This window comes from Vulpes vulpes, chromosome 5 (genome assembly GCF_048418805.1).
Source record: "Vulpes vulpes isolate BD-2025 chromosome 5, VulVul3, whole genome shotgun sequence".
In the NCBI taxonomy this organism is placed as follows: domain Eukaryota; kingdom Metazoa; phylum Chordata; class Mammalia; order Carnivora; family Canidae; genus Vulpes; species Vulpes vulpes.
The window spans coordinates 120,718,248-120,862,426 of record NC_132784.1 but is presented as its reverse complement, the minus strand read 5'-3'; the positions used below and the strand labels follow the sequence as shown (position 1 = coordinate 120,862,426).

The 144,179-nt window shown below is 38.6% G+C and overlaps 1 protein-coding gene across 2 annotated transcripts; it reads left to right on the top strand.

Annotated features, from left to right (window-relative positions):
• The first annotated feature begins 26,131 nt into the window (after positions 1-26,131).
• Positions 26,132-107,931, top strand: GNAI1 (G protein subunit alpha i1). 2 transcript variants are annotated; one of them, XM_026006108.2, is made up of 8 exons: positions 26,132-26,387; positions 78,262-78,304; positions 78,424-78,565; positions 88,856-89,013; positions 92,930-93,058; positions 98,291-98,420; positions 99,571-99,724; positions 105,862-107,931. In XM_026006108.2, the coding sequence occupies exons 1-8, from the start codon at positions 26,270-26,272 to the stop codon at positions 106,050-106,052; spliced, it is 1,065 nt and encodes a 354-aa protein (XP_025861893.1). In that variant the 5' UTR covers positions 26,132-26,269; the 3' UTR covers positions 106,053-107,931. The 2 variants fall into 2 exon arrangements, with proteins under 2 accessions (XP_025861893.1, XP_025861894.1); XM_026006109.2 differs by lacking the exon at positions 26,132-26,387 and adding an exon at positions 67,629-67,765.
• The last annotated feature ends 36,248 nt before the right edge of the window (positions 107,932-144,179 follow it).

Genomic DNA, 144,179 nt, shown 5'->3' with positions numbered 1-144,179 from the left:
TCCAAGGTTTATTGAGAGGCAGAAGTAGTAGTAGTATGTGGTCTGAAAAATCCTGAGCATTTCAATCAACACTTAATTAATTGATGATAAAGCATTGCATTTGTGATATTTTATATTTTTTACTTTTATACTAGATTTGCTTTTTTCTTTTATAAAGAGATACAGCTATTTTAAAAATTATATTAAAAAATTATATTACATAATAGAAATTTTCTTTTCAATGTGTAATAATTATACCATGAGGGAAAAGTAAAAAACCTTTATTGTAATAATGTTAAACAATTTGTAATGGAATAAGAACACACTCAATGGATATTAATAATGCTGTTGTTCTCAGATTCTTGACTATTTTTTCTGTTTAAAATAATTTCCACAAGCATGGTATGCAAACTGAGTTTTGTGTTTGCAGCTAAGAAACTTAGATAAGTTATACATTTATCATGTACATTAATTAACACAATTGCACATACCTAATACCTGATATTACCTAGAGTGACTAATTTACTGGTTTGTAGTAATTTTGGTTAATGCTTGGTTTTTTTAAACAACAGGCTCATTTCTATGATTCTGCATCCCTAGGCAATGCTGAGCCCATTGCTTGGGCCCCAAGGACAAATTGTTATATATTACCAGGATTATTTATCACAATTTGCATATATTCTTATTTGTAAGAATTCTCATTATAAAACTTCCAAGTTATTAATATCTTGGTCTGTCCTCCAGGGTCTTGTTACTCAAATGTGGCCCCTGGATCAACACTATCCACCTTTCCTGGAAGCTTGTCAGAAGCATAGAATCTCAGACTCCACCCCCAGACTTGCTGAATCATAATTCTAATTTAACAAGATCCTTGGGTGATTTGCATGCATACTGAGTTTGAGCAGAAATGCTGAAGGGATTAAAAATTTAGTGTGCTGGAAGTTTTAAAGGTCCCAGGTGGTGTGGAAAGAAAATAAATTCTAAGGAAATATAGCCCAAATCATTCATTCAACTTTACTTTTTAGATCTTGGATTTTTCTTTATAACCAATGTATTACAACTGGATCATTGAGTGAGTCAGTTTAAATAAATAGACATGGTTCAGAATTGGGTGGAAATGAGATTTTTTTAGTTACATAGGACTATGGGTTGGAAAATGTAAAAGAAAATAGAAAAATATACCAAGTGATTATTAGTGATAGACTTTTCTGGTTAATTTCTTCATCATTTAAAATCATAATATCAATAATACTCAATATGTCATTGAACTAAATGTAAAAAATTCTTAAGTATTCAAGTAACTGAATGTTCTATTCACTCTCTTTGCATGACTTGAAAAGATTTCCAAATCTAAAGAAGTTGTAAGAGTGTGAAAAGTATACAGAACTTGGTCCTATTTTGACAGTTCACTAAATGTAGAACTCAAAGCCCTCTTCCCTTTATGTATTAAGTCCTCTACAAACGATTGTTGAATGAATGAGTTCATGTTGAACCAGGGACAAAGACCATTCTTCCTAGAATAGACTGTAACAGAAAAAAGATGTAGGGCAATATTCAAAAAGAAGATACATTCAAAGTGTTTTTGTTAGACTGTTTATAAAGCCAGAAAGGCAGTTTGTTATTTCAGAATAAGAATTACGTTATCGAGAAGAAAGGATACTCGTGTTTGCCGATCAGCACATTTTTTTTCCTGGGGCAAATATATGTGGGAAGCAATGTTATAATCAGATGGTTATTGTGAGCCAGAGACATTAGACGGATGATTATAACGGCTAGTGCCAGCAAGCCTGAAAATCCAAGAAGTAGCTTTTTATCATAAGAATATACTAAACCCACAGAATAGATACATGACTTTTCAGGGTTCAAGGCAAATCCTCATCTAAGAGACATTTTATTACAATTTACCCTTTCGATTCTTTCTGGTTTTTTTTTTTTTTCCTCTTTCTTTTGGAGAAAGTCTTAGAATGGAAGGAAGAGTGGGTTGAAGGAGGCCAATTCAAGTAAAAGCCTATTGCTTGTGTGAGTGTGTGTGTGTGTGTGTGTGTGTGTGTGTGTGTGTGTCCCAGGTCAGCTGAAACACATTGCATTGATACTTAGCATTTGTCCAGGATTTTTCATTTCTATGAATGTACTATTAATTAATATTTATATTAAAATAATCAGGATGAGCTTGTTACATCCACTCTTTGTATCTTCAGCTTCTGTCACCGTCGGTTAGGAACTTAGTTATACTTTTAAAACAACCTTTAATAAGCACCTTCCTGCCCCTTTTCAGATTCAGGGTAACTAGAGCCCCCATTCAAGGACAGCATGGGGTTCCCACTGATAAAACCAAGTACACTTGGGCCTGAGTGGCTAGGGACCCTCGACTCTGCAGTTTCAGGTGGTGATGGGAGAAGCTCCACCCTCTGCCAGACCCTTGGAAGCCCCTGGAAGCTACCGGTCAACAGTCTGCAGGGTCAACAAGAAATCTGGAAAATTTAAGGTTACATAGATATGATACTTCTGTAGTATAAAGAGAGGGATTATTTTTTCATTTTTAAATTGAAGTATGATTAAAAGACAATGTTATATGAGTTTCAGGTATACAACATATGAATTTGACAGTTTTGCATATTTTCAGTGCTCACCAGAATAAGTATAGTGTGGTCACCATCAGTCCCCCGGCAACACAATGACAACATCACTGACTCTACTCTCTGTGCTGTACATTCCATCTGCACGACTCACTTACTTTCTAATTGGAAGTTTGTATCTCTTCATTCCCTTTACCTATTTTGCCCAACCTCTCACCCACCTTCCCTCTGGTTACCATCAGTTCTCTGTATTTAAGAGTCTGGTTTTTTTGTTGTTGTTATTTGTGTTGGTTTTGTTTTAGATCCCATATATAAGCGAAATCATATGGCATTTGTCATCCTCTGTCTGCCTTATTTCACTTAGCATAATGCCCCCAGGTCCCCATGCTGTTGCAAATGGCAAGATCCCATTCTTTTTTAATGGCTGAGTAACACTCCATTGTATATATGTACTTTATCTTCTTTATCCATTCTTTTATTATGGACACCTGGGTTGTTGCTGTATGTTGGCTATTGTAAATAATACTCAAGTCAACATGGAAGTACTTGCGACTTTTCAAGTTTGTGTTTTTGTTTTCTTTGGGTAAATACCCAGTAGTGAAATTATTGTATCATATGGTTATTCTATTTTTAATTTTTTGAGGAACCTCCATCCTGTTTTCCGCAGTGATCTCACCAATTTACATTCCCACCAACAATGCATGAAGGTTCCCTTTTCTCCACATCCTCATCAACACATTTTTTTCTTGTCTTTTTGATTCTAGCCATTCGGACATGTGTAAGGGGATTTCTCATTATGGTTTTGATTTGCATTTCCTCGATGATCAGTGATGTTGAGAATCTTTTCGTGTTCAGTGGGCCATACGTATGTCTTCTTTGGAAAAATATTTCTCTGGGTTCCCTGCCCATTTTTAAATCAGATTATTTATCTTTTCATTGTTGTTGTATTATATAAGTTCTTTATATATTTTGAATATTAGCCCCTTATGAGAGATATAATTTGCAAATATCTTCTTCCATTTGCAAGGTTGCCATTTCATTTCATTAATGGTTTCCTTTGCTGTGTAAAGCCTTTTATCTTGTTGTAGTACCACTAGTTTAGCTTTTGTTTATCTTGCCTAAGGAGACATACCATAAATATGTCACTAAGAACAATGACTAAGAGATTGCTGCCTATGTTTTTAAAGAAAGTACTTTAGGGGCACCTGGGTGGCTCAGCGGGTTAAGTGTCTATCTTTGGCTCAGGTCATGATTTCAGAGTCCTGGGATTGAGCCCTGAATTGGGCTCCCTGCTCAGCAGAAAGTCTGTTTCTTCTCCCTCTGCTGCTCCCCCTGCTTGTATACGTTCTTTCTCAAATAAATAAAATCTTTAAAAAAAGAGAGAGAGAAAGAGTACTTTAAAATATCTTGCTGTAATAGTTTGGTCATATATTGAATCTGTAAATTATAAATGGTTATTGTTGGTAAAGCTTTTTTTAATTTTGCAGGAGACTCATTTGGCAGCAATGAGCACAAAATATGAAAAATGCATTTAAGGAATACTAGTACTAAATCTCTACTTCTCAAATATGTGAATAATTAATGTGAACTTGCACACACACACACATGCACACACAAAAAACTTATCAATGCAAACCATTCACCACAGAGGCCTTAGTAAAACCTGATTAGTAGTCACTACAGAGCCAGAGAACTCAAGTCTTTGAAGAAACACCAACATATACTTCAGAAGTTAGTACTCATTTTAGGAAGAATGTTTACAATGACAATTTAATACTTATAACTCATACATTTTATACTGAGAAGCATGAGTTTTCATTTAGATCAACTGAGACTTCTTCTGGCTTAATTTACTTTCAATCCCAATTTTTCTTGGGAACACATGGAAAGCAAAGCAATACCAATGCTCAGAATTCATGTAGGTTAATTCCAGTAATACTTCAGATTTTTTTCTGCCTTATTTATGGAGTCAAAGTGCAAATTTTGGAGAAAGTGAAATTTCTGACATTTGCAAATTACATTGAAGTTGTAAATTCCATTAAAAAGTTCAATGTTGGGGGATCCTTGGGTGGCTCAGCGGTTTAGTGCCTGCCTCCAGCCCAGGGTGCGATCCTGGAGAGCCGGGATTGAGTCCCACGTCAGGCTTCCCGCATGGAGCCTGCTTCTCCCTCTGCCTGTGTCTCTCTCTGTCTGTCATGAATGAATAAATAAATAAATTCTTTAAAAAAAATTTCAATGTTTAGGAGACTATTTTTACAATGGTTATATAAATATAAATTTGAGTGGAGTAAGCATTGTGATTAAAAACAATGTTCTGGCTAATTTAAGAAACCTACGTGTCAGTTGGCCATTGCCATGCTAATGTTGCATAATAAATTATCCCAAAATTCAGTGGTTTTAAACAAATTATTGATTTGTATGGATGTGTGATTTACTCACAGCAGAAAGACCAGCTGATAGATGAATGCAGTAATCAAAAGTGAAGTGATGGGGGTGACTGGGCGGCTCAGTCTGTTAAACATCTGCCTTCTGCTCAGGTCATGATCCCAGCATCCTGGGATCAAGCTCCTAGTTAGTAAGGCTCTCTGCTCAGCAGGGAGCTTGCTTCTCCCTCTCCCTCTGCCTACTGCTCCGCCTACTTGTGCGCTCTTTATCTCCTTCTGTCAAATAAGTAAATCTTAAAAAAATAAGAAAAAAAGAGTGAAGTGATGGTGGCTCAGGCTAGGATGATAGGAGTGAGGACTTGCGTAGTGACTGGATTTCAGTATATAGGTCAATTTTGCTTCAGACTGTGACAGCTCAGGGCCAGCTAATCTGGGTTCCATTCGCCTGACACTCTACTCTGTGTGTCTCTCATCTTTCTCATGGGTCCAGTGGGCTACACAAGGACATGTTTTTTTCATAGTGATGGTAAAGGCTCTGGAGCATAAGCAGAAAAACTGCAGGTATCTTTAAGCCATGGCTCAGAACTAGCATGTACCATCCACATGCCACTGGCCTAAGTAAGACCGGAGGTGAGGAAATAGATTCTAGTCAGATTGATAAGGCTGTATATTAAAAAATAATAATAATTTAAAAAAAAGATTTGGGCCAGGCATTCAATCTATAACACTTTTGGAAACAATGAGCTCAAAAAGAGAGATATTTGAAATTTGCTGTGGTCACACATAATTAAGGAAATCCCTAAAAGTACAATGCTGTATAGTCAAAATAGAGGATGCAGATGTCAAAACTAACACATTTTAAAGTTTGTTCCCAGAGCAAAGTACTGTGGGGGATAAAATTTGGGGGAGAAAGCTGATGTTAAATAAATGGAAACATGCTTCAGCCTTAAAGTACATGCTTTCGTGTGCTACTCATTAGTAGGATTTTAAGAAATATTTGAGGCTTGGAAGACAAAATTTGTAAAACAACCTAAAAGGTCTGCAGTTTAATTGAACTTCTTTAAAAACAAGTAAACAACAACGAAAAGCCTCTAAATTTGGCTTGTATTTTGTACAAACTTAAAGTTGAAAATACTTAATGCAAATGAAACAATAAAAACCTTCAGCTTTTCAAGGTTTTCTAAAAATAAAATTATTGAGAACAATGTTAAAATCGGGAAGGTATTACAATGTATTTGTACAAAAGCAAGGGAAAGACTGAATAAATTAATGAGAGCTCAAACAGGGTACAAGATTTATGTTTTGAATTCTTTAGTTGCACTTTGGAATATGTCGATTTGTGGGGTGAATCGTTTGATAAAGGTCTTAATTTTAATGGATAAATTTCTAATTTCTATCAAAGATGAATGAAAGTCCTACAATCTTTAAATATGGTGAACTAACCTAAAAATAATAAAGAGAGAACTTATCTGATAAGTTTTTTATGACAAGTTTTTTCCTATAAAATATACATCAAAGAGAAGTTTTCCAAATGGAGACAAAAAGATAAAACCTGTCCAAATATTTAGGTTAGATATTTGCACATTTGCATTGCAAAAATAAAGGAATCGACTGTATCCTCCATTTAGCAAAAGTTGGCCAAGTCTTACTAGGAATCTGAACATCAGTAAAAAGATCATTTGTTTAATTAAAAAGATGATCTACAGAGAAATAGTAATCTAAATTGTCAACAATTTCAAATTAGTAATCATAAAAATTATATGAAAACTGAAAATAATTAAGGTATTCTTTTTAAAATGCTGAAAAACACATTCTTAAAAAAAACATCAGTGGGGGTGCCTGGGTGGCTCAGTCTGTTAAGTATCTGCCTTCAGTTCAGGTCATGATCCCAGGGTCCTACGATGGAGCCCCTGTCTAGCTCCCTGCTGAGTGAGGAGTCTGCTTCTCCCTCTGCCCCTCCCTCTACTGATGGTCTATCTCTCTCACTTATTCTCTCAAATAAATAAATAAAATCTTTTTTTTTTTAAAAGAAAACCATCAATGACATTATATGACAAACCAAAGAACATGAATATGTGCCAAGAATAATTATTTTGCTTACATTTGTAATATTCACATAATCAATATAAATAAATGTTAAATTTTTTGCTTTAATGAATATGGATAGATTCTATTTTTATTTTTAGAAATCATTATATAGTTTCAGCATTATAATGAAATAATTTTGGGGATAGAGAGGAAAACGTTTCAAAAAACTACGTAATTATCTTGGCACCCTCTTTAAGTCCCAAAATTATACCAGACTGAGATTTAAAATAAATGGTCAAACCTGTATTTCAGTGATATAGGAATGACAATGATAGTTGTTTGCACTAGATAGATAGATGATAATTGTCAGAACTATAGAAAGAGTTTGATTATATTTAAGAAAAGTCAATAGGAGGTGAAGTAGACATCTCTAGGTTTTATATTTTGATTAGTAGAACTAGTAGGCTAGTAGAACTAGTTCATTATTGGAACTAATCAGTTAATAGACATTGTTGGCCTTCGTAGGATTTTTTTTTTTTAAAGGAAAGGAATAAAGATATACAGTTTGGCAGGAGACCATTTTCAAATGCGAGCCTCAAGAGATGTTGAGGCTCTTGATGGTGGTCTGAAGCCTCAGAGATGATCACAGTTTTGATATTAATTGAAGGGACAGATTCTTCCCTAACTGACCATAAAAAAGGCATTTCTCCTATCAAATGTACAGAGTTTTGTTCATTTGAAACCTCTGAATATATTTACTTTAGGTGTTTTGAATTAAGACTAGGAAAGAGATAACATTTTCTGTATTTCTGTTGGTATGCCAGATAGGTTACAAGTTCATTAAAAAAAAAAATACTTTCCTATATACTAATTTTCTATGAGACCTAGGCAAATCAATTAAGAGTCCAATGAGATAATATAAAGAATTTTATAATTCCACTTACCCAGTAAACATAATGCATAATTCAACTAAGTAATAAATCCATTAGAATTCAATGCACTAAAGAAATTAAAAATTAATATATTTGCATTCTCTATTGATTTATTTTGTTACTCACGAAAACATATATACACACACATATACTGAAATCACAATCCATATATAATATTCCAGTTGAAAATTCACAGATACAGCCTGTAAAGCTGGGTCAATCTGGCCTTGTAAAAGTACTTTTAGAAGACTTTTTACATCTTAACCTGGTTAATTTTATTTATCTGATATATTTAGTAAGACAGTATATATTGCTTTAGCACACATTAGGCTTTTTATGATTCTCTAAAATCCATGTTTTTATGATATGTATCCTTCAAGATCTTAAATTACTGTACGGTTTATTTTATTGATTTATTTGGATATTTTGAAAAGAAATTATCATGTGTGTGCATATGTGTATACTTTGGAAAAACCTTGTGGAAAATATGATGCCGACCCTTCAATAATATAATGCCTGAATTGACAGGACAGTAAATGGTAGTTCTAAGACTTCTCATTGTATCTGAGGAATTGTATTTAAATACTCCTCTTTATTGAAGATATTTAGACATTTAGTCTGGCCAGATGTCAGTACGTATGGATAATCAGGTGCTTCCCAGAGCACTAGAGATTGATCGGAAAATAAATGAGCTACGAGGAAACAGAATCGATTGGATTCTAACAGTTATTAGAAAGCTAATTCTAGAATTAACATGGGGCTTTAGTTTTCTGAACCTTTAAAAAGATATCAGTTGTATTACTTGATGCACTCATGTTTTCTGTCTGGAAAAGTAAGTTATTCATTATGACATTAAAATACAACAGAAACCTCTCTTCCGGCGCCTGGTGAGAATATGCCCTCCCCCACCACAGTCGTCACTTTACACTCCCCTCTCCTCTCCCACAGCCTTTCCTTCTCAGCTGATGCCCATCTCACCTCCTGGTTCACAGAGAAAAGTCACTTCAGGGAAACTCCCTCACATACCCAGTGGCCAGTCCACCCCTTTCCTTGGCCAGTTTCTACAGATACAGAGGTGCGGCCCTTTCCAATCTACTCTCCTGAGTGCTGGATTCCATTCCCTCTTGCCTTTTCAAGGACTTCACTGCCTCAGTGAGCCTTCTTCTTTCCAGCCTCCTCCAACTCTTCATCTTTCCATCATCCATCTTTTTCTGCCTGTTGGAATAATTCCATCAGCACACAGATGTTCTCTACTATTTCCATTCTTAAATCTCTCCCCTAATCCCTTATTTCCTCCAGTGCCTGGCCTGTTTTCCTAGTCCTCCTCCTGGCAAAGGTTCTCTGTCTGCCTATCTATCTATGTATTTTAAATATTTTATTTATTCATGAGAGACACAGAGGCAGAGGGAGAAGCAGGCTACCCGGAGGGAGCCTGATGTGGGGGGGACTCGATCCCAGGACCCCAGAATCGCAACCTGAGCCAAAGGTAGACACTCAACCACTGAGCCACCCAGGTGTCCCCAGATGTTCTCTATTTAGTTGCTTTCTCCTTTCCAACTGACCCAACAGTTTTGGGCTTTTCCTCCTGCCTTCCTATGGCCTCAGAGTCAGCCTCTGATTTGGTCCTTTCTTCTACTTCTGATCCAAGACTGAGTTTGCCCCCTCTTCTTTATCATCCACATCTTCCCTAGGCTTTCTTTCTCCTAGCTCTCCATAACATTTCTGTGCTTCCCCAGCCCAAACGCACGTGTCCAGGTCAGACCTCTCCCCCATGTCTGAATTCTAGGTCATGCATTCTAGACTCATATGTTCCCCTGCCTGGCATCTTCCCTTAGATGCCCTTGAATTTGTCTAAAGGATGTCAGTTCTAATTCTGAGCCGCACTTACCCTGTTCTAAGTTATCTTCCTGTGTTTCCTAAAGTAATGCAAAAACTTTCTAATTATTCTCTCTACTCTGATTAACAATTCTTACATTCTCCAAATTGTGGCAAGAATGTTCTTTCAAGATGAATAAGATCACTTCACCTCCCTGTTTATTCTCTTCTAATTGTTCCCTAGTTTGTCTTTCCATGATCCAGCTCCTGCTCACTTCTGCAAACAGGTCTTCTGTTCCCCCTGGGCTCACATTCCATGCTTTAGCTGCCCAGCCTGCATCCTGCTCTTCCAATGTCCAGTGTTCCTATCTCTGCTTCACATAATCTTCCTCCCACCTCGACCCTTCACTGGGCTCATTCTCATCCATCGTATTTCACCTTAAGTTCTCATTTTTGAAGAATCCTTCCCTCCCCCATACCACTTAAAGTGTCCCCTGTCTACTACTCTTTATCTTCTCTGTTTATTTTGCCCTACACTTATCACCACCTAAAAACATTCTGTTTGGTTTCTTGTTCATTGCCTATCCATTTGAATGTCCATTTCAATGGAAGTTCCCAGAGAACGGGGACATTATTTCATTATTTCTCTGGGTCAGTATTATATTTCCTTAGGCCCAGGCCAGTGTCTGCCCTGTATACCACTGGTAGGTAATTACTGAATAAATGTATGACTAAATAAATAGATTATTTATAAAGCGTTTTGTTACATGAAAAAAGTCAAGGAATGTGAGACTGGATAGTATGACAGCCTAACCCAAAGTAAGTGCCCCAATACCCTCAATTGTCTAAAAAAAAATCAGAAAATAAAAATAATCCAAGAAGACATGGAATCACAGCATACTTGAGAGAACAAAAATAAAACAAACACATGTATTAAGTTTAGAGGGATCCTTCTCCTCCCTTTTTGAAAAGTTCCAAAGAAATGTATATATAATTGCAGAAATCTTATATATAAGAAAAATAATTAAGATTACCTGCTAATCCATCAACTGATTAAAGCCTCAATTCATATTTTATTAGACATTTTCCAGACTTTTCCCCTGGAGATGTACATATAGTTATTGAGCACTTGAAACTTGGCTCTTGCAAATGAGGAACTGAATTTTTAGTTACTAAGTCATATATTTATTTTTAATAATATCAAAATTGAAACTAAAGCAGTATAAAATGTTTTTTCCAAAAACCACTTTATTATTTGGTTTATGAGTACATTTTGCTTTAATGAAAATATAAGATCTGACTTGAGATGTGCTGTGACTGTAAAATATACACTAGATCTTAAAGACAATATAAAAAAATAGTGCCAAGAATCTTACTAATAACTTTTTTTTTGTGGATAACACAAAGAAAATTTAAATTATACATGTAACTTACATTATATGTATACTTAATGCAAGTACATATACAAATACTTTTATATATATTCATGTGTGTTTTTTATAAAATATATTATTTTATGGATTATTTCCTTGGTTTAGTGTTATTGTATATACATTTTCTGAAGTCAATAAATATAGGTCTATGTTTAGCCTGTTTTGGATGATTGTTTAGCATTTCACTGTGTGGAATACTAGATACATACATTTTTACTGAACATGTAAATGGTTTCCAAATTTTCACTTTTATATACAAGCTAGGGGAAACACATTAAGGGATATTTTTTATTTGTGAGGGATGGTTACAGAAGACAAGTGCCTTTTAGGATAAATTTTAAAAGAATTGTAGAAGGCCAGGGGAAATTTTGAGAAAATTATTAAAGCAATGAGAATAATGGAAAGCAAAAGCAATAGTGGATTACTGTGTATAAAGAGGAAAGAATGGGATGCAGAATTGGTCATAATGGGTTTCAGGAGGAGCATAAGTGGTTGCAAGAAGAGTTTTCAAAGGCAGAGGGAGCAGTAACAAAGAGGGGGCAGAGGGGCGACAGGAAGTGGTCTGAAGACATTAGGTTCAAGTGACCTTACCCAACTCCTACACGTATTATTGTAATAGAAGGAAGTTCCTAAGGATAACAAATGAGATCTGACATGCTTCATACCTTCTGCTTATTAAGATGTAATGTAGTCTCTAAAGGCAAGGGAAACAAAAGCAAAAATGAACTATTGGGACTTCATCATGATAAAAAGCTTCTGCACAGCAAAGAAAACAGCCAATGGAACTAAAAGCTTATTGAATGGCAGAAGATATTTACAAATGACATATCAGATACAGGGCTAGTATCCAAGGTCTATCAATAACTTATTAAACTCAACAGCCAAAAACCAAACAATCCAGTCAAGAAATGGGCAGACATTTCTCCAAAGAAGACTTACAAATGGCCAACAGACACATGAAAAAATGCTCCATATCACTTGTCATTAGGGAAATACAAATCAAAACCATAATAAGATACCACCATTGGCTAAAATTAACAGGACAGGAAATGACAAGTGTTGGTGAGGATGTGGAGAAGGGGAACCCTCTTACCCTGTTGGTGGGAATGCAAGCTGGTACAGCCACTCTGGGAAACAGGGTGGAGGTTCCTCAAGAAGTTAAAAATAGAGCTACCCTACGACCCAGCAATTGTGCTACTGGGTATTTACCCCAAGGATACAGATGTAAAACAAAGGGGCACCTGCATCCCAATGTTCATAGCAGCAATGTCCACAATAGCCAAACTGTGGAAGGAGCCGATATGTCCCTCAACAGATGAATGGATAAAAAAGCTGTGGTCTATATATACAATGGAATATTACTCAGCCATCAGAAAGATGAATACCTATCATTTACATCGATGTGGATGTAACTGGAGGTTATTATGCTAAGCGAAATAAGTCAATTGGAGAAAGACAATTATCATATGGTTTCACTCATACATGGAATATAAGAAATAGTGCAAGGGACCATAGGGAAAGGAGGGGAACTGAAGGTGGAAAAATCAGAGAGGAAGACAAAATATGAGACTCTTAAATCTGGGAACCAAAAGGGTTGCTGGATGGGAGGTGGGCAGGGAGATGGGGTAACTGGGTGACAGGCATTAAGGAGGGCACTTGATGTGATGAGCACGGGGTGTTATACTATATGTTGACAAATTGAATTTAAATTAAAAAATGTAAAAAGACAATGTAAATAGCACATTATTATAAATGACTACATTTATAAAAATGTATCTATCAATTTCTATCAATGACTACATTTATAAAAAAATCTATGAAAGATAGCTCTAATTAGGAAAATGTGTTATACGATGAGTTCACCACTCTGAGAATACTTTAAAATAATTTTAGATAAATACTGCTATCTAAAAAACAAAATACAGGTTCATGGATATAAGAGACTGAAAGCTCTGGCCTATACCTATCATTTTGCCTGTCTCTCCTGAGTACAATCTCAGAAGACAAAGCCTACCTGGACTGGTACCCCGGTCCTGCGCTCCTGAGAAGTGTGTGTTATCTCTATTCTGATGCTTACCCATTTATCTAGGCCAGCCCCAGGGGTTGGTGGAGGGATGTGGAATGGAATTGTTCTCAGACCAGCTCAGGAGGCTTCTACTCTCTGTTTCATCCTAGAGATCTACTTCAGTTATCCAGAATCTGGAACAGTATTACCTCCAGAGAACTTTCGATGCACTCCACGTTAGGAGACATAAACAGGTAGGACTTTCTTGATTTTCCAAGTATATTTAGTATACCCTGTGCTTAGTGTTTCTGTATTGTGTGAATCACATATTCTCCATTTTTCAGGGCCATTGTTTGGTCCCTAGACAGCAAAGAATTCAAGTTTAATACAGGGAAAATCAGGGACGTCTGGGTGGCTCAGCCGTTGAGCGTCTGCCTTTGACTCAGGGCATGATCCCGGAGTTGGAGATGGAGTCCTACATCGGGCTCCCTGAGAGGAGCCTGCTTCTCCCTCTGCCTATGTCTCTGACCTCTCTCTGTGTCTCTCATGAATAAATAGATAAAATCCTTAAGAAAAAATACAGAGAAAATCATAGATGCAGAAGAAGAGATAATTTATGGTATTACCTAGAAATAAAACATAAATACTATATTTGATATTGCTAGAAAAGCCTTTTAAAATTTGAACCAGTTATGCTACTTACCCTATAAATAAAATCATGTGATTTTCTTGAATAAGAGCAGTATACTAGAGTCTTTTTCATTCATTTGTCTCATCGGTAAAGGTTTTGCCTCCTATGTCCTACACTGAAATTTTACTACAACTTTCTGCAATTTAATACTTATTAGTAGGATTTAAGAATTGTTAAATTTCTAACAGTTAAACCTTTTATACTAGTATACTGGAAATTCAGTTAAAAACCACTCCTCTCTACATTATCTCTGGTGTGTCACAGTGCCAGAAGCTCTGTCCTCTCCTTCTGGCTCTGCTAGTTACTGACTATTTTACCAAGTGTACGTCAGTTGATCTCTCTGAAAGTCAATTTCCTCATTTTGAAAATGGGACAATAAATCTTATGCTGCCTATATCACAGGTTGTCACGAGAATCAAATGAGGTAAAACATATAAATACATTTACAAACCAAAAGAGGTATTATTCCAGGGAGCTTAGAAAAAATGTTAGTAGTAATAGCAAGTTCTCATTTTGTAAATACTTCTATTAGGAATCTTATGATTGCAAGCAATAGACTTCAACTCAAACTCGCTGAAGAGGGAAGCAAAAGGGAAACAGAGCATTGGATTATAAGGCTATGAAAGCATCTCTTGGTACCTGAAACCAGGAGCGCATCAAGTTCTTGGGAAAGAACTAGAACCAGTTACCTTCTCTCATCTGTTCATTCTGTTTCTCTGAAGCATTTTTTTTTAAATACCTAAAGATATATTGTTTCTTCTTCTTGAATGAAAATGTGGCTACCCACGAAGCCAGAACATATATTACAGATCCAGCCACCTAAAAATGTTGATCTCTCATTTCCAACTACAAATTCACAGGGAATCTCATTACATTTGGGTTACACGCCCGTCCATTGCCCTACATTGTGATGAACAACCAGGACAGGTTACAATGGCCGGTGAGAACTGCTCTCTGTTCTATTCTCCACTAGACTGGAAAGGGAGACACGTCTTCCCTCCCAAGAAAAGGGACTGTCAAACATAAAATCCCTAAAGTATCCATTGCTACCCCAAACGTCTCAAAGCACTTTTTCATGTGAATGAAATGAAAAAAAAAAAAGTATTATCTGAACAGATAGAAACAGAATTTCTCCGAGGGATAGAACTATTTTTGTAAAGGGGGAAAAATACCTTGGCAAGCTCTTTGAAAGAGAAGTGAGATCCTGAGGGTGTGGGTGCCAGCTGAGTCCCAAGAACAAAAGAGTGCTGAAGGGACCTCTGCTTCACAAAACGAAAGCCATTAGATTTTTATCCTAGGAGAATTGGAGAGGACAAAAGAGGAGGTGGGGAGCAAAGAAACCAAGAAAGGCTGGGCCACAAAGCTGTAGGGGACAAAGAACTTGGAAAAAGCTCCCTACTCCTAGGATACCCCCAGCCCTCTCACCTGCCACCCACTGTGCCAAACACCCTTTAAGAGAAATAACCCATATGAATTTTTAGTTGTTTCTGTAGACATCACATGAATGAGGGTGTGTGTGTGTGTAAGTAAATTAAGTATGTCTGGACCAAATCAGTAAGAAACAGAGGAAACATGCAGAAAAGCAGAAGCAGAGGCACTCAGGGGCAGAGAGGGAGCAGCTGACTCAGGGTTATAAATGCATTATTTCCTATGATCCGCCCAACGACTTGTCAACTAATTAAAACAGATCTCATTACTGTGTGACAGATGAGGAAAGTGGAGATACTTATTTGCCCAATGGCTTACAGCAAAGTAGTTTCAGGGTAGAACTGAAGCCTATGTGTCTCTCACTCCCGGGCTCACGTTACTGCATTGGATTTACTTTGCTTCCTTCAAATGGTGTGACAACAGGACAGTCAGTGGTGGCACGTTACCGGCAGGATGTGAAGACATTGCTTTTAATGAAATGCTTTCAATGCTTTTTAATGCTTTTAATGAAACCACTAAGATTACCTCTTGTCCATTCATCCACTCATCTAATAGGTGTTGGTTGAATTCCTACTCTGTGACCAGCACCATGATGTGGGATAATTCTTTATTATAAATAAAAATAGTTTGACCAAAAAAATTAAAAAAAAAAAAATTTAAGGGATCCCTGGGTGGCGCAGCGGTTTGGCGCCTGCCTTTGGCCCAGGGCGCGATCCTGGAGACCCGGGATCGAATCCCACATCAGGCTCCCGGTGCATGGAGCCTGCTTCTCCCTCCGCCTGTGTTTCTGCCTCTCTCTCTCTCTCTGTGACTATCATAAATAAATAAAAAATTAAAAAAAAAATAGTTTGACCAAAGTGAATCATAAAACTGAAAAAGAAAATGACCAAATGACTAACAGAAGACCATGCAATTCACAATTTTCTTTTTTTCTTTTCTTTTCTTTTCTTTTCTTTTCTTTTCTTTTCTTTTCTTTTCTTTTCTCTTTTCTTTTTTCTTTTCTTTCTTTTTTTTTCTTTTTCTTTTCTTTTCTTTTTTCTTTCTTTCTTTTCTTTCTCTTTCTTTTCTCTCTTCCTTCCTTTCTTTCAGTACTCTTTGAAATTGCAGTGTCACAAGAAGTCAGATCTGGTTTCAGCAGCAGAACTAAAGTTACGATCCCAAACTAACCACATCAACCCTCATATACTAACTGCTGGGACTATGATGGTGCAGCCTCTTTGGCATACAGCTTGGCAGTTTCTCAAAAAGTTTATACTATAGAATTACCATAAGGTCCAGCAATCCTACCTCTAGGTATAAGCCCCAGGGAAAGAAAAACCGGGTATGTGAACCAATACCTGCACACGAATGTACTTATCAGCACATTTTGCAATAGCCCCAAAGTGGAAATAACCCACATATCTACCAACTGATGGAATGTAAAACAAAATGCGGCGAATCTATACAAGGGAATAATATTGAACAATAAAAGGACGTGAAGTACTGGTACAGCGTGGATGAGAGTTGGAAACATTATGCTAAGTGAATGAGGCCCCATACAAAATGCACATCATATGATTCCATTTACATGAAATGTCTAGAGTGGGCAAATCCACAGAGACAGAGTGCAGAGTAGCGGTTGCCGAGTAGTGAGTAGGGAATTGGGAATGGCTGCTAAAGGGGGGAGGGTTTCTTTTTTGGAGTGATGAAAATGTCCTGGAATTAGCGGTAATGATCATACAATCCTGTGAGTGTATTAAAAAACGTTGCATTTTATACTTGAAAATGGTGAATGCTATACACAAATGATCTCTCAATTTAAAAACTAATCACATCACAGTTCTACATGTGTACAAATTCAGGCCAAATGAAATTACTTTCAAAATGAACCACACTGTAATGGCAGCACTTTTGTTACATTTGTCTTCTCATTGTTTTCCTGTGCTATCCAAAATGCCCTTCAGTGAGTCACTTTCTGTTAAAAATCTCAATAACGTGGGATGCCTGGGTGGCTCAGCGGTTGAGCATCTGCCTTCAGCCCAGGGCGTCATCCCAGGGTCCCGGGGTCAAATCGCACGTCGGGCTCCCTGCATGGAGCCTGATTCTCCCTCTACCTGTGTCTCTGCCTCTCTCTCTGGGTCTCTCATGAATAAATAAATAAAATCTTAAAAAAAAAGTCTCAATAATATTATGGAAGCCACACTTCTAAAAAGGAGCCGATGCCCCTACTTTACCTTTTTCAGCATTCTGGCTCTATCTCTGAATAAACTTTTTGTTAGTGAAAAAGCAATTGTTAATGGTTCAACATAGTATAGGTCACTTGTCCATCTCTGCTTTGAGAGTGCTAGAGATTAGGGTAAAGCTTTGAAATTATTTGAAGTTTTACTCTCTAGGACCAAGAAAATGCTTGAAAGTCCCCTGGCAATATAAACACTCTTCTTCTTCTAGGAGTTCCCAAAGAGCTGTTTTGAGAGGGAGTAGGAGCACTTATAAATCAGAGCCCCTCACTGTCAGAAGCTGTGCAGCTCTGGATTTTGCAAGCAGAGCTTTGTAGAAGGATGTGCTTGAACCCGGGATGAAGGTTGAGGGCCAGCAGCACCTCCCAGTCATCATATATTAAAAATGTATGTGGGTTTCTTTTTTGGGGGGCGGGGGTTGCTCAGTGAGTTAAGCATCCGACTCTTTATTTCAGCTCAGTTCTTGAAACTAGGGTTGTGAGTTCAAGCCTCAAATTAAAGCCAGGTAGCTCTTTCCTTCATATGCTAGCCTTTGCTTCAAGCTTGGCCCAAGTTTCAGTTTATCCACACTGGCTGTGGAGTCCGCTTATATGGAAAAAGGGGGAAAAAAACTATAGGCCAGTATGCTCAGACTTACTTGTGAAAAACAGTGTACCCTAGGCAGGCCTTAAAACAACAGGTATATTTTACCCCCATCTTTTCACAGGACACTTAGGATTTGATCTTCAGCATCTGACTAATTAACTCTCTCCATTTTGCCTGCTGCTCTAATTGGGTACATGGAAAAATGTGGAGAGTTTCATGTCTTAAACTCCCTCGTGTGATTTTTTTCCTTATTCACTGACCTTGAAGTCTTACGAAGAGCTCAATTCTTAATAACTTAATATAAAACTTATTTTGTCCCATTTAGTCCCTAATCTGTACATAACCTAATAAGGTACTGATATGGGACAAATGCTTGCACAACTCCTTACTACCATTATTTGGAATAATATTGCCAATAACTGTAATTAGGACAAAAAGGCACTCCGTGATTCCCTGGATCCCTTTGGCCTGGCTCCTACTCCCAGTCCTGATCAGTCCTTCTGTTGCGTTTCCTGCTGAGCTGAACAAGAGACACACATGTCAGTTCCACAGCTTCAACAGAGAGCTAGAAAAACAACTGAGCCAGCAGGAAACATAAACTGAGGGGGAGGTGTCATTAGAGCTCTGTTTTAATCCAATGTAGTAAATAAACACACAGACTTTAATAAAGCCAGGTAGCTCTTTCCTGGATATGCTCGCCTTTGCTTCAAGCCTGGCCCAAGTTTCAGTTTATTATCAGAACAGCATTGTAGGAATTTTGGCAAAGCCACACAAATAGGGGAGAAAGAAAAAGATGGGTCCTCATTCATAGGCTTATTCTCAAAAAGAAAAGTAGAAAACTTGACACTGACGGAAAAACAAGGCAGATAAGAATCACGAAAATACATTAAAAAATTTAGCATTGTCCATCAAGATACAAATGGATACTGTATCACAAATTTGACCGTAACCTAATCTCTCCTCTGGATTTTATGCAAATCCCTTGTCTTGGCCCTCAAAGCCCACAGTTGTCTTCTCTACCTTAATCTCTTCTCTTTCCAAGTCGGCTAAAGAGTGAAATACTTAAACTCTTGGATCTGACAAAGCAAAAAGGAAGTACTGTAACTCCAAGCACACGATGTGCCAGGAATTAGGTTATACATTATGGTATTTAATCATCGCAGCACTTCTGCTTACATATGTGAGGCTTCCAAATTCTAATTTAAAGTTGTAATAAATTCTGCCCATATTTGAAAGGTCTATACGACCCTGTAGGACCTGGCCCCTGCCTACCTTGCAGCCCTCATCCTTCTCATCTCCTACCCCCTCATTTTCACTTTTATACTTCAAACTGCCCTTTGAACTCCTTGAGTGGGCCGACCTTAGTTCTACCCCAGGGACTTTGCATTTGGACTTTGCCAGTGAGGGAGATTAGAATCCTCTTCCTTAAATCTCTTGCACAACTAATTCCATCTTGGCCTCTTCTTCTCAAAAGACTTAAACTGGTGTGCTCCCTTATAAAACACTCTGTTTTGTTATCTTCACAATACTCATAAGTACTTTTGAATGTATCCCGTTTAATTGGTCAGCTTACCTATTTATTTAACATCTCTTTCGAACCACTGCCCCCATTCATACCTCGATGTAATACATCCTATTTACTTATTCCCAGTGCTAAGAACATTGCCTGGCTCACGATGGCCCTAGATTAATTTTGTCGAATGAATTAACAAATGGTTTAGGAGACTAGATGTATGCTCTAAATCCAGCTTCTTCCCTTTATCCATTTACAGTGGGTGTTTACTGTTCTAGCTATTGCAGATAAAACAGAAACAAAAAGACAAAGACTGCTTTTTTGAATTTATATTCAAGTGAGGGAAGGCAGGCAATACACAATCAAAAATATGTGTTTATGTGCTAAGAGTTACAAAGAAGGGGTAGTGCACAGGAAGGGAATGAAGAGTGACAGGTGGGTAGTTAGGGAGTCTATTTCCCCAGTAAGGTGACATTTGAACAGAGATTTGAAAGCAATAAGGGAGCGAGCCATGCAGATATTTGGCAGGAGACTCTTCCAGTCAGGGAGAGCAGAAGTGCAAAGGCCCAATGATGGACTGTGTTTGGCACGTTCAAGGAACAGCCTGGAGGTACTGAGGCTGAAACACAGAGCGCAAGAAGGAGCGTGGCAGAAAATAGTATCAGGGGTGAAAGAGGTAAACTTGACAAATCAGGTGACTCCTTGTATGTTATCCTAAGAATTTTCGATGGGATTTTTCTCTGAGTAAGATGAGAAGTGAATGGATGGTTCTGAGTAGAGGAATGAAGATATCTGATTGACGTTTTTTTTTTAAGATTTTATTTATTTATTCATGAGACACACACACACACACACACACACACACACACACACACACAGAGGCAGAGAGAGAAGTGGGCTCTTCTCAGGGAGCCCGATGCAGGACTCAATCCCAGACTCTGGGATCATGCCCTGAGCTGAAGGCAGACCCTCAACCACTGAGCCACCCACCACCCAGATGTCCCTCTGATTGACATTTTTAAGGGATGGTTCTGGTTGCTAGCTAGACAACAGTAAGAGGCAGTCGTAGAAGCAGAGGCAGTAGGAGCAGGCTATTGCAATATCCCATAGATAGTGTGAACTACGGTGGATCAGTGGACGTTGATATTTGGCCATTTTCCGGATTCATTTGAAGGCAGTTAACAGGATTTCCTGACACATTGGATATATAGGGGTTGGGGGAATGGGAGGAATCAAAGCTGACTTTGCGTAACGGGAGAAATTAGCACGTGGCAGGGGAAAGGTAGGTGCTCAATGGATGGAAGGCCTAGATGGCATCCAAGAACTGGTGGCGAGAAGGTATCACTGGGAGTGAGATGGAAAAATCAGAGGCTGAGGTCCAAAAGTGGCGCAGCAGTGTTGCTTCCTTTGTACCATAAGCTCTTCCATTCCTTCCCCTGCGTAACACTTGAGAAGATTCATGGCTAAAACGAAAATGTAAACCTCCAAACAACTTCTCCATCCATCATCCCATGTGTCCACCACCCTTCATGATTAAAATTCTTAAAAGTTTCCTCATTAAGCTCTGCGTCCACCGCACTTACCTAACCCGGAACTTTGCATAGCATGGATTCCATTTGCAACAGTACATCAAAGTGCTTTTTGTATCTCTGCCAACCACCTCCTGATGAAATGATAGACTCGTAGGAACTCAGACTTATTGGGACCTTGCAGGTGATCTCATTCAACGAACTCATTTTTACAGGTAGGAATACTGCAGTTTAGAGAGGTGAAGGGACTTTCAAAGACAAATATGCAGTTGAAAACAGAGCTTTGAACTGCTCTAAGGTTATGAACTGCCTAGAGCTGCCTCTGCCACTACCACTATTGCCAATTCTTTTCCTTTATACTTGTCCCTCGGGATATTTTTCTGATGTATTTGAAATCATAGATTACCCTCTTTTCCCCCTAAACCTCTCCCTCCTTCACTGTGTCCTATTATAATCAATTTCCCCTGGCTCATCAACAATGACTTCAGGCCTTACCTGCCTTAGCAGGAACTTAAGCCTCCTGAAAGCGCTCCCTGAATATGTCTGAGAGTCCCCCAACGTGGCCTCATATTCACATGGGCTCACGGGCCAGTCTGTTGGTTGGTCATTTTTTAACATCCTGCATGTTTTTCTCTTCTTGTCCAGGTCACTTTTGTCACAGCCACAGTCCACGAAGCTACTTGAGGGAAACTGAGTATCCCCAATGGTGCAGTGTCCAGCAGGAGAAGGTGCATCTCCATACCCAAAGCACTGTGTCTAGAGGTTTCAGTCCATCAGTGCCGGGTGTCGGAGAGGTGGTATGTGTCCATGCAGAGATGATAGAGTCCACATTATCTCTGCCCCACATATGTAACTTGCACACCCAGAGTGCTGCTTGTCCTATAAAGTCTCAGTAATAATTCAATGGGCTTTTCTTTTTCAATCTTGGCGTGGAATTCCACTTCTTTAGTATCCCTTGTTTTTCTTTTTCTTTTTCTTTTTCTTTTTTTTTTTTTAAGCTTCTCCCAAACCAAACTCTTTCCTTCTCACATAGAAAGCAAAAACTCAATCTAGGCAATGGAAAAGTGTCCACGTGCCACGGCTGTTCTACTCTGCCAACCAAAGATACACACTGCCCTTTCTCTCTCCCTTTGTGTGTTTGTACATGTCAGGTTGTCCTGACTCTGCCTTCTATTCTGATTCCTCCTTATCGCTATACACTAATCCATCAACACACCAAGCCAACACATCTTAGATAGCTCCCTTTTCCCATTTTGCTTGTTTTTCATACGGTAGGATAAGTGGGGAAAAGGTTGGAGGCCAGGAGTTGCAGAATTTTAATTTTAATTCTGACACTAATCCCATCTGACTTCTGAATAATATAGAATCTCAAGGTTGGAAGGGATCTTAAACGTTTATTTCTAGATCTCTCCCAAAATGCATTCATCCAGTCTAGGTGTATATATCTTAGTCAAAAATGAGTAAGTTTCTAAGGTTGCCTATTTCCTTTGGGGGAATTGTACACCATTTTTCTCTACGTCAAAGTAAAATCTGTTTGCTACAGCTTTCTTCCAATACTTCTAAATATACCACCTTGAGGTCAGGCAGTCTTGAGTTATGACACAGTTTTGAGATACTTTATGACCTAGATGCTCTCAGCTGAAAGTGTCCCTACTGGTCTTTAACTTTTTAAGAAATTTAATTCTAGTATAATCAACATACAGTGTTATATTAGTCTCAAGTGTACAAAGAACTCTCTTAGCATATGATGCTTATTAGTGCTCAGCAGTAAAAAGAAATGAAGTCCTGATCCATGCTACAACATGGATGAACCTTAAAAAACTTATGCCAAGTGGAAAGAAGCCAGTCCCAAGAGACCAGATGTTATATGATTTCTTTTCTAGAAAATCTCTAGAATGGGTAAATCTATAGAGACGGAAAATATATTAGTAGTTGCCTAGGACCAGGGGGTCAGCGATAGAAAAATTGGGGATAATGGCTATGGGTTATGGGGTTTCTTTTTTGGGGTGATGAAAATAATCTCATTGATTGCCATAATGATTGTAAAACTGTATATGCTAAAAGCAATCAAACTGTGTACTTTAGATGGGTAAATTATATGGTGTGTGAATTATATCTCAATATAGTTGTTTAAAAATACGATGTCCAGAAGGAAAAACAGTCCTCTGAAGAAGATTGCTTTAACCTCTGTAGTTCAGTTTCACTCTATCAAATAGATGAGTTAATAATATCTGCTCCACCTCATTGACAAGGTTGTTGACTCACACTTTGCAACATGATAATTACGTAAGTTATTAGTTTGAGTGACTCTCACCACCTCATATCTACATTACTAACACAATCCACTTACTGGTAACTCATTTGGTTTGTGGGGTAAGAGATGATTTTTTTTTTCTTTTAATGCCTATTACGCAACTTGGGAGAATGTAAGGAACAATTAGCACTCGTTGCACAAAGTCTAACACTTCACCTTAATATTTAAAGCTTTCTTCTAACATTGTTCCACACCTTCTATCATTTTTTCACAGCCAAACAACATCCCAATTATAAAACAATGGCTTTCTCCAACACATAGTAAGCCTTTTAGCTGGTTGTGCCTCTCAAACAAAGTATACTACGTCGCAGATTGAGTATCTTCCCTTGCCCCTCTCCCTCAAATTCCCATGTTGAAGCCCTAACTCCAATATGATGGTATGTGGAGGTGAGCCCTTGGGACGTAATTAGGCTTAATTGTGGTTATGAGCCTGGGATTCTATGGTGAGATTAGTCCTTATCAGGAGGGAAGGAGAGACTAGAGCTCTGAGCAGTAACGTATATAATTTTGTTGTACCCTCTTTTCTTCAAAATATGAATTTTATAGGCACTTCCACCAGTATCAAGTCATGGCGGCTTGGTCTTTTGCTGTAGTTGGCCCTACACTCAGTATGGCCTGAAGCCTGTAGGGCCAGGCCTAATAGCCAATAACCCAAAGTGGCTAATTCAGACACTACGTTGAAAGTTCACTCCGTCAAGTTTAACTCGAGGGTTTCTGGCCAACATCTCAAGTACCAAGAAATACAAAGAGGGTAGAAGGTGATTACAGGTTAAAGGTTGCTCCTTTTTGCTGTTAGGTCACAAAGGGTCACAGGAAAAGTTGAGGCAGTTCTTTAAGTTACAGGTCTGGAGCTCAGAGCATGGGCCAGCGCGGGGCATCGGGCAGGTCCAACCAGGAGGACACCGGGGCCCTGCTGGCCCCCAGGCCTGGCGCCCAGCGCTCAGCAGCTGCTCTGCCCTTGGCGGCGGCTCGGCCTTCCCTTCATGGAAGACTCAAGCCGGTCGGTCTTTTTTACAAAAACTTTTAACAAAGTAAGACTTCCAGGTGGAAACCAAGCAGCAATTGCCTGATTTTTAATACACCAGAGCGGCTGTTTTGCTCTGTGCCACCGGCGCCCCCCTGTAACCAATGATCCTTTCCCGCAAGGCGGAAAAGTGTGGTGTCGGGCCTCAAGGGTCCAGCCCCCAAACCTGCGCGCCTTTGGGGGTGACGGGCTCAGGCCCCCGCAGCTCCCGCAGCTCCCGGGCCGCCAGCCCTAGAAGCCCGAGGCCCACTCGGGGGCCAGGAGCCTGAGAAGGCCTGAGAAGGGGTCCTGCCGCGGCTCCGGCTCACCCAGGTGCCAGAGGGTCAGCAGGTGCCAGAAATCGGGGCCAGAATCTGCGCAGGGGGTGGGTTCCGGCGGGGGCCGCCCGGCGGGGGAGGCGCTGGGGGTTCGAGGCTGCGGCCTTTCAAACTGCAGGCAGAACAGCCAAGTTACCAGAAAATCCACGCAGATGGCAGTGCTTGGGGAAGGAACTGTGGGAATGGACAGGAGGGGGGAGGGGAGGGCGGGGAGGGGACGGGGCGGTACCTATGGCATGTCCCTGGCCCCCCTCCTCCCCCGCTCCCTCCCCTGCTCCCCACTCCCCCCTCCTGCTCCCCGCTCCCGCTCCCCCCTCCTCTGCTTCCTGGTCCCCCCCCTGCCCGCCCTCCCCTGCTCCCTGCTCTCTGCTCTCTCCCTCCTTGCTTCCCACTCCCCCTTCCCCTGCTCTCCCCTCCCCTGCTCCCACTCCCTCCTCTGCCACCCTCCCCTGCTCCCCACTCCCCCCGCTCCCCCCTCCCCTGCTTCCCACTCTCCCCCTGCTCCCTGCTCTCCTGTCCCCTACTCCCCGCTCCCTCCTCCCCTGCTTCCCTGCTTCCTCCCCCCTCCCTGCTCTCCCCTCCCCTGCTCCCTGCTTCCTCCTACTGCCTCCTCTTCCGCTGGTCCCCTGTTCCCCCCCACTTCGCCCTCCCCCGTGCTCCCCCTGCCCCTCCCTCTCCCTGCCACCCCCCTCCCTTGCTCCCCCCCCCCCCGCTGCCCTCACCCCCTGCTCCCCACTCCTCCCTGCTCCCCTCCCCTGCTCCCCTCCCCTGCTCCCCCCGCTTCCCCCTCCTCTCTGCTCCCCGCTCCTCCTCCCCTGCCGCTCCTCCCTCCTCTCCCTCCCCCTGCCCCCCCTCCTCCCTGCTCTCCCTCCCCTGCCCCCCCCCCCCCCCGCTCCTCCCTGCTCTCCCTCCCCTGCCCCCCCCCCTCCTCCTTGGTCTCCCTCCCCTGCCCCCCCCCCCCGCTCCTCCCTGCTCTCCCTCCCCCCCCCCCAGCTGCCCCCTCGTCCACACCCCCCAGGCCGGCAGCCCCTTACCCCGGGCCCCGCGCGGCGGCGGCGCAGGCTCCCACGCCCGGGCGGCCTTTCCCCGGCTCCCAACTTCGGCGCCGCCCGCGGCCGCCCGGGGGCAGGTCGGCTCCGGCCCGGGGGTAGAGGGGGTGGGGGGGGTGGGGGGGTGGGGGGCGCGCGCCCGTGCGAGGGGCGCTGTCCGGGGCACGTGCGCGGGAGCGCGCCCGGGAGTGGTCGCGGGGGGCGGGGCGGGGCGGGGGCGCGGGGGGCGGGGCCGCGGCGGCGCGGACGCGGGGCTGGGGCTGGGCTGGGCTGGGCTCGGGCTGGGCTCGGGCGCTGGCGGCGGCGGCGGCGGGCGGCGGGGCTCGCGCGGGGCAGCGGGAGTTGGCGCGGCGCTGCGGGAGCGGGAGCGGACGGCGGGCGGCGGGGCGGGGGCAGCTCGCTGGGGCGCCGGCCCGGGAGCCGGAGGAGCGGCGGCGGCGGCGGCGGCACCATGGGCTGCACGCTGAGCGCCGAGGACAAGGCGGCGGTGGAGCGCAGCAAGATGATCGACCGCAACCTGCGGGAGGACGGCGAGAAGGCGGCGCGCGAGGTCAAGCTGCTGCTGCTCGGTGAGCGCGGCGGGCGGGACCCGCCCCGGGGCCCCGGGACCTCGGGACCTCGGGACCCCGGACCCCGCCCGGACCCCGGCCCCGGCCCCGACCCCGACCCCGACCTGCGCCGCGCGGGCCCGGGCGCGTCCTGCGGGGCCCGAGTGCCCTCCCCGGGCCGGGCTGCTGCGGGTGCCCGGGGCTGGCGTCCCGGAGACGCGCGCTGCGGAGCTCTGCTCCGGCTTTCGGAAAGAGCCAAAAAACAAAAAAGAGTAAGCCGGGGTTTTGCCGGGAGGATGCATTAGGAAAATGCCCACAGCGTAGGATTTGTGGATCTGACTTGGGGTTTCTTTTGTTCCCTGCCCCCCCCCCCCCCAGCTCACATGCACCCTACGGCTACTTAGGCAGGTGCAAGGTTTCTCAGAACCTTCATCTGCCCCAGCAGCGACTGCTTCTGCTTTACACCAGCCATAATAAAAGAAATATTGCACAAACCTGTTTTCAGTAAGCTCCTGTCTCATTGGTTTAATGACTGCAGGAAAAAATGGTGGGTTTTTTTTTTTTTTCTTCTCCATTACTAGTAGGCTTAGAAGCAGCAAACTTGGCATGACTAAAAGTAATAATGATCTGAGTCATTCTGCCAGCAAGCTGTGAAATAACTTTGCATCTTAAAGACCTGCTTGGTTTTCTTCACCCTTGTCCCCAGTATAGATCTTTCTCAGTTAGCGCTGTTTACCTAAGTTTTTATGTTAACAAGAAATACCATATTTGGCGGAGGTCAGTGTATTTTCAGTGTATGGAGCATAGGAGACACACACCTTGACAGGGAAACAGGTAGGTGGTCCCCTTGTGCTGGGAATGTGCTTGAGACATAAAGGAAACAAAAGGAAGACCCCAAAGTTCCCTCCCTGCGGTTTCTGTACTCCTGCTCTGATACGTTCTTTCCGTGGACTTCCCTGTGAGTCCAGTTTTGAGCCAGCCATCCACCATGTTCAGAGCCATTGGAAAAGGAGTCCCCTGCTGTCCTTTGATGCTTTCATTAGATGCCTGTTGGAAAGAGATGGGCTGGGATGAAAGTCAGAGGAGTTGGTGTTTGCTTCTGTTTGGAAGAGGCCGGTGTTTCTCAACGTTAGCTCCATGGGCGTCTTAGGCTGGGTGGTTCTTTGTTGGGCAGGCTGTCTTGTAGGCTGTGGGATGTGTAGCATCCATGGTGTTCTCTGGCATCTGCCCACGGGATTCCAGTAGCAGCGCCCGCCCTCAACCTTTGATCCTTGAAGATGTCTCCAGATAGTCGGGAGAGTCCCCTGGGGGTAAAAAGTAACCTCTGATGAGCGCCTACATTGACAAGAATAGCTCAATGGGTGCGGTGGAAGTTAAAAGTTGCACCTCTACAACCAGCTATAGTGAGAGTGAGGAGGAGGGTGTAGAAGAGTCATGATGTTCAGAAGACATTATGAGATTTTTGTTTTTCTATACCAGCAATGTTAGATTTCAGAATGATTTTTAAAATTTTTTTTTAGGTAACTGGATTCCATCAGCTATGTTTTCTCTAGTGTTTTGCTTTTCCCCTTGCATCTCCTCTCTCTGTAGAAATCCTTTGCACCCCTGTCTTGTTGGCCCAGCTCTCCTCCTTACTCCTTATTTTACTCCTACTCTACCCTTTTGCCCAGGGTCCCAGCACTCTAGTTCCTATAAACAAAATGCTGGGTTATTTCATAAATGTTACTCTTGGAATGTTTCAAAACATTTTTTTTTCCTAATTTGTCTTTAGCAGTGAAGTTTTGACCTTCGGTTCTTTTTTGGATGTTTAAAGTCAAATGTGTAAGTAGCTCGATGAAATCGTCCCATATAAAACACAACTGAATCAAATAGAAATAGAAAATGGTTTTCTAGGTGATCTATAAACATTGTCACTTCCATTTATATCAGGTCATCTTCCTCTTAATTATTTTAGTGTTTTTCATTACATGAATTCCATTTAAGGCAAAAAGCATCCAAAGTATATTTAAGATAGTACAGTAAATAGTTCATTATATTGCATTTTTTAAAAAGATTTCATTTATTTATTCATGAGAGACACAGAGAGGCAGAGACAGAGGCAGAGGGAGAAGCAGGCTCCTCCCTGCAGGGAGCCCGATGTGGGACTCATCCCAGGACCCCGGGATCACGTCCTGAGCCCAGGACCCAGGGATCACGCTGTAACCGCTGATCCTCTCAGGCGTCCCTGCATTTTTTTTTCTTGAGGCATATATGTATCGTCTTTTAGACATCTGGGATCTGGGTTGAGAGATTCAGGTATGAGATGCACATTATTAGTAAAAAAAAAAAAATGGTACTGGCTGTCTATTATAATTAATTTTAAAAAAAATCATATATTTTACTATCCATGTTAGGAGCAGTGAATTAGGCCTTCAAAAAGAGGGACTTAGTCTAATCATTGACCTAAAGGAAATTAGGTCAGGGTTTGAGTGGTTCAAGTCTTTAGGTTTAGTTTTCAGGCATTGGTATGGGAATGATAATCCTAAATAGAAAAACTTATTTTTATAATGACCGTTTCTTTCCATTAGAGATGGCCAATTGCCTGAGGGGAACACATTTCTTATTGTCATACCTTTGAGGATGTTATGGTCTCTCATTGTTTTAACGGCTACATCATTAGGTTTTGGCTGTGTTTTCAGTGGGACTATATTGCACATAGGGGTATTTCTTAAATATTGGTATGATTTTCAAAGATGTAAAGGGTTAGATTATACAGAAATAAAACATTCATTCATTCTTCATAAATCATTCTACTCTAAAATTGTTTTAAATCTCCTTTAGTCCACCTCACTGTCCTCTGTACTCCGCTATCCTCACAAAGCCCACACCTTATCTCTTTCTGTGGTTTGTTTTAAATATTGTAGGTTGAGTGAAAATTAGGTGAGGGATAAGATCTCTTCTGCTTGGTAATTATTTTTCCATTGGAGCCAGCAACCAGCTCTTCGAGAAGCTACATCATTAATCTTTTTTGTTTCCTTTAAACTTGCCCTGTGACTTCCTTAGTTGGGAAATTCTGGCATTGCAGGAGTTTGGATTTCGCATTGCTTTAGCTATTTCCTTAGCATTGGCTCAGGGTCTTAGATGTCAGAAAGTCTATTTCCTTGAATAAATGGACCTGGTATTTGAACGTGGGTTCTATGCTTCTCTCTCACTCCCCTACCTTAATATTAACAATTACAATGTGGGCACTACAGGTGGTGTTATAGTGTCTTTTGAAAGGGCTGATTTTTCTGTATCTTCTGTTTCGCATTCTTAAAATTTGCAGTTTCAAGTTCTCCGATGTCTCAAGCAGGCTAATTCCAGAAGACTTCCCTGCTTCTGTCTTTTGCATCTAGCCTACCCTTCCTATCATCCTCATTCCTTGCTCAGAAACCTTTGTTGACTTCTCCATTGCCTGCACAATAAAAACTTTCTTCCAGGCCTCGTTTCCCTGCCTCCTTATGCTCTTTTCCTTAGGGTACCCTCCTCCTCCAGATAGGAGCGGTTGGCATATGGAGAAGCATATTGCACTCTGGTTTCTAGTGTTGTTTAGCCCTGTGCCCTGCCTGTTTCTCTGACTGGTGTGAGCACTTCAGGGGCAGGATCATTCTAAGTTGTATTTATATCCATCCCTAACAGCCATCTACTTTGTCCTGTGCTTAATTAATTCCTAATTATGTTAATACCTTGTATAGAATTAGGACTTCCCCTAGAATATAAACCATATACTTTGCCATTTTCAGTATTGATGGGAATAATTACCCAGCCAAACAAAGTAAACCAAAAAGGAATGTTAACAGTATGTGATGACCAAAAGAAGCACGTGGTATCTAAAAGCATATTGGTTTAAGAATTGTTTCCGATTTTTGTGAGAACTTTTTCCGAGTTGTATTATTTGTTAGAGAAGATGACAGTGGATATTCAGTGGGGGAAAGTCTGCTAAGTTGCAGTTGTAGTGTCATTCCTTAAAATTTTTCTTTTGTACAGCTCTCATTTTGTGACCTTTATTTTTGGCCTCTTTTAGCCATAAGTAAAGAGCATGAGTCTTGTTAAATGTATCCATGATAGGAAGTATAATGCCTGTGTTAGAGAATTTAGTTGAAGATGTTTGGAAATACGATGCCTACCTTACAGGATTTAGTGGGAGATGCTATTTAAACCTGAGAAAGATTGCTGTAATTTTTTAAACAAAAGGTGAACATCCAACCACGATCTTAAAGTTTTTGTTATGTGTGCCTCAGCCTTGGAAAGTTTAAGTGACCACAAATTCCCATGGGAGGACCTGGATGTATTTGTTGCACTTCTAGGTCACATATTTCTTGGTCACATGTTCTGGCATCCAGTTACCCAATGTGTGACTTCCCACAGCGTGACATTGGTGAAGCTGAGATCCCAGATGGCATTTGAGCCGAATGAACTAAGGTCAACAGTGCCTAATCTTGTAGTGCATAGACTGGCTCCTGTTATAACGTGTTAAATGCTAATTAAAAAATCTTAGCAGAAATAGGGCAAAATTAGTTTTAAAGTGAATGTTCATTCCATAAATTTAGTGGCTTAAAACAAAGTATAACGTATTAAGTGTACATTCCTGGAGGTCGGAAGGCCAGGTTTCATCAGGCTAGGATCAGGATGTCCGCAGGACTCATTTGCTCGGAGAGCTCACAGGAGAATCTTTTTCTTTGCCTTTCCCATCCTCTGGCTAGACGCTGTCTGCTTTCATTGGCTCATGGGGACCTTTCTCCATCTGCAGAACCAGCCATGGCTGGTAGAGGCTTTCTCCCAATGCATTGCTCCTGTGTTGCCTCCTTTTACTTACGAGGACCCTGTGATTACATTGGGTCCCCCTGGATGATTCCGGCCACCTACCTACCTCACCTCGGGAGACTTGCCTTAATCACATCTCCGCAGTTCCTTTTGCCACGTAGGGTGACGTGTTCGCAGGTTCCAGGGATTGGGACATGGGCATCTTTGGGAGCTATTATCCTGCCTCCCACAGTCTGCCCTCTGGCTGCCAAAGATTTATGTAAAATGCATTTACCGAATCCCAGCATCTCCCACAGTCTCCACCCAGTACAGCATCAGCGGTGCCCAGGATCTCCTGCACCTCAGTTTGCGTGGGCTTCTGGGGCTGGGCCAGCCTGGGCCAAAACGCATCTCTACCTGTGAACCAGTGAAACTTGAGAACCTGTCCTCTGCTCCTCTAATAAGATAGATACGCCTGTTCAAAAAGAAAGTAGAACAAAAAAAAAAAAAGGGAGTTGTCCGGTCCTCTGCACTTTGCAAACTTAGGTTTCAAGGCCTGGGGGTAAGCCTGTGACCCAGCTCTGCCTTCTGGGTGCTCCGCTCCGCCCTTCCTTCGTCAGGGAAGGTAGCACGTTTGCAGCTGAGTAATTCTATCAGCTGGTTTCTTGCCTCTAGAATTATTGTGACCTAACAGCATTCTGTCATTTTGGAGTCTCTTAATTTCTCTTTGCTTCCTGTCCCGTTTTGCTGTAACCGACAAGGAAGGAAACAGCCTGGACCTTCCAAGGGTTTGCTTGGGAGTCTTCTCCTCTGATATCCCAGTCCTGAGCTCACGCTCTGTTCTCCCACCTGCGGGACGAAATTCACTTGGGCTCTCTGCCACTAGGCAGCAAGGATCCCTTTCTGCTAGTTGAGCACATCCCGTTCTCCTTTGCAGCCACGTCCTCGCCAGCAGCACAGTTAGAGTCCATGTGTCCGGCGGCAGCCTGTTTCCTGGGATCTTGATGTAGGTTTCCTGGCATCTCCATGTAGGTTTCCTGGCATCTCCATGTAGGTTTCCTGGGATCTCCATGTAGGTTTTCTCTAATACATATTCACATGGGAGTTGGCATCTGTAGTTCCACTAGCACATTGGGGCAGTACAGGCTCTTGCTACCACGCTCCTCAAGACTTCAGCCTCTGCCTGGTAGCTGATTCCAAACCCATTTCTGCATTTTTAGTGTTTTTTTTTTTTGCTGCAGCACCCCACTTCCTGATATCCTCCTTGATATGTCATGTATAACTTTAGAGCATGCAGAATGATTATAATTTCATTTTCTTCAGTCCTTTGCCTGTGACTCTCGTGGTAAAAGCAAAATCACCAGTTTCTAGTGCTTCATGTTGAACCCATGGTATTTCATTCCAGACATAAGTGTTAAAAAATAAGACTTTTATTTTTGTTTGCCTCCGCCTCAGTGAAGTTTTTCCTGACCTTCCAGTCTAAATTTGTCTTCCTTCCTCTCCCTTCCTAATTATACCATTTTGAAATCATCTTGTGCATTTACTTTTTTATTGTCTGTTGTGCCTCTCTGTGGGGCTGGCTTCCTCAGAGCAGGAATCCAGTTCGACTTGTTTATCATCTAAAGGCACAGAGTAGTCCTTCCATAAATGTTGTTTAAATGACTGACTAGGTAAATTATTGAACATTGATTTTAACTAATAGTCTTTTAAAGTGAAAACGTTGGTACATTTTTTCTTGTGCCTTGAGTAATTTTAATGAGTTTTGGCCCAGTGTATTCTCATTTATTTCTTTTATATCTTGCTGGTTAGAGTAAGTAATACCTACTATATTATTACTATCTTCTATAAACTGAAATTAATTTAGGGTACTTAATTATTGTTGCATGGTCAGAAAGATATGACTGTGGGTATGTTAGGTGTAGAGTGAAACGTGATTTCTATATTTGTGTATTCCAGACACTTTGTTTTCAACAGGATTGTTGTACTGCTATTTCCCATGTTATTTGAGTGCTTTCTTAAACTGCATACAGTCATTCAAGGTGGCATCGCATGTATGCTCACCATCATATCTATCACAGCGGGACAGTAAGGTTGTAACTTTGGCTTTCTGGAGCCAGTAGGGTGCTCAGAAACTGACCACAGTGTATTCTTTATGTCTTGCCTATCCTTAAGTGGCAAGAATGATCATTGATGGCATTTGCAAAGGGCGTTGTATATTTTTTGGTTTTGAGTTACACCTTAGGTTTACCAGATCCTTAGGAGACTTTATGATTTACATAGGGAAATAAAATATGTACCTAAAAATAATTCCTCATAATGGCGACATAGGGAAGACATGGTATAGTAATAGCTGTGAGGGGAGGTAGGGAGGTAAGCTTTAACCTTGGGGTCTTCATTGTTGATCAGAGACGAGGGTGGATGTCACATACCTTTCAGAAATTACTGTGGTTATAAATCTGTCTATTTCCGTGCATTTCTGGGCTTATTTTTTGATCCTGGCTGGCTGTACACTCTGTATTATATAGAAACTTGTAATCTAGAAGAGACTTTGCTCTCTATAGCTTCGTTTTCTTACATTTTCCACATATAAGGAATTTTAGCCCTCCAGGGTTTGTTTAGCTCTGTCCAGAGACTTGCTGCACAGGAAAAGACGGTTGACCTAGAACTCTGGCAGGAAAATGTTTTCCTTGAGAACTTGGGCAAGTTATCCTAATTCTTTAAGCTTTAATTTTCTTTTCCATAAATTCCAGATAATAAATGTACCTACCTTGTAGGACTGGGGGACAAAGTAAGCCAATACCTCCAGAGTGCTGAGAATAATACATGGCACAGAAGTTCTTAATAAATATAAGCTGTTACGATAAATACTTCAGAGACTCTTTGGAGTCAGCCTTCTCTGTCTCCTTCCAGTTTGATCCATTTATGGTCATTGAATCCTTTTGTTGGCTCTTCTTAGCAAAGGGTATGTATGTACATAGCAAAGATATCAAAAAGTATAAAATCAGTCTTAATTACTAGTTTCTGATTCACCCATGGCATCCTTGTAGGACTTGGCTTTCTGTTAACAGTATCCCCATTGGGAAAAGACCAGGTAAATAACTGTGCTGCATTAGGAATTCTAGAGAGAGTGGATTTTAAGTAATTGGAAAACTTTACAAAAGAGTTAAAGGTAATTTTTTCTCTCTTTTATTACCCATTTTTTAGAATAAATGTAATAATTTCCTGCAAACTTTCCTTTTATCTTCCTTGAAAATAAAACAAGGCTGTTAGTGTTAAGTCATGAAACATCATTTGAGTTGACTGAAATGAATGTGCCATCTCTCTGGGGAATTTATGATTACTTCCCACAAATTTAAAAACCTTTTTGAAACTTTCTGTACTGATGACTCAAACAGATTCCTAATAAGACTCCAAAATTACCATGAATTTACTTTTGAGAGAGAAGGAGCACCTCTTGAAAAGTGGTCTTAGCTTTGATATAGAAACAACGAAGCATTGACTCTGATAGTTTTTGTCTCTTTTACTTCACTGTTGCAGTGAAGTCTTTTAACACTTAGGCTTAAATTACCTGGAAGTTCCTTTTGTTTACTGTGATTTCCTAAGGCACAGTCTAAATTTTTTTCTACTAATTTACTTATCTATATCGTATGCTTTTTTTGTTTGGGCACATAGCTTTTATTTGACAGCTGAACATGGGATCTGTAATGAAATCGCACCTAAGATCAATATAATATAATGGGGATTAGAAGAAAATGCATTTTTATTGGTAGTTCTGAAGTTAATCTAATTTCAAGAGTAACATTTACATTTATTTCAGTGCAATTTAAAATCGATCTATTGAGTTTTCACAACCTGAGCAGTCCATGTAATCAGCAACAGGATCAAGAATTATACGCAAGGGATGTGCTGTGACTGTAACCAGTCGTCACTCTGGTCAATTAAGTTGCTGGAACTGATGAGCTGGTGCTCATCGGGGCCAGTGCTGCGTACCGCCTCCCCCTCACTCATCCTCTCTTGCCTCCCAGAACCTTTCATGTACCCTGGTTCTCTCTGCCATCTTCACATTTCTCTAAAAACTGCGGCGCCCTGGTCCATAAACATTCTCAAGTCAGTCCAGCATTAAAAAATAATAAAATACAAGCAAAACTGTTCATACTCTCCTTAAATCATTTTTAACCTCTCATTTTTCATCTAAATTTTTTAAAATACGAGGCTGCATTTCCATTTTTACTTTGTCACTTTTTAAAAAGATTTTATTTATTTATTCACGAGAGACCCAGAGAGGCAGAGACACAGGCAGAGGGAGAAGCAGCCTCCCCATGGGGAGCCCAACGTGGGACTCGATCCCAGGATCCTGGGATCAAGACCTGAGCAAAAGGCAGACGCTCAAGCACTGAGTCACCCCGTGCCCACTTTTTCTATTCACTCTTTAAATTCCTTTTTCTTTAAAATATTTATTTTTTCAATTATATAGGAGTATTGAGAAATAAAACAGGCACTCCTATAACCCACAGGAATATATTTTTTTAGAGATTATTTTATGGGTGGTCTCTGTCTTCTGGATATTCTTTTATAGTTAGGTCAGGCTTCTCATTCTAACTTCCTGTCTCTTTTCTCATTTTTGTTAAGGTTTTATTTATATATTTGAGAGAGTGAGTGAGCATGTGTGCAGGAGTGGGGGAGGGGCAGGGGGAGGAGCCAGGGGCCCAAGGACCACTTAGGGTGTGGGAGGCTCCATCCCAGGACTCTGGGATCATGACCCGAGCCAAAGGCAGATGCTTAAACCAACTGAGCCACCCAAGTGCCTCTGCAATTTTTTCAAATCTCCTTATCTTTTTGTGTTACGTATATGTCCTTTAGTTCACCTTCTCTATCTAGCGGTAAACTGATCTGCCTTTTAATAAATCGAGTTTTTAATTTTATTAGAGATACTTGTTTTTCTAGCTTTTTAAAAAAGTCACTTTCATCCTACCGTACTTAATTCATAGTCTCTTTATGAAATCTTTATAAAATTCTTAGGGTTCAGATAGTTGTAGGGTCTTGACTGTATTTCACGGTTGGTAGATTGTGTCCTCTAGTAATTTTTTTTACTGCTAGCACATATTAACCAGCACATCGTCTCTGTGAATCACGTGCACCCCACATTGGCTATAATTTTCTTCTTTGTCTCTCAGGGTTAGAGTAGAGGGCAGATGTCCTTCACTTACCTTATTAACACAGTGTTCCAAAGCAGAAGGCATCCTCTCTCACCCACTTACTCAGCCGCTTCCTCCTTCTCCCGGTTGCCTCTGTTTTATTGGTGGCCCCACTAATCCTTGATTTCTTATTTGCTTTCACACTCAGTCAAAAGCTCCATCAACTTTGTTTTCTGAATATTTTGCTTATTTTCCTGTTTCACTTTTTTTCTCATCCAGCAACGTTGAATGTAAGGTTTCCCTTCATTGCTGTGCAGGCTTTTTGCCTCCTGCCACCCTTTGCTCATGTGGTCTGTGCTTCTGAGGCGTATGTGAGTGTGTGTGTGCGTGCTCACGTGGGTGCGAATGTATGTGAGTGGGGGGGGGGTTTGGCTCTTCCAGTACTGCCCTGGTGCCCCTGGTCCTGCCAGCCAGTTTTTTGCTTGCCTGCCAGCATGCACTGCTGATTGGTCTCTTACGTCTCATTCTGTTCACAGCCAGGACCGTCCCTCTTACTGTCTTGGCCCTCCTTTGTGTCTCCTGGATGCTGTGGACCTCTTGATCCCTGTGTTTCCTGTTCAGCCCTCGGCTGCAGAGCCAGTATTAGTAGCCAGGCTCTTGGCTGCCTTGAGCACCTGTCTTCTTGGTCCCATCAAGCATATGGTAAATTCCGTATCCTGTCCATCTTGCAGTGGTGCCAGTGTGCCACCAAGAGATGACTTCAGGTGTTCTGCTTAGCCAGCCTTTTCCGCCAGGCTGCTTGGGGGTGTTCATGCTGAGGTGACTCTTCTCCCAGGACCTCACACGGGCCCCTCTGCCTTGAGCAATCTCTTCATCTTTTCTGACATACTGTTCACCTCTGAAGCTGTGGCTCAAAGAGAGGAGAGCAAGGTAGAGGGGACTCCCAGCCTCTCTCATCCCTAGCTGCCTTCTGCAGTTGCCACTAGGCCAAGCTGCCCTGTGGCTGCCAAGGGTCTCTGCCCTGCGATGCCTGGAAAGTAAGCCACCTGTGCTCCTCATTTTCATCTGATGGCACTAATAAATCCTGTCGACCTCTTCTCCCATTATGCATGTAAGAGCAGAGGAGAAGAGAGAAAAACACATCTGTAATTTTTAAAAAATTCCTCATGTTATATCCTCTATTGTTCTTTGCATCCCTGCTCTGAGGTTAGATTTTTTTCACACTGTCCTTATCATGCTTTTGCTGGTCCAGGTGTGGTCACCTTATTTTCCCAGAGCAGCTCTTCTTAAATTCAAACTTCAGTAAGCATGGAAATAAGCTGGAGTATTTTAAAATGTAGATTTTCATTCTGGGTCTGGGATGGAGCCTGAGATCCCGCATTTCTCACAGGCCCTCGGGCTGCCTTTGCAGCTGATCACCGGGCTGGTCCATATTTTGGGCCACAGAGTCCTAGAGTAGGTGATCCTCCTGGATCTTTTCCATTTATCCGTTGGATAAACGTTTTTCAAGACTTATCCTCTCTTTGCCACATTCACGAAATCTCCTATAACCTCATCTATAAAGTATTAAAAACAGTGCTTTGCACAAAGTAAGAGCTCACTGTAATTTATACACATGCCTGTGTGCACATGCATATGCAAAGCCTATCAGACTTATATAGTTAAGCTCTTAAAGTTAACCTGAAATGGTTTTTTAGTAGCACATTTTGAGAAAAACTTCTTGATATTATCTTACATGGAAACATGTACTTCCTGGAGAGTGATCAAAAACTATAATTAGTCATAATGAATCTTCTGTGTACTTAGCAAGAATTTTTAAAGTGGACTTCTTCTTTTGATGATATGATTATTCAAGGTCAGGTTGAGTGTGACCTTATAAATATGTTTTTATGAACATTTTCAGCTGGTAATGTTCATGATGACATTCTTTTCTCGGAAGTAAATAAAGGACGGTTGCAAACTCTGAGAAAGTTTACAGTCATTGGTCTTGAAATAATTGATCGGACTGTTGTTATGTAACCTCATCTCTCCTAATCTGACCTTACATACGAGGTGATTTCCATTGCCTTTAAAAGGCATTTCTGATCCTAGAAAATGATCCTTTACACTCATATTTACTGACAAGTACTACAAAATATGAAACATTTTGTGATTAAATATCTCGTAAATGATCTATCACTTCTGCTTACGTTTGCTGGTTAGGCCTAACTTCAAGTTAGTTATGACACCTGGTTCTTACGAAATGTGTAAATTCATTCAACAAATATTTATAGAGGCCAACTGTATGGCCTGCATTATCTGGTATCTGGAAATGGAACAGTCTTTGGGAAGCTGTTATTAATTAAAATAGAGGAAACATTCTTTAAGTGTTCTGTAGGATTAAAGCAATATGGTTATTTTGGCTTGTTTACTAATAAGTTTAAGAAAATGACCTCTGGGTTTCTTCTCTCTTTTTGTCTTACTGTAGCTTTGTAGTAAATCATTTTAACTTTGTTTTGGATGATTGCATTTTATACATCAGGCTGAATTTTATTGCTTTTTGCCAAAAGCTATTCAGAAGCTTTCAGAGCAAGGAATAAGTAAGGAATTCCAAAGTAACTTATACTGTGTGCATGGAGATACTTAGAATGTTAGGACTAATTTCTTGAAAAGTTATCAACCAACACTCCAGCCCAAGGGATTTTTAGCAGTCACATTTTTTTTTCAAAGAATTTATTAATGAGAGATACAGAGAGAGGCAGAGACATAGAGACAGAGAAAGAAGCAGGCTCCATGCAGGAAGCCCGGTGTGGTCTCCAGGATCACACCCTGGGCTGAAGGCAGACGCCTAACCACTGAGCCACACAGGGGTCCCTAGCAGTCACATTTGAGATGACTTAAACTCTACTATAAAATGGCCAGTATAAAAAGAGTAGTTCTGAGGAATAGAAAACTCTAACAGAATCCGAGTAGTGGCTATGTTTGGAGAGCCAGTCAGCAGAACTTAAGCTCTATAATCCATAGACTTGTGTAAATTATACTTGGGTGTATGTGGATGTTTCGTCTTCATCAGTGAACAAATGTTGTTTTAAAGAAAACAAAACCAAAAATGTTAGAATATTCAAGCATCAGAATAAGTCTTTTAGATAACTCACTTTTTATTTTTCCTGAATAAAAGTAGAAAATGCTATAGCATTTTTAAAAATGGATCCATACACCTGGGGGACTAGGTTAAGAAATCAACTTTAACGCTTTCAGAGTTGTGTGGTATCTAGAAATTGTTTGGCATAATGGTTTGTCTGGATTTCTGAAAGTTAAGATTATTTAGATTTATTATCATTTTAAGCACTAAATATCATACGGATACGTTTGCAGTGAAGATATCCAGCGCATCTGATACGACGTTTTGAGTGAGAATATAGAGATGGCACTTACTTGTCATTTATTTCCCTCTTACGTAGTCTGTGATTTAAGAAAGGTGGTCTTTTAATAACATATATGTCATTTATCTTTGCAGCATTTTCAGGGATTAGTTTGATATTCTAAAACTTGATATGTGTGTGCCTTAAATGGAAGCATTCAGCTGGAGTATTTCTGTTCTTATATTGTGATTCTGTTATTCCGAATATGTCTCTTGTAATAATGGATTATATGGTGCAGATCCAAGATTGTTTCATACTTTTAATACAGCAGTGGTGTGATAACTTCAGTTTAGAGACTTCATAAAACATACATTCTGCAACTTTCTTGCACAGAGAATATTCACAAAGTTTTTCATCCTCTTCTATTTTTCTATTTAACATTTACATATTATTCTCTGATAACAATGGCATATGTGCTGGTAGGTATGGTAAACATTTGGCATGGAAAGTGTGTGAGGGGTGTCTCTGTTTATAGATAAGGCTTTTTCTGTCTTAGGAAGAGACACCCCTCGAGCTAGCTCCAACAGAGAGTGTTTTATGACACAGCTCAAGGGAAACCCAAAGAAGACAAACATTAAAGCTGATGGGTTGGGAACCAGACGATGCCTTTGGCTCTGGAGCTGATGGCCTTGCTGTGGCGGTTTCCTTCCTGGCTTCTGATTTCCACACTCTGTTAAGTCTTATGCCCAGGTTATATCACGCACTGCCTCAAACTCTTACCTGGTTTTCCAAAATCAGACACCTCTGATCTGCCCATCTCACCTTTTTATCCCTGCATGTACAGTCCTCAACCTTTGGCAGGGGGAGATCGAGCTACCTTTTGGTCAAATCCTCGCTCCCCTGTGGTCTGGGCAGCTCTAGTGGGAGAGAAATGCGGGGCCCTGGCACCTGCTCCTCAGGAAGCCAAGGGAGGAAAGGGCTACCAGACTCCGTTAAACAGAAACGTTTGGTGCTGCCTCCAAGCCTGTGTTACATCTAGTATCAAAAAATAGTTCGTTACACCTAAACAACAAAGAAGTGGCTTTTTCTATCAGACTGTTCCATCGGCGGTGGCGCTTATGTTCATTGTCCTACATGTTTTGTGTCGTGTAGTCTTGAGCCTTACCTGAGATGTTACTGATATCTCAAAGTAACTTGAATATCTGTGATTATATATAGCATTATTTTATTGTGGGAAGAGTATCTAGGCGTTGCTCTGGTTTGTTCCAATATCTAATTATTTTCAAAGGCTGATTGTCTAGTTATTGAGTATTGCATGTGTTCTTTGAACATTTGGGAAAATAAACCTTTGAGTAAGTTTCTTTCCTCTGTGCATCTTGAATAGTTGACATGGTGCTGTATATCGATATAACCGTGTACTTCTGTGGCTTATATATTTACCCATCATTAAATATTTTCAACATATCTCGAGTTTAATGCCTACGTAGTGATCATCTTACAGATCTTCCATAATTTATTGAATCGCACTGATGTTGAAAATTGAGGTCTTTTAGTTTTATAATCGGATATTATACCATGATGACTGTATTTTATGCATATATCATCACCTATATTCCTGATTATTTCCTTAAGTTATTGAGTTAAAAGTTAGGACTTAACGATGTGTACAGCTAGATTGCTTTTCCCGCACGTTCTGGTTTCTACCCCTGCAGGTGGCATGGAGGCTGCTGTTTTCACCTCACCTTCATTAGCATTGAGGGTTCTTGTAATTATCTGTACTAAACTGATGAGTAAAAATGACTTCACATTGTTACTTTAATCTGCAATGTAATTTGCAGAGGGGTGGTGGAAGGACTGTCTCTTCTAAAGAAGTGAGTCTGGTCCATTTTGAGATTCATCAGAACCTGCCCTGTAAAACTTTGCATATTTGTTCCATATAACGTCCCCTCTTGTGTGTGCTTCTTGGTTTTGTTACATTGGACAGAAATTGCTTGCTTTTCTTCAGGTTCAGTAGGAAGATTTAGAATTGCTTAAATATGCCTTGAATGATTTTGATAAATGATATTATTGTATTAATTTAATTATATATGCATTTAGAATATATGACCTGAGAACCTTTTCATTGGCAATAGAGAAGACTTTCCTCAACAAGGAAAAAAATGTAAGCTTTTGTAGACAAAATTGATTATTTCATTCATGTTAACATTGATGACGTATGCACCATAAACAAAGTGGGGCAAAAAGCATACTATGTACCACCTGTTATGATGGAAATGCAAAATAAAATGAGATACCATTTCATGCCTATCAGAATCAGACAACACCAAACGCTGACCTGGACATCTTTAATATCCTTTTCAGTGAGAACATCAATTGCTACAGGCTTTTGGGTAAAGATACACATCCCTTCAATGTAGTAATCCCCTCCCCCCCTTCCCATGTATAGACTCTAGGGAAAGTATTGTAGTTGTACAAAAAAAAAAAAAGTTCCCTGCAATATTGCTAGTAGTAGCAGAATTTAAAATAGCCTAATTATTCACCATCATGTATGAATAAATGTGAGAGAATGAATAGGGTATATGTTAAAAATGACATACTCGGGGCACCTGGGTGGCTCAGCGGTTGGGCACCTGCCTTGGGCTCAGATCGTGATCCCTGGATCCAGGATTGAGTCCCACATCCAGCTCCCTGAGAGGAGCCTGCTTCACCCTCTGCCTATGTCTCTGCCTCTCTCTCAGTTTGTGCGTCTCAGGAATAAATACATAAGTCTTTAAAACAACAAAAAATGAACTGCTCTATACAATTATGCAAATGAAATATACAGAGAAATTGTGTGATAAATCTCAGTGCCAATGTTAAATATGCAGTTTGCAAGATGATATACTCTGACACTTCCATATAAAGTTAAAAAATATCCAAAACTGTATCATATGTTTATAGGTAGAACATACTAGCAGAAGTATGAGGAAGTGCATGGGGAGGCTAAACATCAGAATCAGAGTGCTGGCCATTTTGGGGGGTAAAAAGGGAAGTAGATGAGGGAGGGCTGTCCAGGGCACTATAATGTTTTAATCTTAAACAGGATCCTGAATGGACAGATGTTCTATTATTTTCTGGATACTTTTGTATGACTGAAATATTTCAAAAGTAAACAAGTTTTGTTATTGTAGGCTCATTCGTAGCAATTTTGGCATCTTCATTTTCCGTGCTCCCACATCTGGTTATTTCCCAAGCCATGTTTACTCTCATTTCCATTGCCTTGTCCATCCTCCTCTTCCTTCCATTTTCACATAAATTAATCTGCTGTAATACCCTCCTACCTGGTCTTCCCACCTACACACTTTCCGCCCTTCATTCTAAATTAATCCTCCTAAATGGCAGCTTTGATCTTATCAGTAATTTCTCAGAAGTCTTTAGTAGCTCCGATTATTTACAGAATATCACCTGTTTATTAGTATGGTATTCAAGAGTTTTGTGGTTTGGCTTCCACCTAGCCTTTCCATATTTCCCATGACCATCCCTTGGCAAACTCTGGGTACGTTCCATGCTTTCTTATCTGTGATACTCTTGCTCATGCTGTTCTTCTTTCTAGGAATACCTTTTCATCCTTAGCAATTTCCAGTCCTGCCCACATGTATTTATGAGCTGAGTTTGGCCCAGTGTTTCTCAAAGTTGAGTAATATCTATGTCTTTAAATAAGGAGGAAACAATTCTTACAGATTCCTCATATTGACTTACATATATTATGATATCGCTTAACTGTATTACAATTACTCAGCACGTAAATAAGTGTAAAAATCATACATTTCAAAATTCTAAGCAGTCATAAAGACAAATTAGAAATCTACAAAACTATACAGTTGTTTTGAACATTACTTGTTCTGTGTTGATTGTGATATGAATCCAGTAGAGACTGTTTTTGCATTTGGCCTGCCTGTACTACCAAATGCCACAAGATGTCTCAATTCTGTCCTCCACTTTCTGTAAGTGAGCTGTTGTAAACTCATTCCTGTGGTGCTCCCACCTTCTTTGGAATAAGTGCCTCATTGAGGAATCATCTGTGAGTATCATGAATCATAAGGCTCAGTGATGTTCCTACCATGTAGCCTGATTTTATGCATGAGGAAATCTCTCTGGACCTTAATGTGGTATCATTCAATAAATGTTAAATCAGCTACTGTCTCCTGTGCACTATGTCAAGCGTGTGGACCCAGACATGTGTCAAACATGGGTCCTGCCCTCAAGGAGTGTAGTGGCAAAATAAAGCAAAAGGAAACATTAGTTATGGGGGCAGTAAATGCTGGGGGTGGGCTTTGAACTTAACACGGAGCGGCAGGCACTTGAATTTCAAGTTCAGAGATGTTAACTATTCAGTCCTTTCAGTACTAAAGGGCACAAACAATATTAGATTGAAATGTTTATATTGAGTTGATTTCTCTACTTTTATATTTATGTTCTTCATTCTTTTATTGCCTCTCCTCATTTCTCTTTCATAAACCCTGTTTCTTCAATTGTTAGAACTGGGGTAGGTAATATTAATCTCTTGTTGCAAAGTAGGAAATCGAAATTGAGGCTTAGATAGATAAGTAATTCGCCCAAGGTTATACTACTAGTAAGTGACCAGGCTCCGTCCTATCTCCTCATCAAATCCAGGTTCTTAACCCTCTTCATATTATTGCTTGTCAAGTACTTATTACGGTTAGATCTAAAGTAAGCTTCTATCCTTGCAGTAAGTGGGCTTTTGCATTTGTTAAATTAAAGGTATTTTTCCTCCATTAGGGGAACAGAGTCTGGTAAAGAGTAGACATTCAGTAAATGTCGGTTGAATAAATTAGTTATATCTTATAACTTAAAATACCAGTACTAACTGATATACATAATCAAGTGTTTTAACTGAATTTTTCTTAACTCCTACTGTACATTAAAATAGTGTCAGTGTTTTGTTTTTTAAAAATGAGAGAAACCAACTACATGATATAATCTGGGATTAGTATAGAGTCAGTCTCATCTCTTATATCTTTAGGGCTGAAATATTTCAAATGAAAAATGGAATATATATTTTAAAAATAGAGGTGCAGCTAAATATCCCAAATCTTTGAAGAAAGAGTTCAAACTATATTTACCAAAGAATAAATCTAGATTATTATATTTTAGATTTTTTCTGTGTCAATGACTTCCCCATTAACCAAAGTAACTAAAATATTTTTTCAAGGTGTGCCGCAATGTAAAACTATCTCTATCATTCACAAACTGGCCCCAAGCATGATGATGACAGACTGTAAGAGGGCTGATTAAATTAATCAAGCTTGTCATGTCAGATGTACTCTTCAAAAAGAACCAAGTATTCATTTTAATTTAGTATCCTTTTTTTCTTTGACAAAGGCATAATACACAGCTTTACATTCCCAGTTTAAGGTTTTGATTATAATGTGTGTGTCTTCAAAATTGGGAAGCTGTAGTTATGCTTGTCTAATAATTTGGGAAGTCTGTTTAAACACTGATAGGTCTGATTATCAAATTGAAGATAAGACCATTTCCCTTTCTGCCAGTTAGCCAGGAATATGTTGGTGGTACTCTTGCTTTGTTACAATTGAAGAAAAAGAGTGAGATGATTAATAAACAACTCCTGGGTGTCTTGCATAGACTGCTTATTCCATCCAAAATGCTAAAATATCTTAAATATACAAAGGAGTGCTTCTGGTCAGTTTATTCTGAGAGGTCATATTAGTTAATGGCCTTACCATCCTGAAACAGGGCCCTGGGTACTTCAGAAACTACAAAAGAAATCTGTCTTTTGCTTCATGGGCAAGAAGGAGAGGAAAAACTTTTTCTTGAACTGAAGATGCTTTTTTTCCTTGCATTTAGAAAATTGTCTAGTTTTCTTAACCTTCTTTTGTGCCATCTCTTCTGTTTCCTACACTGTAATTCTTAGAAACATTTCATGCAGCCAGCTTATATAAGCTTTATGGAAATTAGGTTTGTATACTCACTAAACTGATTTTTTTAAAGAAAGCAATAAAGAGGCACACCTTTATTTTGTTTTTATGCTTCTCATGTCTTGTGTTTGAGTTCTGGACTGTAAATGTTTTGTTAAGGGTGTGTTTTTAAGTCCCTGTGAAATTTGCAAATTTTGTGTTTGGTACAGTTACGGTAAACTAGGATTGAACTCATTGAACCAGTGACTTTAGAAATAAAGCTTTAATCTTTTCTAAAGTCTTGGGAGTTTGCTCTGGAAGGAGTGGGGGGGGGGGGGGGGGTCGGGGGATAGATGATAGAACTTGATTCTGTGAACTCTAGTGTGTATGTTGATTTCCAGACCGAAATTATCTGGCGCTTTCATTCTTTATTTGGGTACTTCTTAGATAAATAAGCTTGTATCATAATTTATATTCTTTACTAGAGTAACTCTGTTTAGGTTTATGGTTGACAAGTAATAGTCCAATTGTTACATAATTGTTTAGGGTTGTTGTCTTTATAGTAAAGCAAATGATGGGTACATTTTACATTTGAGAGAAAACTATAAAATATCCTTTGAAAGTGGTATTTTCTCTCAGTTGCAAGAACTTAGAAAGATTTCAATTATTGTAACTAGAGCTTTGACCTCAGCAATAGCTTTCTGGGCTGTGTTCCAGAATTATTTGTGGGATCTAGTTGTGAAAGATGGGGATGTACAGTTTATTAAGTTACAAATACAGTATTTTTTAAAGTAAGTAATTTTTATAAAATATAGTTGAATCTTTAGTGAGACATATTATTGCAGCAAAAATACCTATTACATATTATAAAAATGAAATAGGTCGGTTTTTTATTCCATTTTAGTATGCTTTTTAAAATTCATTTATATATGGGTTGTCTCTGAATGTTGTATTTCTAACCAAAGTACAGAGATTTTTCAAAATCATTGACTCAATAAGTAGGATTATGAAACATGAATTATTGAGCTCTCCTTGGTGAAAAGGAAATTTAATGCTTTGAGTCTCCTTACATGATTAAGAACAAACCATTAGAGTTGCTATTAATCAAACATAAATTATTTTGCTTTTTGGACATTTTAATCGTAACTGAATTATTTTTTTCTTGCATAGAAACTGAAACAAATTTTTTTTATAGTATTGCCAATTTAAATAATTTCTAATTCTTTATTTCTATGACAATATAAAAGTGTAAAAATGAATTTTGGGTTTGTGTGTGTGTGTGTGTGCATGCGTGCATGCCAGGTCTACAATAAATGTTTTAGTGATTTCAGAATTGGATTGTTAGGAGTGTTGTTTTTATTTTGAGATCACATGATTTCGTCAAGGTTAAACAAAAACTCCTATGTGCTTACATTCTTTAAATATATTTTATGTAGTCTAGTTTTTAAGACTTTGCACTCTTAGTCATTAAGGTGTCAAAGTCAGTGAGTAGGCTGGTGTCTTTATTATTAAAGATCAGTGATTATAATTGAGGTTTTGAAATTTTAAGTAGCAGTGGCATTCCAGAAAGAATGATAACAGAGTTATGTAGTTAGATGTTTAAGAAAAAAAAATTCACTGTCACTGAGTAGACTATTAGAAAGCTAATGTACGTACGAGCAGGCAAGTCTGTTGGAGCTTATCCTTAGTCTCTTAACGAAGGACTGTTGGAGCAGGACATGGTTGTTGAGAATGCCATGTTCATTGGCATAATTTTCCTAGACACTTTTCTCCTGTCTTAAATACATAAGTTGTAGTCTGTAAGCACATATTGTGTGCTTATTCTGTGTCATGTATCCTATTGTAAAAAGTGGAAGAAAACAAGAAAAGAGAAGGTGGTTGTACTTTGGGTCTAGTAGTGAATGAGGGATTTAAGGTATCCTTTGTAGGGTGAAATAAATCCCCAAGTCTCATAAGTTCACTTCTTCCTCGTCAACATAATAAAGGCCTCTGTGGAGCTAGCCTCATACTATGGTGAAAAGCTGAAAGGTTTTTTCTAAGATCAGAAGTAAGACAAGGATGCCCACTCTTCTCCTTTTCTACAACATGGTATTGGAGGTCCTAGCCAGAGCAAGTAGGCAAGAAAAAGAAATAAAAAGGATCAAATTGGAAAGGAAGAAGTAAAACTATTTACAGATTACAGATTACATGATATTATATATAGAAAACTCTAGTGAGTCCATTATGTAACTGTTATAACTAATTAAGTGAACTCTTAAAATCTGTTGGTTTTCTGTACACTAATAACTATCAGAAAGGTAAATTAATAAAACAGTCTCATTTGCAGTTGCATCAAAAAGAATAAAATAACTAGGAATAACTTTAACCGAAGAAGTGAAAGACCTATGTATTGAAGACTATCAGACATTAATGAAACAAATTGAAGAAGACACAGATAGATATTCTGTCCTTACGGATTGTCAGAATTAATATTGTTAAAATGTCCGTGCTACCCAAAGCAGTCTACAGATTCAGTGCCATCCCTATCAAAACTCCAATGGCATTTTTCACAAAACTGGAAGAAATATGTATATGGAAGCACAAGAGACTCCAAATAGCCACAGCACTGTGGAAAAAGAAAAACAGAGATATCATGTTCTCTGATTTCTAACTATGTTACAAAGCAATAGTCCTCAAAACAATATAGTATTGTTATAAAAAAGAAAAAAGACACCTAAATCAGTGGAACAGGAGAGAGAACCCAGAAATAAACCCACACGTATATGATTAATTTATGATAAAGGAGTTGAAAATATACAATGGAAAATGGCCAGTGTCTTCAGTAAATTGTTTTGGGAATATTGGACAGCGACATGCAAAAGAGTGAAACTTGGCTACTCTCTTAAACTATACCTAAAAATTAATTCAAAATGGGACGCCTGGATGGACCTGACTGTTCAGTGTCTGTCTCTTGGTTTAAGCTCAGGTCATGATGTCAGGGTCAGGAAGTCAAGCCACGCATCGGGCTCCATGCTCTGCCTGGAATCTTTTTTTTTTTTTTTTTTTATGATAGTCACAGAGAGAGAGAGAGGCAGAGACATAGGCAGAGGGAGAAGCAGGCTCCATGCACCGGGAGCCCAACGTGGGATTCGATCCCGGGTCTCCAGGATCGCACCCTGGGCCAAAGGCAGGCGCTAAACCGCTGTGCCACCCAGGGATCCCCTCTGCCTGGAATCTGCCTTGGATTCTCGCTCTTCCTTCCTTCTGCTCCATCTCCCTGCTCGCTTTCTCTAAAAACCAAATACATCTTTTAAAAAATTAATTCAAAATGGATTAAAGACAGGGCACCTGGGTGGCTCAGTTAAGCATCACCTCTTGATTTCAGCTCAGGTCATGATCTCATGAGATGGAGCCCCATGTGGGCTGCATGCTTAAGATTCTCTCTCCCCCCTTTGCACACCCACCTCCCACTCTACAGGAGTGCATGTGTGTGTGCGCTTACTCTCTCTCTCTCTCTCTCTAGAAAAAGAAAATATTAAAGGCTTGAATTTAAGACTGGAAGCTGTAAAACACCTAGAAGAAAACTTGTTAAAATTGGTTGAATCTGATACCACAAGCCAAAATAAGCAAATGAGACTACATCAAACTAAAAAGCTTCTGCATAGCAAAGGAAAACATCAATAAAATGAAAGGCACTTTACCAAATGGGAGAAAATATATGCAAACCAAATATCTAATAAAGTGCTAATATCCAAAATAGATAAGGAACGGTTACAATTCAACAGCGGAAAACAGTATGATTTAAAAATGGGCAAAGGATTTAAATAGACATTTTCCCAAAGAAGACATGTGGGTGGTCATTCGGTACTTGAAAAGACACCATGCTTACCAACCACTAGGGAAATATAAATCGCAACCAAAAGGTAACACCTCACACTAATCAGAATGGCTAGTCTCAAAAAGAGTAGAGATAACAAAACGTTGGCAAGGGTGAGGAGAAAAGGGAACCTTGTGCATTGTTGGTAGGAATGTAAATTGGTGCAGCTACCTCAGAAAATAGTATGGAGGTTCTTCAGGATATTAAAAATAGAACTGTATGATCTTGCAATCCCATGTTAATTGCAGCATTAGTTATAGTAGCTAATAGTTATATAGCATTATAGTAGCCAAGATATGGAAACAATTTAAGTGTCCATCAATGGATGCATGGATAAACTATCATACACACAAATGCACACTAGAATATTATTAAGCCATAAAAAAGAGTGAAATCTTGCCATTTGGACAACATTGTTGGACTTTGAGGGTATTATGCTAAGTGAGATAAGTCCAAGAAAGACAAATGCCTAATGATCTGTTATATGTAGAATCTAAAAATCGGTCAACCAACCAGCCCACCCAATAGACTCCTAGATAAAGACAGCAGATTGGTGGCTATTATCCACAGAGGGAGGAAGAGAAATGAGTGAACCGTTTTTGTTTTTTGTTCTAAGTTTAAACTGAATTTTAAAAAAAGACAGTGGGTAAAAAAGCTGAAAAAGGATAAAAAAGGGATTGACTATAAACAAGATCTTTAAGTTAAATATATATTATGTGATACAGCATTAGATTCTCTGGAAGAAAAATGAAGCAGCAATTGCAAAAAGTATTGGGGCTGGGAGTTGAAATTGTAAATAGTTGTTCATGGATTGCTTCGGTGAGAAGGTTAACATTTAAGCAAATACTTCAAAAGAGATGATGGAGTCAATTACACTAATAACTGGAATAAAAGTTCCAAGGATTAGAAACAGCGAGTGCAACGGTCCTAATGTGGAAAAATGCCAGATTTAGGAATAGTGAGGAGACCACTGTGGTTTGAATGGACCCAACCGGGGGAAATAGGAAATTGGACTTCAGAGAAAGTCCACATTAGAAGAAAAAGTTTATATTGAAATAAAGACTGAAAACTGTTCATCTGAATTACCTTTGAGGTCCTGAGAAGCATTAAAATTCTAAGATTCCTTCTTAGAGTACATAGTCAGCCTTCAGTCAGTGCTGTTAACTACCTCCCCCCCCCCAACTAATATCACTCCTTAGGGATTATATGTTTATCCAAGAAGTGCTTCTTAATACTTTTGTGGAAACTCAACTGTCTTATTTTAGGGGCCAATAAAATGGATAACCTGAGCAATAGTATCTAATTAGGCTTTCTGGAAGTCTACTAATCCGTGGCAGTTTGTTTTAGAAACTCAAATATACATTGTTTTTGTATTTCCGCAGCTGTGTGTGTCCATCTCAGGTCCCCGAATGAAGTCATCATAGGTTATAAGGGCCAGTGGGTAAATGCCAAAGCAAGTACAGCTAACTCTGGAGAACTTCTTGAGCATTAATCAAATTGAAATGTCTTAGAAGGTATTGGAACATCTGAATGACCGTGTGCTGTGGCACTTTCCCCTTCCTCAAAACTAAAGAGCTGTTTCATTTGAAAGTTGAAAGCATATAGAATTCCCTGAAGAGAAACTCTCAAGTTGTAGGGTGAGAAACTACACTGTCATACTTTGTGAGTAAATGCCATGTACCTACTGAAATCATTAAAACAAAACAAAACAAAACAAAAAACAGAGAACACTTATTCTAAAGAACTTTTGAGTACTGAAACCCAAAACCATTCTTTCTAATTCCAGAACTCTTAATGAGGGGTTATATGCTTAATTGTCTGCTAATGTTTAACAGCGTTTCTAGTTTTTTGTTTTTTGTTTTTTTTTTCCAGACAGTGACCTTTAAATAAAAAGTCCCATTGCCAGTGGGGAGGCTGATCTCAGCGTGCACCAGCTTGCCTTCCCAGCCTCAGACTCCATCCAGTCCACATTCCTGCCAGCCCCTCCTGGGATTGGTCAGGGGGACTTTGGCTCCCCCACAGACCTGTCCCATCCTCCCACCCTGGTGGGCCTCAACTCTTGGGGGGCCTCAGCTCCTGGTGGGCCTCAGCTCCTGGGGGGCCTCGACTCCTGGGGAGCCTCCTTGTGGGGAGGTCGTCCCCAGCTGGGGACATGGGTAGGCCCAGCAACAGTACATTGCAGGACTGGCCTTGTGCTCAGTCCCGCAGACGTCTATGCAGCAGCCCCTGAGGCCTCCCTTGCCTGCTGATGGCGCTGCCCTTGCCCTGGTGCCCCTGCACCAGCCCAGGGGGTCTCTGGGCCCAGTGACATTGTGCCGAGAACCATGGCTTGGAGTCTGGGCTCCTTTGCTTTTGAGCTGGACTGTGTGACTTGATTCCTCCCCACTCTTCTGTCTCTTTAGAAATAGTGTCTGTGAAATGTCTAGAAAAGCCTAAAATCCTTGATGACCACAGCTCAGGTTCACATAATACACTCACTGGGAGGCTCCTCACAGACACTTGACTCATTTCTGTTTATTGTTTTCCTTTTCAGCAAACTGTTGGGATTTGGGGATGTCCTGGTTTCCTGTGTAGGAGGCCAGGAGTCTCTACTCGAGGCTGAATGCAGGTAGACCCCCTCCGGCCCAGTTTCCTGTAGGAAACTATCCCGGTCTCCGGCAGGGGGAATCCTGTCTGAATCTGCACCTCAGCACCTCAGCCAGTGGGGCGGTGACCAGGGCACATTCCTCAATTCCTGGGGAACTCCATCTCCTCATCTGTGACATTGGCAGAAAACCTCAGTCAGGGATTGTAAGGAGGGTGGACGTGTGTCGGGGCCGGGCACTCGCCAGGTCCTCATTACCTGCTGGTTAATACAGACCTTCCCGGCTGGTTGGATCACTCATTAACCACCGGTAAACACCCCCCCCCCCCCCCCGCCCCATCTCTGCTAGGAGACAGCTTTTTATGTATTGGCTCCTGGCAGCCCTCTCTGGAAGATGAGTTTCTCTTTTAAATGATTCTGCCCGTACTTCACAAGTAACTTTTTTTTTTTTAAGATTTTATTTATTTATTCATGAGAGACACAGGCAGAGGAAGAAGCAGGACTCGATCCCAGGACCCCAGGATCACACCCTGGGCCGAAGGCAGGCACTAAACCGCTGAGCCACCCAGGGATCCCCCACAAGTAACTTTTACACAGTATAGGTAGCCTTTCTTTTAGGTGAGCTCACTGCAGACAGTTTTCCTTGAAAATGGGGGAGTTAATTTTAGAACTGTTTGCCCAAGATGTGAGCATGTGACTGTCGCAGAGTATAGAGTAAAACACAGGCGCTCACGAAGCCCAGTTTCTCTGTAGTTCTCTGGACCTCAATGTAGTGATTAAGAAAAATGGCAGCAATGAACCAGGTGATCTTTTAAGAACTTGTATTTGTTTAAAAAAAAAAAAATCTGTTGGGCAACCCAGGTGGCTCAGCGGTTGAGCGCCTGCCTTCAACCCCGGGATTGAGCCCCACATTGGGCTCCCTGCATGGAGCCTGCTTCTCCCTCTGCCTTTGTCTCTGCCTCTCTCTCATGAATAAATCTTTAAAAAAATCTGTTATTCTAAAAGTTCTGCTATGCTCAACTTTGTGTTTTAGGAAGGTGGTTTAGGGAGGAGACATTCTGGTATTCCCATCCTGGAGTAATTAAGTGTCCAGGAGAAACTCAGTAGAACTAGTCAGAGTTTGGAAATTGGTTAGACAGCTTCCAGCCCCTTGTGGTTGTGGCCTTCAAAGATTTTTATTTTAAGATGAATACTGTGACGTTCATTTGAAGATCAAAGGTTTCATTTCAAGTTATTCGCCAATGTGTTATCTGGAGTGATTGTACCAGTTAAAACTTTAAAGAAGAATAATATTCCCTTGAAGTGTTACAGTACATTATATTCTCGAAAGCAATGTGAAAATCCATTAAAGATGTTTTGGTAGAACCATTTGAGTATTTCCTGAGAAAGGCAGGGAGCACATTTTTAATATGCTTTCCATTTAGTAATATTATTTTCCAAAAAGTGTTTTGATAGCTAGCATAACAGTTGATGCTGTATGATATCTTCCAAACACTTTTCTCCAGAACACTGAATTTCCATAAATCAAGTAAACTTGCTTCCCACATCTAAGAAGTACTAAGTTAAAGGTAACAGACTTTATACTGTAGGTCATTTTGAATCTTTAATATGCTAATGTGCATTGTGAATTCTCAGAAAGTACACACTTTATTGTACTCTGTAGCCTCATATTCACAGAACACTTCTTGGCGTGCTTCCTAATGTTAGTATTCCAAGGATACAGTTCATGAGAAGCTCATTCATATATAGTACTTTGCAGTTTATAAAGTGCTGTTGCATTATCCCCTCATTTGATTCTCTCAACCCTGTTGGGTGGTGTTTTACTGGTGCAGGTACATGAGCATTGGGGAAACTGGCTACATTGTAAAGGCACATATTAATGTAGTTGGAGATGATTTTATACTGAGAAGGAAATTAGATCCTAAATCAGCATCAGCATGTTGTTTTGAGAAGCATTTGAGAAGTTAATTGAGTATGGCTTTGGTGATTAAAGAGAAATCTGTTAGAAGACATTGATTTAGAGAATGAGAGCTTAAGAATGTCAACTATTTATCACTGGCGTACTAGTGAAATTCTCCACTCCTTAATTATGTTTGTGTCAACAAGAAAGAATATTTTTACATGACATATGTTTTTAGAAATGCACCGCGTGGCTCTGCATTATAACCTCTCTGGGTTCTTAGAAAATTTAATGTAAAAATATAAGTTAATCTGTAATGTTTCTGTTTGTTAAGGCGGGCTATGTTTATTTATCAAGTGAGAGCTGCATGCTGAATCATAGAATGATAGGGAGTCCAGAGAGATTTTTTTGTCTCTTGCTTAGTCCATCCTCTTTTCTAGAAAGCTGAAATTATCCCCGCGACATTTCTAGTAGACCGTGGAATTGTATGGCATGATTGAAAGTCACTGGAAAGGTGCTCAATTGTTGTATTTGTTAACAGGTACTTCTACAGTGCTCACCATTGGCCAGGTGGTCTCCTAAGGGATCTGTGAAAATACCAGTGTATTTCATTAGTACTCGTTGAGTGCCTGCTAATGTGCCAGGTGGTTTGCCTGGATCTTTACGTTATTTTATTAAATCCTACAGCAACTTGCTGAGGAAGAGTGTGTCCTCATAGATCAAGAAACTGATACTCTTCTCCGGGTGAGATAGATCAGGAAACATAATCTTCTCAAATGGGGGGTAGACCCCTGCATGCCATAAACTGCAGGAATAGAACTATGCTACATCTTCTAGAGTTGGCTTTGTTGATGCACGAGCAAAATCATTAGAATTCTCTTTTTCTCAGTTTCATATTTTCAAAGAGGTTTTGCTCTTGGAAGTGTCGTTTCAGTGATCCCTTAGTTCAGGGAAATGTGTCTGCCTAGAAAGAAACTCTTCTTGGGTTGAATGAATGCTTCGAAGAGCTCCTTAAGGTTGGTGGAAGAAATAAGTGGTCATTGTTCAAGCACGTACTTGGATTTGGTGTGGCTGAGTGTGGTGGATGGTTGTTGAGACAACATCTGAGATTGGAATGGAAGAGAGTTGGAGTGGCTTTCGGTGAAGAGAAGCAGGGAAGGAAGAATGGATGTGTGGAGGGAATATTGTTAGGTTTCTAGTGTGCACAGTGTGATAGAAATCTTATTCCTGGTCTCCCCATAAAATTTTTGTTAGACTTAAAAATAGTTTGTGAAGCTGGACTTACTTTAAGGAATGTGGCCATGTACTGACTACAGCCTCGAGGGAGTCAGAGCTGGCTTGAGACTACCTAAGGGAGGCTGACACATCTAGGTCTCCTTGTGTCTGTAGTCCTTGTATTCATTTCCCTGTGGCAATGTTTGTGTCACTTCCTTTTTTTTATAGCATCTGGACGGGTTTTAGATGTTTGAAGTACAAAAGTGTCCCTACCCTAGAACCCCTCAATTTTTTATTTAAGATAAATAATTTTAGGGGATCCCTGGGTGGCGCAGCAGTTTGGCACCTGCCTTTGGCCCAGGGCGCGATCCTGGAGACCCGGGATCAAATCCCACATCGGGCTCCCGGTGCATGGAGCCTGCTTCTCCCTCTGCCTGTGTCTCTGCCTCTCTCTCTCTCTCTCTCTGTGACTATCATAAATAAAAATTAAAAAAAAATTAAGATAAATAATTTTAGCTCTGTAATTATCTTTATCACATGTACTTATCACCCCCAGATACCTTAGCATCCTAGTGGCCCTTCTGTGGGGGGGGGGAGCATACTATTTGTAAAACCAGGTATATTTGAACAACAGCAGGTACTTAGCCCTTGTGTGATCTCCAGATGTACTCATAATGTGGTCTGTTTGGGGTAGATACATCATTCTATTTTGTGTTTAGTAAACTTCACCATTGGCAGATTAATTCTATTCTTCTGAAATTCATGTTGTAACTACTTAGCTCAAAACCATTAACACAGCTGAGAAATGGGTCATTTTGCATCTAACTTCTGTATCTTAAATCCATTTTAGCATATGTGAAAATATTTCTGAATTTTAAGATATTTAGAGATAGAAGTTTTCCTTTTATCTTTTACCCACCTCATGATTAAGGTATGGATTTTTGTAGCACATGATTAATACACTGAAAAAAATTAATCAATATTCTTTAAATAGTTGCTAGATACAAACCCACCTAAATGAACTAAGGTCTAGCCCTGGATTCTTGCACTGAAGCACGAGTATATTATGGAACATTGTTAAAGCTTTGCTGAAATGAAGTTACCCTAGGACGCAGGTATACTCATGCCTTTTTCTCTAATAATCTTAACAAGACAGGACTGGCTTTTTTTAGTGAACCTGGGCCACTTCCTTATGCCAGGGGCTTTCCTGAGTGCTCATAGTTTACCTTTTAACAAGTGGTTTCACAATTGTCAGAAATTGATTCCAGACTTACCTCGTTTTCTCATCCCTCCCTGCCCACCTCTTCTCAAATTGTCCATGATTTCCTAGCTTTCATTTGATGACTTTACAAAGGTACTGGCGATTGGAGGAGCAAAAGTGATGGCTGAATAATAGCTGATTGATGTTTGAGAGCATTAGAGTGCCACCTGCTTCTTCCTCCCCCCTTTTGAGAGAAATGGGGGGGGGGGGTCCCTGGGTGGCTCAGCGGTTTAGCTCCTGCCATTGGTCCAGGGTGTGATCCTGGAGACCCGGGATCGAGTCCCATGTCGGGCTCCCTGCATGGGGCCTGCTTCTCCCTCTGCCTGTGTCTCTGCCTCTCTCTCTCTGGGTCTCTCATGAATAAATAAATAAAATATTTAAGAAAAAGAGTAATGGAGGGGCATCAGAGAAAAGGATTTAGAACAAGTTAGGACATACAGCCTATGAGAAAAAGCTGAAGTTGGCATATTTGTCCCCCCAAAAGAGGAAGCTGAAGACTTTGTGAGGCTGTGTTGTAACTGTTTTGCACATTCCACAAAGACCAAACAGAAGGAAATGGATTTAAGCTGTTCAGGGATTTATGTGGAGTATTCTTAGGAATTTTATGATTCTAAATATTGTTGATCTCTGGAGTGACTTTTTAGAGGAAGTTGGGTTTTTTTTCTCCCTCAGTCTCCAGAAATGAGAGTTTTCATTTCTCAGTAATGCTGTAGTCTTATTGTGCTCCCAGAGGCTAGCAGAGATGCTGCATGACCTCTACAAGTCCTTTCTTGCTCAGTGATTTTGTCTTTTCACAATCTCCCCTCACATCTAGAGATCTGTTGCATTAGTCACTTTTATTCTTTTTTTCTGTCATTTAAAGTGCTGTTAACATTCCATCATGTATCTGCTAATGGAAAAGTGACTGTGCAGTTAGTGTGCTTTTCTTAGGATAAAAATAAAACTATATGTTTATATAAAGTAGAAAGACCTCATGTAATATTCCACTAATTTAAGTGGCACAAAATACTTGTTAGTGACAATCTTTATTTTTCAATCTATCTTCAGAAATTTGGCACAGTATTTTTTTGTGTCTGTTGCAAAATTGAATATACCATTCATTTATTTTTATTTTCTCCAAATATGTCATTACTAGTGTGTTCTTTTAGCTAAATTATTCTATAACAGGAGGTATTTCTTACTGTAGTCCTTTTTGAAAACTAGATTATTCTTAAGTATGTCATATTATCTATCCCCAAAGAACAGATGCTATTTGGGAATATCATCTTTAATTTTTTTATTTAGAAATTAAATAGGCATAGATATAATCAAAATATTAAATACACAAAATAATCCTGTTACTGTTATTGCATCATTAGGACAGTGTCACCTCATTGACCTTCATTATATTTTATTTCATTGATTATTAAAGACAGAGAAGGTAAATTTTTTTTAAAGATTTTATTTATTCAGTAGACACAGGAGAGGCAGAGACACAGGCAGAGGGAGAAGCAAGCTCCCTGCAAGGAGCCCGACGTGGCACTTGATCCCAGGACCCCAGGATCATGGCCTGAGCCGAAGGCAGATGCTCAACCACTGAGCCACTCAGGTGCCCCAGAGAAGATAAATTAATATGAAATCTTTGATTCCTGATCTCTGTTTACAAGTGGTGTAATCTTGGGTAATTTAACTTTTATTAAGCCTCAGTTTTACTATTTATGATAGAACATAGCAATGTCACAGTGCTTGTTAAGATTGGTGGTAAAATGAATGCACAATGCTCAGCATACTGCTTGTCACACAGTAAGAACTGTAAAGGGAGCCATTTTCATACATTAACAAAAACAGATACGATTTGCTCACCGCCATCTACTAGGCATTGTACTAGGCATTGAGCACATAAGCAAGAGAAAATCAGCCCTTTTTCTGGGGGAGCTCTCCTACTTCCATGGGAAACATAGGTAGAAAGTAGTAATTGTGATACGAGACTGATCACAGAATGCAGTCTTTCAGAAAATGAAGTTGGATAATATCCAGCTTAACCTGCTCTTTGGGAACAACAAAAACTCCAAATTATTTTTTTTAAAAAGGTGCTATTTAGATTGCTTTTCTTTGTGCAGAGTAGATTGATAAATTATTCTGGTAAACATCAATAATCGTAGGATTAGTAGTAGAAATGCATTTTGTATTTGCTTGGCTATAATGACTGTGGAGCACTATTGGAAGTGAAGAGTCTCACAGATAATACCATTGTGAATATTTGCATATTGCATAATTTTAGTATTCTAGATTGACTTTATGATTCCTCATATTGAGTTCATTCTAATTTTAAGTCTACATATTATAATTTTATTGCTTTCAAACTATGGGAGTTCTGAGAATAATACATATTTATAAAAATAATACGTTTATATTCAGCTTCATTTCCCTGCATTATTCCTGACGTCATTGGTTGGTGATGGATATGGATCCTCTCTTACACATTATGCTCCATAAAAGTATATACCTATGATTCTTTTTTTTTTTTAATACCTATGATTCTTAAGTGATTTGCTCCAGTTCCCCAAGCAGGCTTCAGATCCTCTTTTAAGTCTTCAGGTTTGTAAGTTGATATACTCTTTAGAGGTTTTATGACAAGTTTATCTGTCACCACTCGTGTATATCACCTGGGGCATCATGTTGGTTGTGAGAATTGATGAGGTGGATGGAATCATTCTAAACGATAACCAGTGGGAATGAATAGATTAATGGATTGTTGCTTTCTGGCAGTGTTTCACAACCCAGAATCACCTGAGAACCATCGGTAGTTTTATAGAACTCTTGGAGTTGGAACAAAACTTGCAATTGATCTTTGTCCAGCCTTAGAGTGAATGTAAGAATGACCTTTATCATTCTACGTCTCATCCTGACCCTGAGCACTGCATATGGCTAGATGGAAGAGAAAAAAATTTTTTTTTCCTTGCGTTGCTTCACATTCTGTGGAAAACAGATATGTACAGTATCTGGAATAATCTCAATGCCACCTGTAATACCCTGAGATAAAATGTATGGATAATTGTAACCTATCTATGTATACTTACTAAAAAAAAAGTATAACACATAACTAATGTATTGAAGAAATAAAAGAAAGTAATTTATAATACATTTTTTAATATGTGGATGATCAGCTGCAACTACAAGTCATTAGAAAACTCAAGGACTTTTTTCATATGTAGAATTATTTGTAGTTTGCTGCATATGCAAACTGCAATAGGTGTACCTCTGAGAATGTCATTGTCAAAAACCGTGCTCAAGTGTTGTAAAATTTCTTTATTTGACAGAGATAGAGAGAGGGAGCATGAGCTGGGGGAGGGGCAGAAAGTGAGGGAGAAGCAGGCTCCTCCCTGAGCAAGAAGCTGGACCAGGGGCTCCATCCCAGCACTCTGGGATCACGATCCTCGAGGAAGGCAGATTCTTAACCGACTGAGCCACCCAAGTGCCCCTGTTGTGATATTTCTAAGTGATAAGGATATATAGCCTTTTCTCCATTTGTGAAATAGTTGCATTCTTGGAAAAATTTGGTATAGATTTAAGGCAAGCAAAAAAGTTCTTGTGTCTGTATGCACAGTGGGGTCCTAGACTCAGATTATGACCCTGCTTTTATTTTTATTTTTACTAACAGGGATGTCCCAGAGGGTCTTTTGAAAATTTTGCAGCACAGAGGGCAATGTTTCACTGGGAGGATTATTCTGTGTATTGCACATAGCCACTCTTAAAACCACAAACGCTCTCCTAAATTTCCATTATACTGCCCATGGGGCACCACTTTTCTTTTTGAGGATCGTTGCCCTGTGTTGACTCCAGTAGGACATCATGTAGCAACCTGAAGCCCTAGGGGCTACCTTAGGTCAAAAAACTTAACATGAATCTATGTGTATGAAAGGTGCTCTGGAAATCTCTAGGTATCTATTTGACCCCTTTTTACTAATTTACTAGATATTAATTACTGTGAAATTTATTAGAATCAAGCCCCCATGCACACAAAGTCCATACCTACAGCACTCGATACACTTAACATTTTTTTCTATTATGATAAAATGTACATAACATAAAATTCACCATTCTAACCATTTTTAAGTGTAGAGTTCGGTGGCATTAGGAATAGTCACCCTGTTCCTGGGTGGCTCAGTTGGTTAAGCATCTCAACTTTTGATTTTGGCGATTTGACTCCGGTCATGATCCTCGGGGTTGTGAGATCCATCTAGTCCTTGTCAGACTGTGCTAGGCATGGGGCCTGCCCTACGTCTCCCCTCTCTCTTTCTCTTAAAAAAAAAAGGAATAATTACACTGTTGTTCAGGCACCACCACTGTCCATCTTTGGAACTTTTACATCATCCCAAACTGAAAGTCTCTACCTATTAAACATCCCTACCCCACCTCCAACCCCCAGCCCTTGACAACTACCGCCCTCCTTTCTGTCTGTTAGTATAACCGCTCTGTATACCTCATAGAAGTGGAATCATACAGTAATTGTCCTTTTGTGTCTGGTTTATTTCACTTAGCATAATGTCTTCAGAGTTCACCCATGTTGCATGTGTCAGAATTTCCTTCCTTTTTAAGGCTGATATTCCATTGTACACATTTACTATATTTTGTTTATCCGTTTGTGTATTGATAGACATTGGCTATGGTGACTAATGCTGCTGTGAATGTGGGTGGTACAGATAAGGGTATCTCTTCTGTTTTCGATTCTTGCGGGTTATGTACCCAGAAGTGAAATTGTTAGATCACACATAAAATCTCTTAATTTTATTTTTATTTTTATTTTTTAGAATAAAACTTTCTATTTTTCTTATTTTAAGTGGCCAGATTGTTTTCCATAGCGACTATATTGTTTCACATTACCCCCAACAGAGCACAGGAGTTCTGCTTTCTCCACATCCTTCTCAACATTTGTTATTTTTTTTTTTTGATAGTAGCCATCCTTATGGGTGTGAGATCTATCTGAGTATGGTTTTGATTTGCCTTCCCTATTAATAATGAGTGATGCTAAGGATCTTCTCATGTGTTTCTTGGCTATTTGTATATCATCTTTAGAGAAATGTCTGATCAAGTTCTTTGTCCATTTTTTAGTTGGTTACTTCTTTTTTTTTTTTAAAGATTTTATTTATTTATTCATGATAGACATAGAGGGAGAAAGAGGCAGAGACACAGGCAGAGGGAGAAGCAGGCTCCATGCAGGAAGCCCGATGTGGGACTTGATCCCGGGACTCCAGGATCGCGCCCTGGGCCAAAGGCAGGCGCCAAACCACTGAGCCACCCAGGGATCCCCGGTTATTTGTCTTCTTGTTTTAAGTTGTGGATTTTATGTGTGTGTGTGTGTGTGTGTACATAGATATTCTGCATATTAATCCCATGTCAGGTATATAATTTGAAAACATTGTCTCCATTTGTGGGCTGTCTTTTCATTTTCCTTTTAGTATTTTTTGATGCACAAGTTTGTAATTTTTATGAAATCCTACTTAACTATTTTTTTTGTTGCTTCTCATTTCCGTGTCATATCAAAGAAACCATTGCAAAATGCAAAGTCTTGAAGCTTTTCTTGTGTTTTCTTCTGTCTTATAGTTTTTTTCCCCTTACACTTAGGCCTTTGATCCATTTTTTTTTAAGATTTTATTTATTCATGAGAGATAACAGAGAGGCAGAGACACAGAGGGAGAAGCAGGCTCCATGCAGGGAGCCGATGTGGGACTTGATCCGGGGACTCCAGGATTGGCCCTAGGCTGAAAGCAGATGCCCAATCACTGAGCCACCCAGGCATCCCTTTGATCCATTTTTGAGATAATCTTAGTATAGGTATAAGGTAATGATCCAATTTTTTTGTCATGTGATATCTAACTAGATTTTTCACTTTTTCAGAATTATTTATAGTTTTAATGATGTTACCATTTTAATGTCTTAATATCTTTATCACATGTTACGTTTTTCTATTTAATTTTTAAAATATTCTTATTTTTCTAATTTGTTATGAGATCATTTTTATTCTTAAAGATGTGCACATTTTTTTTGTGTTTATGAAACTAACTTTGTCTCTTTTTCAACTTTCTCTTTGACCGTCATATTTTTATCTACCTTTTATTATTGCCCTCTAGATACTTTTATAGACTTTGTTTCAGTGTTTTCCATTGTAAGCTTATTGTTTTTATTATAAGATATGTGATTATTATAAAAATAATTTACAAAAAGAGATATGTAAATCAGAAAGTGAAAACCACTTAAAATCTTAGCCTCAAAAGATTAACAATTTAGTGCATATCCTTTCAGATAGTGATTGGTTATATATGTATGTATGTATTTATATTCTAGTTACACACTTTGGTAGCCTGCTTTTTTTTTTTTTTTCACGTAATGCATCCTGTACATTTTCGATGTTGATTCATGTAGAATCATCACCTTTTTAATGCTTATATAAAAACATATTCATATGGTTCTATCATAACTTGTTTAATAAACTCCCTCTTCCTGGACATTTAGGCTAACCGTATTCTTGTTGTGTTGTTAAAACGCATAAAAGTGTTAAGGACAAATATCCAGGAAGGATCATCGTGTTTGGATTTAGGCTGTTTTTAATGCTTTTAAAAGATATATTGTCTGTTGCCCTCTGAAAGGTTGTTAACAGTTCTATTCTCAGTACTAGTATGTGAGCATATGCAGACTCCCACACCATTTCTTAAAAGTCACCATACTGATTTGGCTGAAAATATTTTATTCTCCTCTTTGGATGATCATTGAAGTAGACTCTTTTATGTTTACAGAGCTTGTATATTTCCTCTTGTCAGTTCTTGTGTTTTGCCTTTTATTTCTTTATTGGTACTTATTCTGTCCTTATTCAGTGTTTACTGGTTTCATCTTACCTGTTTTAAATAATATTTTTTTTCATTGCCCTCTTTCTGTGCTGCATTCCCTAATTATTTTCATTATTTGTCAAAATTTTTAAAGTATTTTTTTTCTTGGATTTAAAATAACAAGAAAAAATAGGGAGCAAGAATTGTGAATTGAGAGATGACAATTTTAGGAAGATCCTCTGCCATACATTTGGCACTTGGAGTGACTTTCCACCCACTTGGTTCTGTAGGAACCCTCCGGGCTCTCTTTAATAAAGTTTTGAAACGACTGTGTTTGAAATACTATCTTAAAAGCTTTTAACTTTTGGAAGTCTACAGACATACAGGCTAAAATTTCCTCCTGAAGGAACATTTTGCTAGTATTGGAATCATACTAAAGTGGTGGAAATACATTGTTTTCTCATATCAAACACCACCTATATGCTTAGGTATAACATCTTTGGACTTCTGCTTTAGATAAAATCACTAGTCTTTCAGCAAACTGTGTTGTCAGACATGCTACACAGTGGAAGGGGGGTGAGTGGAATAGATGTTCCACTTAGAAAAGGTTTAGTCTTCCTGAACAAGGTACAGAATGTTATTGAATGTTTGGGAATGATTTCATGGAAATGAGGTAAATGGAATATCTATAAGCAGGTTTTTAAAATATTCTTAAATGACCTGTTGATTATTTTCACCAAACTTTTTATTAACTTATAAAAACATCTTCATTGAGACACCAACCATATAAGTTGCCCATTTGAAGTGTTATATGAGTCAATGATTTTTAGTATATTCACAATGTAATAGAGCCATTGCTACTGTCTATTTTAGAACATTTCTGTTACCCTAAAAGAAACCCCATAGCCTTTGTCTGTAACCTTCCATTTCCCCTAAACCCTACCCCAACCCTAAGCAACCATGAATCTACTTTTTGTCTCTAGATTTGACATTTCTAAACACTTTATATAAATGGAATCATATAACATGTGGTCTCTGTGTTTGACCACTTTCCTCAGAATAATGTTTATAAGGTTCATTCATGCCATAGCATCTCTCAGTACTTCATTTCTTTTTATGGCAGAGTAATATCTATTGTTTGCATATATGGATATGCCACATCCTGTTTATCTATTCATCAGTTGATATTTAGGTTATTTCTGTCTTTGGACTATTAAGAATAATGCTGCTATGAACATTCAAGTTCAGATTTTTACCTGGGCTTATGTTTCATTTCTCTTTGGTATGTATTTAGGAGTAGAAATGTTGGGTCAAATGATATCTCTTTGTTTAACATTTTGAAGAACTGTCAGAGTGTTTTTCAAAATGACTGCTCCACCGTTAGTGTATGAGTGTTCTAGTTTCCTCCATACTTGTTACTATCTCACTCTTTGACTCTAGCCATTCTACTGGGTGACAAGTGGCATCTTGTGGTTTTGATTTGCATTTCCTAGATGACTATTGATGTTGAGTATGTTTTTATGTTTATTAACTCTTCAAACTTAAGTCTGATAAATCCCCAGTAGAGGCCTGAACCTGTTATTTAGATCCATTAGTGAGGATGAAACAAGGGGACACATTATATCTCATTAATTCAGAGATACACATTTTTTGCTTTTAACGTCTCTGATATCAGTGAATCTTTTTGCTTTTATAAACCTTCTGATTAGTTGCCAGTGCTTGTGAACTTACTATGTCATGTCCTAGCCAGTGATTTGCTACATTATTTATCCTCATTTTTGAATAAAAAAAATGATTCCCTATTTCCTTGTAAAACATTTTATTTTTTTGGATATTACTCTAAGGCTTTTGCCTATTTTCTTCTTCTTAAACTTTAGATCTCTGTGTGTCCATGTGCAGGAGGAAGTGCAGGGATTTGGTTAAAGCTGCCCCATCATTTATCATTCTTAGACTCACTCTCATTCTGTGGAGACAGCTGCTGAGAAAAAGCAGAGAAGCCTTGTCTTTTATTGATCTCTGTGGAACTTTAACCCTGAACAGAAACCTGGGTATGACCAGAACATATTAACTCAACCGAGTCTTTTAATATTGTTATTTATGTGAAATCTACATTTTAACACAACTGCATGAGTCAGAATGGTACAAATAATTTCGATGATTTCCAGCAATGTAATCCAGAGCTCTCTTGTGCCCCATTTCCTCCCTCCTTGCGCCTCATCTTATTATTGTGATAGGAATTCCTAACAAGGGATTGATACTCTTAACAAAATATTAAGTACAATACAGTACTGTTAACTATGGGAAATGTGGAGTTGCCCCATTTCATTTTAATTCATATCTTATGTAAAATGACATCTAGCAAAAAAAAAAGTATGTATATATATATATATATGCCTTCTACAGTAGAGAACTGGGAAGAATAGCAATCCCATTGACAGATGATATTGTTTAATAGATCTGGCAACAGATTATTAATAGATTATTGCTTTTACTGAGCCAAATTTTCTTCTCTGTAATTTCTGTTATTGATCTTAATTCAGCCTTCTTGAGTGTCACACAGAATAAATAACTTCTCTTTCTGCATGAGGGCTCTTTAGCCATTTATCAGACAGCCTATTTTCCCTGATGTTTTTCTTCTGTTAACATCTTCAGCCCTTCTCGGAACCAAGCAGTTCATAGACCTGTATGCCACCTCCGGGACATAATCCCATTTATCAATGTCCTTTCTAGAAGAGTAAAGTATTTCAGATGTGAGTGGAGCAATGGAAAAGTCTAACAGGGTATAGTTCTTATATTTTGGAATTACATGTTTGTATTTACTGTAACTTTTCACTGTCATTTTCTTATTAATTTAGTTCTTCTAGTGAATTACTAGATGCATTAATTTGTTCAGATGCATTGTAGCAGGTGTTGATATTTTAAGTCAACTGTCTGCATGTGTTAATCACTTGCTCTGAGTGCCTTTCCTTACTGCACAATCTATAGCGTTTCTTGACACTGATTTCTCCCCCTCATGAGACCAGGGACCACAGCTCTTATTTCCACTCACTCTGTCTTCAGTGTCTGGTATTGAGCCTGCCATATAGAGGGTACCTCCTATATGAAAGAAAAACACTGTGATTGTTCATTCCCTTGACTTAGATTCTGGATACACCTTCCTAGAATCAGAACCTTTGTCTTATTTAACTTTGACTTGATTGCCTAACATAGTTGTTGACACCGAGATGCTGGAATTCTGGTTGTGTGGATTAGATGGATTCTTCTGAAGATTTCCGTAGCTGGAGAATGGTTGCAGGCATGTGAAAGAGGGGAGACTAAAAGGCATTTGTGTTCAAATCCTAGGATCCTTGGAATTTGCATTGAAGAGTTGAACAAAATAGTTTGAGAAAAGTAGTTTTGGGAGGCGTATAAAAATTGGGAGATTGAAGTAATTAATTTTGAATATGTTAATATGCAGGGAGGTTTCCTCTGTACCTTTGGGATTAGAATTTGTCAAAAGCTACCCATCTTGGGGCACCTGGGTGGCTCTGCTGGTTAAGTATCTGCCTTCAGCTCAGAACTCAAGTCAGGATTCTGGGGTCCTGGGATTTAGCCTCCACCCCTTCCAGCTCAGCAGGGAGTCTGCTTCTCCCTCTTCCTCTGCCCCCACCATGGATGCACTCTCTCTCAAGTAAATAAATAAAATCTTTAAAAAACCAAAAAACAAACAAACAAATACCCTTCTTAGGGAAAGTCCTAAAAAAATGCAAACATACCTTGAATATTTTCTTTTAGTTAAAAATATGTAAGTATACTTTTATTCAGCAGTCTTTTGATGTAGGATTGTATGAAAAAGCCACAGCTAACATCATGCTCAGTGGTGAAAAACTGAGGGATTATGGCCTTTTTTGAATATGCTTCACTCATTACAGTTCAGAGTTGTCTTTTTTGCATATCCAAAATAGAGATCTTATTTCCAGTTTCTGTTTCTTTCAAGTGAGAATTTAAAGTACCTGCGAAGAAATTGGAATGAAGAATCCTAGTAGATTTTAAAAATGTTTTCCCCTCTAGTTAACAGTATCTCTCTCAGCTGATTCAATAGCCTTGATTAGACCTTGCTTTATTGGGTCTTTCCAAGGCATCCAATTGAGTTTTCAAAAGGAAAGCCAAAACAAATTAAAAAAAAAAAAAAAACACCAATTGTTTTATTTTGCATATGTCAACTGGCATAATGTTTAATTTTTGTTTCTTAAAAGATAAGCAGCAAAGGAAGGAAAAGAATAGACTTGAATACATCAGAGACTTCTGGTTATCCCCAATATCCACTGTCTCTCAGTATTTATTTGCTAGACACATAGCCGCACAGCGAGGAGCCAAGTGGGGCCAGGAGGCTAGGTTGTGCTCATGGAGATGTGAGTGGAAATGATGGTTACACTTTTTGGATTACACACTTTAAAGGAAAGAGCATTTCCTCCACTTGCCTTACTTGTTCTCCCTCTCACTGCCTGCAAGGCTCATGTACAGGTGAGATCACAATCAGATATCTACACCTAAGTGGGGAGCCGCGTTGTGAAGATGGATCCCTGACGTTGTCACGCTGACCGTGAGCTCTGAACAAGCTTACACTTGGACCACTGAGTGAAAGAGAGGTGCCATTCTTTCTCTTGTTTGTAAACCACTTCTTTGCTTGAATCAAAATTTTATTGAACACTTTAAGCTACATGTTTACATGCCAAAAGCATGGGGTCACATAGAAATGATTTTTTTGCTTTATTTTTTTCATCATGATAAGTGTACTCTTTAATCCACATCTCCTATATCCCCTAGCTCCCCATTCACCTCCCTCTGGTAACCATCAGTTTGTTCTCTGTGGTTAAAAGTCTGTATCTTGGTTTATATGTGTTGTTTCTTATTTCTTAAATTCCTCATATGAGTGAAGTCATACGGTATTTGTCTTTCTCTCACTGACTTAATTTTCCTTAGCACTATGCTCTCTGGATCTATCCATTATGCTGCAAATAACAAGATTGCGTTCTTTTCAATGACCAAATACTCCATGGAATAGTATTTTATTGCATTCTGGTATACTACCTCTTTATCCATTCATCTGTTGATGGACTTTTGGGCTGTGTCTATAGTTCGGTTGTTGTAAATAATGTTACAGTAAACATAGGGGTGCATGTATCTCTTGTCTTGATGTTTTTTTGGCTAAAAACTTAGTAGTGTAATTCATGGATCATAGAGTAGTTTTAATTTTGGGGGAAGATCTCCGCACTCTATTCCATAAGAGCTGCATCAGTTGTGTTCCCACCATGAGTGCATGAAGGTTCCTTGTTCTCCACATCCTCATCAACACTTGCTTGTTTATTGTGTTTTCAAGTTCAGCCATTCTGAGAGGTGTGAGGTGATAGCTCATTGTAGTGTTGATTTGCATTTACCTGATGATGAGTGATGTTGAACGTCTTTTCATGTGTCTGTTGGCCCTCTGGATGTCTTCTTTGAAGAAATGTCTGTCCATGTCTTCTTCCCTTTTTTAATTGAATTACTTGTTTTTGGATATTGAGTTGGATCAGTTCTTTGTATATTTTGGATACTAATTCTTTATTGGATATGTCATTTGCAAATATCTTCTCCCATTCAGTAGGTTGCCTTTCAGTTTCATTTATTGTTTTCTTCACTCTGCAGAACTTTTTATTTTGATGTAGTCCCAATAGTTTATTTTTGCTTTTATTTCCTTTGCCTCAGGAGACTTCTCTAGAAAAATGTTGCTACGGTCTATATCAGAGAATACTGCTGGTGTTCTCTTCAAGGATTTGTTTTCAGATCTCATTTAGAGATATATTTATTTATATATATATGTATGGTGAAAGAAAGTAGTCTAGTTTCATTCTTTTACATGTGGTTGCCCATTTTTCCCAACACCATTTGATGAAGGGACTAATTTTTCATTGTATGGTCATTTCTCATTGTATGGTCATTTTCCTTTGTCAAAGGTTAATTGACCATATAATTGTGGGTTTATGTCTGTTTTTTTTCTGTTCTGTTCCATTCCACCAAAAGCATGGTGTCACACAGAAATGATTTAATCTGGGTTGGTGAAAATAGAAAAATAGAATGGTAGTATATGTATCGGATTACTTGAGGGAAAAGTTTAAAGTGGTTAGAGAACGATGTTAGTTCACATCAGGTGTGTAACACATGGTCATCCACATCCCTTTTGATAATTCTTCAGAGCAGGTTGTGTATAGTAGGTAAAATTTGGGGTGTTTCACAGGGGAAAGTATAATATCCATGTCTCCTCCTAAATAGCTTAGAAACCATTACTTATGTATTAATAATGAGGGTTACAGGAGTTAACGCATACCATTTTTGTTTTAATTTACTCTAAAATCAGCCTACCTTCTGCTGAACGCCTACCTGCTGATTAGTAGAGAAAATTACAAAATGTTCAGTGTTGCTTAAGCCTTAGTCCAGTCTGATTCTTTAAACAGCCCATTTATTTTTTAATTGAATTATGATTAACATGCAGTGTTCTATTAGTTTCAGATCTACAACATTGATCCAAGAAATCTGTACATTACTGAATCCTCACCACAATAAGTATGGTCATCATACAATGTTTTTGCAGTATTATTGACTATATTTCTTATGCTGTACTTTTCATTTCCATGACTTACTCATTTTATAACTAGAAGTTTGTACCTCTTAATCCCCTTCACATACTTCATCCTTGCCTGTCCCCCCACCTCGCCTCTGGCAACCACCGGTTTGTTCTCTGTATTCAAGAGTCTATTTGTTGTTGTTGTTGCTGCTGTTGTTGTTTGGTTGTTTTTTTATTTTTATTTTTTTATTTTTTTTAGATTTCACATATAAGTGAAATCATATGGGATTAGCCTTTCTCTCTCTTATTTCACTTAGCATAATACACTCTAGGGTCCATCCATGTTGCAAATGGCAAAATCTTGATCTTTTTTTTGCTTTATGGCTGAGTAAACAGTCCATTTATGTAAGTGTTCAGATGAGGAGGTTTTATCATTTAGCATATTCCCCTCCTGGTTATTATCCCTAATTGGTGTGGGGGGTTAGTATGTGAGTGGGAAGAAAGGGCAGAGTGACTTACTCCCAACTCATTATAGCAGGGACAAAGTTTAGTCCTTTAGGATTCCTATGCTTTGCCTCTTCTTATCTTGAACATGATGGCTCTTGCCTAGGTGGTCCTGGCATCACATTAGAAGTGTCTCATGTGATAAATCATGGCTTGCATAGAGCCTGCCTGCTTGCACTGCCTCTGAGTGCAGCTTCACAGTCTGTTACCTGAGTCTCTGTAAGGCTATGGTCACCCTGGCTGCCATAATGGACCATGTAGTAGACCCAGGGTCTGTCATCTTAGTTTCCACACTCCCTAAAAATTAGAAATGCTTTGGTTGGGAAGGCTCAACCCGAGATACTCCTCTCCCTTAACATGGTGTGGTCATTTTTAGTGTCCATGTTGATAAGGAAGGTGCTCCACTTAGGATAGAGTAAGGGGAGGTAGGAATGATCATGAAAGTTTTGGCAGTAAAAGTAATTTGCTGTGATTAGAATGAGAGATTTATATGCATGAGTGATGATATGGAAATGTTGAGTTTGAAGCAAATGAGATTTTAGAAGATAATTTTATTCAAATTTGATCACAGGAGAGATATGACCAAATTTTTCTAAATGAAATGCATAATTTTGAGTCCGTGCTATGTACAACATAAAAATTTGAAAATTATAGAAATATTTGAAGAATAAAATTACCTAACTCAGATATAAACACTTATTGATATATTTCTTTTAATGTATTTTTAATGTATATATAGATATAGCCTTAAAATGTTTGTTTTTTCTCTTTAAATTGTTATCTTTTTGGTCAATTAATGTTAATTCATTATGCATTAAATCTGTGTTTTGATACTCATTAATTACTGATATTTCCCCTATTCTGTACTTTGCCTTTCCACTTCATTTAGGGTGATTTTTAAAAATGTTTCTAGGTTTGGGGACTTATTAGTTTGGCTTATATATCTATATGTTTATATATTTGCTTATATTTAAACCTAGACAGCCTTTAATAAATTTGTCAGCCTAAAGTCCAAACTCTGTACCAGAGACACCTAATTTGACCTTGGCCTAATGAACATGGATGCTTATTTCTTCCCTGTAACAGATCTTAGGTTAAATAGTGTTGAGATGCTCTCCTCACATGGGCATTCAGTGACCATTCAGCCTTCTCATTGCCCCAGCATCCCCTGGGCATTGTCTGAATCCACATTTGGAGCAAGACCAGAGGCACATCTAATTTCTGGTTCATACAAAGGACCAGGAGAAAGAATCCAGGGCTGCATTTTCCTTTTATACATCATAGGCTTTCATGGGAAATGTGATATTACACCTAGCAGCAAGTGAGGATGGAAAATATGGGCTTTAGCTGCCATGTTCCCAGCCACTACTCCTATTACGGTAGAAGACAATCTGTTTTAATGGGCAATCACGAGTTCCCACATTTCCTTTATTTTTTTCTGGTCTTCTAACAGAATTCTCCCTTTCTACAGTTCGTGGAAATATTGCTGCATTTTCTCATACTTTCTTCATGGTGTATTTCCTGCCTGCCTGCCAGCAAATATGTTTACTGCATTTCTACCATGTGCTAAATATAGGAGAAAACTTTGGCGATATCATGGTGAAAAAACCAAGGCTCTGGGGGCGCCTGGGTTGCTCAGTTGGTTAAGCATCTGACTTGGCTCAGGTCATGATCTCAGGCTCCTGGAATTGAGCCTGCTTTGGGAGGGCTGCCTCCCCAGCAGGGAGTCTGCTTGCTTCCCCCTTTCCCCACCACTCCCCCTGCTCGTGTTTGTGTGCTTGCTGTCTCTCCCTCTCCCTTCCTCTCTCTCTCCCTCTCTCTCTTAATAAATCTTGAAAATAAAACAGGCTCTCCTCCATCATAGCTTATTGTCCAGTGCTTGAGAAAGACATTAAATCAGCAATTCTAGGAGTGATCCATGGACTCTGAGATCTCTAGGACCACTTTCATAATAATACTAGGTTGTTGTTTGTTTGCCTTTGTTATCGTGTTGTCATTTGTTATGAGAGTACCAAAAAAATAATTGGTCAAACTACTGAGTCAGGTCAATGGCACTGAATTGTGCCAGTAATCATTATAGTCTTCACTGCTATGCATTTGTGATTTCAAAAAATGCTGAAGTTGTAAAAATCATTATTTTTATTAAATCTTGACCATTAGGTACATACCTCTTTACTGTGTAACCAAAAATGAAGTATATCCAAAGGACTCTGCGTATTCCAAAGCATGTTGATTATCTGGATGAAAAGCAGTTGTGTGATTGAGTAGTGAATTGAACTAGTTGCTCTTTTCTTGAAATACCATTTATACTTGAAAGAAATTATGGTTAGTCCTACTTGGGAATTTGGCAGAGTTAGTCTGTCACTTCAAGGAAAACAACTAACTGTTTCCAATAATAAAATTAGAGATTTTAAGCAAAAAAAAAAAAAAAAAAACAGCTTTTTTTGAAATTTAAAAAAATGTATGCCTAGCACTGAGAGTCTGATACCTTCCCAAGACCTAGTCTTTTCTGAAGAAATTACAGGTAATATTAAAAAATGAAAATACATATAATATGTATAATATGTTCATATCATTATGCTATTATCATTTTGTATTGAAAATATATCAATATTGAATTCTGCACAGCTCAGTGAAATAATTTCCAGATCTGATGTGGATAAAATACTCCTCCAAGTACAAGATAGACCAATGAACTTTAAAGTATCAAAGTGTGAAAAGTTCATAGAAATGTATTATAACCAATCTTTAAGCTGCTCTTTTCAAATTTGGATATAGAATCAAAGAAGACAATCCACAGTTATCTATAAATGCTATTAAATTGCTTTTCCCTTTTCTAACTACAAATAATTATGTGAAAATAGATTTTCTTTATATACTTCAATCGAAGTAACTGTACCATATTAAATGCAGAAGTAGATATGAGAATTGAGAAGCCAGCTGCCTTTTAATAAGCTATTTGCAGAAATGTAAAACAATATTACTTTTATCATTCTTAGGGGAAGGAGGGAAATACAGTTACTTCATATTTTTTATAGGTAGTCAACAATTAAATGATGTCAGTTATTCTGATCACTAATCAAGGGAAAAAAGGTGACCTTCATTTCTTCTGCCTCACTTGCTCATAGTGTTTAGCTTCCATCAGAATCACTTGGAGGGTTTGATAAAACACAGATTGCTGGGCCTACTCCCAAAGTTCCTGATTCAGTAAGTTCTGGGTGGGGCCTGGGAAGGAACATTTCTTAAGTGTTACTGTTACCATACACCTTGCTTATACTGTTGGTCCTGATTTTGAGGATGGTAGTTTGGACTTGAGTTTGAGGTCCATAGTTTGGGAACCACTGATGTTCCTTTGGATTTATTGGGCAAACCTGTTTGAGCTGCCATTTGTGGGAAGAAAAAGCAAAAATTTAGAATTTTTAAAAGTAAAGCAGTACAGATGTAGAAATAATGGCTGGAACTACCTTTAGTTGCCAGAATTTGGGAGTTAACTGAAAATGAAACAGAACAGCATGTCAAGAACTCTTCAGTATCTGAGGCTTTACCCTACTTACAAGCTAACAACTTAGCTTACTCTGGTTTTATGCTAACTCCTGTCTCCAGAAGATGGGAAATTCCTGGTTCAGAGACAGAAAGCACTATGATAAAAGTGACTTTATATGCACTTGTAATTTGGTCTTACTCTAATTTAAACTAAATTATACTATAGTTTTATTCAGTGTGAAAATGTGAAATTATTAAATTCTATTTAAAAATTAGGATTCCTTAAAAGTAGAGTGGTAGTGTCAGGAATTCAGAAGAAGATAACGAAATCACCATGTTAATAGCTAAATGGCCTCAGACATCAGGCAGCTGAACTCCTGAAGCCAGGAAATAAATGTTCCAACTGTGACCCTAAGCAGAGAATTGGACAAAGAATCTTCTTAGAGGAAAAAAGTTTTCTTAGAGGAAAAAATTTGTTTTCCGAGTTCAGAGGGTTCTTGTTTTTAAACTGCTTACAGTTAAAACTTCAGATTTCCTGTACTGCTCCTCCACAAAATCAGGGGCAGACATCATTTGATCATTATTTTTTAAATGGCAAATTATATGATTCTAGGCAAAGAATTAGAATCTAGCCAGGGGTTACTTTACTAAGGTCATAATTTGTGGTTCCTTCCTCCTGGTTACTCCTTGTTTGCTGCATTTCCCTTTCCCAAATCTCCTTGTCAGTAGGTGGCTGTGCACATGTGACCCCGAACTGCCAATGAGTTTCCTCGGTGTTACTGTGACCATGCTCTTTGTCCTTGCACCATCTGTATGGTGAGTTACCATCGTATGCTGAGCTCCCTTTCCCCACTGCCCGGATGGTGCAGTTAGCTGGGCATCCTACTCTTTGTTTTGGCTCCGGTCACGATCTCATGGTCATAGGATTGAGCCCTGTGTTGGGCTCCATGTTCAGCAGAGTCTGCTTGAGATTCTCTCCGCCTATCTCTCTGTCCCTCTTGCTTATGCTTGCTCACGCTCTATCTCTGAAATAAATCTTAAAAAGAGAGACTGAAGGACCCCCTTAATGATCCCTCCTTTGGCTTTATAGCCATTGGCTTACCATGGTTGCCATAGGCTACCATGACCATATTGCACACATTCTTGGTCTTCTGATAGTTAAAATCTCCCTTCCTAGTACTCTGAAGTCTCTCTCATTTGACAGTGACCAGCTTGTTGACAGTTACTTTGTTGATCACTTAGGCACCTTGACCAACCTGACCTTGTGACCACAATGGTCATACACTTTGAACTTTTCGTACATAATTCATATTCCTTGGTTCTCCTTGAAAGCAAGATGCTTCCAACCCTTTTAAAAGCTGCCCCTGGACTTAAGGAAAAAATAGCTGTTTAGTTGAGTACTGCTAGTAAAATTTACCTTTTCTCCCTTCCCCTGCCTCTCCACAGCTCTGGGATTTTTTTTTCAATATTGTTTCCTGTCAGTCTCTCAAACATAATTGTGCTGAGATTTGTAGAGAACAACATTTAACTCTTTCCTGTATGCTGTGTGGAAAGCATAAATACCAGTATTTAGTATGTTGGAACCCTAACCAGGTAGCATTTCTGATTTTCCTATTAGGAGTCTGTCTACATGGAAGTGAGAATTGAAAACTAATTACATAAATTGCTAAGCTTTGAAAGACTATTTTCAGCATTTCTGTGTCTAGAATATCTATTCCTCAAAGAACACCTTGTGACTTGCAAAGAAATTGGGTAGAAATACAATTAATAACACTCCCATCCTCAATCTTTAATGTTAAACAAATCTCAGGATATTTTGAACCACAATCCATTAATTTAAGATGCTCACTGCAAAGTAAGCTAAGTGTCCCATGCTATCAATTATTTGAAGAGATGTGAAATGAATTAGAACTTAAAGATAATGTCAGGAAATTTTTTTTTCTTATTAAGATTATAAAACTCTCATATATGTGTATGTATATAGTTTAACTGGTAATCTTAATTTTTTTTCTTTTCTTCCTTTTTTTTTTTAACTATCTCTGATTTTACCCCACTTGTCTCTCAGACCTTACTGGCTTATATCATGTGAGCCTTTCTGGTCCTTGTAGTTGTTGAGTTATTTCAGTAAGAGAATGGTCCTTAGGTGGCTGTTCATCAGAGGTCACTGTGCCAATGGAATCACCACTTCTGTGTATGATTAAAGGGATCTAGAAGGTCTCGTCATCACAGCATGGCTGCTGCTGACTCAGTTTGCAGTGGTGTAGAAACCCAGAGGGCTTTCTTGAAGAGAGCCCTGCTGGAAACTACCTAGGGTATGTTAGTTGGGTGGATCTCTCTTCAATGAGAGAAATAAATGTGTGAGCCATTACAGCTACAGTGGAGCTTTTCACAGAGCCAAATACACTGTTGTTGATTAATAAATAATGGGTTATCTTGGAATTGTTTTTATTGGCAGATGCCTGAAACATTCAAAGGCTGTCTGTAAATGAAGAATGCCCTCATTGTTTATTCAGCTCCGGCTTTTCTACTTAATGTGCTGGTATCTTGGGAAAATTTCTTGAGTATCAAATCACAAGTAAAATTTAAGCAGTCTTTTTTCCCCCCAGATTTTCAAATAGGCTATTTTAACTATGATCTGTTCTCAGAAGCTTCTGATGATTTGGGAGTGTGCATGCGTGAGTGTGCATGTGTGTATGTCTATGTGTGTGTGTAGCGGGAGAGGGATGGGGCAAAGGGAATGAAGCCCAGAAGTTTGCCATCTAATGTGTAATAGACACAAGTAACTTAAATAAATATAGGTACATTTCTGGTTGATTGTGTGTCTAGCACAAGTTAGCTGCTGAGAATTCAAGAAATATTCATAGAAACATGTGCAAAGTGTGGGGCAGCAAGAATCCTTGGGTGAGTGGGTCAGGAGAGATTGATGAGGAACTAAGTTTATGGTTGATGGAGAATAACCAGATTGGTAAGAAGCAGCAGAGTAAATTAGATTTTGTCGGGGGAAACAGTATGTTTGAAGATTTGTGGTGTGGTCGCAGTAGGTGTTCTTGTAACGGTAAGTTCTTCAGTAATGTGGATCACATAGTACTGTAGGAAGGGCCCTGGGAAAATGGGAATACGGCACCTGGGTAATAAAAAATCCTAGCTGAGCCTCTCAAACCATGCTAAACCCCTCTATGCTCTGTAGCCCCGGAGAAAGATAACATGAAGGCAAACGATAGACTTGTCATATTTTCTTTATTTTGTGTGCTACCCGCAGATGTTCTCTGCATCTAACAGTCAGGAGGAGCGTGACAAGTAGTTGACATTACTGTGATGTAAAGATATCAGCTACTGTTAAATGTGAAGACTAGGAGGGCTCTACCTTTATAAAGGGCCATAGGATTAGTAATATTTTGTTATGCTGTGGTGGAATAATGCTAGGGACCCAGATTGTGAAGAGACCTTGCATATGGAAAGAGTGAAGGAGGGTTTTAAAAATGGGTTTATGACTCGAGTGACAGGGAAGCTAAAAGAACATGGGGGAGGCATTTCCTTCCTGCACACCATCACATCCCCAGTGCTAACAAATTATGCTGGCTGTGTGTCATGTTTAATAATGGTGATTGAGCATACATCGCAGGAGACCCAGCTGTTGTAACGCATACTATTTTTTAATTGCTAGATGGCTGCTTGGCACCACTGCTCTCTACTTCGTTCAGCTGAAGAAGCAAAGATTAAAATTAGAATAACTGACCAAACAGAATATCTTCCAAGGCGGAGCAAAATTTTGACTAAAACTTCTTTATAATGCTTTAAGTTACAGAAGGTTGAATTTTTTTAATGCTTTAGAGAAAATACACAACCATAAAAGCATTTTTTTTCAGTAAAGTTTATTGAATTTATTGTGAATAAACAGATGGGCCTTATTTTTGACAATTTTCTATATGTTTGGAAACCATTAAAGATTGTTTTGATAAAGGGACACCTGGATGCTTTAGTTGGTTGGGCATCTGGCTCTTGGTTTTTGTGCAGATCATGATCTCCTGGGTTTTAGGATTGAGCCCTCCTGTCAGGCTCCACACTCAGCGGGGAGTCTGCTTGAGAATTCTCTCCCGCCCCTCCCCCCTACTCACACACACTCCATCTTTCTCTCTCTAAGATGAATAAATAAATCCTTTTTAAAACAGATTGTTTTGATTAAAACAAAATTTAGGGGATCCCTGGGTGGCTCGGTGGTTTAGCGCCTGCCTTTGGCCCAGGGCGCGATCCTGGAGTCCCGGGATCGAGTCCCACGTCAGGCTCCTGGCATGGAGCCTGCTTCTCCCTCCTCCTGTGTCTCTGCCTCTCTCTCTCTCATTCTCTCTCTCTCTATGTCTATCATAAATAAATAACTCTTAAAAATAAATAAATAGATAAATAAAAATTTAGCTATAAGACAAGACAGAGAAAGTGTGCGTGTTTGTGTGTGTGTGTGTATGTGCACACTCAATGAGTGTACCTATTTTGGGGAGTTGGATATACCTAAGTGATGAAGTTAGAAATCCTTTATTTTACTTTTTTGTTGTTGTTTTTTAGGTGCTGGTGAATCTGGGAAAAGTACAATTGTGAAGCAAATGAAGTAAGTAGATTGAAAACATTAAGTTTATTTTTTATGTTTAAGTGAACCTTTCCATCAAAGGAAGTAAGTGGTGGTGTTTTTTTGGCTACTTTTTTTTTTTTTTCTTTTTGTCTCATTAGAATTATCCACGAAGCCGGTTATTCGGAGGAGGAATGTAAACAGTACAAAGCAGTGGTCTACAGTAACACCATCCAGTCCATCATCGCCATCATTAGGGCCATGGGGAGATTGAAGATAGATTTCGGTGACTCAGCTCGGGCGGTGAGTTGTTACGTGCGTTAGAATAGGCCTGACGAGTAGTAGAATAACTGGCGTGGGAGTGCTGGACTACAGAACAGAGATTTCTCTGCGGTCTTAAGACCATTTTGTAGGGATCCCTGGGTGGCGCAGCGGTTTGGCGCCTGCCTTTGGCCCAGGGCGCGATCCTGGAGACCTGGGATCGAATCCCATGTCGGGCTCCTGGTGCATGGAGCCTGCTTCTCCTTCTGCCTATGTCTCTGTCTATCTCTCTCTCTGTGTGTGTGTGACTATCATAAATAAATAAAAAAAATAAAAAAAAAAAAAGACCATTTTGTAAAAGGAGTCAAAAGGATGGTAGTGAGTGAGGTGAGTCAGAAGCTTCAGAAGTGATGACCTAAGCATACGGAGGACTGGGTCATCCTGTCTTCATACCTACGGCTGTTTCCTTATCCATCCGCTGATTTGGATGCCTCAGTAACTATTGCAATATTTTCTATGTCAGCATGTGATACTGGGTACTCCTGCATCTCATAACGATTTCTAGTACTTACTACTGAGTTTAATGCCGACTCTTCAGAATATCATACGTTTTTATAATTTGGAATGCTGCACTGATCTAATTACTTGTATTGCTGCCCAGCCTAAAAAGCAGTTTAATCTCCTGGAATGAAAATGATATAAAATCTTGCCTGTCTTTTGAATTGGAAAATATGTGTTGTTAGAAAACACGTATCCAAATGTTGGAGCTACAGGGATGTGGACCTTAGGAGACAAGTTAATTGCACCTCTTTATGTTGTCAGTAGAGAAACTGGAACCCAAGACATGACATGACAAAGAGATGGCCATGTGGTTAGTGGGAACTGGGCATTGGGCTGGCACTTCCTAATTTGGCCTAGTAACTCATTTTGCATTAGATGGCAGCTTCCCTGCTCTAGTCCCCATTAACACTTTTTTTTCTTTATTTTGCCCTGCCCCTGTTTGCTTGCCTAATCTGTTTATTTAAAGTTTTATTATTTGTATGTGGTTTTTTCCTTCACTGAATTATCTCTAATGACTGGTATAAGGTTTAACCCTCCCACAAACGTTTAACTAAATCTCTAGCTTAAATTTTGATTTTTTTGTGTAGAGTAGGTGTGTTATTATTATTACTACTACTGCTAGTTTTTTTGGTTTTTTGTTTGTTTGTTTTTGTTTTTTTTTTAGATTTACTTATTTATTTATGATAGACACACACAGAGAGGGAGAGAGGCAGAGACACAGGCAGAGGGAGAAGCAGGCTCCATGCCGGGAGCCCAATGCGGGACTCGATCCCCGGACTCCAGGATCACGCCCTGGGCCAAAGGCAGGCGCCAAACCACTGAGCCACCCAGGGATCCCCCTACTACTAGTTTTTTAATAGTGGTCTATTAGTATTTTATATATTTAGTGTGTGTGCATATGCCTGCGGGTGTGTGCTCTATGCTAATACTATGAGGATTTTCTGTATTGAGACTGTACCTTTTTGTTTTTGTCTTCTTGGTGTATAGTAGAATGCTTTTTTAACTTTGAGATTTAATAGGAGAAAAATGGATGAATGAAGGCATTATTAGAAAATATATATTGGGGAAATAATAGATTATTTTCAATAATTCATTACATCCTTCTGAACCGTCTTTTCTGGAACAAGATTTGATCGTATTCAGACATTTCTGCCTTATCTGCTGTGCCCTTAATCTTTTTCATCTTTAATTGATTCATGTATCGTTGATTCATTCAACAAATGCTTTTTGAGCTCTTAATCGTACACAGTGGACTACCACCCTTAGAGGAGAGGCAGTTGATACGGATTGCACTTTTGGCTATTTCCCGCTATGGTGGTTTAGATCGTTCACCCTCTCACGCATGGATGCCATCCTGCATTTAGATGTTTTATGTGATTATTAGAAAGGTTCCGTGGTTCTGTATGTGGCCTCCTATTTTTGGTGGCAGTTAAAGGTCAGTGCAGGCAGTATTTTATGGATCTTTCTATTTTCTGTTTTTCCCTCTCAAGGACTGAAGGACAGGATTGAGTGGCAGTAACTGCTCTGTTGCCACAAACTTTTGTAGACATTTTTATTTGCTTTTTACTGGCGTTCTGAGGCTTTGAAGTCTACACATGGGACCTCCTTTGTCCTCTGGGTTTCACTCAGTGCTTGTTTGAGTCACTCTTCGTAGACTGTCTAGCTGTAGCCTCGTAACTGTTGGCCTCCCGCCTTCGACCCTTCCTTCCGTGTGCCTTGGCCATCGTTGCTAACTCCTTCACACAGGTGTCCCCGTGCACTCCCCCTGGCTTTCGTTGGTCTGCCCCATGTCTTGGGTTGAGTTGCCTCCACTTAAGCTTTAAAATACTTGCAGGCTTTTGGAATTGTCCTGAGAAATACAAAGGTGAACTAAACATGACGTGGACCTGACGAAGGGACATTGGAACTTGATACTGAAATGTGTGGAAGAGTTTTCTAGACAAAAAAAAAAAAAAAAAGAAAGAAAGAAAGAAAGAAAAAACATTCCACGAATAAGAGAGTATATTCAAAGGCTGAAAATATTTCTATTCCTAAAGTACCAGTTCTTGGAAATATTATCCCTGAGTTGAAGGATAACCAAGTATTTAATTTCGATAGGAACCACAGATGTGCTTTCAGAAAGAGGCACGAATAATCATTTCTAACAACTGCATCGGTGTTTACCAGAGTCTCGCCAACTTAGATATTATTATCAACACTTTAATTTTTAATATCTCATGCCTGAGAGATACTGTTGTCTTTTCTTTTTTTAGTTTTTATTTTCCTGATTGTTACTGAGGTGGGAAATCTGTGTCTTTCTGTTTTGCCCCTGTGAATTGCTCCTAGTATTCTTGACTCAGTTCTGTTCATTTACTTGTTCTTTTCACATTGATTCTCTTTTAATAGAAGGCATATTAACCCTTCTTTAAATTTTAATGTTTTTACTCAGTATATTTCTTTTATTTTTTACTTTTTTGAAATAGCTGTGTTGTTTTAGAATTCTTAAACATTTTTGCAATCAATTCTGACTTCAGTTTGTATCCTATTAGATTTTCCTAGCTTATAATTATTATTAAATCTACTTTTAATTTTCTAGAATGTTTATAGGGTTATTGTTAAGATTTATCACTTCACGCCCCTGGAAATGTTATTTGTGTCTCCTGGTAGATGGGATCTAAGTATATTTTATGAACTGATCATCCCCTGCCTTACGGACATTTATTAAATACTCCATTCCTCAGTGACAGGGAAACACTGCCTTTAGCATCAAATCGAATGTATTTCTGAGCTCCATTTTTCCCTCATTGATGTGTTTTTTTCCCAGATCACTTATTGAATTACTTAACCTTTATAAGTTTCTTTCATTATAATAATATGGAAATAATATTTCCCCAGGAGGGTTATGAGGAATAAGGACATAATGAACACTGAACACTTTTCACATGTTTTGGTCATAATAGATGCTCATTAAAGTTCGTTGCTAGGATTGTTGCCATTTATAATTATTATGCGACTATTCTTGTCAGAATCATTTTAGTTCCTATTGCCTCATAGGGTTAATTGGCATTTGGTAGGGAAAGAACACTCATCCCATTGTTCTTTTACCAAAGTGTGAAGGTGATTATGCATTTTCTCTTCCAGGTAAATTTGAGAATCAACTTAATGCCTCACATCCCTGTAGAAACAAAACAAAAAAAGTCTGTTGTTATCTTGACTGGAATTATACCTGAGTATGTAGGTTAATTGAATGAGAATTGACTAAAAAGCTATAAAATTTTTAGAGATGGTGACTAATTGGCTATGGAATGCTTCATATTTGACAGTTACCAGATTTGCAAAGCAGATTACCCATTAGTTATTTAAAATCAGGAAACAAAATTGTTTTCAAGGATGGCATAAAGCAACCAAATTTTGTGCTGAATATCCTTTCAATACCCTCTCAGAATGAGTGTACTCAATCTGTGGATGATAAATTATTGTTTCTCATAATGTAAAGTTAGAGAAACATTATGTAGAGGCCCATTAGCATGTCTTAGGCACTGCATCGTTTAAAACGGTGCTGCTCTAAGTGTGGTTCATGGATCCATGTCTTTCCACAAGCATGCACCTAAGATGAAATTAAGGGTAAACATTTAGATTTATAACAATTGGCAGAGTAATTTATATGTTAGCCTTAAGAGTTTAGGAAAATGGGTTGATATTTAATGTGACATAAATTTTTAATTTTTCTAATACTAATAGTTTTGAAATTGATTGTAAATAAAATAAAAAACAGGATTGACCCTTTGTAACGTGTACTTTAGGAAGCACTTACTTGGAATAATTTAAGATAGAAGGTGCAGAAAACCTTGTCTTGAATTGAAACAAGTTCCCTTTCTCCTCATGCCTCAGCATGAGCCTGCATAAAGGCCACTTTTCTGTTTCTCTAATTTTGTAGTTTATTTCGTTAGTTTCTGTCTGTCTGCCTGAACTGCCAGATTGCCTTTGAGAAAAGTTGCATCAATTTATCTTCCTGTCCTGTTTACTTCAGTGCCTTTTCTTAGCACTCTGAGTAGCCAACTTTAGAAGTCTGATGAACATTAAAAAATACTGGATAATTTATTAGTAAATCTTATCTCAATTTAATTTGCATTTTCAATTTTAGTATAATTGCACCTTTTCCATATCTCTAATAACTGTATTTTTCTTACTCTATGTCTGTGGCCAATTTTATGCCTGATTCATTTACCTCTTGGAGTCCTGGTGTTTTGATGATCTATTTGCTTGTTTGTACATAATACATTAACCCTTTGTCCACTAATAGAAATGTTCTTTCATATTTTGCATACTGCCTTTATTTTTTTTAAGATTTATTTATTTATTTATTCATGATAGACATAGAAAGAGAGAGGGGCAGAGACACAGGTGGAAGGAGAGGCAGGCTCCATGCCGGGAGCCCAATGTGGCACTCGATCCTGGGGCTCCAGGATCACGCCCTGGGCCAAAGGCAGGCACTAAACCACTGAGCCACCCAGGGATCCCCTACTGCCTTTATTCGTATAGTTTTTTTTTTTTTAATCTTCCTCTGTTCTTTCTTCTATTATATTTAAATTTAGAAAATCTTTCAAAGATTTACTAAATATTCATTTTAAATGTTTTTTAGGGGAGTGAATTTTATTTTATTTTATTTTTTTTTAGGGGAGTGAATTTTAATATTATTCTTGTATTTGTTCTTTAATCACTCCAAAACTGTGTTCTGCATGGAGTAGAGATCTACATTATTTTTTTTCCCTCTTCAGATGGCTATCTAATTATTTAGTAGGGTTATTTTTTTTAAATATTCATATCTTTTCCTACTAATTTACCTTGCCACCTTTATCATACAAGTTCAGATTTGGAATTTTTCCCCTGTTGATCTGCATTAATACCAGAGGGTTCTACATATTTAGGTTTTTAATACCAGAGAATTTTAGCTCTCCTTCCCCAGTATCCTTGGTCAAAATCTTCCTGGTTTATTTCTACTTGTTATTTTTCCAGATGAATGTTTGAATTAGTTTTGTATTCTGGCTTATGTTTGAGAACCAAGAGATTGTTATAGGATTATGTTATTTTTGATTCTGAGAAATACTGATTGACGTATGTGGCAAAGTGGTAGGTACTAGCCTTCATTTGAAATGTAATTAACCTCTCCAGCATAGTATTTTTTTTAAATTTTCCTTAATTCATATATCAGGTAGCACATATTTTTATATCTTTTTTGACCATAGGTTCTATTATCTTTCCAAAAAACGCTGAAACATTTATTCTATTAGCTTAAAAATAAAAAACACATATTTATGAGTCATAAATATATGTATAAAACTTATATTTGTCTAATGTATTTATTGTAATCTCCTTTCTTGATACAGAGAAGCTCATGCTCACTGCAATTTAGTCAGAAATTTTGCTGTCTGCAATTTAGTTAAAATTAACTTAGATTATTTTATTTTTAGGTTCCCCCCAACCCTGTTAAGCACTGCTATGGGGAAAAAAAAAATGACTTCCTCTTTTCTTGCCTCAGTCATTTTAACTTTGATTACATTTGTGTTTTGAGGGGGAAAAAATGTTTTACATTTATGTATTTCTGAAAGCAGTGTCTTATTTTTTTTTTTTAAAGATCTTTATTTTTTGAGAGTGTGAGCAAGAGCGGGGAGGGGTAGGTGGGGAGGGGTAGAGGGAAAGGAAGAGAGAGAATCTCAAGTAGACTCCCTGCTGAACAGAGACCCCTGTGGGGCTTGATCTCACAACTCTGAGATCCTGACCTGAGAGCCACTCCGGCGCACCCCCCAAAGCAGTTCTTGAAATATCTGGGATTGGCACCATGAGCCATGGAGTAGTGACTCCACTATTCTTAGGATTTCCTTAAAGATATACTAACTTTTTCTTTTTTTAAAGATTTACTTATTTATTCAGGAGAGACCCAGAGAGAGGCAGAGACAGAGAGGCAGAGGAAGAAGCAGGCTCCTTGTAGGGAGCCCAATGCGGGACTCAATCCCGGATCCTGGGATCACGCCCTGGGCCGAAGGCAGATGATTAACTGCTGAGCCAACCTGCATCCCAAAGATATACTAACTTTGATAAAAACAATATAGTTATCTTAAATTTATAGGGGTGATTGTATCCTATAGAAATGTGGTACATTAAGTATATGAGTACTTCTCATATGTGGTATTCAGTATTGTTGACTAATGTTATTGCTGGAAAAATTGAGCTAAGTGACTGGAACAAAAGATTTCCATACACGTATCAATCATGACATCAGTGCATTATCTTTGCGGCCAAAAATTTAGAGTTGTCCCTATTTTTAAGACTCCTATATCATATTGTTTAGTTTCTATTATAGAGGACTTTCTGATATTTTCTGTTTAAATCTCTAATCTCATTCATGAATTCTGTTTGCTGTATTACCATAAATAATCATCTGGCCTTTGCTTAAACACTTCAATCTTTGATTCCTCCCCCCCTCTTTTTTGATGGCTTTAATTGTTAAAAAGTGTTGTTCATATGGAATTGAAATCTGGTATTTTTTGCCCTAAATTTTCGTAAAAGCCTTACATCTAAATACCTATCTTACCTTTAATGATCCTTACTTAATATGTCAGAAGAGAGCTGTTACAGTTCCTCTGTCTTCCCTTCCCCAGCCCAGAAGGACTCTTCCTAATTCTCATAGAGTGGGTGACAACTTTGAATAAAATGCGCAATCACTAAATAAAGCATGCCAAGTGTTCCCTCACCATCAGTGGGAAAAGGGGCCCTATTACATGTCTCTTGACACCAAAGCATTTCATAATTCCTTTCTGAGTTCCCAGCGCACATAGTTATGTGAACTGGAGCTTACATTTTCTCCATCATCTGATTTTTTTTTTGTAGTAGTTTAAAAACATACTAACTTGGCCACTCCTGGATTTTTCCTTGCTACTCACAAATTGCCTGGCAAACGCTTCTTTCAGCAACATAAATGACTACCTGTTCTGCTTTACTAAGCTGTGTCCTTTCTGATTAAACTTCAGTATTGTCTTTGGTGATGCCAATCTTTTTTCTACCCCTTGTCACACTGTTTTGATGCACTTATGTTTAGCTTTCTAAATGTTTTAAGAAACATTATTTTACATAAATTTTGAAAAGATCTTGTTCCATGGCCAGGTAGGATCATTGTTATCATTCTGCAGTTTTAACATTTGTCTTGTCTTGGGCAATGGCTGTTTACTGACTCCTTGCTGATTTGTGTGATTGGGTGAGCAATTAGCTGTGAAACTTTAAATGAGTTGCCTCATCTCTCTGTGCCCCAGGGTCTTTTTATACAAAACAATAATATAGGTAGAATAGTTTCTAAAGTACACTCCTGCTTAAATTTATTACCTTAAAGTTCATCTATAGACATCTGAATGTCCTCCTAATGACATGGAAGTGAATATTTTAATTAGCCTCTTAAGAAAAAGAGACAAAAAAAAAAAAAGAAAGAGAGAAAAAGAGACTACATTTTGTGAAGAAGAGACATTTTTTAATGCAACAGAATATAGTTTATAAATATACTTTCTAAAATCTCTCGTGTTTTTTCTTCAGGCTTCTTTGTAGAAAGTTTGAAGAGAATGTGATCTTATGACCCATACCACAGGGCATTAGTGTTTTCTACCAAGAAATTTTATTGAAATTGAATAAATATGAGGAAAGCTCATTAAACCTCCTAAGTAAGGGATGCCTGGGTAGCACAGTCAGATAGCAATCGACTATCGGTTTGAGCTGATGGTCATGATCTCAGGGTCCTGGGATCAAGCCACACGTGGGGCTCTGTGCTCAGCATGGAGTCTGCTTGAGATTCTCTCTCTCCCCTCTCCTGCCTATCCCACTCATGCTGTATCTTTCTCTTTCTCTCTCAAATAAATCTTAGAAAAGTATTTTTCACTTAGTAGACTTTTTTTTTCTTTTTTTAAGATTTTATTTATTTATTCATGACAGAGAGAGAGGCAGAGACATAGAGGGAGAAGCAGGCTCCATGCAGGGAGCCTGATTCAGGACTCGATTCCAGGACCCCCCCCCCTCCTGGGACCGTGACCTGAGCTGAAGGCAAATGCTCAACCACTGAGCCACCCAGGTGTTCTGAAAAATATTTATCTGAAATGGATGGAGAAAATTATGTTTGATGTTCAATTAATAAAAATGACTAAACTTAGAAATTTCTCATATATAGGTAGTTATTTGGAAAAGTGAATAGTTGTTTACTGCAATTAGGTAAATGGTGCTAAGAATGACTTAAAACTCTATTATGTTAGCTTTTATTAAGGCTTGTTGTACATGCGTTGCTTGCTTGCGTACATTGCATTTATCTTGTAATTTACTAAAAAGGGAAACATATGCTTGAATAAAATGTTCCCATGCTGAGTTACTTAATTATTTTTCACTGTGGGTTCTATGGGAGGAAAAAAAATTCACAAATTGGCAGCAAAATGAATTTATACTGTCAGCAAGTACTCTGCTATCCTGTGTCACCAAGTGCTTCTCTACTGTGTACCTTATCCTTGTGTTTGCCATCACTTTATAAAAATGTACTCTAATACTTTGGGGAAATGCCCTTGAGAGAAATTAGGGATTGTCCGCCCAGTTAACATAAAGCTACAAGTCTCTGGCTATAGAGAATCTCTGTGAAGTTAGCAACTTCACATCTCCCCTATTTTTGGATTAACTGTGTTTTTACCTGAAAACTGGAATTGTGTTATGCAGCACTATAACTACTCCGCACATACAGTTATTGAGTATTGGAAATGTGTCTAATCTGAATTGAGGTGTTGTCTATATAAAATAAATGCCAGATTTTGAAAACTGAATATGAATAGAAATATGAAATGTTTCAATAATTTTATCTTGATTACATATTAAAAGGCTATCTTACGTACAGGTTAAATAAAGTCTTTTTATATTAATTTCATCTTTTTAAAAAAATATGGCTAGTAGAAAATTTAGAATTGCGTCCTTGTCACAACTCCTTTGGAAGCGCTCACCTACTGTGGTTGGTTACCTATGGATCAGAATAAGTATTTGTAGTCTCAAAACTTAAGGAAAATTTAATAACTTTATAGGCATCATTCCTTCATTTAAAATATTTTGCATTCTGTCTTCAGTATGCATCATATTTCTACTTCATAGCTGTGTTTGTTTCCTATGCCTGCATTAACAAACACCTGCTCCCACCCCCTGCCCCTTGGCTTTAATGTATACACATCTTAAGGTCTCCTGAAAATTTCAGATCATTCTGTAAAGCTATTATCGTTTATTCCACATTGATTTCTCCCTCTCTGAATTTCTTTTGCTTCCATAGAGAATATCAGAAAGCCAACATTTAATGAGATTCTCCCTTAAAATAATCTCTAGCAGTGTTAGTGTGTTTCTTAGAAACATTTTGGTGGGAGGGTTAAGGCATACATTAGTTCTCTGTTTGTAACACTGATGAGTGTGCAATAAACCGTCAGTGATAGCAAATAGCTGGTTAATGTGTCCCCTCATGACCTGTAGGTGTAAGTCATTCTTCTTGTTTCCTGGAGCCTTGACCGCTTATTACTAATATTCCAAAACATAGACCTGCGATTTAAGGTTATGCTCTTTTGGTTAAGCCATTTTTTTAATGTGGTGCTTCAGAGAACTAAAAGCCATGACCCCAATGAAAAACAAAGGAAATGCACGATTGCACTTTTCGTAATCTAGAATGCCTCCCTCTGTACTTTTAATCTGTAACGTCTCCCTTTTTTACTTAAAAAAAAAAAATGGTCTTTGAATGTTCAGGATGATGCCCGCCAACTCTTTGTGCTTGCTGGAGCTGCTGAAGAAGGTTTTATGACTGCGGAACTTGCTGGAGTTATAAAGAGATTGTGGAAAGATAGTGGCGTGCAAGCCTGTTTCAACAGATCCCGAGAGTACCAGCTTAATGACTCTGCGGCATAGTAAGTAATCATGACTTCAGAACTAAACTATCATGAATAATTTCTTGCAAGTCAAATATACCTCCAAGTCAGTGCTATTGCAGAACTGGCTGACACATTTCTTGTAAAACTCAGGATATTCAGGATGACAGTATTTGCAAACTTTTCTGGATTTTTTGGTGTGTTTGTAGATAGCATTGCTGTTATTTCCTTTGTGTTCCGAGGTGTCTCAAGAGACTCACCCTTATGTAACTCTAATTGAAACATTCAGAATAGACTGTTGGCAGCATATTTCCAAGAAAGTAAACTGGAACTTTGCAAAGTTCACCCTGAATTTGAGCGTATCTCAAGTTTGCGTGGGGCCAGCCCAAGGGGAGGGGAACTGATTTGGTTCTTTTCACTAAACTTAAAAGTGCCTGAGAAGAGTATTTGTCCAGTGACAGGCACCCTGCATGAGATGTACCTCTTTTAGAGGGGTGTATGGTGATCCCAAGATGTTTCCTCATTGAGTAAAATAGCTCTGCGCTTGAAAATTGTCAATTGTATGTGCCCTGTTGCATTAGATATTGTTTACAGATAGCTAAGTACAGTATTTTATAAAAAGAACCTGCCCTGATTTTCTAAGTGGTGGCCACTGAGAGTTCATAAAGCAAAGCCTGGTCAGGGAGCTTTCTGCTTGGTGATCTAGCTACAGTAAAAAAAATAAATAAAAATTAAAAAATCAAGTGTTTGTTTCCATAATCTAGCAGACGCAGTCAAAAATGTCAGATATGAGTAGCATTAACTGGTCTTAATACATGTGCTCTGTGCTCCTTTTACTTTATTCCATTTTCTTGACAGCTACTGGTGTTCAGGGACACAAATGAGGGTGAGAGAGAAGATGATGGTTACTAGAGAGGACTAGGTAAATACACCCATTTCACCACAGTGACAAATAGGTTACGGCTCTCCCCAGTTATCACGCAGCAGGTCATTGGCTACACATAAGAATACTCAGTTTCTGTTCTGTGATTTAGTGTGAGGGAGTGAATACACCTTACTGTGTAACCCATACCAATTTTTATTAGTATTTCCTATTCTGTATTTTTTTTTAAGATTTCATTTATTTATTCTTTGGAGAGACAGAGACAGAGGTAGAGGTTAGAAGCAGGCTCCCTGCAGGGAGCCCGATGTGGAACTTGATCCTGGGACCCTGGGATCACGCCCTGAGCTGAAGGCAGACGCTCAACCACTGAGCCACCCAGGGGACCTCTAATCTATATTTCTAATGCTTTATGACTATGTAAGCTATATAATATATACATATTATTTTGTATGTATTTTCTATATGTATATGTAACATGTTACTGAATACGTAGCTCCCCTCTCCAACTGGTGTCATCTTTTCTTAGGATATATGCCTTGACTCACAGATTAGGTCTTTGCCTCCCTGTCTTACATACTTCAAATGCAAAATATTTCTTTCAGAGCACTCACAGATTTACATTTGAGGTAATTTTTATTTGTGTTGAAATGATTTTCTGTCTCTGCCACTACACTGTAAATTCAGTGCGGTATGTTTTCACCCTGTGTGCTTTCTCCATGACACACAGTTGTCATTTGCTATGCTCTTGTTTAATAATGAGTGAATGAATAAACCATACTTTACAGAAGCTCGAAGAGAAATTAGAAGAAAATGATTTACAGGAAGAACACGACTCTTAGACCATATTATTTGCTTTGGCACCACCAGCTCCTGCAGAAAGAGCTAAATGGGGATCACTCATGTTGAGAAGAGTGCTCTGAGTAGAACCCAGCTAGGGGAGCTTTTGCAGTAATTAAGGGGTGCTTCTCAGGGACGATCGGTTGAAGTCACTTTCCCTGTATAATGGGACTTCCTGGACCACTGCAGTCTAATGACCAAGACTTGTCCCATGTGCTCAAGTATTGGGGTATGCACTGGAAAAATAAGTCATTTTGGTTCCCCAGTATTTCATTACTAATAGTTCTGACTTCACAATAGCAACAAGGGAGCCACTTTTCAAGAATGAAGGAAGTCCTAGAAATCTTTTTCTCCATAGTGGTCACAGAGCCTTTTGATTTCTGAGTTTTGGGCTGGAGATGGGAGAAGTTGCCAAGTTGCCCACTGGGACTATCTAACTACCAATTTACTTGAAATTCATGATCATTTAAAATAATTGGGGTTTTTCACAATTTGTGTTATTGAAATATGAATGTGCATTATTTTTAGAGACTATTGAGTAGCATTTTAAGCAAATAAATGCATGGGAGTAATCAAAGTGCATTTTAAATAAGATTAACACACTATTTCAGAGGGACAATTAGTAAAATATTGCCATGTGTTTGTTTATTAGTCAGATTTTTTTTTACAATACTGTATACCATTATATATGTGGAATTAAAAACACAAAGTACTAGGGGATCATCAGCAATGTAATAATAAGATTATTTTAAGTTCAGTAAATACAATGCAGATAACTCCAGGTATGCTCTATGAATTCTGGTATCAATATCACATACATATACTTTACTGTCTAAAACACTGTTGATTACTAATTCAGTGTTTCGATAGCTTTTCAACTCCATCTCTACAAATCAAATATTTATTGAGCTCCTTTTGTTTGTAAGATCTGTTCTAAATGGCTAAGGAACAGTTTCAGAAGATAACGTCCATTAAAGTTGTAGTAGTTGTTGCCTCTGTAATAAACACAGATGTGAATCTTCTAAATTATCTTTGACCACTCCACTCTAGTATCAGAAAACACTGTTGGGATGCTTCCCACTTAGGATCAATTCCAGACTTCTCATTTGAGTTTATGCACAACCTCCTAGGGGCCTTACTTTGTGAGAAGCAAGATCTGACAATTCCTGCCTCCCCATACTGTCTGACTACTCTCCTGACGTGGATTGCATTCTTTTTTTCTGTTCACATCCCTCATCATTCAGATTTCTGTTTACAACCCTCCCCACCCATGAAGGCTTCTTTCACCACTCAGATTCACATTACTCTCTTCACACCTGGACTTTCTATAACATTATTTACTATATAAAATGACACAGAATAATTTCCACAAAATAATCGCATGGTATGACACCACTGCATTTTAGTAGCACAACATATTTGACATTGTTGGCAAAGAGTATTGAATGGGTGGGTGGCTAAAACCAGTGAGAAGTAAAATATGAATATTTATTTTTTAAAATATTTATTTATTTATTTATGATAGAGAGAGAGAGGCAGAGACACCGGAGGAGGGAGAAGCAGGCTCCATGCCAGGAGCCTGACATGGGACTCGATCCCAGGACTCCAGGATCGCGCCCTAGGCCAAAGGCAGGCACTAAACCACTGAGCCACCCAGGGATCCCCAAATATGAATATTTATTTAGAGAACCAGTAAAATGCAGAGTAAAAGAGCATGCGTAGTGTTTTCCTATTTGTAACTTAAAGCTGGCTGAAAAAGAATAGTATTGAATTCAGCCTTTGGCTGGAGATCTACTCATTACTTTCTCAAAGACTTCAGACTTTGTAACTCCTCAACAAGAGTGATGTCCAGAAAAGAAACACATGCCCCTTAAAAAAAGTGTAATAAAGACTTTTAAGAAGCTGACTCCTAGTGTACAATTGGTTGTGTGTGGTTTTTAAGAAATTATTCTGTTTTGTTTCTAACAAGGAGAATTACTAATTCTTGTCTTTAGGAAACAAAGTACACAGTACTTAGAAAATGTTAAAAGGGCTTTGTAGCTGGAGAAGTATACATTTTCATTTCAGTGGGAATTGTATAACATATAAACTTAAATTGGTTGTATTTTTACATCATTACACAGAAATATAAAAATTCCCATTGATTTATGATATTGCATGCATCAAAGTGTTTTACTTCTTGATGTAGATGATCTTTAGGGGCTATATTAACTATTATTTTATTTATTTCTTCAGCTATTTGAATGACTTGGACAGAATAGCACAACCAAATTATATCCCAACTCAGCAGGATGTTCTCAGAACTAGAGTGAAAACGACAGGAATTGTTGAAACCCATTTTACTTTCAAAGATCTCCATTTTAAGTAAGTAGCTTTAAAGCATATAATTTACAAATTTAGGTATAAAACACCTTGTTCAGTAAAGAAAGGTGATTGGACAGACAATATTTTGGATGAAGAAGGACAGGAAACATTCTTAGGAATATTTAATTTTTATTTAAGAAAAAATGGACATGCAAATCTCTTGTTTATATTTTTCAAAGTGATTTAAATAAAAATAATTTTTAGCTTTTATTTCTAAATAGAAAATATTGCTCTGATATTGCATATTTGGAGGAAGTGTTAACATGTATTCTTAGAATTTTACTGATTGTACATATGCTTATTTATGGAAATGGTAAAAATGAAGGGTACCTTTTAAAAATTTTTATTCATTCAAATGTTTGCACTTTTTCATGATGAAAAATGTCATTTAGAGTATGCTAAATACTAACTTAATGAAGTTTGAGCAGAGAAGTACTGAATTGTAGCCTGTAGAAATGCAAGGGATCTCAGAGCTTGTTTTGTCCAATACACTTATTTCATAATGAATGAGACTCAGGGAAGTTTAGTGAAACATTAATTTTCAGACCTATGTTCCTCTTTTTTAAAGTATGAAAAAGTTATTGGACTGTGCTTCAGATAACCCTAATGCTCTGAAACAGTTTTAATGAAGCAGAATTTCTGAAAGCACCTAAAGATTCCTAGTCAAAGATGAAAAATATTCTTGAAGGTCACTGTTAAAAGTCGTGGGAAGTACAGTTACATATATACAACTGTACTGATGCAAATGTACTTCTGATTCCTTCTATAAGTATCTTATTTTGGGGGAGAGAGAGAGAGAGAGCAAGAGCATGCGTGCACCTGAGGGGGTGGGAGAGGAGGAGGGAGAGGGGGAGAGAGAGTCTAAGTAGGCTCAATGCCCAGGATGGAGCCTGGCATCGGTCTTGATCTCCCAACCCTGAAATCACGACCCAAGCTGAAATCAAGTCAGAGGCTGACCTGACTGAGCCCCCCCCCCCAGATGCCCCTCTTCTATAAGTATTTTAAATACGTTTATTATCATTAGTCACTAATTTATCCCACTAATTTATCAGTGATTCCTGTAATTGATTTTCCAGAAAACCAAAATTGAATTTTAATTTTCCATGGCAGCTTCCCTCCAAACCCCCCCCAAAAACATTGCCTGCTTTTTTTTAAAAAACAGAATTACAATTCATAGTTTATCTGACCATGTAACTTTGTACTTATGTACTTAAATACATGATCAACTTTTTCATCTCCTTTTAATTCCATTCTTTTTTCGCCAGTTTGTAAGCTGGCAGTGGACATTTTTTGGCTGCTGGCAGTAGCTCTTACCAAAATCATTTACTTTCTTTTAATCTGTTCAGTTCTTCTAGGATATTAAATGACCAAAGTCAGGAATAGTAAAACATTAATATTTAAATAGTCTGATAGGTCTGATCTGGGAACTATTATTATTACATTTATCTTAAAGTTATAATTTTAAGGAAACTCACTGTCAGAATGAGGCTTCAAAGTTTTTGGGGTTTTTTTTGTTTGTTTTTACTTAGATTCTGATCCTTTTTTTTTTTTTTTTTTTTTTTTTTTGCTTTTTGTTTACTCTTTTTTTAAACACCCTATTTTAAAAGCAAGCTTAAATCATTATGTTCAGCTAATGGCTTTAACAAATACAGTCTGAGGAGAAAATGCACGGAGCTGGGGAGAACGAGGGCAGAAGGAGACTTAGAATGATTCTGCAGGAGCTCCTGTGTTTCTCGTTTCTGTGTGTTTTGTATTGTAATTCGTTCTTTCATTTTAACAGCTGATGTAAAATTTCGGTTTCACTTAGTTTTTTGTATGATCAGAATTTAAATTCAAGAGGAGGCAATAAGGCATTGTAATTTAAGAATACATATTCTCACCTCTCTGACTAGGCGTTTGTGGAAAGTGTCTGCGTGGATCATTTTGCTTTAAGGAATCAACCACTTTACTTTTTGCCAAATAGAGAATTACAGCATCCCTTCTCTTATAAAATTGTAGGATAGATTTCTCTTCCTTTTCTATAGTCGTATAAATGTGAAATGGGTTTTGGAGTACGTTATATGTATAGGGTTGATATGCCTGTAGGGTCATCTGGCTTCGTACCAGTCGGTCTTGGTCTCATAGGACAGTCTGAGAATATCAGAACATCTCAGAATCTTCAATATCCTTGTGTACCTTTTCCGTCCCCTCCCCGAAAAAAAAAAAAAAAAGAAACCTAAGAAAACTCAAATTCATTCCCTCTTTGATGCTAGAAAAAAAACTCTCATCTGTTCATCTGAAGGAGAACATATTATTTTGTTCTGTTTTTGGTTAATTTAAAAAAAATAGTTCAGAATTTTAAGATAATTCTAATGTGTGAAAAAGGAATAATGCCTTATGCACAGTTATTTGTAACATCATATTTTAGTCATTTTTGCTCCTTGGCTTAATGAGTTAAGACCAGTGATTCCCAAAGTATGGTCCCCAGATCAGCAGCATCAATTTTGCCCACCTGGTGATTCTGATCTACACTAATGTTTGAGAAGTGCTTGTTTAGATGGAAGGTTCTTTGTTTATGACAAATCTATGAATGACGCTCGTTCATTGCTAAAATAAGCTGAGATTTCTTCTGTAGTTAAACTACTGGATTATCAAGGTAAAGCTCTCTTACACGTAACATCCCACAGCATAACTGGAAGACCTAGATCTTGAACAAGGAAATAAGGTTTGTCTATTATCATTTGAAGGCGTTTTAAAATATTCTGTAAGACGTAGTTCATTCACTCAGCAAATATTTATGAAGTATGACAAAGTCTTGTCTTTACATTGTTGGGACAGGAGGAGGCAAGATGAAGTAAATATTATAATTATCAGGAGGTAATAAATTGCTAGAGTGAGAAATAAAAGCAAGAGGGACATATTCATTCCTAGGGTAGCTGTAGCAAGTTTCCACAAGTGAGGTGGTATAAAGCAACAGAAATTTATTCTTTCATAGTTCTGGAGCCTCCAAGTTTGAAATCCACGTGTCAGCAGGACTGTGTTCCTTCTAGAAGCTTTACAGAAGAATCTTCTCTTGCTTCTGGTACTGGTTGGAAATGCTCTGCATTCCTTGGCCTTGGTCGCATGGCCTTCTTCCCTGGTTTTCCTCCGCTTCTCTCTCTTTCCTCATATTTTTTTACGATAGCAACAAGGAGAAACAAAACCATACTCTGCACACTTTGCTAGGAAATTTCCTCAACTACTATTCAAGTTCATCTCCTAACATCCAGTACTAGAGCCTTCTAGCAGAGGTTTTGTGACTCTACACCAAGGATTACCTTTTCTCCAGTGTCCAAGAACGTGTTTCTCATTTCCTTCGAGAACTCATCAAAAACATCATTAACATTCACGTATCCTCTAAGGTAGGAGAAGACCCCACCATCCTTTGCACACTCCCTAGATCTCCAAAATTGCTACCTTCTATGTTGTATTTCTAACCAACCATCTTTTCAGAGTAGTCTGGACTTCTCTGTTGAGTGATTCAGGATCCTTCCAGCCTCTGCTTCTTACCCAGTTCATTCTACAGCCACTTGTCACAGCAGCTCCCCACTGTGGGTCCTAAAATTTATGTCAGTCAGGCTGGTCCATTTCAAGGAATTGACTCACGTGACCAGAGGGCTGGCCAGCGCAAGCTCCTAGGGCACAGACAGGAACCGATGTTGCCATCCTAGGGTAGAATTTCTTTTCCCTCTAGGAAGATCTGTTTTTGTTCTTAAGGCTTCCAGCTGACTGGAGGAAGTCTCCCCACATTATCAGGGATGATCTTCTTTACTGAAAGACGACTGATTATAGTTGTCAACCACAGCAGTGATATCCCTTCACAGCGGCACCTACGTCAGTGTTGGACTAAATAACTGCTTAGCCAAATTGACACCTAAAACCCACCGTCACAGGAGGAAATTGTGGGAGGGGGTGAGATGGGTTTGGTTGTTACTTTATATTGAGTGGTCAGGATATACGTGCCATTGGATCAAAGAAGTTACCCAAAATAGTCTTTTGGATAAGGTTATCTTCAAACTGTTTTCCTTGGCAGTTTAACAGATGGTAACCATTTAATTTCTTTTCTATTTTCTTTATTTGATCTTTACCGTCAGCTCTCTTTTTTTTGGGGGGGGGGTCTTACCCATTTTAATTTATTGTGTGGTAGAATCATTTTGTGATATAGCACACTTAATAAACAGTTCTCTAACCCAAAAGAATGAAGGGCACTTGAATGATGATAAAAGTAACAATATCAGTTGAGGTACTCAGATTTGGTTTATAGGCCAATACTACTCTGCAGGGAAATTCTTTTTGCCTGAGAATTAAATAGGGACTGTTTTAATTAGTGCGACATCTAGATAAATGGAGCCTCTTAAAATGTACCAGTTTGCATAGTGTTTCCATTATATAATTGGCTATTTCTAGGTTGCATAACATCCATGTGAATTTAAACTTTGGCTTAACGTAATAAAAAAGTCTTATAAGGAAAAGATGAGGAAAGACCATTGTTTTCACACGGTTTGTCTTCTTACCCTGCACTAAGCTACAGTGGTCTGCTGTCATCTATTGTAGAAAAATTGAGTATTTTCACTCTAAATTTTGAACCTGTTCAGTAGGGCAACACAGTTATGTCCTGTTTCATCTCTTTTGTTCCTTTAATATGGTTTTACTTTTTTAATTTAGGTAACCTGTTTGCCCCATGTAAATATCACTTGCTTGCTCAGCTTTTTCTTATCTGGAATAAGGTTTCTTCTCTACGTAAAAGTCCTACCTGCGGCCTCTGGGAGAAAGGGCGACATTTTAAAGTGGGCAGAGGGGACCATGTACTCTGACTGTAATGTTCTGTGACTTTGGCAAATTGAATATACTCTATTATCTCTGCATTGCCTGGCTGCTTCCTGTGACTTCTCAGTGTTTACTCATAGTCTAGTCCACTCATTTGTATCTGCTTTAATGTTCTGATCTAAGTGTTCTCATATGTTAATGAATGTGTTGTTTTTTTGAGGGTATTTTGGGCTTTGTTTTCAATCAAAAATTTGAAAACCAGACTTTTTTCCCCTTTGCGAACACCAATTTGTGACATCATTTTCCTCCCATAATGTTCCCCTTTTCATCCGACATCCCCCTGCAATTTGGAGCTTTTTTTTTTTTCGGGGGTGGGGATGATATTATAGAACCCCTCAGAGCTTTTGAACATTTAATGTGATGTCAAACTCACTGTTTCTCTGACAGAATGTTTGATGTGGGAGGACAGAGATCAGAGCGGAAGAAATGGATTCATTGCTTCGAAGGGGTGACCGCCATCATCTTCTGTGTGGCCCTGAGTGACTATGACCTGGTTCTAGCTGAAGATGAAGAAATGGCAAGTAGAACCACTGTTAAAGAATAAGCATGAAATATAAAGGGCTGGAGATGTTGCCAAGAATTTTTCTGAGAAAAATTGAGTAATTCTTGCTAATGCATGAATTATTTGAAAGTTCAGCTGGCTTTTTTTTTTCTCTAGCTCTTCTGTTTATATAATAAGAGAAGTATACTCACTCAAGAAGCACAGATGAACCCCTAAAATAAGACAAGACAGAGTTAATCTCACTTCAACCCTATGTACTTACCTGTGCACTTCCTATATCTAGTATCTACATAGTAACTGAAAGTAAAGTTAGTCCTCATAATAATCTAAGGCTCATTTTTTTCTTTTTTTAAAGATTTTATTTATTGATTGATGAGAGAGAGAGACAGACATAGAGGGAGAAGCAGGCTCCCTGCAGGGAGCCCGATATGGAACTCGATCCCAGGACCCCAGGATCATGACCTGAGCCAAAGGCAGACGCTCAACCACTGAGCCACCCACATGCCCCAGAACTCTGTCATTTTAAGTTAACTTTAGTTCAGATGGGGGGGGAAAGTTCGAAATGTCACTTTTTGTATTTTGAAAGTCGAGTACATACAGTTACAGTGCAGCAGGTACTCTATACCATCATTCGTTCATTTTTCTCATTTCGATGCTATAAAATTCATCGGTGTCCTTTTAGAAACCACAGATACTAGAAGGGCAGGAAACAGCGTTGGAGGTTTCCTTCCCTGATACATCATTATATTTAGAACGTTGGGCTAATCGTGTTTCAGCTTGTTCAGTTTAATACATTAATCTTTAAAAACCCTCCTTGTCTTTTAATGGAAACTTCGATTCACTCTGTAACAGTGAGGTCTCTCTTCAGATGTTCGCACTTGGCATCTGTAGGTTGCAGGGTCCTGCAGCAGGGTGTTCCCGGGCACAGTGACACACAGTGGGCACTCCACAAGTACTGGTTGAATGCAAAAAGTGATGAGTGGTGTATACATTCACCTCACCTGTAATCAAGTGTACTTGTTCCTAAATGGCAGGAATGTGTTTCTCTGGTATGTTACTTATCAGCGGACTAAGCTCTATTCTATTCTAACACTGTTTTTTAAAAGTAATAGTCCTCAAAATCCTTGCCATTGAGACAAACAGATTATGTTATTTTCTGTTACAGAATCGAATGCATGAAAGCATGAAGTTGTTTGACAGCATTTGTAACAACAAATGGTTTACAGATACATCTATTATTCTTTTTCTAAACAAGAAGGATCTCTTCGAGGAAAAAATCAAAAAGAGCCCTCTCACTATTTGCTATCCTGAATATGCAGGTATTTTACTCTCTGTGGATAACTGGTCAGGTTATGTATTTATAGTGAAAGTCCCCCTAACACAAGATTTCAGTAACAGATTTTTGAATCTTTTGCCTTAATGACTCTTACTTTTATGGGAAATTATTAAACACACTGAAGGACAAATATTTCCTTGAGATATAGCTAAGATTATTGAAAATAAACATAGGCCTATGGAAAAGGTGTTAGATAATTTTCTGTGACGAATCTTAGGTCTTCGTAAATTTAAAACACTGATTTGTTCATCCAGTGACCAGATCTCATGTCAGGTAGGTGTGATGCACAGTAAGACATGTCTGTGCTCACAGTCTAATCTCAAAAAGACAAATGTACTCATAAAGTAGTGCAACATGTTACTACAAAGGAGTGTGAATGGTGATTATAGAGGGATAAATGAAGAAGGAATCCATGAGTCATTTTCAGGGGAGTCAGGCAAAGGTTCACAAGAAATCCCAGCACTGGTAATGAGACTGTTAATGGTACTGTAATTTCCCAGCTCTGGGAAATGGTTCACACTTCAAAAGGAGACCTGAGGTACAGTCCTGGCCTTTCCATGATTAGCTCTTTGATCTTCAACAAGGCAGTTAATTTACCTGGGTTTCAGTACCCCATTTGTAAAATCAGAAGCTGAGCTAAAACTTGGTCCTAGTTGAGTTTCTTGGAACCTCCAGGGCTGCTGTTGAAAAGTGGGTTTCAGGAAGGGAGACACCTCTCTCCTCCACCAGACATGCACACAGACAGCATCTCTCTTATTAAAGCAGAGTGACTTCGTTTTTAATCTGTTTTGCATATTGGGTTTCTGAGTAAGATTTTATTTTAATGAGGAGAACTCTGTGCCTCAAAGAATTTAACTACCACTGGTTTATAGGATCTCTAAACCTAAATATTCTGAAGAGTTTGGTTCATTTAGCTAATGATACAAGTTACCCTCACTCCATCCTTTAAAAAAAAATTCTCAAGAACTCATTTCATTATGAACAAAATTTGAGTCTTGTATTATGTATTTACCGCCTTTTTCCAAAGGCACTGATAAAACCCCCCTGTGAGGCGAGTCCTCTTTCATCCTGCTCAGGCAGGTGGGAGTGCTCGGGCTTTAGTGACAGTCCAGGTCCAGACCCACATCTGGGGCACTTCTGCACCTAGACCATTAACAACCAGACAACCAGAATTAAATTCTCATTAGAACCAAAGGGGAAAGTTCTTTGATAAATTAATCACACTGTTCAGTCTTCCAGGTCTTTTTGTGGCCTCCAGGGTTATACTTCATTTCAAAATAATTTGACATAGTTGCTTGTTAACTTTTGTTTTCTCTCTGAAAGTCATAGTTTCCTGTCACCTTGTCCAGAAACATTTTAGTGCTTTTTAGGTATAAAATTATTTGTAGTCCTGTGTCCAAGTTTGAAGCTAACCAGAATCAAGGTGCCTCAGTTTTGCCTTTACTTTCATCTTTCAGTTTATTTTTGTCATTTTCTATTATGAAGTAACCAATTTGTGCTAATATTATCAGAGTTCCCAAATGAATCCATAAATATCATATGCCTATAGGGATTTCAGAGCAGCAAAGAGTATTTCTTATGTTGTCAAGTTAATAAAAATCCGTGATCTCACAGTCTTTGAACACAGAGAGTATTACATAATTTTTTCACATGCCCAGTGTTAGGATTATAATGTCAAGTCCTCATTGCGCATCCTACGTTTTGATTCCCTTGCTTCTTGCTGCAACCTTCCCTTTTAATTCCGGACTGTTGACTCTGTATAGAAGCAGCCTCTATAGCCTCTAAACTAGTCACTTGGTTTCTCTCTACCACTGCCTGCTCCTATTTCCTCCTCTTTCACTTAAATATCCATATGTTGGCATTTCAGCACATTCCATCTGCAACCTGTGATCTTTTCGCGCACTCTCCTTTCATAGTCCTGTTTATTCTCACCATGTTAAATTCCATGGTCGACTCATTTCTCTATAGAGCTTTAGGCTCGCATTTCCAACTGCTTGTTGAACATGTCTGTTTTTTTAGCACCTGAAACTCAAACTGAACTCGTGTTGTTTGTTTTCTCAACTCTCCTCTATCTTCCTTTCAATTATATCACCACCCCCGCTTTCAGGTCTCCATTCGTGAACTAGGTCATCACCTATACCTGCCTTGATAACTTGACAGTTCTAGTATATGTAGAAAAAAATCTATCACCCTCCCACCACATCTTTGCCATTCTTAAGAATTAAAATCAGATTAAGAAATGTGCTCATGAATCTATTCGTGTATCTTGTAGCTCTTGGCACTTAGCAGTCTAGCTACACATAATATATACAGCAGGTTGAGCTATGCACTAAGTGCAAGCTGTTTCCCCAAAACATATTTTTAATTGACAAGTTGCATTAATTTCTGTAAATAGGACACAGTTTATTGCTTAAGAATTTCAGAGCACCACTCTTTTATGATTTGATAATACTAAATTTTGATTTGTTAAGTATGTGGTGATCTAGCAAACTAGGTTATTTAGACAACCTAGAAAAAGTAGAAAAATTCTTAGGTTGTATGTTTCTAACAAGACTGGAACATGAAGAAATAGAAAATATGAGCAAACCAATTACTTTGTAATCAAAACCTCCCAATAAATAAGTCCATGACCAGATGGCTCTACTGATGAATTCTACCAACGTCTACAGAAGAATTAATACCAGTCCTTCTAAAACTCTTGTAAAAATTATCTATATATAGGAGGGAACAGTTCCAAACTCATTTTATGAGGACAGCATTACCCTGATACCAAAATCAGACAAAGATGACTTAAGAAAATTGTAGGCAGTACTCCCTGATAAATGTAAATGCAGAAATCCTCAACAAAATCTTAGCAAACCGAATCCAGCAGTCTGTTAGAAGGATTGTACACCATGGTGTAGTGGGGTTTGTTACAGGGACATAAGAGTAGCTTAATATTTGCAAATCAACATGCTCTATGACCTTAACAAAGCTAAAGATAAAAATCTTGATTTTCTCAAACACAGAAAAATCCATGACATAATTCAACCTTAAGTAATGATTGATAAAAACTCAGCGAAGTGGGTACAGAGGGAATATACCTCAACATACAAAGACCATACAGTATAAGCTCATACTTTAACATCATACTTCAACAGTGAAAAGCTTCAAGCTTTTCCACTAAGATCAGAAACAAAACAAGGAATCCCTGTCTTGCCACTTTTATTCAACATAATATTACAAATCCTAACCAGAGCACTTAAGCAATTAAAGAAATAAAATGCATCCAGATTGAAAAGAAGCAATACTGTCTCTCTTCGCAGATGACACATATATGTGTACGTGCATGTGTGCATATACACACACTCTTCCAAACTACTATTAATCAGTTCAGTCACGTAACAGGATACACAGTATATAAGCAGAAATACTGTGCATTTCCATACACTAGTAATGAAGTATCAGAAAGAAGTTAAGAAAATACCATTTACAATTGCATTAGAAAGAAAAAAATAGCTAGGAATAAATTTAAAGGGAGAAAGATCTTTACACTGAAAACTAATAGACATTGGTGAAACAAATAGAAGAAGATATAAATAAATGGTAAGATGTTCCATGTTCATGGATTAGAAAAATAATGTTAAAATGCCCATACTACCTAGAGCACAATCTACAGATACAGTGCAATCCCTATCGAAATTCCAATGGCATTTTTTCCACAGAAATAGTATAAATAACCCTAAAATTTGTGTGGAACCACAAAAGAACCCAGATAACCAAAGCAGTCCTGAGAAAGAACAGAGCTGAAGACAGCATGTACCCTGATTTTCAACTGTATTACAAAGCTATAGTAATCAACACAGTATGGAATTGGCATAAAAATAGATGCATATATCTGGGAAACAGCCCAGAAAAAAAAACCCAGACATATATGATAAAATTTACAACATATGAGCCAAGAACATACAATGCAGAAAAGACAGTCTCTTCAATAAATCATGTTGGGTAAACTGGACCACTATATTTTACCATACACAAAATGAACTTAAGACTCCACTGCTTCTCCTCCTCCTCCCCTCTGCTCATGCTTTCTCTTTCTCTCTAATAAATAAATCTTAAAAAAAAAATCAAGACTCCAAACCATAAAACTCCTAGAAGAAAAGAAGCAGTAGCCCCTTGACATTGGTCTTGGTGATGATTTTTTGGATCTGACATCAAAATTAAAGACAACAAAAGCAAAAATACACAAGTAGGACCACATCAAGCTGTAAAGTTTTTGCACAGCAAAAGAAACCAACAAAATGAAAAGGGAACATATGGAATGGGAGAAGATATTTGGAAATTATGTATCTGATAAGGGATTAATATTGAAAATTATATGAAGAACACCAACTCAATAGCAAAAAAACACAGTCCACTAAAAAAATGGGCAGAAGATCTGAATTGATACTTTCCCAAAGAGGACATAGAAGTGGCCACCAGGACCACGAAGAGGTACTCAAAACCACTAATCATCAGGGAAATGCAAATCAAAACCACAGTGAGCTAGCACCCTTATCTGTTAGAATAGGTATTATCAAAACAAGTGTGGTGAGGTTGTAGAGAAAAGGAAACCTTCTTGCACTGCTGGTGAGAATGCAAATTAGTGCATCCACTATGGAAAACAGTATAGAGAGTCCAACCAAAAAATAAAAGTAGAAATATCCAGCAATTCTACTTTGGGGAATTTTTCCAAAAAAAAAAAATGAAAACACTTAAAAAGATATGTACACCCACATATTTTTTTGCGTTATTTACTATAGCCAAGATACGGAAACAACTGGTGAAGTGCACTGCAGTATCACAGGTGGGAGTTGGTGCATAAGGTCCTGTCTGACATGGGGTGAGCCACCAGTGGGAATAGAGAATAGCTTTACCAATCAGACTGGGTAACAGAGGACCTTGAAAGCCAAGCAAATAATTTTTTAGTGTCCCCGCAAAAGATTTAACGATATTTTTCCAAATGGAACAGTTTTTGAGGTGTTATGTATATACATATATAAAATATATATGTGTGCACTTAGCGCAAATTGAATTTTAAGAAGTGAAAATACAGATATATTTGCCACTCAGATCAAGGCACTGAGTATTTCCAGGTCCCCTGAAACCCCACCCTACCTCTCTCAGTCTTAAGCAATCACCACCACCACCATCCCCCTACACACAGAGTAATGACTTTTGTCTTCATAGATTTTGTTTTCTACCTTCTCTTCCCGAACATCAGTTGAATCATACAGTTCTGTGCTCTTTTTGTGTCTGGCTTCATTGGTTCCACAGTATGTTTCTGGAACTCATTTATGTGGTTGTACATCCAACAGTACTTCGTTCTCATTTCTCAGTACTGTATGGCAGCTCATCGTACGGACACACCAAACTTTATTTGCCAGTCTGCAATTAATGAACTTTGGGGTGGTTTCCTAACATGGAGGTTACCTCCGCTATGAACAGTCTTTGTATGTCTTTTGGTGCATACGTGTGTGTAGTTCTGTCAAGGGCAAGCTGAGGCACTGTATTGCTGCCCCACAGAGCGTGCATTGTGATTATCTTTAGATACAGACCACTTCTGGAGTGTCTGTACTCAGAAGTCTTCAACCTCATGGCCATAAGCCTGTGTACAGTTTCTGAATAAAGAAAAATGAAAAAAAAGAGAAATGCTAATTAATGTGTATAGAGAAAAGGGAATAAAAAGTACAGATGGGCATTCAGTCAGCCAGCATTTCTTGGTCAGCCACTAGGCTAGAAATGAAATGGCGTGCCACCATCAGAGAAGGGAGTTGGCTCGGTGTTGGGATGGAGAATATAAAGGAGAAGAAAATGAGGAGATCTGACATTTAGATCGGGCAGGGAAAAATACCCTGGGGAGCATGTGTGTTTGTTTTTTTAAGGCTTAGAGTCATGAAAAGGTCATTAACGTCGGGTGTTTTTCATTTAGAAGAAATCATTTTTCTCATTCCAGAAGAGAAAATAACAACAACAAAAAAAAAACCCCACATATTTTGTATGTATGAAATGGACTTCAGTATTTCCAGGTCCATTTTGCTTATTAGCCATGTACTCATTTTAACTTTTCGCCTTCTGTCTTGCCTTTTCCCATCCCAGGCTCAAACACATATGAAGAGGCAGCTGCATATATTCAGTGTCAGTTCGAAGACCTCAATAAGAGAAAGGACACAAAGGAAATATACACCCACTTCACATGTGCTACAGATACTAAGAATGTGCAGTTTGTTTTTGATGCTGTAACAGATGTCATCATAAAAAATAATCTAAAAGATTGTGGTCTCTTCTAAGTTTTGCAGTTAATGGGAAAATGTATTTTCAAACCAAATGAGTGCTTATATGTGGATCTCTCTAAACTAGAGTCTTGCAGCAACACAGAATGTAGTATACGGCAAATGCATCTGGGACCTGACGAAAGTTGTGTTTTTTTAATGGAAAGCAAGAGAAGGACCTTTCTTAAACATGAAAGGTGGTCCTACGGTGTGAACCTAAGGGCAGTGTTAACGCTCGGCTCTAGTGTATTGATGATTTCTGCGTAAGTGTAAATATGCAAATGTATGTATACATGTATTTATGACTTTAGTTTTCCACATTACTTTTAGGCTTTACGAGTGGCAACTTAAGATTCTAAGCGTGATGGCTTTGGTAATAACAGAAATATTAAGTACTTTGTACTGAATGACAGACTATTACTGTGTTTGCCAGTTTTAAATAGCTTTATTTATGTTCATGTCCTGTAAATTTTTAAGTACAGTAATTAATATTAGGAAACATTGCAGTCTTTATCTTGATTCTATGTATACTTATCCTAAAAATATTTGTACAAACCTTGCACAGACTATTTTAATAACATGATTTGTTCTTTAAATTTAACGTGTTTTATTGAAATGTTCTTAAGAGGATGACTATACCTGCCTTTGGATCAGTTATGTAAACACTGTATGCATTTTAATTTTTCTTGAAAGAGTGCATGCTGATTTGATTCTACATTGAATTGGGTTTGAAAAACTAAAATTTCAGATTTTTGAGGATATACTCTTCGACTTAATATAAACACTTAATTTTTATTCAGTTGGTTTGTTTTCACTTTGAATTTTAATATTTGAATGGTATTCATGCATTTCCTTAAAGGCGATGCCAGATTAATTTTTATACACTTTAAATAACTACATTTTTATTTATAACTAAGCTTAGGTGGATTATTGAGAGCATTTTGTGGGTAAAAAATATGTCAGCATAATGAATTTTGAGACATTCATTTGTGTATTTCCTTTGGGAAATCCCTTGTACCTAGCATACATGATAGTTCCTTATTTGGAAGATAACAAGAAAGATCTTTGAATATTCTGCTGCTGATATAATGCAAGCTTTAAATTCATATATGTAACTAGTCTCAAATTTAATTATCACACTATAGTAAAATTCTTTTTCCCTTAGACTATTCAAATTTCCTCCACTTGCTTGAGTTAGTATCTTTTTAAATTGTGCTGTTATTTCTGAGAATGAAATGGGCAATTACACTTAGAAACTGAGTAGTAGTGTTAAGTAAAGTCAGTGATTGTATGTGTCCTGAAATAAGTCTTACGTGTTAGCTCGATATTGAATTTTGATAGTCATTTCTTTTCATTATTCACAATGTGTCTCTGTGACCTCGTTTCAACCACATGAACAGCATTCCCTACCCTCCTGTTTTTTCTCCTCATCTCGAGAAGTCCTTCAGTAAGCTTGGTGGATAAGTAATTTCTAAGTTGAGTTAATGTGCTGTCATTTTGTTGCAGTATACTTCTTGAAGTAATGTGTATGTGTGTGTGGGTAACCACAGACTACATTTTCACCTGTTCTATTTTGGGGATTCGTTTTTCTTCTTTGTAAAGAAACTCCCAGTTATCACAGTTTCTTAAATGTGTTAGTTTAGATTCTTTATGTGCCTTCCATGAAAGATATGTTTCCATTAATTTCACCGATGGGAGACCTGTAACATCCATATTGTGAAGCTATGTATGAAATTCACCTATACTATGAATAAATTTGAATCATGAGAAATACTGTTCAAAAAAGCCACAAAGAAGCACATCTTGGTGACCATCATTGGTGAATTCCTGAACTTTATTCTGTGTAATTGTGTTACTAAAAAATCCTAATAAATTTAAATTTTTAAAATTTTACAAACCTGTTGAGTAAATACATGTTTTGCATTAGGATGTAATTATCTATCTAGAATGTCCATTTGTTCTCTGTCTTTGCTATCTTTTTGCAATTTCATCTACTCCAGAAGCTTGAGTAGATTTTTCTGCTCAAGTTTTCCTCATGAGCTGTGGTGCCACATTTAGGACTGCCTGCTTGATGTCCCCTGTTGAGAATGTACGCCCTGCTCCAAGTCCATATGCCCCAAACCATATTCATCATTGTTCTCCCATTAAACTAGTTCTCCCCTCCTTGTATAGCTAGTCAGTACCATCATTTATTCAGTCTCTCAGTGGGAAGCTTTTGAACCACTTAGAACTCTTTTTAGCCCTCGTCTCCATTTCTGATAAGCCACCATTTCACTCCCAATTCTACTTTTTTGGTGCCTTAATGCTTTTTTTTTTTTTTCTTCCCATTCCTACTACCACCTACTGAATGCAGGTTTTTGCTTAACTTCCACAGGAAATGGCGCATTAATTAAATTCACCTCCCATTTCCCCTTTCTCTAATCCAGGCCAATTATCCTAACATAGAACTGCAGTTGTGTTATCTTCTGTGCATTGACCTGCAGTGACTCCGATGGGTCAATAAAATCAAATTTAACTTAGCCTCCTATTCAGGGCTCTTCCATCATCTGAGCCCATGTCATTACATTTCCACTCCACTCCCAAACTACATCTTAATAGTAATTGTACTTTGTGCATAGCCGGGGTTTTCCTTCAGTGTTTATCTACGCACTATGTGAAATATGCTCAAAACAATGCCTGGAACATAGGAAGTGTTCATTGATATCTGCTAGTTATTTTTACTAATTAGGATTTTGTGATACCATTTTTAGGTTTAACTGGTATCTTCTTTAGTCTGCCCTTTTGGGAACTGCATGGTTCTGGTAAAGCTGCCAGTCCTCCCTGGCATAGGCTCAAGCCTGACCAGACCTAGTCTCCCATCACTAGGCAAGTGACCCAGAATGAACCAGTTGTAGTCCCACTTATCACCAAGTTTCTAAAAGCTGTTCTAGTTTCTAGCATTCCCTTCACTTCAGTACTCTTCTAAAAGACTCCTTAGATGCTTGATCTAATTCATTCAAATTCAGTCACTGAAAAAGTCCTGAATAACATGCATATGTTCTTACTGAATGTTAAAGTAACTGTAAGATCAGAAAAGGCTCAGAGAGGTTAATTAACTCGAGCAAGATCAAATCAACATTTCAAACCTAGGACTTCTGACTTCATGTCTGTTATAGAACTCTTAATGCTACCTTATTTCTAGAAAACCTGTAAGTAGCTTATCCTTAACCTGATTTTATCTGAACCACAACACGTTTTTTAGATTAAAAATACATAAGATAGAGCAAAGCTGGAGGCATACTGCCCGATTCCAAAATATATTACAAAGCATAATCAAAATAATATAGTATTGCCATAAAAATAGACACACGGATCTGAGGAACAGCCTACAGAGCTCAGAAACTCATGCATTTATGGTCAATTAGTTTACAGAACCAATAATATACAGTGAGGAAAGGATATTCCTCAAATGGTGTTGGGAAAATTGGACAGCCATATGCAAAAGAATGAAATGACCACTATTTTAAAACACATGCAAAAAATAAACGGATTGAAGACTTGAATATAAGATATGAAACCCTAAAACTCCTAGAAGAAATGTAGCTACCTCCTTAACATCTAGTCTAGGCAATGAATTTTTTAATCTGATGCCAAAATTAAGGCAACAAAAACAAAAAATACAGAAGTAGGACTACAAACTGAAAAGCTACTTACTGCACTGCAAAGGAATAATGAAAAGGCAGCCTATGGAATGGGAAAATACACTCACAAATCCTATCTGATAAGGGGTTAATATTGAAAAGCTATGAAGAACTTTTACAACTCAGTGTGAAAATCACACAATCTGATTTTTAAAAGATGATCTAGACATTTTTCCAAAGAAGACATACAATTGGCCGACAAGTCCATGAATGTTTTCAGCATCACTAATCATCAGAAAAAAATGCAAATAAAAATCACAAAAATGCTCATACTTGTTAGAATGGCCATTATCCAAAAGACATGAAATAAGTTGGTGAGAGCGTGGAGAAAGGGAATGCTTGTGCACTCCTGGCGAGAATGTAAATTGGTGCAGCCACTACTGAAAACAGTATGGAAGTTCCTTGAAAAATTAAGCAGTAGAGCTGTAATATCCAGCAATTTCACTTCTGAAGAAAATAAAAATTTATTCAAAAAGACAGATACATCCTCATGTTCACTGCAGCATTTACAGTAGCCAAGATATGGAAACAATCTAAGCACCAAGTAATAGATGAATGGGTCCAGAAAATGTGGTACATAAATATAGAATATTTTTCAGCCATAAAAATAAAACGTTGTCATTCGCAACAACATGGATAGATCTTCAGGGCACTATGTGAGTAAAATGAGAGAAAAATACTTTATGATCTCACATGTGAATAAAGAAAAAAAAAAGTAGTTCATAGATACAAAAAACAGATTGCTGATTGCCAGAAGCAGGGTGGTCAGCAAAATAGTGAAAGAAGTTAATAGGTACTAACAGCTATAAAATACATCACGGAGATAGAACGTAAAGCATGGCAAGGATCGTTGATACTGTATTGCATATTTGAAAGTCTGAGAGAGAATCTTGAAAGTTTTCACCACAAAGAATTTTGTGACTATGTGAGGTGATAACTGTGTGGCAATTATTTCACAATATATACAAATGTCTCTCTTAAAAAAAAATATATATATATATATATACAAATGTCTAATTATCATGTTGCATACCTGAAACTAATGTCCTATATCAAATATATCTCTATAAAAATAACAAGAAAACGTAAATATGCCTATTAAGTCTTATACACAAGCTATATTCTCTTAACATCCATTAGATTTGAAGCTAATATAATTTGTATGAACAAATTAGATGTTTTATATGAAGCTTTAGATGTTTTACATTGTGTATTGTCTGAACCAACCATGGTGCCTCTTATAAATGAATTTAATGCCATCATCAGCGTTAAATTGCTCCTCTTGTCACTGCTCAGTGTGCTATTTTAGAGGCAGGTAGAGAGTGGTGGTGGTGGCCTAGACCCTAGCATCCGGTCCCGGTTCAAATCCTGACTCTATGTCTTTTTAATTGGGCAACCTTGGGAAATTTATTTAATCTTTCCTTTGCTTCATCATCTGAAAAAATGGGGATTAACTAATCAGAACACTAATCTTAAAGGTTATCAGTATTTACTAAGTTGATAATGCATATTAAGCACTGAGAAGTGAGCCTGGTGTGTGGCAAACAATAAATGTCACTGTTACTTGATCATAAAGACTGTTTAATTTGGGGGCGACTTTAAAATCGTCATCAGTGTTTGACCAGGGGTTGTTGCTATGAACCTTGGATGAAATGCCTCAGAAACAAAATAACCACTGTGATTCACCTTGATAGTTAAAAATCCTGAGTGTCTCACGCTGATATTGATAAATGGAAAATGTGGAGGACCAAAATGCATCTTTTTTTTTTTTATTCAACTTCAGGATATGTCTCTTGGTTTCACATAACCGAAAATATGAGATATTTATGTCATTTTAAATTTGATTGGCAAGTTTTGCTCCTGTTAGTTGCTTCTCAAAACCCTATCTTAATACTTAAAATGCCCTTCTACCACGAGTTTTAGATTTCACAACTCCATTGGCCTGTTTCCCAGGCATTTTTCCCTTAACCAATAACTTGCTTTGGTGTCTGTTGTGCTATTATTTACTTGGATTTTTAGTTACATTAAAAGTTGTGAAACAAGGACACCAGGGTGGCTCAGCAGTTGAGCGTCTGCCTTCAGCTCAGGGCGTGATCCAGGGATCCAGAATCTGGGATCGAGTCCCACATCGGGCTCCCTGCATGGAGCCTGCTTCTCCCTCTGCCTGTGTCTCTGTCTCTCTGTGTCTTTCATGAATAAATAAATGAATCTTTAAAGAAAAAGAAAGTTGTGAAACACATTTCAAGTGCAGAAACACCCAAATGTGCCATCATGCAGACCAGGGCTGAAGAAGCCTGCCCTGGGACAGTCACCACCATGTGATAAATCTTAAGCGCCATATAGAAGGTCAGGTATTTCCAGCCTCCTTGATTTACTGGCCATTTTTCTGAGCTCCATACCAATGGAGTGAGTGGAAACACTGCCATTGCCAAGAGACAGTTCTTCAAATTAAGAATGCATTGTTTTATGGATTAAAATGGAGACAATAGTATTGAAGCCAAGTGTGTATAAAAGATCAGTGCCGATGTTAACAACTATTTCAGCAGGTGATCGAGTGCCACTTTTAATAAAAGGAGGTACTGTTTCCTCCTGAGACTAGGGCATAGAGTAGGACTGCTGATAACCTGAGAAGGCCAAGGAAATTACTTTTCCAACTGCAGTGTCTATGAAGGAATTCTTAATCTTATCCCTGCACACGCTATGTATGTTTTCTCTATCTTACCAGGATTTTCTTTCTTTTTTTTTTTTTTTTGTTAATTAACTTAGATCTGTGATTTGGGAGTTCATTTTTACTAAATTGAGAGATGTTTGCATAATTTCATCGTAAAGCTAGTCTTAAAAGTAAGCCATTTAGAAGATTAGCTATTACCTGGAATTTTATGTTTGGCATTCTTGATTTTTAATTATTTTCTGTGCAACTTCACAGTACAGCTTCAATCCTTTCCTTATGTTTTAAATCAAAAAGGAGGGAAGTCAAAGCCATTTCCAGACAACTCTGTCCTTAATTTTTATTACATTAAATAGGCCCGGGTTCCAGTTCAAGATGGCAGCATAAGAAGACCTTGAGCTCATCTCCTTTCACAGACCCACTGAATTTACACCTACATATGGAAAAATTCCTTCCAAAAAATCCCACAAAAACAGAACAACCAAAACCTCAAAAACTAGCTGAGAAACTCCTAAACATTGCATGAATGAGGGAGGGGAGAAAAGCCCGTATTAAAGTGGGCAGGAGAGATGAAGTCACAATCTCACCATAAGACTCATTTGTAGCATGGGAAAAAAAAAAAAATCTCAAGACATCAAGCTTTTTTTTTTTTTTTTAAGATTTTTATTTATTTATTCATGAGAGACACAGAGAGAGGCAGAGACACAGGCAGAAGGAGAAGCAGGATCCCTGTGGGGAGCCCAGTGCAGGACTTGATTCCAGGACCCCAGGATCACAACCTGAGCCAAAGGCAGAGGCTCAACCACTGAGCCACCCAGGCACCCCAAGACCCCACACTTCTTTATGAAAAGCAAAGGGTTTAAACCTGGCATTGAACACCACAGCTTCTAACACCTGCACCAGAGAGATGAGCCCCCAAAGCCTCCAGCTCTGAAAGCCACAGGGGCTTGCATCCATGAAACCTACAAGACTACAGTGAACTGAGAAAACACTTCTTAAAGGGCTCAAGTGCAGACTCATCCACCCCTACATCCAGTGCAGAAGCAGCTGACTGTAAAGTGCCCAGACTTTTATGAAAGAGGCTTATTTTCTTATCTTAAAGCATTAGCCTCAGGACAGGCATCTAATTGAACACACATCTAGAGTCCTGCCGTAATACTCTCTGGGAATGGAGGCCAGCAGGCCCCATCTTTGTGCTCTCCCTCTGCCTCACACCAGCTTGCTGTTGACTCCTGCAAAGGAGTTTGTGCCCTCATCTGGTACCCTGACTTGTATGGCTGCTTCCAGGGAAGACCTCCAGGATACTTGGCTCTGGTGGCCCACAGGGCTTCTGCTCAGGGTTCACACAGGACTATAACAGAAAGAGTGTTCTTAACTGGCTACTGGCCATAGCGCAGCAGGAGGCAACAGACTGAGGCACCCAGTATTTCTGTGGAAGAAGCCTACTAGTTCTTCATTCCTATAGCCTGAGGGTCAGGCTAATTACACACACATCTAAGGGCCAACTGTAAACCTCTCCAGAGACCTTGGAGGGCTGGCTCAGTCTTTGTGCTCTCCGTCTGCTGTGCTCTTGAGTGACAGTCTTCCAGAAGGGCGCATGTATGTGTGTCTGCTGTCCCAGTTTCTGTGACTGTCACCCAGGGATGCCTCTTGATTGCTTGTCTCTGGTAGGCCAGGAGAGCTTGCTTTCATGGGTTTCGTGGGACTGTAACAAATGGAGAAATAGTTCTTGGCTATTGCACCTGCAGGGCACAGCACCAACAACAGATTGCAACATACATGAAGTCTTTCTTTGAAACTGGCCTATTTGCTTTTCCTGGAGCTTCAACCTAAGGGGCAGGATTCTAATGTGACACAGATCTAGGAGTCTACTAAAGTGTTCTCTAGGGGGAGAGGCCAGTGGGCCATCTTCACGTTCTCCTTCTGCATCACTCCAGGTCATCATTGCCTGGAAAAGAGCTTATACACCCACATTTGACATCCTAACTTTTGCTGCTGCCACACAGAGGACACCTCTAGGACACTTGGCTGTGGTAGCCAGTGAGACTTTAGACTTGCAGTCCCACAGAACTGTACATATTTTCATACTTTAAAAGCTGCCGCCTGTGAGAACTAATAAACTTAGTAAAGCTGCAGGATGTAAAATCAAAAAGGATAAAATACCTAGGAATAAATTTAATCAAAGAGGACACTGTCACCATGACACTGATGAAAAGAATTGAAGCAGACACAAATAAATAGAAATACTACCCAAAGTAATCTACAGATTCAACGCAATCCCTATCAAAATACCAGTAGCATTTTTCACAGAAATATAATGAACCATCCTAAAATTTGCAGGGAACCAAAAAAGAGTCTAAATAGCCAAAGAAATCTTAATAAAGAAGAATAAAGCTGAAGGCATCACAGTCCCTAATTTCCAACTATATGACAAAGCTACAGTATGGTATTAACATGAAAATAGACATATAGATCTGAGGAACAGAATAGGGAGCCCAGAAAGAAACCCACACAAATAAGGTTGATTAACATACAATAAAGGAGGCAAGAATGTACAATGGAGAAAAGACAGACTCTTTAATAGATAATGTTGAGAAAACTGGATAGCTGCCTGCAAAAAGAATAAAACATCTCACACTGTGCACAAAAATTAACGGAAAATGAATTAAAGATCTGAATTTAAGACTGAAACTGTGAGACTCCTAGAAGAAAACATAGGCAGCAAACAACTTGACTTTGGCCTTAATGACTTTTTAGACTTGACACCAAAAGCAAAAACAACAAAAGTAGAAGTGGACAAGTGGGTCTACATCAAACTAAAAAGCACTGCGAAGCAAAGGAAACCATCAACGAAGTGAAAAGGCAATCTACAGAATCGGAGAAAAAAATCTGCAAACCATTTTATCTGATACGAATTAATATGCAAAATATGTAAAGAGCTTCTCCAGCTCAATAGCAAAAAATGCCACACAATCCAAACAAAGCTCACAGGATCTGAATATTTTTCCAATGAAAAGGTGCTCATCAGGGAGATGAAATCAAAACAACAATGGCTATTATAAAAAAAAAAAAAAAAGAAAGAAAGAAATAAGTGTTGATAGGATGGAAGCAACCAAGGATGAATGGATAAAGAAAATGTGAATGGTCAATTCTGTAGCCTGTGGAATGTGAACCATCCTGGCAGCAAATTCATTCACCTAATTTCTACTGGACTCATTTTCAGCACTCTACTAGAGGATAACATATATTTCCTTTCCTTTTTTTTTTTAAACAAAATTAAGTATCTGTCAATATAAAGTGACCATTTCTCAAGCAATTACTTCACAAGAGAGTTAACATCTAGTGAACAGAACATTTGTGCAGGCTTAGGCATACATTTTATTCTATTCTTAAATTCTCTATTATAGTGGAATAATGTAATTTTAACTGTGGCTCTTTTCTTCAAAAGGAAGCTAATCTAAAGTCTAAATATAGTGACTGAAGGTGGAGAGGAAACATTGGAGCCAGTATAAAGTGCCCTTTTTTCTCTCCAAGACACCACCTTTAATCTCCTGCACCTAAGTAAGGCTCCTACAGTACAGATTTATAACAACATAGCTCCAAACTGAGTCCCTTGAAAAATTTTACTATTGTAGTAACTCATTCAAGACCATAATCCTGTATATAGTTTCAAATATATTACAAATAATCTGTCTCCTCTAACATCATAAATACATATTTAAAAAATGCATGCATAAGATATCTACTCAGCACCTATAGTACCAGAGACTTACAGTGCTTTAGTAATACTCTCATTTAGTCATTAAAATAGTCCTGCAAAGTCACTGATAAAAGTTTTATTTCTCAGATAAGTTGATAAATTAAGAAAGTTCAAGCATCTGGTATAATGTTGACTACCTAGTAAGGTTGCAGAGGCAGGATAAAATCCAGGGCTACAGGTCATTTGTTAACCATGTTTTCAAAATCCAGTGGCATAAGTCCATTTTTCCTGAGGGCCACAAGAATAGAGCAGCATATCCCAAATGTTGTTGTCCAAGCAGGTGTTACTGTGTGCATGGTGCACACTAGCATGCCAATGGCTATGGAAAATCCTGCAGAAAAGAAGTCTGTGTTAATCTGCTGTGTTACAAACACTGGAGCTGTACTAACACGGCAGCTATGACCCAGATGTGACTTAGAGTAACATGCACACGGGCGTTCAAAGACTTATACAAAAAAGAGTGCACATGTTAAACTAATATTTTGGATATATTGGGTTAAATTAAATGTATCTTTAAAATTCCACCTCTTCTTACATTGTTAATGTGGTTACTGGAATATCTAAAATATACAAGCATCTAGAATTATATTCCTACTTGAAAAGTAAAACATTTTTTTTCTTCCACAACTTGACTTGCATTCCATGGAAAAGTTCCCAAGTTTTTAGAGAAGCATATATCATAGATAAAAAGCTTAGATGTGAAGACTATTCCAGTTCTGAAATGCTACTGTTTGATGTAATATGGCCTTTTGCTGTGGGCGGAGAGGGGACTGGCTCATTCTCACTTCAAATATGTCAGCTGTAATAAAAGAGAGCAATACACATTTTAAAATCCATACTCTAAAACTGAATTTTTAGATTAGCTGTGTCATTATTTTTAGTCCCGATACATGGAGTAGGAGTAGACCCATCAGAGTACTGGAAAATTACTAAGCCCTGGTTTACAAACCCATCTCTCTAGTGTTCTTTAGCCAAATCACAAGATTAGTTGTTTTTTTTTTTAATGTTGTTATTGTGTTGTGTTGTGTTTTTTAATATGTTTCAATTCCCTTAGCCAAATTCCTTTCTTCCTCCACACCTCCCACAGGACTGGGCTGAGCATAGTCATGCATTAAAAAAGCTTCTGAACTTTTTTCGGAAAGAGTAGCTCCCTGGAGCTGTGGAGGAGGACAGGAATTTCATATTCTGCAGGACTTAAATCATGATAGTATATCAAATATTCCAGTGCCTTCGATGAATATTTTGTTTTTTGATAAAGACAGAAGATAGCAATAAAATCACATATGTTCTCAAAGTTTCAATAAAATCACATCTGTTTATCTATATAATTGAAGCTTTCTAGATTCTCAAACTTCCCTCAGGACTTGAGCTCATTAGTTCAATAGTATCTATCTGAGAAAGGTTATTATACATATGTGCATACTTTAGCTATACTCCTTTTTAGAATATACATGTGTAAGTCACTTCTTGAGAAATGTCACAATTTTCTACTTGGCACAAAGTGCACCAAATAAAAGTCAACTATATTGGAATATGTGAATAATTTTATTTGTAATTAATTGAAATAATCAAAGCACTAGGCATTTTAGAACTATGTCTCAGTGTATTTTTTAAGTTTGGAAGATTCCAAATGATTAAAGCTTATTTAAGTTGCTCTAATAGTTATGAAGGAAAAAAAAAACTGGCTTCATATCAACTTAATTATAATAGATTAAATAATTATATATCCAATAGTCATTAAGATTCAAGCAAATTTATATTTCTATTTTTTATATCAAACAATATAATGTTTGAAAGAATTTTTTAATCAAATCATCGTGTATACACTAATGCAGGTTTTATCTGCATTCTAGTAATTCCATGTGTTTCCATCCCTCATATCACTAAATCAGTAGAATGAACTAATCTTTACTTAAATACATTATGGTTCACATTGGAAGCAGTACTTTTCCATAGAGAAACAGCAGTATCAAATCCTGAGACCTAGTTTTTCAGAGTCCAGCTTCATATTTTAGGCCTCTTTTTTGTTGTTGTTACTGTTTATTTGGGGGTTTTTGTTTGTTTTTGCCTAAATGTGTGAAAAAGCAAAATCATGATACTCTGTTTACTAAGTAGCAGAAGACTTCACATACCTGTCTGGCAATCCCAAACCCAGAGTTGTATCTCAACATGATTTTTCTCAATTTTGGCCAAAGAGTTTATCTAGTAAGCCATATATGTTCCTGACTTTGCTCCTTCTCACAAGAACAACTAATATCTATTCATGTGCAAGACAACTGAGAGAATCCTAGAACACAGGGCTGAGACTGAAGCACCCTACTCTATAACAGAGACCACATTAGAAGGGTAAGAGGAATGGCTACACACTGATCAATTTCCCCTCTCCCATGCTGGTTAAAAAGCATGCAGAGAGTCTCCACAGTGCCTACGTCCTTCCAGTGGGAAAAGAGAGCCCAGCTAGACATCTAGATCACCAGCCTTGGGGGTCAGTTTTTGGGAGTTCCCACTCCAGTCTCAACCCATAGAAACTGCGGTGGAATCTTCAGGGCTTGACCACTGGAAATCTGATTGGTGTGGAGAAGGGAGGGAGAGGCTTGCAATAACCAGCATTTGGATCTTGAGAGACTAAGTTCATACATGCAGGGCCTGAATTGTAGTCCCAACCAGCAGCTTTGCTAATTTGCAGTGCCAAGACAGTGGTGCAATCTCACAGAGAGCCTGACAGGATGTAGGTCTGCCTGATTTAGGTCTTCAAATAAAGACCTTGTGGCTCTAGAGCTGAGTCATAGTCCCAGCCCACTGCTAAGTGTAGCTCCTGGAACTGTTTTACCAGAAAGCCTGGCCAAAAACATCTAGAAGGTTATTTAGCTCAGCAACACTTAAGCAAAATCCAGCAGGTAGACCTGATTATCAACAGAGCAAATCCAGGGACCCTGTTCAGCTAGAGAACTTGGGGCATGGGTCAACTTGAATTAAGACCAAAGAAACTTTCTGGCCTTGGAACCATATTTCCCACTCTGATCAGGCAAGAAAAGTAAAGTAATTCATGGCCCTACTCACATCCAAATACATAGCCTTCAGTCCACTCAACCATTGAATGTCCATATTGCACACAGAAGCTGCATAGTCCCCCCAGCATCCATGTGTACTCTGATAACCTGAACAGAAAGCACAGACCAGGACTTTCTCTGATATGCAGAGCAAAACCAGTGGCCCCAAGTATCAGGGAATTTGGTACATAGTCTTGCCTAATTCAGATTCTCAAACAATGAGCTGTGCAGGTCCTCGGTGGGGCTGTTCTGCCCCACTAGGTCATGGAAGCTAACTTATATCCCCATCTATTATTCAGTATAGTTCCTAATCCTGAACAGCTAGTAAGCCTGACTAGAGAACCCAGGCAATTGTGGAGAGCATCCTACAGCCTTGCTTGGGCAGGAAACAAAGCCAGGAGTTTTATCCAACTGTTCTCAGCCAGCAGTTGCCTCCCCTCCCCCACCTTAGAGCTTGGGAAGGGGCCTCACTCATAAATAAACCCTGACAGCAAGCTCCAGCATCCCAAGGACATTTTAAGTGGACATATCCAGATGCCTAAACTGAACTGACTGGTGAAGAACTGTCTCTGCCATAGTGAATCTGTAAAGTCTGAATGAAGATATGGCTTACTCAAGTGTACTGATACCAACACAAGGAATCAAGGATCATGAAAAATCACATAAACATGAAAATACCAAGAACTTAATAAATCTTTAGTAACTATCCCTTTAAAAATGGAAATCTATGAACTATCTGACAAGGAATTCAAAATAATCTTCAAAAAAATTTTCATGAACTATAAGAACACAGACAACTAAATGAAATTAGGGAAACAATGGATGAACAAAACAAGTAGTTCAACAAAATAGGAGCTATCAAAGAAGAAAAAAGCCAAACATAAATCCTAGAACTAAAAAGTACAATGACTTAACTGAGGAAATGATTAGAGAATTTCAAAAAGAGACTTGACCATGAAGAAGTAAGAACTGGTGACCTCAAAGACAGAATATTTGAAATTCTCCAGTTAGAAGGTCAATAAGAAAACAATGAAACAGAGCAAAAAAAGCCTACAGGATTTATAGGACAAAATCCAAAGAAACTATATCTGCATTATGGGAATTCTGGAAGGAAAAAGCATGAGAAAGAGACAGAAAGTATGCTTAAAGCAATAATGGCTGAAAACCTCTTGTACCTGGGAAAAGAAATGGACATCCAGATTCATGAGGCCCAAAGAACTACCAATAGGTTGAACCTTAATAGGGCTACACCAAGACACAATATAACTGAATTGTCAAAGACAAAGACAAAGAATTTTGAAAGCTGTGAGAAAGAGACAAGTTACATATAAGGGAACCCCCATAAGACTACTGATGGATTTCTCAACAGAAACTATTAGATCAGGAGAGAATGAGATTATATATTTAAAATTTTGAAGGAAAAAAAAGCCTATCAACCAAGCATTCTATACTAGCAAAGATGTTCTTTAGAAATGAAGGAGAGAGAAAGACTCTATTGAATAAGTAAAAGCTAAGGGAGTTCATCACCACTAAATCTGCCTTACAAGAAATGCTAAAGGGAATTCTTTGAGGCAAAGTACTAATTAACCTCATAAAAATATAAGAAGGTAGTATAAACTCACTGGTATTAGTTAAGTATATAGTCAGAATTAAATTCTGCATTATGGTAATGGTAGTACATAATTCACTTACAATTAAACTCTAAACTTACACTTAACCTCTAAAAGTTGAAAAAGAAATGTAAAAATAGTCACAGCTAAAGTAATCTGATATTGGACTCACAATATAAAAATATGAATACAGTAATGTCAGTAACTTCAAATGTAAGGGGGAAGAAAAGTAAATATGTAAAGTTTATAAATGCTATCAAAATTAAATTACCAGTTCAAAACAGAGTGTTCTAATTGAAATATATGTCATATAACCAATCATGATAACCACAAGGCAGAAACCTATAGCAATTACACAAAAGAACATGACACAGTAGTTAAAGCATACTGATACCCAAGGGACACGAAAGCACAGAAAAAGAGAGCAGGACAAGAAATAAGAAACAACATATCTACAACAAATCTAGAAAAGCCAGAAAACTATTAGCAAAACGGCAATAAGACGTCCCTAACCATCAACGTTTATTTTAGACATGAATGGATAAAATTCTCTAATCAAGACACAGAATATTTAAATGAATAAAAAAGCAAGATCCAATTATATGCTGCCTGCAGGAGACCACTTAAGCCTGAAAGGCCACAAACTTAGAGTGAGGGATCCTGATACTAAAGCCATAAAATGACATCATTAGGAAGACAAAACAAACTATGGTCTACTATCCCTGATGAATATAGATGTAAAATTATCAATAAAATACTAGCAAACCTAATTCAGTAGCACAATTAAAGGATTATTCATAATGATCAGATGGGATTTATCCCTGGGATGCAAAGATTTTCTACTTTTGAAAAGAAAATGCCACTGTTTCCTTGAAAGGGACTGCATAAATCAACATGATACATCCCATTAACAGAGTAAAAGAATCAGAGGATCATTTCAGATGCAGAAAAGGCATTTGATAAAATTCAACATCCATTTCTGACAAAAACTTTTTACAAATTAGGTATAAAATAAATGTGTCTCAACATAATAAAAGCCATATATGACAAGCCCACAGCTAACATCATACTTAATGGTGAAAGGCCAAAAGCTTTTCTCTAAGATTAGGAACAAGAGAATACCCCTTTTCCACTCCCATCCAACATAGTACTAGAAATCCTAGCCAAACCAAGTAGGCAAGAACAGAAATAAGAGGCACTGGAATTGGAAAAGAGGAAGTAAGACTGTCTCTATTTGCAGGTGACATGATTTTATATATAGAAAATTCTGGAAAAATTGCACCAAAAAAACTGTTAGATTTAGTCAACAAATTTCATAAAGTTGCAGGGTACAAAATTAACATGCAAAAAGTAGTAGCATTTTTATATACTAACAAATTATTTGAAAAGAAAGTAAAGAAAATAGTCCTATTTATACTACCATCAAAAGCAATAAAATACTTAGAAATTTAACCAGAGAAAAAAGATTGCTACACTGAAAACTATATGACGTTGATGAAAAAAAATCAAAGATGACACAAATAAATGTAAAGGAATCCTATGTTCATAGATCAGAATAAATAATATTGTTAAATGTTCATAGTGCCCAAAGATATTTATAGATTTAATGCAGTCCCTTTCAAGGAAACAGTGGCATTTTCTTTTCAAAAGTAGAAAAAAAAACAACCCTAAAATTTTTCTAGAATCTGAAAGACCCTGAAGAGCCACAGCAATCCTGATAAAGAACAAAGCAGGAGGCATCACACTTCCTGATTTCAAGTATATTATAAGGCTATAGTAATCAAAATGATATGTACTGGCATAAAAACAGACACAAAGATCTGAGGAACAGAATCAGGAGCCCAGAAATAAGCCATGTATATAAAGACAACTAATATTTGACAAGGGAGCTAAGAATACTCCATTAAAAACATAGTCGTCAAAAAAAATTAGATATTCCTACGTAAAAGAGTGAAACTAGACTGCCCTATACTAGTCACAAAAATTAACTCAAAATGGATTGAAGACCTAACTATAATATCTGAAACCATAAAACTTTTAGAAGAAAACATAGGCAATAAGCTCCTTGACATCAATATTAGCAATGATTTTTTTAAATATGACACCTGATACACAAGCAACAACCACAAAAAATTAACAAGTGAGACTTGTTAACAAGCCAAAAAGTTTCTGCAAAGCAAAAATATCCATCAACAAAATGAAAATACAACCTTCATAATGGGAAAACATATTTGGCAAACCATATAACTAATAAAGGGGTAATAACCAAAATATATCAAGAACTCATAAACTCATTAACAACGCCCCTCCAAATAATCCAATAAATGGGCAAAGGACCTGAATCAACATTTTTTCAAAAATACGTAAATGATCAACAAGTACATGAAAAGGTGCTCAACATTACTAATCATAAGAGAAAGACAAATTAAAGCCACAATGAGATATCTTCTTACACCAGTCAGAATGGCTATTCTCGTGAAGAAGACATAAATTTTGACAAGGATGTGGCAAAAAGGTAATCTTCGTGCATTGTTGGTGGGACTGTAAATTTTAAAAACACTGTAAAAAATAATATGGAGTTTTCTCAATAATTAAATATTGAACTACCATATATGATCTAGCAATTCCACTGCTGAAAATATATGTGAAGGAAATGAAAACACTATCTAAAAGAAATACCTGGATCCCCATTTTCATAGTAGTATTATTTATAATACCCAAGACATGGAAGCAACCTACGTGTTCACTGATGGATGAATAGATGAAGTGGTGGGCAAGCAAGCATGCATGCACATGCACATGCGCACAAACACACAATGACATGTTTTTCAGCCCTAAAAAAGAAAGAAATCCTGCCATTTGTGACATAACCTTGAGGTTATGATTACTGAAATAAGTCAGAGGCAAAAAAAAAAAAGAAGTTAGAGAAAGACAAATACTATGTGATCTTGCTTAGGTATAAAACCTTAAAAAATGAAAAAAAAAAAAAAAAAACCGACCAAACTCTTTGAAAAAGACATCAGACTTATGGCTACTAGAGATGAGTGGGGAGGGAAAGGGGGGTTGGATGTAGGTGGTCAAAATGTATAAACGTACAGTTATAAATAAATACTGGGGATATAACGTGCAACCTAATAACTATAGTCAATATTGCTATATGGTATATTTGATAGTTGTTAAGAGTAGATCCTAAGATTTCTTATCGCAAAGAAAAAAATTTAATTAAAAAATATGAAATGATGGATATTTACTAAACTTCCTGTTCATCGTTTCACGGTACGTGTAAGTTGAATCATGCTGTCCACTTTCACAGGGCTGTATGCCATTTATATATCTTAATAAACTGGAAAATAAAATAAAAATGCATATCTTCCTTCTAGTAACTCTTATTTCCTCAATTAATTCTAATAATTGCAATTCACTTCTTAAAACATCAGGGACAACATTTTGTGTGGATAGTTTTAATTTGCCATAGATGTCTAGATAGAACACAAATGATTATACTAAAATTATGTTTCCTAAACCCTTTTTTCCATTAACATTTAGAATTAGGGGTGTAAATGTGCAAAATTCTGTGTCCTTTACTTTTCAAATGACTACATACACGGTGTCAGTGTTAGAGTCCTACTTGGGTTGGCGACAGTAATAACGAAGCCAGCCTCAAACTGAATCCCGGTTTTGCCACCTCCCACTGTGTGACCTTGAGCATGGTCCCTACCTCAGCCTGTCCCTACCTCGATAATCATCTATAAACTGAGGAGAACATTAGGGCCATCCTGCAGAGTTGTCGCAAGGACTGAGTTATTACATGTGATGTGTACACTCTGCCTAACACATAGTGGAAACGATGGGAGTTTTAATATTATAATGATGATGAGACTGATGGCAGTGATGAAGATAAACATGTCATGGAGAACAGAGAAAGAGGAAAACTTTCCTGATCTCTGTCAGAAGGAGAAAGGAGATGAGATGGGGTGGGGTGGGGGTGGGGGTGGGGGTGTGGGCAGACAGACAAGTAAGTGTCTAATTGTAATCCCAAAGCAAACTGCAATGAGCCCTGCAGTGGAGGTATAAGTAGGATGGCCACCCATCCCAGGACAGTTCCAGTTTTTCCCTGTGTTCCCAGCGTAGTTTCTTAATTTTATCCACTGCACCTTCAGAACTGACCCACGGTCACTGTAGATAAAAGCCTCCTGGTATGAGAGGCCAGGGGATGGACTTAAGGCCTTGTGAAGGGAAGACATTTGAGCTGATTCAATAAAAGGAACAGTTAGAAAACAGCAACCATTTCTCTGTTCCTTGCCAAGCTCCTCCTAAAAGGGACCTGGATGGAGGGAATTTAAGTTTTCCTTGTATTTTCAGCAGAGCAGAAAACGGAAAAAAAGAAAATTGAAACAAGACTGTATTGGTTTCCTCTTGCTACAGCAAATTGCCACCAAATTAGTGGCCCAAAGCAATACCAACTAGTCTCCTACAATTTTAGGGTCAGAAGATGGGTCCCTGGGACTGCATGTCACCTGGAGGCTCTAGGGGAGAATCTATTTCCTTGCTTTTCAAGTTTCTGGAGGTTGCCTACGTTTCTTGTCTCACAGGCCTTTGCTCTCTGCAGCCTAACCTCTCCTCTATGACATCAAATTTCATCTGTACAGTTTCTATATATATTTCGGCCCTCCTGATTCCCGGGACCTTTGTGATTACACTGGGCCCAGCCAGATAGGCTAGGCTGCTGTCCCGCATGCTAAGATCCTTAACACAATCACATCTGCAAGGTTTTCTATTCTGTGCAATGTGTCCACTGGTTCCAGGGATTGGTCATAGACATCTTTGGGGAGCCGTTACTCTGCTTACCACAGAGACTTACTGTTTTCATTGCTTTGGTGTCAAGAGTACAGTACTTGGACCAGCCTATTAAAAATGAAAGGTTCAGTATTTTAGCAACCTCAGGCACATGGCTCAGTCAGCTAACTACAATGTCCAAAACGAGAATTAGGAACTCATTTACTGAGGAAAAAAAGGGCTCTGGACTTCAGTGTGACTTTTAGATTTATCTCTAAACTAGGAGAATACCAGTGTAGGAAATGGTCATTATCTGAGACACAGAGAGAGGCAAGAGACACAGGCAGAGGAAGAAGCAGGCTCCATGCAGGGAGGACTCGATCCTGGGACCCCAGGATCACGCCCTGGACTGAAGGTGGTGCTAAACCGCTTAACCACCCAGGCTGCCCCTGGAAAAGGCTTTTAAAATGAGTCCTTTTAAAATAGGGAGAAAAATGCATAACAGATAATGATAAAGTTAACTAGATGTGTTTGTGATAGATGAAATTTAAGATTCTGAAAAACAATACACAGCTTATCTTTAACAAAATTTAGATTACATTTCAATTGTGCTTTAATTTGATGAACAAAGAGTAAAGGGATATATGCTTTGGGTAGAGCATTTTTCCAAATAAACAAGTAAATGTGATAGAGTCTGATTGCCATCATGTTAGGCTTTTACAGAATGATCTTAAAGAGGTATTTTGAAAATATATTAGCTTACCAAATTTCCCAAGCATCTCTCTCAATAACTCATCCCTGAATAATTCATTTTGTTATTATTCTTATAATTATTTTTCTTTATTTGTTAACAGTTCTTATTCGACCAGAACACATCATTTCTGTATCAGGTTTGAGTATAGTATTTTTCCTTCATTATTTTCATCAATTGTGTTAATTCTCATTCTCAATAACATTGGTAATTTGACTTCACAGTTAATTTGAGTACATTTGTGTAGAACTTCAGATAATAAAAGGCAAAGACAATAATTAAAAGCCTGGATGGATGAAGGTATTGCTGTCCTGTGATGCAATGTGCTCCTATTAACAGAAGAGGGATGTTTGAGCAGGGACTAACTAAATAAAAAGTTCTAAGTAAATTTTCTGTGTCAGGATGACTTTTTCTTCCCTATGCAATACTTTCGATATTTTTCAAATAATAAAACCAAGGTAAAAAATCCAGGCTTTTACTTTAATAGAGTTGTAATAATTTGAAAAACATATTGGGATCTCAAAATCACATTAAATTTGACTTAAAATTGTATTCCTTATTTTATTGTTAAGTGCATATAGAAGAGAAGGGATTCGTTTCTAATAATTTACTTTTCTTACATACAAGCTCCTTAAGGACAGTAATTAGGTCTATATTTTTCATGATTTGTCCCCAGCACTAAGATGGTACCTAATAAAGAGCACTCATTCAGTACTGGGGTGGGGTGGAAGCACGATGGGAGTTTTTTTAAAGGGTGATTCCTTTGAGAAAACATTAACTAAACTGCAATATTTACCATAGAGAATTTGCTATCCAGATATCAACAAAAATCCTTTGAGGAAGTAGAATTAAAATATTTTATTACTAGTATTTCTTTCTTTCTTTTTTATTTATTTATTTATGATAGTCACACACACAGAGAGATAGAGAGAGAGACAGAGACATAGGCAGAGGGAGAAGCAGGCTCCATGCACCAGGAGCCCGACGTGGGATTCGATCCCGGGTCTCCAGGATCGCGCCCTGGGCGAAAGGCAGGTGCTAAACTGCTGAGCCACCCAGGGATCCCTATTACTAGTATTTCAATAGAAAAAGTATAATATCTAACTTCTTTTCCTTTTACTATGAAAACAGTACTGGCCATAATTCAAATTCAGTATTTCCCATAATTTCTCCATAGAAGAAAGTAATATTCATGAAAGAAAGGTAGAAAAGAAGGAATTTTGGGGGGTCAAATTTGGAAATGAATGGCATACTAGATCCTCCCCTTAGAATTTTAAAGATACCTATAAGTCCTGATGCAAAACAAAGCTTTTTTTTTTTTTTTAACATTTGCTATCACTGAGTAAGAGAAGCTCTGTCCCTCTCAAACACCTACTGAGACACAATAAGTATATTAAGAACATTATTTTGGGAAGTATTTCTTTTTCTTTTTGTCTTTTTCTCACCTCATTTCTCTTTTACTATGTGTTTTAAGAATTTGGTTAAGTAGAGAAGGTAAAAAAAAAAAAAACAGGAAAAGAGGTGAAGAAAGAGGAGAAAAACAGGAAGAGGACAAATGTTGAACAAATATAGAGAATATAGAGTAGATAGGTAGACAGGACGCTACACTCTTGAGCCATGGTTGCTCGGTCAGGAGAGACCTGGAGGTAATAACTTCTGGAAGAAGATGTGAGTGGTCATCGTTTACGGGGAGACTTTTGTGGAAGGAGACTCTCCCAATGTCTCATGATCTGGTCACAAGTATCTGTGGTTGTTTGCAGAGAACAGCTGGTTGGTATTTTGGCCTTTCCACTCTCAGAAAGCCCCCGGAGATTCTTAGCAAATGACTCTTCACGCCCACAGAGTTTTGCAAACCAGGGAGTCAACAGGAGGCCAAGATTTACTGATTAAACTTGCACTTATTGAACTACAGAGCCCACTTAAATGATCCTTCAAGAGTTTTTATTATGAGATTCTATATGTGTCTGCATGTAAATAGGTGCGTGCAAAATATATAGTGTATATATTATATATGTGTATGGTTTAAAGAAGACTAAAACAGATACTTGTGTTGTCTGTATTATCTAAAGTTAGTATCTTTGGAGAATCCATATACCTAATCCTGATCACAGCTCATCCTCTCCAGAGCTATCCTGGATCCTAAAGTTTATAGTTGTCAATTGTTGTGTTACTTTATTGACTTACCGCACATGTACATAGTCTTTATACATTGCTCAGTTTTTCATATTTTTGAAATAATATATGATATAGGGCCTCAAATTGCATGTGTTCCTTTAGGGCTTCCTTTTTGTTGTTGTTGCTCAATGTTGTTTGTGAGGTTCATGCATGTTGACATGTGTATACACCCCTTGTTCATTTTCATAGAATTTTAATTCTATGACCATATAATAATGTATGTAGTCATTCTTCATTGCTAAACAGTTTGATCATTTCCTCTTCTCTCATCAATACTGCCATGAAAATGCTCATCTTGAGCTTATACTTAGGAGGTAGAATTATAGAGTACAAGCAGAGTCACAGCTTGAAGAATTATCTAGTATAAGCATAGCCACATCTTGAACTCAGCTAAATGTGAAATTGTTTTTCAAGGTGGGTGTAGCAATTTGTCCTCCTACCAGCATTTATAAAACTTGCAGTTTATTCACATCCCCAAGAACACTTGGTATTGTTCAACTTGCAGCCAATTTGCAGCAGGGTAGTAAATGTACTCCCAGATCAGCTGCTGGGAGGCAGAGCTTGTGGAATTTTGAGTTTACCCTCAAAGAACACCCCTGTGCTCTAGCTTCCTTGGGAGGCAGCAGGAGTTCAGACCCAGCCACTGTGGTGTATGGTGGCCTGTTTTTGGAAACAATGTCTGTGAAAATAACTATTAACCTAGGATCTATATCCTTGAAGCTGAAACTGGTCATCAATCCATCCTGGGCAGGTATCAGGACCAGCAAGAGTACTTGTGAAGGAGGAGACGAGCGTCACCTGATAGTGTAAGATGCCCATCCATGACCAAACCAGTGGTCGCTGTGGGTCAGTCTTCCTTACAGACCTCTCTCCCTGTGTGGTACATGGAGGCAGAACTACTTCCTTTGTATTGAGTAAGCCCTTTGGTTCTTCAACAATTCAGTGTGGGGTTGGGGTCGGAGTGTAGGAAGACATCTTAAAAAGGGAAATAGAGGAACAAATGTATAGAAGGAGGCTTGAAAACTCAAACAACTAACTAGAACATAAGGAGTGGGATGGTATTTATGTTGCAAGCAAGTGAAACAGGTGAGGCTAAATTTATACCATTTGGGGATATAAAAAAACCCTTGCCTTCTCCCCTATCTTATACTAAGTCTGATTTAAACTTCTCTGACAAGCTGCACCATAACCCATCCTTCTTACCGTTAGCCAGCCTTATTTCTCTCAACCCCCTCCAAAACTTGTCTTGTCAGTCTGACATTCTCAGAGTAGTGGGGATACGTCAAGACTTCATTGTTTTTTCTTCTCTTTAGAATGACCTCTCCTCGTTCTGTTCTCTGTATAAGTCATCTGAGATTATGCTTCAAATTGTACCTTAAAACCACCATTGGTACGAGCCTCCACCATTCTTGCTTACAGAAATTAAAATATCTGTAGAGACTTCTATTTTTCTAGAGATTTCTAACATTTGCTTGTGGTAGGTTATGAAATATGTGTCATTGGACTTACCCTTCAGACTCCAAGGGAGCAAAACCCTCAAGTAAGGCTCCCAGAGGTCAAACTCCATTTCCAAATCCCTTCCTGCCATTCGCTGAGCATGGCCCTGTGACACTGACACAGTGACTGATGGCTGTTCTTTCTGGACGAACTTGTTCTTTCTGGTGCAACTGGACATAGAACAGCACTGCTAGCTTTGCTAGAAGCCTGAGTAATGACTTCAGTCTTATGGAAGCTTTTCTCCATGATGGGAAAGAGGACTGCTGTCACCCTCAGCTCTTTATCTCCATAGTTTATGAACTAAAAGAAAGAGAGCCTCTCTCTTTCCTGATTTCTAGCTAATCTCATGAAGGACTCAGATGCACATGTCTACCCATTAGACTACCATACTCATTGACTAGGCCAAACCTGCACTAGGAGAGGGTGGGGTATATGATTGACAGGCCCCCTCAGAGCCACTATGAAAGGAAGAGGAACATTTCCTCAGTGGACATAGTAATAAAGTGTGAACATGTGTGTGCATGTACGCATGTACACACACATATGCACACATGGCCCAGTAGCCCCTCTAAAATAAGCCCAATTAGGGATCCTATGCTAGAGACTTCCATGTATAACAGAAACCTGAAATGGTTCTTCTGGCATGAACTCAACAAATTGGGACTTTAATTTTCCCTCAGTACCAGAATGGCTGCTTAGAAAAGTTACAGAATTAAGAATACAATGTGCCTGGAAAGACACTTTTCCCTGATAACTTAAACCTTGGCACACTCAAATGTTGCTCCCTGGCCCAGCTTCCCTTACTGAGAGGAATTTCTTTCTGAGGAACTCAGGCCTGAGAAAAGCAAGATTCACTCGGTCCCACACTGGTCAGTCAGTTAGGGTTTCATACCTTCAAATCCCAGTCGTCAAAGTGTCATACTGATTTCTCCTAGGAGGCTCCTATGGATAAATGTGCACACAGAGTAGAGGTGCCCACTAAAGCTACCCACTGACACCCAAAGCCTAACTTTGGAATTCAATGGTGCCTCACTCCACTGTGTTCGATATAAACTGAACCCCATGTTCCAAGACTCCAAAAAGGTCTCTTACTATTTTCCCTCAGGGCCTGCTAAGGTCTCTCCTAAATCTTTGTTTTGCTATATTTTGCTATATTCTTTTCTCTGAACTGTTATATATTTATAGTCTTAGGCAGGCAAAACATGTAATGGCTACTTGCTCTCTAGGTCAACCACGGGCTGCATCTACTGCACAGACTACCATGTGGTTCTTCCTGTTGCCCTCTTCTGTTGACCCTCCTTCCTTGCTTTCCCTCATGACCTCATTAGCTGAAGCTACAGAGAGCCAAAGAGAGCATGGCTCAGTTGCCAGAGTAGCTTCTGTGAGTTGTTCCTAGTGGGGGAACTTTTATGTTTAACTTAAAAAGTAGTCATACATATATACGGACCACCTCTTCTCCATCCTTTCACCTATCAGTGGACACTTCAGCTGCTTCCACGATTTGGCTATTGTAAATGATGCTGCAATAAACATAAAGGTGCATGTATCCCTTCAAATTAATGTTTTTGTATTTTGGGGGTTATTTTTATATATAGATTTTTGTTTTGAGCTCACAATGTTCATATAGTTCAGAAAATAATTGAAAATTAGTTTCTTGAGGAATGGAGCGAATCTCTGCAACACCCCCCTCTCTTTTCTCTCTTGACTTTCTTAGCATAAGTTTATGGATTCTTTTAAGCCAATGTTTCTCAAATTATTTCAATATATTGACAATTCGTTCTGTAAGAAGCCTCTCAAAAAATATTTTGAGTTTTACAAAGTAGGCTAGCATAATAAAGATTCTGAATGTGCCAGCACTAAAGAAAACTGTTTAACTTAGTGCTTCCCAAACTTCTTTGGCCAGAGAACAGTTCTAAATGAAAGAGTTACTAAAATCTTGTAAATCTAGTAGCTTGAGGAACAAAGTATGGGAAATACTGACCAATAAAAAGACGTGGACTGGGGGATCCCTGGGTGGCTCAGTGGTTTGGCGCCTGCCTTTGGCCCAGTGTGTGATCCCGGAGTCCCAGGATAGAGTTCTGCATCCGGCATCCCGCATGGAGCCTGTTTCTCCCTTCGCCTGTTTCTCCCTTCACCTGTGTCTGCCTCTCTCTCTCTATGTCTATCATGAATAAATAAAATCTTAAAAAAAAAAAAAAAAAAGATGTGGACTTCCTTTCGAGGGCAATGGCATCTTGGAAATGTTTGGCCAAAAGACACTATTTTCATGCAAGATGGAGAGAAAAGAATGGAAATATCAGGCTGGTGTAGGAACAAGGCCATTTACCCGGGAGCTCAGCCATCTGGACCCTAGATCTATCACAGCACAGTTAATGCACAACTTTCACTCTCGACTCTATATTGCCTTTTTGTTTTTCCTTTAGTGCATTTCTTGTTTATTTTTAATTCTATTTGGTTGTGTTGCCTGCTTTTAGGTTGTTTTAAATTCATTTTTTCATTTACTAAATGAAAGTTTATTGAAAACATTATGTATAGGCTCTGTGCTAGATGTAGGAATAAAAATTTAATCATAAATAAATGAACAATGCTTTTTTAAAAAATTTTCCAGTCCACTGGGGATTTGAGATAAGTAAGCGAGCTATGTAACAAAATACCATAAAGCAGATTCTAAGGAACCTCAGTGTTATCACAAGCTTCAATGATCAGTTAAGATTTCTTGGAAGACATCATATCAAAGACTTGGATGAACGGGTGATGGTGAGGTGACCACCCATCAGGGAGAAGCATTCCAAGTAGGGAGACTAGTGTGTGATCTGGTGGTAGGAGGAGAGAGAAAACGTGCTGGGTTCAAACTAGCAGACCAAACAGTATGGCTGTAGCATAGGAGGAATATGGGGAGGAGAGAAGCGAATAGAGGAAGCAGGAATTTAGGCATAGCCTAGCAAGCCATTTTTAAGAGCTGACATGATCTACTCATGGAAGAACAAATATTGTCAAAACGTACATACTACCCAAAGCTGTCCACACATTTAATGCAATCCCTATCAAAATACCAATAGCATTTTTCACAGAACTAGAACAAACGATCCTAAAATTAGCAGACAATCACAAAAGACCCAGAATAGCCAAAGCAATCTTGAAAAAGACAAAACTGGAGGTATCACAATTCTGACATCAAGTTATATTATAAAGCTATAGTCATCAAAACAATATGGCACTGGCACAAATAAAGGTCAATAGAACAGAATAGAAAACCCAGAAATAATCCCACAATTATATGGTTATTTAATCTTTGGCAAAGCAGGAAAGAATATGTAATAGGAAAAAGATGGTCTCTTCAACAAATGTTGCTGGGAAAATTGGATAGCAACATGCAGATGAATAAAACTGGACCACTTTCTCATACCATACACAAAAATAAATTCAAAATGGATTAAATGACTAAACGTGAAACCTGAAACCACAAACATCCTTACAGAGAGCATGGGCAGAAATTTCTCTGATATCAGCCGTAGCAACATTTTTTCTCGATAGCTCTCCTGAGGCAAGAGAAATAAAAGCAAAAAATAAAGTTCTGGGACTACATCAAAATAAAAAGCTTCTGCACAGCGAAGTAAATAATCAACAAAACTAAAAGGAAACCTATAGGATGGGATAAAATATTTTCAGAGGACATATCTGATAAAGAGCTAGTATCCAAAATATATAAAGAATTTATATAACTCAACACCCAAAAAACAAATATTCCAATTAAAAATGGGCAGAAGACATGAACAGACATTTTTCCAAAGACGACATCCAGAGGGCCAACAGGCACGTGGAAACATATTTAACATCACTCATCATCAGGGAAATGGAAATCAAAACTACAAGGAGATATCGCTTCATACCTGTCAGAACAGCTAAAATAAAAAACACAAGACCAAGCATTGCTGACGGTGTGGAGGAAAAAGGAACCCTCTTGCACCATTGGTGGGATGAAAACTGGTACTACCACTTTGGAAAATGGAAAGGGTCTCCTCAGAAAGTTAAAAATAGAACTACTTGCTTCCCCCTCAAAAAAAGAACTACTCTAAAAATCCAGGAACTGCACTACTGGGTATTCACCCCCAAAATACAAAAACATTAATTTGAAGGGATATATGCACCTTTATGTTTATTGCAGCATCATTTACAATAGCCAAATCGTGGAAGCAGCTGAAGTGTCCACTGATAGGTGAAAGGATGGAGAAGAGGTGGTCCGTATATATGTATGACTACTTTTTAGGCTAAACATAAAAGTTCCCCCACTAGGAACAACTCACAGAAGCTACTCTGGCAACTGAGCCATGCTCTCTTTGGCTCTCTGTAGCTTCATCTAATGAGGTCATGAGGGAAAGCAAGGAAGGAGGGTCAACAGAAGAGGGCGACAGGAAGAACCACATGGTAGTCTGTGCAGTAGATGCAGCCCATGGTTGACCTAGAGAGCAAGTAGCCATTACTCCTAACAGGGTCTCTCAATCCTGCTGCTCATTAGAACCACCAGAGAAATTTTTTTAAATGCTGAGGCTAAGCCAGAGATTCTGATTCAATTGATCTGGGTTGGCATCTTGAAAACATTTTTGACTGGGGTCAGGGGGCAGGACTGAGATTCATTGAGAACTGAGAATCGCAGATGCATCTATTGTAGTTTTGTTAACTTACGCTCCATAGTCTAAGATAGTTGTTCTCAAACTGTCCTAGGCATCAGAATTTCATGGGGGAGCTTGTTGAAACTCAGACAGATGGGCTCGACTCTGAGTTTCTGATTCAGTAGGTGTGGGTGGGACCTGAGAATCTGCATTTATAACAAGTATGAAGGGGATGCTGCTGTTGGTCCAGACACCAGACTTTGAGGACCACTGGTGTTAGGGCATTATTTTGGAAATGTGATTTTTTTTAATGATTTTTTTTTCCCCTGGAGGAAAAGTTTTATTATTTTGTTCTATTATTAATTTATGTATGTGGAATCTTGTTTCAGAATAAAGTCTTACACATGGCAAGGAATTTTCACAGAGTAATTTATACAAAATACAAATTTTAAAATTAAATTTGGCATGTTTTATACAAACTATATATCTTATTGCATCAATATTTTTAGTGGTAACAAAATGAAATCTACTCAAAGGCCAAAACATAATCATCATTATAGACTTTTATTTCTAAAAATGTACTTATATTAAAAATCACAGGAACTATGCATATAAAAGTAAAGCCATCAAAATAAAGTGAAATAGGAAGCAATTTTGAAATTAAGGGACTGACTTCTCCTCAATTAGGAAAAAATCTGACTAAACAGATGGATCCTTAACTGAGCCCCGAAGGAGAATAGACTTAGCTTTGTTGGACCATGACCATTAGCCATGGCTTTGCCCTTTCCTTATCATTACAGCTTAACACATTACCACTACTGCGACTGGAATATTCCAGAAATAAAATGACTATTAAGTTAGTTTTGGGGAACATCTTAACAACTGACAAGAAAAGCCAACAAAGAAACACCTTTCCCCCCCGCCCCCTTCAAATTTTAATTTAAATTCTAGTTAGGTAACATACAGTGTAATATTGGTTTCAGGGGTAGAATTTAGGGATTCCTCACTTGCATACAACACCCGGTGCTCATCACAAGTGCCCTCCTTATTACCCATTGTACATTCAGCACATCCCACTCCCCATGTCCCCACCAGCAACCCTCAGTTTGTTCTCTATAATTAATAGCTTTACATCCTTTTCTTTTGTTTTTCTATTCCCTTATGTTTATTTCAAACCAACACTTTTATCATTTCAGAGTAAGTCACCAAACATGATAATTTTAAAAATATTTTATTATAATTATTATTTATTATTTTAATTAATTAATTTAGAGTGTGTGTGTGAGCAGGTGGAGAGGCCGAAAGAGAAGGAGAGCTAATCTCAAGCAGACTCCCTGCTGATCACAGATCCCAACTCAGGACTTCATCTCAGGATCTCGAGATCATGATCTGAGCTGAAATCAAGAGTTGGATGCTCAACTGACTGAGCAACCCAGTTGCCCTAGTATAGATTCTATTTTTATAATAAAAAATTACTAAAATTATATAAGAAATAAAATGGAATGCTTTGGATATTAATTTTTGGTGTTTATGTAATATTTTCATTTGGAAGTATAATCTAATTCATTTTTTAAGATTGTCCAAGAATGTGATTATTTTAAATATTTTGAGAAAAAAGAAATTTGTAAGAGATGGATCAAAGTATAAACAAATATTGAGACCATTCCTCTTTTTCCCCTTTGGTGCAAGTAAGGGCAATAGAACTAAAATATTTTCCTCTAGCTAATGCGATAAATGACGTGGCCAAGCAGGATGCCCATGGAAAACCATATCACATTATTTATGGTTCTTTGAAGTGGCTGTGTGTATAGGTTGAGAATACGCAGTCTAGTCCTATCACTTCACGAGAAATTAGAGGTGTTCTGTTTCCACACCCTCACCAACCCATGAAGAAACCGAAGCCCAGAGCCACTACTAGGTCTCTTTGTAGCTGTCCCTCTGTCACCTTTGCCCTTGTAGCACAGAGGGCACCTCTGGTGGTACGTTCTGGCATAGTGGATATATAAACCATGGAAAACTGCCCGGTGGCTCTCAAGCTTTTGGTGGCTGCTGTGTTTGTTGTTAAACATGCCCCAGGCCCAGGGATGCAGTTCACTATGGACCGGAGCCCAGGTGGCTGCAGTTTCACCAGGGATGGTGAGGAGATCACTGCTGATTGCAAAGCCGTCCAGCCTTCCTCGGCACTGAGAAATGCAGAGGCATAGAATGGAAAGTTTCCACAAGGGGATTTATGCTGAATGAACACACTTTTCCAAGCAAGTGACAGCTTTTTCATCAAAACTTAATGGTTTTTCCCTTCCTTTGAAACAACAAGGAAAAAGGAAATGTTGTTTAAACAAGACACCGTGAAGACCACGGAGCAATACGTGATCAACTTCTCACACCTGACAATTGGACTCACCTGGAGATACCTGGAAACATACAGATTCATAGGCCCTTTTTCTGGAGAATCTCATTTATGGAGAGCTATGTGGTGGTACCCAGGAATCTATAGTTTTCATGATCACTCCTGATAATTCTGATAATCAATCTCTTTATTTTTTAATTCATTTTAATTTATTTTTACTTATTTTTATTTATTATTTTTATTTTTATTATTTTTATTTATTTATTTTTAAATTTTTCATTTATTTTTAATTTTTAATTATTTTTTATTTTTATTTATTTTTAATTTTGTTTATTTTTGATTTTTATTTATTTTTAATTTTTTGATTTTTTAATTTTTAATTTTAATTTTTAATGTATTTATGAGAGAGACAGAGAGAGAGAGAGAGAAAGCATGTGAGAGAACATAAGCAAGGGGAGAGGGAGAGAGAGCAGACTTCCTGCTGAGCAGGGAACCCAACATGGGCTTGACCCCAGGAGCCAGGGATCACAACCTGAGGGGAAAGCAGATGCCCAACCGACTGAGTCACCCAGGTGCCCCAGGAAGGATCTGTTGTATTAAAATAGACTTCAACACTTCTCAACTTTGGCATGTGGAAGGTGAAATAAATGGAGTTGTTCATGGTGAGCATTTTAAAAAATGAGCCAGAGGGCTATAAAGGAGGTAGGCCTTCTGCTTGTATCACTGGGTGAAACCATGAACTTTTGAACTGGGCCAAGCTGCCAATATTCCAAGGACTCTGCATGATGACCTGTAGCTTGCTCTAGTAGTGGTGCCCTTAATGGCAAGTTATGTTAAGGTGAGATCAATTTTCTGCCTCCAGCACCAATCAAAATGCTCTGTAAACCATTCACATTAGCATTCCTTTTTTGTCTTTAAAAACCATTGACTTTTACGGGCACTTGGGTGGCTCAGTTGGTTAAATGTTTGCTTTCGGCTCAGGTCATGATCCCAGCCCCAAGTTGGGCTCCCTGTGCAGTGGGGGAGTCTGCTTCTCCCTCACCCTCTGCAGCTCCCCATCCCCACTCATGTATGTTTTCTCTCTTAAATAAATAAAACCATTTCAAAAAAAAAAAAAAAAAAAAAAAACGACTTTTGCTCCCCTGGTGGGACATAATTTGCATTGCTGCCCAATCTGTATTCTCTGAATTATAGTTCTAAGATGCCAAATATATGCTTTTGTTTTATTTCAGTCCCACCTCTTTTATCAGTCAACAGGTAAATGAAGTCAAGTAGACGGCTTTCTAAAACACCTCCACAGCTTCTGAGTGTGTGGGACTGGAGGGTGGTTCAAGAATTTCCATTGCTGCAAGTTCCCAAATGATGCTGATGATGCTGTGAAAACCACCAGACTGGATCAAAACTGTGCAAGGTGAGACAGGAACACGCCCAGAGGCTGCTGTCTCTGCTGAAACCCGGACATCTGCCCACTGAGGGGCAAATAATACGGCCTCTGCTGCTTTTCTTGCCTCCAAACCTCAAGCAGGTGTTTCTGATTTGTGGAACATAAAGTGGAAGTTCCTGGTAGGCTTCCTAGGTAGGTAGATAATTAAATTCCCAGGCTTCTAGCTGTTACAGCCGCGGGCGGGTGCAGCCACGGGGGGGATGGGGAGGACGGGGGCAAGATGAGGGGACCCTAGACAGGGACACTGAAGCTGTCATCGATTAGGGGAGCCCAAGATCATCAGGTAATTAGTACATTAGTACAGAGCCGAAGTTTCAAACACTACGTTCCCTTCAGTTTTCTCTTGAATCCTTATTTTTATATTTATTACGTTATATTTTGCAAAGATGAAAAAGTAATATTCTTTGCTCACAGGAAGTGAAATGCCCCACATTACTGCAATATCTAAACACATCTTAGGTTCCATGTACACAAGGGAAGAAATCACAACACAGATTAAGTTAAACATAATTTAACTTATATTAAAACTTAAGACTTCTATATGGGTTAAAAATGTACATTGGAAGGAAAGAGTGTCTATGATGGATTATTGAATGAACAAAGGAAAATGTAACACTATATGTGTTCCTATAGCTGCATCTAATAAAAGCAAAAAATAAATACATTAAACAGATAAGTGGGCATATCTGATAGACATTAAACTAGTATATGAAGTGAGACAGGACAAGCAGAAAGGAGTTGCAGTTTAGATTACAGACTTTAGTTGCATTCAAGTAATATGAGCCTTCTGCTTTATAAACATAAAAGATTTATCATTTAAATATAAAAATACTGGATTTAGCAAAGTTGATTACTTGCGCATTTCACGACTCCCCTGCTTTAGGTGGCTCCTCAGCATTTTAAATGAGAAACCAATGGAGTGAGATTTGCTGAGTTCTAAGGAAAATAATTTGTTTCACAAAAATGTGATATGAATTTAAGGCATCAGAAAGATGCTCTCCAATAAGCAAGTACCGGAGAAATATATAATTCCTGTACTCCTCAGTACTTACATAAATTCATTAATCAGAAGTCACTGTGTAAAAGTTCAGTTATGAATATGTAATCTATTGGAACACAATATTAATACTAAAATAATGCAGACTATGATTACACAAAAGAATGCAAAAGTTGCAATTCTTGAAGTAAAAGCTGCATGATAATAATTTTTTTCTAAAAGACCAAAGCAAAAATTCTGCTGTGTTCTCCTGAAATGGAGACTAAAAATGGGAGATCACATACAGGCAAAATGACCTCGTCGTTCACAGTAAGGAGTGCAGGGAATGCTATGAGGGGCTCCCCAGGGCCCCCTCGACTTTACTGTGATTGTATAACAACCACCCTCCTGATGCGCCCAAACTGTTTTCTTCTTTCGTTTCCCACAGGTGTTCATCCACGAGCACCCCCCTCCAAATCTTCCCACACTCAAATCTCCACCTCGGAGAGCAGTATAGTAGGTTCTAGCTAATAAGGTCAAAAAGAATAAATGAAACCTAAATTACTGAAAAGAGAAGCATTGCTTTCAGAAGAACCCTAAAGAAAATTTAAAAATGCAAAAACTCATAAAAATTCCATGAAGGGATCAATACAAAATCAGTAGAATAGAATCTACAGTCCTCCCCATCCCAACAAACAAATATATAATAAAAAATTTCACAATAGCAACAAAAAAAGATCAAACATCTTGGAAATCAACCCAAAAAGTAAAGGAAAGCCCATGGTGTTTATGAAGTAAATGTTGAAATTAAAAAAAAATAAAGAGCAGTAAAGAGGGAGGGTTTTTTCCTACCAGTCATCAAAATGATTCATAAAACTAGAGTGATTTTATTAATTTAATATTGGATGGCAGATCAAGAGGTCATGCAATAGAAGAGTATAAAGACAGGCTCATGAATACATGGAAATTTAGTTTGAGATAAAGGTAGCAATTTATATAAATGGGAAAAGAAGAGCGTTGGAATGAGCACCGCCCATTTACAGAGTGCGGGGGCCAGGTGCAGGGCCCAGATGTGGGCCCCCGCTCCCCAGAGCGAGGCCCTCGCCTTTCTCCTCGCCCTCCTCTGCATGCTCAGCCCTTCCTGGCCCTTCCACCAACAGCTGAGGATGAGGATGCGCAAGTCCTGCGCCCTGCACACCCCGCCCTTCTCGAAGGCCAGGGAACACCTTGAGCTTGTGCGGGCCCGGGACCAGCTGGGGCAAGTGAGGAACTTCGGGTCCAGCATCTAAGGGAGCTGTTCAAGGTCAGGGCTGGGGCACTTGCCTTGGCCTCGTCTCTTTCCTACAACAGGAGGGACCCGATCTACCAATGGGAGGTCTGCCCATTGGGAGGATTTCTTCTCACTGATTTCTTGTTGGGCCAACTGTGTTACTTGCAGTAGAGAAATAAACATTTTTAGCTTGCACCTACCAGGCCAGCTGAACCATCCATTAATCCTTCTCTCTTTTTCTGCTCTGTGGAGGCCACGAAAGACTTTGCCTGAGGGAGCTGGAGTGATCTGAGCAAGAAGCACCAGACAATGTTGACCAATGACTAGGGATCTGAGCCTCATGTTCCTCCTGTTTACTAGTGCTTCCTGGCTCTGTTTGTGCTCAATTCCCCATGTCCTACTTCTATCTTACCATGGGTTTCTTCTGGGCCTTCCCCTACTTATGCCTTGATGATTACAGTCCATGAAGGAAACTGGCCACATAGTCACTTAATGCTCCAGGATCAGACTCTCTCTCCTACTGCACTTGTAAGATCCACACAGCGTCCATATTCACTACAGATGACACGAGCTAGAGTGTCCCAGATTGTATGGCCCAAGGGACAGCGCTGCTTGCACCATATCTTGGCCTTGTTCTTTCTTGCAAAGCTCTTTTCTTGTTCTTGTCTCCACTCAAAGATGGTAATATTCCATGTCACCCGATATGGATTTAAGCAATATTTGCTATTATAGAGTTCTAGAGGATCTATCAAATGCTGTGATTTTTTTAAATATGTTGTGGGAGATGGAAGATGCAGTAACTTTATTTTGGAGAAGATGGGCCTTTTTGCCAGGACATATTGTTCCCATCCTGCAGCTCCATCAGCGTCTAGTTCTTCTCTTCCCTTAGGTGGCCAAGTGTATATCATTGAGCTGTGCTTGAATTTGGCCCTTTGCATGGTGGCCTACAGGGAAGTCAGAGTAGCAGCTGAAGAGGGAGAATACTGCATCGTGAGCACCTGCCTCGTTTGCATCCTCTGTGTGATCTTCAAGCAAAGGGGCAGCCACTATCTTCTAGTAACAGGAAATTAGCCAAGTCTTCAGGCTCAGTGGTTTCAGGGGACTGTGGGAGTTCAAGGCTCTCAGCAGCATTTACTCTTTTCCTCTTAGCCCACCATGGTATGAATGAACTTTCAGAGCTGAGAATTCAATCTATTAGAAATTTTCCTACTCTTACCAAGAAATTAAGAGTCTGCTACTCTCTGGCTCTCCAAAATTCTAATAAAGTTTACCAGTCTCTTTATTATCTCACCACTCCTTACTTCTGTAAGCTCATTTCTCATCACTCATCAAGTTCCTTTTTTTTTTTATGCACACCAGTATTTAACTAGACAATGATTTCTCAGCTCTGAAGTCTCCGTTAATACTCACTGTTGAAGAAATGCTAACAAACAAGAGTGATATAATGTAGGATGTTGGTTAATAGAATATATCCTGAAATCAGCCTACCTTAGGTCAAAGGCTTCACTCTGGACTGGCTGTGAATCCTTGGACAAGTTACAAATCTTTTTGTGTTCAGTTTCGTCTCCTGTAGATGAGTGCAGGTGTTCTTCACGCGGTTGTGGTAAGAATGAAACAAGATGGCATGTGTAAAATATTTATAATATGTGAGATACATAAGACTGAATAAATGTGAACGATTTAAAAATTGTCTCCAAGTTCTGTAAGTACTTCTGCTAAACTTCATATACAGTATTGCAATCTCCTATTTTTTCCATTACATTCTTCCCAGGATCGTAAATTCCTGTGGAGCCTAATATATTCTCTTTTCCAATCACAGAATCTCATAATAATTATACGAAGTCTGTACAGAATGCAGCAGCAATGCTCTCAGGACATCCAAACAGTCCTGAGGAGTCAGGGAGTGTTCAGGGAAGGGAGGGGTGACAACTTGAGCTCAGTGCTGAAGAATAAACAGGAGAGGTCCAAGGGGGGAGGAGAGAAAAGAGCAAGCAATCTCTGGGTAGAAGACAGGACTTGTGAGGGCCTGGATGCAGTACAGGAGATTAGAAGAGTAACTGATAAGACATGGGCAAGGGGCGATCAGGGAAGTGGTGGGAGATGAGGCCGGTGACTGGTAGTCAGCAGATGATTACACAAGTCAGAGCCCTGGTTACCAGGTACCCCAGGTCAGCACACTGTGGGCCTGGGTCGCAGAGGATTCTTTGGAAGCAGAGATTGGGTTCGTCAACATCCTGGCTGGATGGAGACTTAGAATTGTGTTTAATCGGGTTAAAAGAAAATAAGAAATGTTACTTATTTTCCCCCATGTGTTTGTCGCTAGATGTCTCACATCTGTTGCAGCTCTTCAGTGAAGCAAATTATTAGCTACTTCACCTTGGGGTTTAAATTAACTTGGAATGGAGGGAGGGATGATAATAGTGAATAATACTTCTTCAAGACGGTGGATGACAAAATATAGGAAAGAGGTAAGAGTTAGCTAAGCAGGAACATGGCACCAAGGGCAAGCTTTTTGATTAAGATGGGTGGGACTTGTCAGTGTTTGAATGTGGAACAAAGAGGAAACTGGCAATAGACGATGAATCATAGTTTCTGAGGAGCACAAAGCAACATGATCTAAAGAATAGGAGGAAGAATTAGTCTTGAATGAGGGAAGAAGGAGTGAAGAGACACTTATTCCACTATGACAAGAGGGAAACAGAAGAAAAGGTACACATTAGAGTTCTTACCTGGGGAATGGGAAGTTTAAGTACCTGGAAGGATGAGATGGACGGTAGTGGAGTGACGGTATTCGTGAAGAACGTAAAAATTTGGAAAGTCTCCTGAAGGGGAAAGAGGAGTGAGCCGACTGGGACACAAGACCATATCTGGGTAGAACTGACGGTAGATATAATACATCGGTATAGCGCGCATCTTAAAGAGATTTTGTTGGAGGGTAGATGATCTGAAAATAGGGAAGGCAAGAAAATGCATGGTGTCATCTCTTACTGACTTTAACCTTACCACACTAACATTATCTCCTTATCTACCTAATAGCCAGGCTGTACGATTTACAAAGACAATGACCACGTCCTTCTATATTTTTGTTTCCCCAGTCCTAGAACAGTGCCTTCCACACAGTAAGTGGTCAAAGGAACTGACCTTTTGGGAGATCTGCTTGCAAAGAGAACATTCTGTTTTTTAAAAAAGAAAGATTGAGGGTACATTTCCAGTGAAATAGGGGTTTCAGGAGACAAAATGGAAAAGATGTAATAAGATAAGTAAGTTGTCAGGGCTTCGGAGTGGAGGAAGGAAGACAGAGCAGAGCTACAGCAAAAATACAAGTAGGAGAGACAGGAAGATGGCTCTGCGTTGGGGACCGTCCTTAAGTAGGTGGAGGATGAGGATCAAAATGGAATGAAGTGACCTAAAGCTGGAATTTTGGCCTCAAATTTTCCCACACAGTAGCAGTTAAAGACTCTTTTGAGCTAATGCTAGATGGTGTGTTTTGGGGGGCTTAGCTATGTGCTGGCTTTTTTTAAGAATGCAAAA

What these genes read in the sequence shown, in the direction of transcription:
- GNAI1 (XM_026006108.2), top strand. Translation starts at nt 26,270, where the DNA reads ATGGGCTGCACGCTGAGCGCCGAGGACAAGGCGGCGGTGGAGCGCAGC. An exon ending in CTTAATGACTCTGCGGCATA is followed by an intron (nt 89,014 to 92,929) that starts GTAAGTAATCAT and finishes TTATTTCTTCAG; the next exon opens with CTATTTGAATGACTTGGACA. An exon ending in TTGCTATCCTGAATATGCAG is followed by an intron (nt 99,725 to 105,861) that starts GTATTTTACTCT and finishes TTCCCATCCCAG; the next exon opens with GCTCAAACACATATGAAGAG.